At 37.4% G+C, this 144179-nt stretch overlaps 4 protein-coding genes and 1 long non-coding RNA gene across 7 annotated transcripts in view; 2 read left to right on the forward strand and 3 right to left on the reverse strand.

Annotated features, from left to right (window-relative positions):
* Positions 1-18555: 18555 nt before the first annotated feature.
* LOC579636 (uncharacterized protein YMR196W) lies at positions 18556-65123 on the reverse strand. The gene is made up of 15 exons (XM_779741.5): positions 64888-65123; positions 55574-55734; positions 53509-53691; positions 52851-53093; positions 51706-51855; positions 49406-49608; positions 48650-48877; positions 46848-46964; positions 44535-44686; positions 41211-41331; positions 40591-40750; positions 39426-39628; positions 30442-30715; positions 29284-29560; positions 18556-21788 (listed from the first exon to the last, which is right to left on the reverse strand). The coding sequence occupies exons 1-15, from the start codon at positions 65016-65018 to the stop codon at positions 21728-21730; spliced, it is 2664 nt and encodes an 887-aa protein (XP_784834.3). The 5' UTR covers positions 65019-65123; the 3' UTR covers positions 18556-21727.
* A 2354-nt stretch (positions 65124-67477) lies between these two features.
* Positions 67478-82831, reverse strand: LOC105444154 (intraflagellar transport protein 22 homolog). Its single transcript, XM_011678013.2, has 6 exons — positions 82699-82831; positions 79993-80075; positions 77536-77625; positions 76630-76728; positions 74716-74816; positions 67478-71467 (listed from the first exon to the last, which is right to left on the reverse strand). The coding sequence occupies exons 1-6, from the start codon at positions 82732-82734 to the stop codon at positions 71319-71321; spliced, it is 558 nt and encodes a 185-aa protein (XP_011676315.1). The 5' UTR covers positions 82735-82831; the 3' UTR covers positions 67478-71318.
* An 8751-nt stretch (positions 82832-91582) lies between these two features.
* On the forward strand, positions 91583-129561 carry LOC585777 (72 kDa type IV collagenase). 2 transcript variants are annotated; one of them, XM_785589.5, is made up of 8 exons: positions 91583-92276; positions 108543-108814; positions 124010-124293; positions 125512-125670; positions 126483-126631; positions 127261-127408; positions 128060-128335; positions 129027-129561. In XM_785589.5, the coding sequence occupies exons 1-8, from the start codon at positions 92106-92108 to the stop codon at positions 129134-129136; spliced, it is 1569 nt and encodes a 522-aa protein (XP_790682.2). In that variant the 5' UTR covers positions 91583-92105; the 3' UTR covers positions 129137-129561. The 2 variants fall into 2 exon arrangements, with proteins under 2 accessions (XP_790682.2, XP_030848182.1); XM_030992322.1 differs by lacking the exon at positions 91583-92276 and adding an exon at positions 106861-106947.
* A 7711-nt stretch (positions 129562-137272) lies between these two features.
* LOC585757 (vacuole membrane protein 1) overlaps positions 137273-144179 on the reverse strand; it is a 21701-nt gene continuing 14794 nt past the window's right edge. Inside the window, exon 13 of the mRNA XM_030992323.1 lies at positions 137273-138975. Coding sequence (XP_030848183.1) covers positions 138841-138975 — 135 coding nt within the window. The 3' untranslated portion in view covers positions 137273-138840. The remainder of the gene's footprint in view (positions 138976-144179) is intronic.
* On the forward strand, positions 139760-143573 carry LOC115926847. 2 transcript variants are annotated; one of them, XR_004065304.1, is made up of 4 exons: positions 139760-139999; positions 141487-141799; positions 142774-142877; positions 143085-143573. It is a non-coding gene; the product is annotated as an uncharacterized LOC115926847 (long non-coding RNA). The 2 variants fall into 2 exon arrangements; XR_004065303.1 differs by lacking the exon at positions 139760-139999 and having other exon boundaries at positions 141263-141799.

Here is a 144179-nt window from a genome sequence, read left to right on the forward strand (position 1 = left end):
GTCACAGCGTATAAAAAGTCACAGTTCGTAGGGAAAAAAAACTTGTCGACCGACAATATACATCTCACCGACTTCAAACTTCTGCATTGATATAGTACACGAGGATCGAGCATGAATACCGACACAGCTGACCCGACATAGCAACATATTTACCCGTGTCTTTCTTGACGACTCCACCCAACAACCCCCTTTTCTCTTTTACTCCCACTCCTCCTCTCTCAGGCTCTTACCTCTCCTCTCTCTCCTCTCTCTCACCCCCGTTTCTTTTGTTTCCCTTTTACTCTTTTTTTTCTTTCTTTTATTTCTTTTCCTTTCTTTCCTCTCCTCCCTCTTTTTCTTTTTTTTTCTTTCTTTCTCCTCTTTTCTTTCCTTTCTTTTCCTTTCTTTTCTTTCTTTTCTTTTCCTTTCTTTCTTTTCTTTTCCTTTTCTTTACTTTCCCTTTCCCTCTCTTTTTCCCCTCCCCCTTTTCTCTTTTTTCCCGACGGCAGCGCAATTTTACCGACAATATCCTGACAGGTGGGGGGGGGGGGTGTCGCACCCCCACCCCCCCCCCCCCCCCTTTGGCGACGCCCCTGGATGTTGCCACCACTAACGGTACTTTGTCAATACCTGCAGTGTGACAAGATATTGTAGAATACACAAACGCGTAAACCCTAGATCGTGTAGTCAATAGTATCAAGCGTTCTTTCACGAAGAAGGTTAGAGCCTACTCGTAAAATCAATTTTAAAAAAACGAGCCACTCACGTTGAACACCCAGATTATACATTAAATCAAAGCTAATAAGATTCCGTATAACCCGAATAATTATCTTGATTATATCAAAATGCAGGATGTGAACTTTGATTGATAAAAAGTTATTTAATGTCATGTTTCTATCGTGTGATTTAAATGCACTTGTTCACTTTTTTTCCTCTATTTTCTATTGTTTGCACTTTAGGCTAGTTTATGATAATTCGGCACAGAAGATGGCAACAGTTATCCGGGTTCTCTGATTGGTTGTTTGAAGCTCAGAGCACTTGATTACAGGGGCGGATCCAGCCAGCGACAAGAGGGGGGGGGGGGCAAAATCTTGAGGAAAAAGTCAGCACCGACTCCGCCGGTCGGTGAATAAGCGGGGGGGGGGGGGGGGGGGGGGTAAGAGCACATATTTTTTGTCCAGTTTTTTATGAAAAATTTTGGTGATGGAGAGGAGAACCAAATTTTTTTTGCAGGGGTGAAAATATAGTTGTTTTTTTTTTTTTGGTCAGGGGGTCCGCTTTTTTATATTTTTTTTCAAGGTTAAATTTACGTTATTATCCTATTTTTTTAAACCGTTTTTGGGAGCTAGGGGGGCGGAGAAATCGCTACGTGGATCCGCGCCTGCTTGATTATGTGTTGGTTCTGTAGATCGACGCTCTGCTCCTCAAAAGAGAAGAAAGCGTTAACATTCCCCTGAAATTTTACGGGCGCGCGGAAAAGTCAAAGTGAGCTTGTACTGTCCCTTACGAATCCTATGTAAATATGTAGAGTCCTATTTGAAAGAACAGATCATTGTCGTCGGAGAACACTAGATGAATAAAAATTGTTAAATAAAAAGAAAGAAAACAATTAGCTCAAAGGGATTAAAAAATAAAAATCCTACCTTTAAACTTGTGATATACAAGCGCTACACAATAGTTATGATAAATTTTTCAGACGCTACCCCTTTAATATTGATTTTCAATAATAAAACACAAAGCAAACAAACTCGGGGGGAGAGGGCAAAGTGTTGATAGTGAAAACCCAGACATCTCTCTTTTTACACTAAAAAGTGAAAAAAACAAATTGATCATGAAAAATAAAAATTCATGATGATTTCATCAATTATCTTTATCATTCATTGTCATTAAGTTGTTGGCGTCACCTGTGCCTGAGAGGTGAAAAGCGAAATGAATCATGGTAACCCTCGGGTCTCTCCTCCCTGTATAACTGATTGGGGGTGTGCAGGTGGACCACTACACTGGGGTTTCCCCTACTCTCATACGAATAGTGCAGCGGGTTCTTAACTTGCAAAGGTGGTGACTCTCCTCTACACGGGGCCTCCATTTAATGAACTTTCGAAAGTTAATCATAAATATTGTGTAGATAATTATGCACTTGTATATCACAAGTTTAAAGGTATGATTTTTATCCCTTTGAGCTAATCGTTTTCTTTCTTTAATTTTTTCTAACGCAAAGGTGGCGACTCTTCTGTACACGGGGCCTCCATTTAACGTCCTATCCGAGGGACGGAGTGTTTCCACTTAATATAGTCTGCGTCTATGAAACAAGGAGAGAGGCACGTTAACACACAACGCAGGCTTCAATCATTCGCCTGGGTTGGATTCGAACCCGAGACCTTTGATTCGACAGGCAGACGTTTTAGCGACTGAGCCAACTCGCCTCCTCTTTAGAAAACAGAAGGATTGCTCTCTTCGTCTCTCTGTACAGTCATTCATTTACCACACGTGTAATTTAACATAGTGGTTTTCAAAATTGCTTGTCTTATTGATTAGCAACTATTTTAACACCGGTGTGATTAATGTTGCACTGGAAGCAGTTAAATAATCTTGAAACCTATCAAATCATAAATACCGTGTGGCACACGGAGATTAATGCATTTAATATCAATCTTTTTATTAAACTGAGGGCAAGATGAACAATAAGAGGTGATAATATATGCTTTTCATCCTTTGATGAATTAAGGTGGCACAGTATTGTTAAAATAATTTTGTTTTAGTAGTTGCGGGCAGACCTTCATCTGATCTAGACTGCAAACGTATTTGAATATTCTACAAATGTTGCATTCAATTATACCACTAAGAACAAAATTAAATTACTCTTTGAAAAATTCAAGATTCAGGTCTTTAATGTCTCCTGCTAAAAGAGCATTAAAACACAATTTTTATAAAAATCCATGTCTCTTTGATGTAGGTGCACTTTTGACAGGAATATATCATCATTAAAACAAATCGGTATGTTTCCTGGCAGGTTCGAAGCAATAAGGTACATCAACATTCGTTTGGACAACGAACAGAAAAAGATGAAACACGCTATCACCACGTGCATATCCACAGTAATCCCAATTTGGCTGTATATTTGCCTTTCATACATCCATGTTTGCACTGTATGGTATCCGCGCTTGCATAAAGAAACTTTTTACACGTAAGCCAATGGGGATCTCAGCAAAATTCATTCATGCGGCCCGTTACCTGGGTCAACGGGCATCTTTAAAAAAAAAACTATTGACCGTTAGGCGGGCTTGCGGGCATCTTTAAAAAAAAAACTATTGACAGGTTAGCGGCCGTGGCTAAAATCCTGACTCCAATTTCGACCAATCAGATGATTAGATTTATTCAACATACTAAAGAGAGGTATATCTATAATATTCTTTATTTTCTTTATATTTCTTATTCGTTAGCCAATAGAATACCAATATAATTGTTTTGTTACAAACAAACCTAATATTTAGATTCTGTAATGGAAATTTAGATGTTGTAACTGCATTGCATTGCCCGTTTTTATGTTAAAATATCTTATAATTTGTTATATACCTCACTTAAGAAATCCAGCCATCTGATTGGTCGAAATTGCATTCATAAACTTTAACTATTTCTGTAAAATTCCCAGTAACCATGGTTAAAACAGTTCTAAAATCCCAGTAACCATGGTTACCGGGAAAATAGTTCAGTCTCCATGGTTACCCCATAGGTTTACATGTTAAAAAATGGTTTGAGCGATCGAGGATACCGTACGTGTGCGAAGAATTGGTCGGTATTTTCATACAAGACAAGACAATTCCAAACAAGACAAAAATGGCTAAAGAAACTGTCCCAAGATTTCAACTTATCAAATGCAAGACTCGCTGACAGCAAGAACAACAAAAAAAGGTACGTGAAATTATCCATAAACATGTTCGTTTAGTTGCTGAAAATGGAGTACCAGCAAAGACGGAGACGAAAATAGATCTAGTTGTCAGGGTGTCTGATCGCGCACCCGAAGTTGTGTGCTATATTCTTCCCATAGAGATTACACGCAATGCAGTCTCTATGCAGTCTACGTGCATTGCGCGACCATGCAAAAAAAGTCAAGTTTTTTTTTCTTCAATTCGAGATTCAAACCTTTATCTGTTGTGATCCTGAAGGTGATACTCAATAAGTGAGGTGTCATATGAAAGCACAGGTTCTTTTCTCTATTCCCCACAGGGCCGGCCCACCCCCAAAATTGTAAAAATATCTTGCTTAGACTAGAATCTAGATCTAGTCTACTCTCAAAGATACACTCGTAAAAAACAACCGTGCAGATAAACTAAAGAAAGGCCAAGGTGGTGTCATTAGTTGACTCTTTTGTTTTCGGCATATAAAAGTATTAATGACTGCTTTAATATTCGAGAAATAGTTGTTTTTATACGCTCTCGGGAAGGTTACAATTGGGCTATTGCCCTCGGCACGCCTCGGGTAATAACACAATTCTAACCTTCCCTTGAGCGTATAAAAACAACTATTTCTCTCAAAGCAGTCATTAATACTATATTATCAAACAATCGAGTAACACATACCAAATAGGTTTATAGCCGTTTGGTCTACAACTTGTTCGTCTACTATCCAATTGCTCTATTCTCATATGGTCTACACTCATCCAGTCTACTACCCAATTGCTCTATTCTCATATGGTCTACACTCATCCAGTCTACTACCCAATTGCTCTATTCTCATATGGTCTACACTCATCCAGTCTACTACCCAATTGCTCTATTCTCATATGGTCTACACTCATCCAGTCTACTATCCAATTGCTCTATTCTCATATGGTCTACACTCATCCAGTCTACTATCCAATTGCTATGTTCTCATATGGTCTACACTCATCCAGTCTACTACCCAATTGCTCTATTCTCATATGGTCTACACTCATCCAGTCTAATACCCAATTGCTCTATTCTCATATGGTCTACATTCATCCAGTCTACTATCCAATTGCTCTATTCTCATATGGTCTACACTCATCCAGTCTACTACCCAATTGCTCTATTCTCATATGGTCTACACTCATCCAGTCTACTATCCAATTGCTCTATTCTCATATGGTCTACACTCATCCAGTCTACTATCCAATTGCTCTATTCTCATATGGTCTACACTCATCCAGTCTACTACCCAATTGCTCTATTCTCATATGGTCTACACTCATCCAGTCTACTATCCAATTGCTCTATTCTCATATGGTCTACACTCATCCAGACTACTACCCAATTGCTCTATTCTCATATGGTCTACACTCATCCAGTCTACTATCCAATTGCTCTATTCTCATATGGTCTACACTCATTCAGTCTACTATCCACATGATCCAATAATCATTTCGTCTACTTATCATTAGGTCTAATCTCCGATATGTCTACTACCCATTTGGTCTATCTCTAATTTGGTCTAATTGCCAGTAGGTCTAATTCTCTGATTCCGTACTTGTTTGATTCTCACTTGTTAAATGCCCATTTCGTGATCCATAATGTAGAATCATTCTAATGATAATTATTATTTATGATTAAATGATTATTAGACCATATGGATACACCTGTTACAATTGCCCGATTAATGCTATACTATGCTATGCATACTCTTAATCAATCAGTTTGTCTAATGTAGGCGCCTGAGCTCTGTGTGTTTCATAAATGTAGGATCTGGCCATAATTGGCAACTGTCGTGACCATGTTTAAATGTTATTCTTAAACTGTGTATTGTTTTCTTAGTGGACTAAAAGAAAGAAATGTCTTGACTAATAAGAAATGTTAAATCTAATGGAAGGTTTCTAGAAACAAACAAGTTGGGAGGCCACCGAATTATTATCGTCATCACTAGACAATTTATGTCTGACAAATTAGCAACTAGTTAGAAATTGTTTTGTATTCGTCTATAGTGTTTTACTTATTATGTGTCTTTCTGAAAAATAATAATAATAACCACACAAACACGAAAGCCATATTCGATCTTTGATCTTTCCAACCGCAATTCTTATCTACCAATTTGTACTTTTACTTACTTTTGACACTGAACACGTACAGCCTGGTTAAATATCACCGGTATTCACAAACTGAGTAGAAATATGCAGTAGTGGTTCTAGAAGTGGCGGTGGGGTTTATCCCCCACCGCCCCTTCTAATTTTATCAAGCCCCTCCCCCCCCCCTATGTTTCTTGAACATAAAAAATTAAGTATAGTACATTTAGAAATTGAATGGAAGAACCCCAACCCCTAGAAAATGCCCCAAAGTCCTCTTCCTCGACAATCTTCTAGATCCATCCGCACATGATAAGTACCCACCCACATGCAAACCCTCCTCTTTGCCCCATTGACAAAACCCTCAAAAAGAGTTCTGGATGGATATGTTTACTTCATTTTTCTGTCACACATGCATCGTCGACGATAAAGGATTACAATCAATGAGGTACTCCGGCACTTTCTAATGATTACAAGGCTGCATGTCTGTCTTCCAAAATTCAGCCGAACGTGAAGAGATCAATATCAAGACTTCAAAACAAAAAGACGGATGGGAGGCCTGACCTTGGCTTTCAGGATATTAAAATATGGCAAAAGGATGAGGAGAAACACGGATTGTTTACATTCATCGTCTTTCGTAATACTGGGGAGATTTCTTGTCGTGATAAAGGGGGGTACTCGGGAGCTTCTTAAGATGACATCTTTGATCTTGGAGAAGGGGCGATGGAAGAAGCTGAAATCTCGCTTCATCACACTCTGTATATATGGAGGAAATAAAGCTGTTGTCATGGCGATGACATGACGGCAAGAATAACGGTATTAGACAGGGCTCCTACATCATTTTGATTACCCAAAGATTAGAAGAATATAGATATGTGTACAAAGTTTCAGGCCTGCTTTATACCATATCAAGTATTTTTTTTAAACTTTAAACTTTAGATTTTTACCAGGTAATCATAAAGAAACCATTGTCATCCATAATGCTACCCAACAGTATTGGTTTTCAGACTCGTATTATAAAGTCTGAATTGAAATACATGTATATTCAAAACTGAGATGTTGAAAGCTGCGATATAGGGAAACAAATTACTGATTACTGATTCAAATTGAGGTGATTTATCTCTCACTGTCTATGTCTCTACCCCCTCTCCCCTTTCTCTCTCTCTCTCTCTCTCTCTCTCTCTCTCCTCACTCTCTTCTCTCTTACCCCCCCCCCCCCCACTCTCTCTACCTCATACAAAAGTATTTTGAACTGGTACTGCGACCAATTTTTTTTGTATCCACATACTAGGAAACGATCAACAGCGGAAGCGGATGGAGGGGGGAAATTCTTCTGATTTCCCGAACGTACTTTTTGACATGAAGAGAGGAAATTGAATCTCTTTCGACGTTTCATGCTACATGAATTCGGGAAACAGATTATTTTATTTATTTATAAATTCATATACGAGTGGATGTAATCGTTTTCTTTGTCACGATTTACTGTCGAGACCATGAATTAATTCATGAAAATTATTCATATCAAATTTCAAGAGGGAAGCAGAGGTACGAAAATCAGAGAGTAAAGAAAAAATTACGACTTCTCAATAACACAAATCAAATCAAATACATGTATGTAAACCTTAGTTGGCGGATAACTAAGACGTCACCCACAATGTACTGTCAGCTAAGAAAACTATAGGCTGTATCAGGCGCGTACACAGGGGGGGTTAACCCCCCCCCCCCTTTGGTAATTTTCTGTGCGAAAAACCCCCTATAACCCCCCTTAACCCCCCCCCCCCAAGGGACAAAATGTCAAATGTTCAAATTTCAAGACCAAAAAAAGAGAAAAAAGTGTCCTCTTACCCCCCCCCCCCTTTCGACCTCCAAACATAATGTTTACGTCATATATTATTATTCATGATTTATAAGAGATCATAGAGCATCTTGTTCTTCAGACATCTCAGTCCCTCTCAGCCCCCTCTGACAATCTTTACTCCGTTTAATGTTTGCGTGTTACTCTTCTGAGCCCTTGGTCATATACCGACTATTTGGAAAACCTACTAGGCATTGTGTAATATCTATGGATATCTATTATAAAGTCCTATTAGAAGTACATGTATAAACAACTGAGATCTGGAAAGCGACTGATATAGATATCTATGGGTGGCAAGCTTTTCAGTCGACAAGAAAAAACAATATGTTTAAAAAGCATGCTTTAATTTAATAAACAGGTCGATTGAGCATGCCGTGAAAAAAAGTGAAATTTCCTGTCCTCTTTTATAAAGTGAAATTCATTATGTTTTGCAATTTAATTCGTACATGCGTGAGATATTCAACGTGGCAGCATGCTTCGAGAAAAAATAACTTTTCGTCTGAATTGTAACAACACATTTCTAGACCACTTACAAGGTCAGAAGGTAAGGAGGTTATACGTTGCAATTTAGCAGTCAGTAAAAATAACCATTAGAGATCTATTCGAGAAGAAGGTATAAAGAACTTTTGTTTAATGTGTAGCATCTTATTTCATCGTATCAATTTAACCAGATCCGTATATCATATTAAAGTTTAAGGCAAATATGATTCGGGCCAACACGTTTCTGATGTTGCTGGTAGCGACATGCTCAATCTTGAGCGATCATTAATATGTCAATCAAAAATGAAGAAGTTATACCCTCTCCCTTTCACTTTCTTTTTATGCGTTTTGTCTTGTTTTAGTTTTGTTGTTTTGCTGTTATTTTTGTTGTTGTATTTTCTCCTGCGTGGCTGTTTCATCAATGTCTACACAGGATTAAGGTTATGGTTGATTTTGTTTTAAGGAGAGGGTTCGTTGATTTTAAAAACTACCTTTGTTGTCATTATTGCAAAGGTGAAACTTAGATTGGACAAGTTTATCAAAATGCAATGCTTGGAAACATTCGAAGTACAGATTATTATCAATTACTTAACGATTAAATACAGCACTGGTACTGCACCTGAAGAGCGCTCCGAACGCTGCTGAGATGTGTGACGTCACATGTTGAACGTGATTTACACAAGTAAACGATGTCTCATGACATCTCACACAATTTCAGTGCCTTTTTTGTCATCTTCTCTTAATTTATTTCTCTTACTTCACTACCGTCAGGCTAAATGTTTAATTTATATTGCCTCACTCTAACCCCGCGCATTGTATTATTTTGATGAAAAATGCAGCGATTCAAAATTAAGAATCCGCTGCTTGTAAACAAAATAAGACGCCATTTTATCTAAAGCTGCATACACCGCGGTATGTTCGTCGTTTCAAGAGGGAACGAATGCCGTCCATGCTATCATTCCGTGGGTTTTTCAATTTGAAAGTGTGGTTTATTTGATTGTTCTCATTAACCCCTACCCTGTGTATTTACAACAACAAAAAATAGTTATCATAATCGGTTTCATATCCCTTTTTGAATGGTGTAAAATGCCACCACATTTACATACACTAAACTCATTATAATTTGAGAAATAATAGCATTGCAATCAGTGGCGCACGCAGGATTTGTTCAAGGGGGGGGGGGGGGTTAAAATTGGATGGCATCATGTGACCCCGCGGGGTTACGAAGCAACCGAACTGGAGAGGGTGTAGGAGGGGGATATTCCACCAAACGTCGTGAATTTAAAAGACCTTGCGTTTTCCTGCATTCCAGGTTTAACTTTTTTTTTTATCTCCACATTTTACAATAAACAGAGAAAGACGTATGAAATGGAAATCATATAAAGCAAGATACAATGATTCTCAATTCACATGTCAGATAAAGTGTGAGGAACCTATTTAAAAGCGGTGCTTGTAGATTATAGGTTCCTGATAAAATAGACATTGTAGATCATAGGCATGGGAAGCTTCTTCTTAAGGGGGGCACCAACAAAAAGGTGCACTTTCTGGAAAAAGGGGGCACCTACAAAGAAAAACCTCGAAGCAAAATTATACAATGTATAGATATTGGTAGGACATAATACCCCTACATTAGGATTAGATTATCAGGGATGATTTCATCGTTTGCTTTTCTCTTTACAAATGCACAGTGGGCCAGGGAGGAACCAAAGTGTGCCAAAACTAATTTCTGGGGATTTATTTTCTATAAATCCATAGGAAATGTTTAGATGTCCAGGGATTTTCGCTTAAATGGTATTACCAACATTTTCTCTGATATCTAAGCTTTAAGTTGATACCAGATTTGGCTGACCGATTGTGCCCGTTATTATGTTAGAGCCGTTTTTCTTGCAACATTGCCCCGAAAAATGTGTTTATTTTGGTCCGCGGTGTCAGAACAAGTGTCACGCGCCCCCAAGCGCCGTGATTTATGACCGCGAATCCTTCATGATTCAGCCGCGGACTAAAAACAAACAAATTTTTCGGGACAACGTGGCACGGGGAATCGGCTCTAACATGACAACGGGCAAGATCGGGCAGCCAAATTTGGTATCAACTTAAAGCTTAGACATCAGACAAAATGGTGTTATTAAAATATAAGCGGAACTCTGCGGAACTCTGCGGAACTCTGCGGAACTCTGCGGAAATCTAAACGTTTCCTCTGGATTTATAAAAAACATGGATAATTAGTCCATTTTCATTGAATTAACCTTTAATATATCATGAAGATTGTGTTTCTATACATGTTAACCAATTCATGCAACGAAATTAACTATCAGGAACATGTGAGAGCAATTTCATATCAATAACTTAAGAACTTCATGTTAAATTGAAAGATTTATAAAATAAGTCACTTTTGCACTAAAACTGTGAATATGTAGGATTTTGCTGTTTGAAGGAGTAAATTTATACCCTAGTTGTGCTTACCGGAATTAAATATTTCACTGAGGTATTCCTCAATGTATTACAGTTCAACTGGTCAAGAAGAGAATTGAAGAAAAGTAAATCACCAAAAATGAGTTTTGGCGCATTTTGGTTCCTCCCTGGCCCACTGTGCGTTGCCATGGTTACGCGGACGAGCGTTGAATCGGCTGTGCGCAAACGTAAACAGTACAAATGTGTACCGATTATGCCTAACAATAATCGATGGACGTGGGGAAGAAAAGCGCCTGCACATGCAGTGTTGCAAAGTCTGGCAAAACAAAATACCATACATGGCAAGCTTAGGTTTGGGCGGACATTTTGAGATTAACATCACAGCGGGAATCGGCCGGAATCTTAATAAACATGCTACTTTTATAAAAAATTGCAATTTTTTCCTTTTTTGTGTGAAATTTAATGCTCATTTTTCCCAAAATGAAGCTTCCATTTGGTCATTGTATTTTCTAATTGGGTTACCAATAGGCAAGAAGTGCACGCAGTATCAAGTTGATTGCTTTTCCCTTCATAAATTCTCAACACCTATTGTAAAGTTGCCTCTTTTATAATTTTTGGAGCAACATATAGATTTTCCCATGTTCGCAAGGGTATATGACACTTTTAAAACTCGCTAAATATTAAAATATGGGTGGAAAAATATTCTTTAGAATGTTTTCTTCCCCAAGCGAATGAAAAAAATATAAAAATTCACATTCGCCAATTTTGAATTTTGGCCCACTGTGCAATGGTCCAAGATACTGCTTAAGCATCATACTTGCAGTCAGTGGCGAAAATTGCCGGGGGTCAGAACAAAATCCTTATCACCACCAAGTAGCATAATGCAGGGGCGGCGGAGCGTCTTCCCAAGTAGGGAGGGGGCACCAACAAAAAGGGCACTTTCTGAAAGAAAGGGGCACCTACATGTACAAGGGAAACTTCAAAAAACCTACAACATTTTTGGACATTGGTATATTATACCTCTGCATCGTCATGATTGTGATTACACTACAACTTAGTTCCACGGATGATATCAATATTTGTTTCTATCTGTACGTGGTACAAGAGACTGTTTAATTGAACAACATACTTTGCAGTGAGGTGTGATGGTCCGAATATTAATTTTCGAGCGAGCGAAGTGAGCGAGCAAATTTTTTAAAGATTTGTGAGGTCCGCGTGCAAAAAATACATATTATAAAGAAGACCAAAACAAACCCTGATGAGTATAAAGCAAAATCTAATGAAGAAAAACTGAAAAGTTCTTTTATAAGTAACATAATTACAGCATCTATAAATGCGAGCGAGCGCATCGGGCGAGCTCTAGGGAAAATCAAAGAAGAGGGGCTCTAAATCGCCTTGAATTAGAGGTGCATGTTATGGAGAAAAGAAAAGTAGGCAATTATCAAAAGGGGAAAAGGGACAGTTATTAGAAAAGAAAAGGTGCTCGTGTCAAAGTAAAATGGGCAATTATCAGAGCTTTTAGAGGTGAAAATGGCAATTCTTGCACCTGAAAAGGGACACTCAACAGAAATGAAAAGAGGCACTTGTGAGAATGGAAATAAGGAATTTGGTGGAGGAGAAGGGCACCTATCAGACTTTGATAGGGGCATTTATTAGATGTCAAAAGGGACATTGTGAAAAGGGGGAGGGGCTCATATAAAAAGGAAAAGGGGCACTTATCCGAAGGAAATATGGTACTTATTAGCAATGAAAAGGGGCACGTGTCAAAATAAAAGGGGTACGTATAAGAGGTGAAAAATGGCATTAAAGAGAAAGTGAAGGGGGTTCTTATTAAGAAGGGAAAAGTACACCTTTTAAAAATGGAAAGGGGCACGAGTCAAAGTAAAAAAAGGGCAAAAATATCAGAGGTGAGAAGGGGAATTTCTCGCACCTGAATGGGACAGTTATTAGAAAAGAAAAGGGGCCCTTGTCCTATGTAAAAAAAAAGGGGCTTTGGGGGGCTTTTTGTGGGTGGCACAGTGCCAACCCCTCCCCCTCCTTCCAACGAGAGTGCCGCCTCTGGCTTAATGGGCAAAAATGAGAGAAAAAACCCGGGAAATTATGTCATTTCAGCAACATTTGTAAATCACTGGTATCGAATTAGAAATAAACCACGTTTGAATTTTATTTGGGGGTCAACTGCCCGCCACTGGTTCCTACGCCAGTGTTGTAGGTGAAAACTGTGAGGCAGTACAGAAAGTCGTAATTTAGAGGGGAAATTTAAAACACAATGGAATGAGGAAATTTATATACAAATACATTAGCACCAATACCTAGAGTCACCTTGTTAAAATGTGTATTTGTCACCGGGCAAATTAGTTAGCAAGGCACCGTTGAACAAAACATCAAAAGTGTATGGATATAGTAATTCATTATTCGAGAATATAATGCATAAGATTACTTGGAGAAGACACAAAGATAACTGTTACACGGTTTCCCAAATATGAAATAATAATTTCAAAAGTTCAGCAGGAATTCCGGAAACTTCTTTCTCTCTCTCTCTCTCTCTCTCTCTCTCTCTCTCTCTCTTATTTTGATCCTCTCATTTTCCTCCACACTTCTTTTTTTTTTTCTTTTTTTTTGTGGGTGGGGGGGGGGGGGGGAGGGACAGAAACAGGGACTTTTAGATTTGCACGTCGACAGCTTTGACTGCAACGTGTGACGTAATTTTAAGGCACTGCGCATGCGTCACGTCGTCTCAGTCGGCGATCGAGAATGCGTCAACCTTGATTTTCCTAAATCTAGTACGGTACTGCGGTACTAGTATATGCGGCGTGCGCATAAAATATACAGTTCCTCAGGTAGACAAAGGAACATCCTTTCCCTGCTATTATGTAAAAATGTGTAAAACAGATGTCACATGCATATTCACCTGTTCTACACATTTTTACATAATAGCAGTGAAGGGATGTTCTACCACAGCAATTGTTGAGGGTAGAATGAGGAATTGTATATTTTGTCCTCTTTCTTTGTCCGTCATGTTCATAGTGTTACTTCCTGCATGCATGTATATCGTCGAGTGCAATCTAAGAGATTTCTAATTGTAGTCAACATGGGCAGTTGAGTACGTTGACACGCATGATCAGTCGGCGTTCGTCGTGTTCTCGTCCACTCAATCTAAAAGTCCCTATTGACGCGGTGTTTACCACCCCCCCCCCCCCCCCACCTGCGCACGCGCATGATAGCAATTATGTTCATTCTTTATGGGATGTCGTCTGCTTGGGCAGGATTGGTTCATAATGTGACGTCATTAAAACATCGTTATTTTTCTGGCGAATCTCCCGTATACGATAATATCGCAGATGAATGTTTTATTTGTATTTTTACAAATTAGCCAATATGTAGTTGACCTAAAACTCGTACGATGGCCATCTTTTAGCTTACCAGTTTCTAGTGATACGTAATAACGTGGTGCATTTTTTTTTTCTTTGAACGAGCACCTCAGGGATAGGTTTAGGTATAGCAATGGGTCCAGAATTGAAGTTTGGAATTCGTAAAGTATTAAATACTGATGAGGAGCAATTTTCGCAGGAGCATATGGCGTACAAGCGATATATAGATGCAATCAGAATATTACGAACAATTTCATTGGGCCAAGATTATCATTCTACATCGATCTTCCTCATCTCCTGTTCGTACAATAAAACAAATAAACAAACAATTCATCGATCAATCAATCAACAAACAAAATGTGTATAATGTATGACGATGTATTACAATACAATAACAAAAAGTTGAGTATTTACACGAGGAGAAAACATATACATAACTCATACTCATTTCCGTTTAATGTTACCTTATCCTTTATTGTCTGATATATATTTCATGAAATAAATCCTCCTTGCACCACTTTGGTAGCAGGATCATAATACATTTATAATAATATTAAAGGTATCTAAATCAAGTTAAAAAAAACGCAACCTTTTTGTTCACCAAATTAAATTGTTTTGTAACAAATACATACACGACAGACATAAACTACTGTCTATTCTAGATCCGCGTACATTGGTTTTAGGAGAACAGTGTTCACCCAGTACATACACCATTTTCAATTAAAACAATCAATACAATAAAATAAAAAATTAAACATTATAACACATTACATTCTTTACATCATCTTGGTTTCTTCTTCTTTCTCTATTTCAGCTATTCAAACACGGAGATATAGCGCAGAACTCAAATTTTCTGGAATTTATGGAACATACAATTCATACATGCCATCAAAATAATTAATTCCCAAATAGTCTTTCCTAAAAATGATCTTGTCTTCCCTCCAAAGCTTGCAAACACATCCTTAAAAATGTGATTCTAACCCGCCCCCCCCCCCAAAAAAAAACAAACAAACAAACAAACAAGACCACAAATAGAATACAGAATGGTAATAAACATAAATGCGTAAAGTTGTTTGTACAACCTTTGTAGAATATTGCATAGAACGTTTCCTACTCGGCTACACCAATAAGAAATTTGACAGCGGGCACGGAAGAATTATCATATTTGCATCCAACATTTCTTTTTTTCTAGCGCATTATAACAAAAATAATCAACAACACATACTGCAAATTGGATTGACGTTATCATTTCCGTTCTTATATCGATTGATTATTAAACCTTAAAGTATATTTAGAACGTGAAATGAAGCTTAATTATATAAGTTAAGGCGTATTATTAGACATGAGTTTACATAGAAAATGCCACGGTCATGTGAAGCGCTTAATCTACAAGTCCAGTAACCTAGATAGAGAGATCGATAGCCTGTGTACGTACGTACGTAGGGTCGCAATTTATGACATTTCGTTTGCCAGCCTTAACCTTCACAGTGATTCAATTACATTGCTGGCATTTCGTGTGTAAAAATTGTAAGACACTGATTGTGGTTGACATGACACATCTCCCTCTTCAGTGGTGTAGATATTTGGGTGAGCACTTGCCCCCCCCCCCCTCCTCCCTCAAAAAAAGGGAGGGGGATGATAAAAACGGGAAAGAAAGGAATAATGAGAGAAAGAGAGAGCAAATAGGTGGGGGGGGGGGGGTGAACGTAGATTTCTTTCCGCAAATGCAAGGGAATTAACCATGTAAACAGAATAACTCTGAAGTGTAAACAATCTGTGTTTTTTTCTATCCAAGTCATTAAACAGACCCCCCCCCCCCGCACCAATACAGCTCTGTCCGTTTTACAGGCCAAAAAAATGAAAAGGTTACTTTCCAACGGCACTTGAAAGACAATACTAACTCAGAACTTTCCTGCCAAGGAAAGGGCTTGAAAATGGCCTTTAGTGGGAATAATAAAGACAATTATAGTTCAATCGACACAGAAAATCAGACTATTACTTGTAGACCCTTTTACCGAATGGTCGTACGTTCTGTGCTGCACAAAGATTAATTCAGTTTACTTTTGGCCATTACAAAGAAGTGGGTTATTGATGTAGACAAACATACATGAAGTGAGCTGTAGCTCATTTCATGTATGTTATTACCAAAGAAAAAAAGATGTCAGTCAGTCAGTCACTGAATAGCGTTCGACAGTGAAGTTTAGATGGTAAACGGGTTTCCTTGAATAATACTAGGACACTACTAATGTGCAACTTCCACAGATACATATTAATAATTTCTGCAAAGTTCTACAGAATTTGATGTTGGCTGCAAAAGGGACATAGTATCTTTAGAAGAAAGGAAAAAAAAAATGTGCCTTCAACTGCCAAAGGCACAGTTTTTTTTAAATTAATTTTATTACGTTTATCGAAAAATGAAGCCTACACTGTGCTCGGTTAGTAGGCAAAAAGAATTTGGTGACTATTCATGTGTCCCACTTTGGTGTGGCACTTTTAAATTTTTATATGGCCTCATATATGGCCTCAAATTTTAATTGATATTTTTCCTTTCTAACGATTGTACCCCACTTTACGATTTAACACACAATAACACATATAAAATGATCGCCTAAAATTCATGCACTTTGATGCAAATTGTTGATAATATTCTACACGCACGGTTGGTTGAATTCATTTAATCTCCAAATCTTCACTTTTCTAATACTTGTATAAGAATTGTATTTTTGATAACAATCAGTCTTGCAAAAACATTGGTACACTGTTAGTATATAAATGGGGCTTTGAAAAGCTACAAAAGGCAATTATTTCTTTAAATAAATTATTTTTCTCCCCCAAACTTTCAAATTCTAGAAAAAAAAAGGCAACCAATATTTTATCTTTGTCTTTGAATGAATAATCCTTAAGCTGGCGTGATTATATCTAGTGGAGCATGGGCATAAAGAGGATTACATTTTTGATTGTTCGGCTGATAAAAGAAAATAAAAGAAATTCTGAAACTTTGATCAGCATTGTAAATCCTATTTAACCCTTCCTGTACTGGGCTATTTTGAGCACCTCGTGACTGGGGGGGGGGGGGGGGGGGGGGGCTGGGAGGCCCCCCCCCCTATGATCTCGGCCGTCGAAAGTTTGATGAATGCGAAAATTTGCATGTTTGTAGATATTTACGTAACGAACAAGATGGTATAATTCGTTTTTTCCTAATATGCAAATTTTTGTCGTTATAGCCTAATTAATTATGCAAAATGCTCATTTTATGCATTTTACAGAAAACTCTTCATATTTGTCTGTAGACTTGTGAAGAATGTTGAAAATGTATTGAATAAATGTTTCCTTCATCTCAAATTCATGAGGTTACATTATTTTTATGATATTTGAAAATGCATAGGTTAATTTGCATAAATTATTAATACGCATTCATGAATATCAAATCTAGAAAATATACAGGGAACTAGAATCATTACAAAAATTGTCAGACTCCACTTTTTGAATGTTAATTGAAACCTATTATTTATATGAAACTTCTTTTCTTACACAAAAAAAGTTATTTTGATGTAATTAATAATGATAATTTATGCAAATTTAATACGATTTTCAAATTTTCTTTTCTTTTGTATTTTATTGTTTTTTATTTCATATTATATCTATTGTTTTATTTCTTATGTATTTTTTTTGTTCTGGAATACATCAAGTTACTTTGAGAAACATATAAAAGCAATTAGATATCAATTCATAGTATTCACATTTCTGCTTGTACATGAATATATGCAATTATAGCATATTTTTGATGACATGCGCATACTAATTGTTATGTAACACCTTACAGGTATATCCGATTTCAACGAAAATGGTATCAAAATGTGCGTAAGACTTAAGGGAAAAAAGTCATGAAACGACAATTCAAAATTCCAAGCGGTTGCGGCGCGAAAATGTCGAGGGGGGCCTCCCAGGCCTCCCCCCCCCCCAGTACAGTAAGGGTTAAGTCAAAAGAAATAAAGGGGGGTCACTTTGAGCCCTAGCTGAAGGCTTACAAAAGCAAACGTAGCCTCCTTGTTACTGTACTTCAAGACAAAATATGTCATTTTTTTCTTCCTTTCCTTCTCTGACTTCTCTTCTTATGGGACACAAAGTGAACCACCTATACCATTACATCTTTTTGTTAGTTAGTCTTTAAGTTGCTCATCACATCTTGAAATCGATCAATGTCACCATCTGAAATGTAACTAACTATGAAAACATATTATACAAATCAGTATAAAAACTGGTGGTACTACAGTATAAGGAAAGATTTGGAATTGATGGCTCTTAAAGGGATCAAATTCAGAGACAGAAGGGCTTTAACTCACCCACTGTAATACACAGTCAGTGCCATTCTAGCTGGGAACACACAAACTTATTCATTGAAAGATGGGATTAATATGTAATAAATAGACACAGGGAAACTTGAATTTAATATTTTTTCATTCTTCATGTTCTAACCTTTTAAGTATATTGACAGATAACATTAGGAAAAAAGAAATATTGTAATTATAGAGAGAACATACTAATCCATAGGATTTCTAACTATCAATGTGATTTAATCTCAAGCTGGTTCTCATGACCAGAGCACGGTATGTCCAGCTCCTACAATAGTATACAAATATTGACTGCTTTGAGGGGCACGATTAAAACTATAGCCCAAGTTAATCTCAACACTGTACTGTGCCACGAGATGAAGTTGAGACGCGTAGTATAATCTATAGCTTTTATACTCTATTAGTTTATTACCTCTATAGTTTTAACCATGACCTAACAAATTCAGCAGTCAATATTTGTTTTATATACCGCATGCAACTCGTGGATTCTCAAAACGGGACATTCTAACAAAATATCCTGTTCAGAATGTATTTGTAAATGTGGCAAAATTTACCAATCTAAAAGAAATGTGTGTATCCTATCCACTGCGTGCATCGATTGTTAATTTCATGAGCATCTATCACTTCCTTGCATTGTGTGTGCAAGTAGAGCCGAGCCTGGTCAATATTTTGTATTCATAAAATAGCTCTAGTATTTTAAGCATTGTGATTGGTCAAAACGCGTCACATAATAAGCAACTTTTTTGTGCAGTCTGAACGAAGTGCGAAAAAAGCGCAGCGAAAAGTATCAGCGTACGTACGCGTAGAGCAAGTAGCAAGGCCTTATCTTTTCAGTTTCTAGAACCAAATATATCTAAGTCTAACTCTCGTAGACTCTAACCTTAGATCTAGACTTTTGTTTGTTTTGATTTTCATGTGTCGCTATCTTATTAACAAAATAACGCACACTAGACCCTGTTGTGCATAATGTAAATGCAGTGCACGCTCGGTATCTTCAGATGGTGTGCACTAGTGAACTCACCGCAAGCGGCTCGTGCACAGAAGAGTTCAAGCCAGTTGGAATAATAGAAAAATGATAATGCACATTTCATAAACCAATATCACCACATAATGTAACTGTGTAATCGGTTATCAAAAAACTTTCATAAAACCAAATTCACAAACAATTATTACAATGGCTCTGGTATGGCTCTACCCAGTCTACCCATTACAGTAAACTGTACATAATTCTATTGTTAGTTGTCACAACACATGTGTAAATAAAAAAACATTACAAACCTTCAGAAAAATTGCTTGAATATGCTGCCAATAGTTTGCACACAAAAATTATAATGTACACTATAGTTTACCAACCTAATGCTTTGTAAATGAGTGTTATAAATATATGGTTTCATTACATATCTGTATATTGTTAAATGAACTCAATGGCTCAGAAATAAAATTGTAAGAGTTTTTCCTGACATTGCAACAATTTATCAAGACAGAAACAGAAAATTCTTTACAAGATAAAGAAAAGTTAAATTAAAAAAAGTAGAGCCTGTATGGTATAAACATAGCCTTTAATTAATACATTTCAAATCAGGTCTGCTTGACGCCGTCAAGTGAAATACAAATATCAACTTCGGTCAATTCCATAAGTGTGGCTAATCATTCGTTATTGAAGAAGAAAAAAAATTGCATCAAAACTATATCTACCTGTTTCTTTTTAATGCTGAAAAAAATATTGCTGAACAAAGTGCTTGAATTATAGACACTCATACAACTAAAAAAAATGCATAACAAAAGTAGAAAACTATTGACTATTTCTCAATGTTGTAGTAATAATATATAATATGACATTACCACCCTGTTCATATTGTTTCCATAAATAAATAGATGGAATTGAGAGCACACTAACAGTTGGAAAAACCCATCTACATAAGGTCAAGGTTCAAAGGAATTATTAGCCAAAACATATTCTGATGAACATTTGAGCGAGCACATAGAGCACATACAGCACATCACATAAGAGACTTTTCCAACCCTGTAAAATATATATATTCCAGTTCTCTCTATAGTGATAATACTAGAACATTCTAGCATAAAAATGTATGATAAAGTAGAACTATATCAACTTTAAATCTCTATAAATCTAGCACTCGATCATGCTAGTGTGAAATCAAGAAGTGTTACCGTATATATATATATATCAATGGATAGAATTATAATATTATCACAATTAAATTTAACACAAACAAAAGTCAGAATACATATATATAATCATGTTATAAATCAACTTTAAAAAAAATGCATAGTTGACTAATTATTTCAAAATTGAAAAATGCAGGGCACCCGCCATCTTCAGCCAGAGCTTGAATGTGATGACACCCTCAAAGAAGCAACCGATTTAGGCGACCAAACTACAATATATATATATATATATAACAGCCACATGATAAAGGAATTTTTTTTTTTAAAGGCATAACATGAAATGCATTTAGTTTGAATATTATGTAAATGAATGTCTTTTGTGAAAACTTGTTATTTATGTTCTTGTTTATGTATGTGCACGTGCAAGTTCATGTGTTAGTGCTTACGTGTGCCTGAATATATGTAAATGTCAAAGTTTTGTGAAATGTAGAATTGGAGCGCTTATTAAATTATAACTAGTATGCTGCTGATAAGCTACACATATGAAGAAATACATGATTTAGAATCTACAAAACTAAATAAGCTTATCTACCTCTTTCTATAAAAATATATGATTTTCTTAAGTAAATTATTCATACCCTTACTAAATATTGTAAGTTTTGTAACGTGAAAAGTTAATTTTTTCCGGATCTAACTTTCTTGAGAATGTGACATATTAAAGCTTACATCTAAATGTATTCAACCAAAGCCCTAATTCAACCAGTCCACCTTTTATTCTTGAGTTACAAAAAAATTATTTAAAAAATTAAATTTTTACAATGGGTATGAATAATTGAGTTGTTAACTGCATGGTTCATGTATACATGTATGTTATGTGTGCCAAAAAATTAATTGTGGCATTCCACTATTTGTCCCACTAGTTGACCATACTACTACAAAGAGTTCAAATGTACTAGCTATATATAACGCAATTATTATTATGCCAGTTTAGTTCAAAAACAAAGAAAACATTGTTTTTGCAGCATTGATAAAGGCATAAAGGCATACAGTAAATATGTTTACCTATGGAAGTAAGACTTGTATAGAAAGGTATAATGGGGGTTCGTATATCCAATCAAGAAGGTGGCCATCTTTACTACGCCTTCTTGACTTTCTCAAGGCACGATGCTACTACAGCTGTCCAGCCGGTTTGATGGCTGTAAAGAGAATGCACAGAATATGTAAAGATGAATATTATGATCACTGAAAGAAATAATCACACAGAAATAGCAGCGGTATAAGAAATAATAATAGACATGATAGAAGTGGTATTTTATTAGTAATGGTGGTTATAATGGTGATAGTAGTGTAACGATCCGCTTCGCGGTCGTGACGTCACAAAGAGGCCTAACTTAAATGAGTCACCAACGCACAATGTCGTACATAACTAATTCGCATACGAGCGCTTGACATTTGGATCCATTATTAAGATGATTTAAGATGTTAAAACTGTAATTGTTTATCAATATATCACATGAATTTGGATGGAAAGTTGTTTAGGCAATGTAACTTGTTAATATTTACTGCAACTGATATGTCATTCAGAGTGTTGTATTTAATTAATGGTAAAATAAGAGATTTACTTAGATATTTTGCTCTGAACTAGCACAGTCTTCATGTTAAGTCCATTTTCGCTGCGCGTGTGCTTTCCAAGATCGCTTAGCGTATCGATTTCCCCCACGTCCGCATTATGCCTTTATAACCCGTAACATTTCTAGAACGCGAGGACTTGGAATTGGGCACTCGTCGGAACCACACATAAGCTCTCTCTCCCTCCCTGGAAATCCTCCCATAGCCACTTAAGGAACTACACGTTATTTACAACTGGAATATGAAGGTACAGAACGAAGTCGACGCTGGAATTAAGATGGACCAATATTAAGATGCTGGAATTAACATACCACTATTAAGATGATGGAATTAAGATGCTGGAATTAATGAACCACTATTATTAAGATGCAGGAATATCCTAAGTCCACCTCTCCCCATATGATGCTATGGAATTAAACTAAGACGGAAAACTTCCAAGTCCCATAAATTCCAATGAATCATTGCCCTTCACTTTATTACATGTATTCGAATATAAGAACGACAATCGTATAAATTCATTAAATATAACTATGAGCACAAGGTATTTGTGACAGTGGTGATATGAGATGTAAATATTTGAAGTACATGCATTAATAAAAGTTGACCATTTTCTTTTGTCTTGAAACTGAAATTATGAGTCTATAAACACTTTGTCTTTCTTCGTAACTGGTACTCCGTCATAGTCGTTTATTTCGACAAAACGAACGTAAATAAGTATTGTAGCTTCCCCCGTCTTTTCTTCAAATAAAAGATAAGATCTAATTACTTTACTCGCTCGGACATTATAAATAAGATGTCGGCTGACGAATATCCCGACAGATATAAAGAATCAGATTCCCCAGCTGGGAATGAGAATAATCCCGACGTAGAGGTCGAGGTTGAAGACGGAGGCGGGGGCGGCCGCCACAAATTTGGTGTCAGAAGTGGGATTATTAATATGGCGGAGGTACCAGAGTCTAAGAAAGAAATAGATGAGCTAAGTTGCTCCTCAGATGAAATAATGTCTAGTACAAAAAGTTCAAAGAAAAAGAAGAGTAGGACAGAGAAATTACAAAGTCGGATATTAAGTCAACTATTAAAGTTAATGGGGCAAATGATGAAGTTGAATTCAACTTCAAACCAAATAGACGACCAGAAGGAATGGAAGTCCAAAATGGAGACGAGGAAGGCATATCTCATGTCGATAAATCAAAGACGAGGAAACTTAAGGAAGAAACTAACCAGATGGAAACACAAAAGAAGAATGATGATATTCGCTTTGCCAAAGAAGATAGAATTCAGGAAACTACTCATCGACCACTGATCATGCCGGACCAGTATGATGAAAGTACCGACTGGAAAGACTACGCCTCGCACTTTGAATCTTGTTGCGAAATCAACAACTTGAAAGATGAGGAATCTGCAAAGTATCTAGCTGCTAGCTTGAGAGGTCAAGCTCTGAGATTACTAGAAGAACAAAGAGGCACCAAGTGGAACTTTGAAGAAATAAAGAGTAAACTGTCATTTAGGTTCTCTTCTGCCAAACAGGCAGAAAGCTATCTGTTGGAACTGAGGAATCGTAAGCGACGACAAAGAGAATTACTCCAGGAACTAGGACGTCATATTAGGGAACTAACTGATAAGGCATATCCAAACTTTGAAAGTCAAGGGGTCGATAGACTAGCTAGGATTCATTTTACTGATGCTATTCGTAGTAGTGAGATTCGTATGGGAATATTTCATGCTAAGGCAACAAGCTTAGATGAGGTAATTCAAGCAGCAATAACCACTGAGACATTTCTAAAGACGGAACCTGAGAGAAATGGATGGAAGGTTAAGCCTACTTACAATAGAGGAATCGGTTCTGAAGTGGATCTAGAGAAGATGATCAAAGATGAAGTCAACAAAGTCCTATGCCAAGCTATGGAAAGTCAACCTAACAAAGGAAAGATGTCAGGGATATGTGAAGAAACCAGGAACTAATCAAAGGCCAAGCCAAACAGCGCAAGGAAGATTTGATGTGAAAACCCAAACATGTTTCTATTGTGAAAAACCTGGCCATTTTGCAAGGGAATGCCGTGAGAAACAAATGGATCGAAGAGGAAGAAACTATCCAAGTGGTGAATCTAACTGGTCAAGACAAAGATATCAGTGTCAGTCAAACGACAAGTGGTCGCCCAAAAGGGTCGTGGCGCGGCCAATCGTCCAAAATTAATTGAGACCCAACCTAGCAAAACAAAGACAAGTTTCATACCCAGTATAAATCAAAATGTTGATGGTCTTTATGTTCCAGTGCATATTCAGGACAAGGAATACAAATTTCTAGTTGATACTGGTGCTTCAGATTCTTACATTTCTAGACGATCATATGAACAATTAGATGAAAAAGATAGACCCCCTCTGCAACATCGTAGCATAAGTGCACAATTAGCAGATGGTTCACCATTAGCCATTTATGGAGCAATAACTCATGAGATGAAGATAGGACTAAATAAAGGAGTAATTACAGTGTTGGTAGCAGATGTGAGTAGTGATGGAATCCTCGGTTTGGACAATCTGACAAGAATGGGGCTAGCATTGATCTGACTAATTTTCAACTCACCACAAAATGGGGCAAAGTAGAGTGCAAGAATGAAAGTGGAGAAAGACTATCCTGCCGCATAACTGCATCAGAAACTACTACAATCCCCGCAGGACATGAAGCTGTAATACTTGGATCAATGAAGGAAGGAGATCGAATAAATGTTCAACAACAATTAGTGAAGAAAGGACTCATTACAGCTAGAACTCTAATCAAGACAGGTGAGGAGTTATTGCCTGTTACGGTATTCAACCCATCTACTTCCAACAAAGTAATAAAGAAGAACACACCAATCGCTATGATGACCGTAATAGATACAAGTGAAGTACAGGAAGTCCCTAAGTACACCACTGTTGGTGATGGAAAAGTTCCGGAACATTTGAGGGATTTGCTAAAGAGAAGTACAGAAGGAATACCAGATCAGTATCACCAAGATGTTGGAAAGTTATTGACTGAATTTCAGGATGTATTCTCAAGAGGAGGTGATGATATTGGAAGGACCAATTTGGTACAACATAATATAAATACTGGAACTCAGCAACCAATTAGACAACGACAACGCAAGCACCCTTTTGGGCAGAGAGAGACGAAATCAAGGAGCAAGTGGAAGGGCTACTACAGAAAGGTCTTATTGAACCAACTGATAGTCCATGGGCTTCAAACATTGTACTCGTAAAGAAAAAGGATGGAACTCAGAGATTTTGCGTGGATTATCGGCAACTGAATGCTGCCACGATCAAGGACGCCTACCCCCTACCTCGTATAGATGAAACATTGGATGCTTTGTCAGGAGCGCAGTGGTTTTCAACCCTGGACTTGGCAAGTGGATACTGGCAAGTAGGCTTAAGCAAAGATGCTAAGGAAAAATCAGCTTTCGTAGCTGATGGTGGACTCTACTCATGGAACGTGATGCCTTTTGGACTTTGTAACGCCCCAGCCACTTTTGAGAGATTAATGGATAAAGTACTAACCGGATTGCATTGGGAGGCATTACTTGTCTACTTAGATGATTTGATTATCTTTGGTATTCTATTGACTACGACAAGCCAACTTGAAGTTAAAACCAAAGAAATGCTTTCTGTTCAGGAAGAAAGTGTCCTATCTCGGACATGAAGTATCAAGCAAGGGAGTCTCAACACAGCCAGAGAAGGTTGAGTCTGTAAAAACATGGCCGACGCCGAAGAATGTGACGGAAGTTAGAAGTTTTCTTGGTCTTGCATCCTACTACAGACGTTTTGTTCAAGGTTTTGCTAGTATAGCCAAACCTCTTCATCAACTCACGGAAAAGTGCCGTGCCGGACAGTTCGAATGGAGCTCTGTCTGTCAGGATGCGTTTGAAGAGTTGAAAAGAAGATTGATTACTGCACCTATTCTGGGATACCCGAATACGGAAGGTGCATTCATTCTTGACACAGACGCCAGTAAGGATGGAATTGGAGGAGTGTTGTCACAAGTACAAGATGGAAAGGAAAGAGTAATTGTTTACGGAAGTAAAATGCTAAGTAAGGCTTGAAGCATTTCAGACAATATCTCTACGGTCGACATGTAACGGTGAGAACAGATCACGGAGCTTTAAGGTGGCTAACAAATTTCAAAAACCCTGAAGGACAGCTGGCAAGATGGCTTGAGGTCATCGCAGCTTATGATATAGAGATCATTCACAGGGCTGGTAGAAGTCATGGAAATGCAGATGCATTGTCGAGAAGACCTTGTGGCCAGTGTGGAAGAGGAATGGAGTGCGAGTTCAAGGTCAAGGGGGAAGAAACAGTCAAAGCCCGTGTAATAATGATGACAATTGAGAAGAGACTGTCTGAGATGAGGAAAGATCAACTAGACAACCCAAATATAAAGCCTGTGCTAGAGGCTATGGAAAGGAAGACCAGACCACCAAAGGAAGAAGTTTCCGCCATGTCTAAGAAAGTTAAAGTCTTGTTAGAGCATTGGGAACAACTTGAAATCAGAGATGGAATACTCTGCCGTAGATGGGAATCAATAGATGGCAAAGAAGTGAAGTGGCGACTAGTATTACCTGGAAGGAAAATGAATGAAGTATTGAAAGAACTTCATGGTAGCGCTTTAGCTGGTCATTTGGGAGCAACCAAGACACTGAAGAGTGGTCAGATGAGATACAACTGGGTCGGAATGAAGGCAGATGTGAGGTCTTTCTTCCGTAAATGTGAATCTTGTGCTCGACGGAAGTCAGCTGGTAAGAAGAGACGAGCACCTCTACAGCAGAGAAAAAGTGGAAGTCCGATGGAACAGATCGCTCTGGATATTCTAGGACCTTTGCCAGAGACGAATGACGGAAACAAGTACATAATGGAAGTAGCCGATTACTACACAAAGTTCGTAGAAGCTTATCCCATACCTAATGAGAAAGCAAGTACTGTGGCACCCAAACTAGTTAAAGAGTTTATGTGTAGATATGGGGTTCCAACTGAGATTCACACAGACCAAGGAAGGAACTTTGAGTCACAGTTGTTCAAAGAAGTTTGCCAGATCTTGGGAATAAAGAAGACAAGAACGACGGCATATAACCCTAAATCAGACGGAATGATTGAACGCTTCAACAGAACATTGCTCGATATGCTTGTCACGCTAATAGAGCCTGGAAAGAATCAGCGAGATTGGGACAAGTATGTACATATACATGTAGCTACAACGGCATACAGAAGTTCAGTTCATGAGACAATAGGAGAAATGCCAAACATGATGATGTTCAAAAGAGAACTGAAAATGCTTTCAGATCAGTACGTGATCCAACCAAATATGGAAGTTGGAACACACTACGTCGAGGAACTACGAGACAGGATGGATAAAGTCTATACAAGGATTACTGAGCACAGTCAGAAGAATCTCCGAAGACAGAAGAGAAACTACGACAAGAAGATTGCGGGAAGTATTTACGAAGAAGGAAATTTTGTTTGGTTACGAAATAATCAGAGACACAAAGGCATCAGTCCCAAACTAAGTTACAGATGGAATGGCCCATTCAAGATTAAGACGAAGTTGTCTGATGTGATATACAGAATCAAAAAGAGTCCTGGAACCAAGGTGAAGGTTGTACACTTTGACCGTTTGAAGCCATGTGAAGGAGACGAGCCTAAGGAATGGAAGACAGCTCATACTAGACGGAAAGATGATGTAAATGATGCCAGAGAGATGGAGTCCAACTCTGAAGAGGTTGATCATGATTCAACGCAAGACGTGACTGTAAATAGAAGACAAGAAGATACTCGACGCTATCCACTGAGGAATAGAAGACCCGCACATTTCTTTTATTAGAAATGGTTTTGTGGAAATAAACTTTAGAATAGACATATTTTGTTATACTTTGGATCTGTTTCCTTCTCCTCTTTCCTTCTCTATAACTTTCTTTCTCACTTCTTTCTTTCTTCTATTCATCTCTTTTTTTTCATCTATATCTCTATTTCTTTCTTATACAGATTCCATTGCTTATATTGTATATACATGTACATTATTGACATTGTAACTGGTACTCCGTCATAGTCGTATATTTCGACGAAACGAACGTAAATAAGTATTGTAGCTTCCCCCGTCTTTTCTTCAAATAAAAGATAAGATCTAATTACTTTACTCGCTCGGACATTATAAATAAGATGTCGGCTGACGAATATCCTGACAGATATAAAGAATCAGTTTCCCCAGCTGGGAATGAGAATAATCCGGACGTAGAGGTCGAGGTTGAAGACGGAGGCGGGGACGGCCACCACAGTAGCAATAGTGGTGGTGGAGGTAATACAGCAGTGACAGTACAATAGATATTTTTCAAAACGATACTTATTTCTCATCACTCTCAGTCTCATCATCACCAAATAAAAACTATTAATAATGCTAGCTTTAACCTACAAACTTCATTAGAATTAGAATTATTCCAGGTGTTTGTAAATAGTTCTTTCTTCCTATAAAACTGAAAGGCAATTGTGCATCATTTCATTTTAAAAGTCATATAGTATCTTACTGAAATTTAAACGATGAGCAGAATAATTAAAGGTAATACAAAGTTTTGGTATGGGGTCATGAATTTGGTTCAGATAAACATATTGGAAGCATAAGCGATTTTACAATATTTCAATGATCGTTGTCGCGGTTAAAATCGAGTCTTAAGTGATAAAATTGTAGCTAATAATCTTTTTATGTTGTATAGCGCCCTTTCTAGACTGATGTTACTTTAGCTCTAAAACAATGTTTCTTGACTACATTCGACTGATGCGCTATTCTCGTTTGGAAATTATATATCAACTCTGCATATTCTGAGATTTTCAGGGTCGCAGCTACTATGGAATGGCCTTAGGCGCTATTTAAAATATTTGAAATTTACCGGGAACACCGGTAAATTTTTGATTATTCAATTTCTCGAAAGCAGAAGTGTTTAAGGGGCTAGTTTTCTAGTACTTTTCTAGTACCATCCATTTTTCAAAATTTCCCAAAACTTTGCATTACCTTTAAGATATTTCAAGCCGGATCAATCTGAGCCCTACCTTGCACCAACACCACATCCCGTATCGCCATGGAAATACTCATAGAACAGAACCAGATCCTTCCAGTTCGGATCATCCTTATAGAGATCGCTACTCCCATGGCACGGCCTCTTCCCACTCTCATCCGGTAAGAAAAGGTTGACAATGCGCGATGATATCTCCTTAGCAACATCCTTGAGACGCATCATGTTTCCTGATCCTGTGGGACACTCCACCTTGAAGGTCTCTCCGTAGAAGAAGTCATAGCGCTCCAAGGATTCAATGATCAGGTAGTTCACTGAGAACATTAAGTGACAGATATGGAAACATGATTGATTCATCAACCATATCAGTTTTATCAAAGATTTCAATGATTTTAATATACAGACAGATGATTGTAATTGTCAAAATGCCTCCCAGTAGATGTCATAGCATTTCAGGGCCTTAGTAATTTGTTGATTTACAAGAAGCAAAACAGTCAAGAAAGATTTTTCAATCAGCCAAACAATGTTTACAATAATTTGATATGATTGTAACAAGAAATGAATCTGATTTGAATAGGGTAATGAAGCCTCTCTGTAGGAAAGGCCATTGAGTTCCAAGGCCTCAATCATTAGGTAATGATTTTACTAAGAATAACATGAAGAGAGATTTCTTTGAAATCATTGATATTCCTCTACAATGAAAAGATCATTAAAATAAAGAAATGATTACAATTATATACCTCACTTAAGAAATCCAGCCATCTGATTGGTCGAAATTACATTCATAAACTTTAACTATTTCTGTAAAATTCCCAGTAACCATGGTTAAAACAGTTCTAAAATCCCAGTAACCATGGTTACTGGGAAAATAGTTCAGTCTCCATGGTTACCCCATAGGTTTACATGTTAAAAAATGGTTTGAGCGATCGAGGATACCGTACATGTGCGAAGAATTGGTCGGTATTTTCATACAAGACAAGACAATTCCAAACAAGACAAAAATGGCTAAAGAAACTGTCCCAAGATTTCAACTTATCAAATGCAAGACTCGCTGACAGCAAGAACAACAAAAAGGGTACGTGAAATTATCCATAAACATGTTTATGATTCAAAGCAACCAAAAATAATCTATATAACCAACTATCACTTTGAGAAGGTAAAACAAAAACTTTTCCAGAATATATGATATCATTACCACAAAGCCAGATGGGTCCCCTCCAGTTGCTATTCCCACCAAATAGATAAGTATTAGACTCTCCTGGAACATAGTCTACTCGATACTCTTCCCCTTCAACATGGAACTGGAATGGTTGACTAGCATGGATCTTGGACAATGATCGGATCCCATATGGTGATAGGAACTCCTCCTCATCCAGCATGTATTTGAGTACTTTCTTCAGGTTCTTGCGTGAGGGGATGCCTAGGAGGTGACGCCCCTTGCCAGTGTCTTCCCGCGTCATGTAGGCAAGCTTCACAAATACAGAGTTAGAGAGAGAAAGAAAGATGGAAATATGTTTAATAACAATCTGTATTTAACAATCAATTCATGGAAAGTTCCACAGATAATACGAGATATGAATTTGTCACTGAAGATGAATGAGGTGGTCTGGAGGTTTTTATAAGAATCTTATAGGAGAGATGAAGAGGGAGAGAGAGAGAGAGAGAGAGAGAGAGAGAGAGATGGCAGTAGATAGATAAAGAGAAGGAGAGAGGGAGATGGGGTATAGTCATGTAAAAAATACATGAGCTGGACAGAAGGATAAAAAAGGAATCAGAATGCATGCACTTAGAAGGAGAGAGGATAGTAAAGAAACATACATGTAGTAGGGTGAAATAAGAATACAAAGGGAAGAGCTGGAGAAAATCAAGGAACATCCAAAGACGTAAAAGAGGCATAACGAGAGCCAAAATATGGAAAGGGAAAGGGTGAGAAAGTACAAAAAGAGAGAGGCAGAGACAGAGAGAGACAGAGCAAGAGAAGAAGAGGGAGGCAGAGCAAGAGAAGAAGAGGGAGGCAGAGACAGAGAGAGACAGAGCAAGAGAAGAAGAGGGAGGCAGAGCAAGTGAGGGAGAGGGAGGCAGAGAGATGGAAAGGGTGAAAGGATAGACAGAGAGTAAGAGATACAGAGACAGAGCAAGAGAAGGAGAGGGGAAGAGAAACAGAGCAAGAGAGAAGAGAAAGAGAGAGAGAGAGATGCAATGGAGAACGATGCATTCAATATTTCCAGCAAAAATAAAATTAAAAGAATATTTACTATACAGTGCGTCCCAGTAAAAACGTAACCGAGAATTATCAACGTTATATTACAATTATAATTAACAAATGACACATATTTGTAAAGCTTCCTTGTAGACCCTCCTCTTTTGATGCAACTCATATGATGCATATTTCACGCATGAGGGATTAAAAGCAATTTGAAGAGAGGAAACCAAAAGGTCATTAGGCGGACGGTATCTGAATTTCAAAAAGAAAATCACATATCTAGAAAGTTCATTTTCTGCCTTTTCATACATGTATGACACCTCAATAAGGAAAAATGAGCCAGGAATAACAAATTTCTGTTTGTTTAAAGTAATGCCTGCATTTCCATAATTTGATTAAACAAATTTGTTTTCACTGGCTGCCTGCTGTAACAACAAACAGAGTTGATAAAAGACTTGACTCTGTTTCCTTGACGATCAGTCATGCACAAGAAAGACAAAAGAAAAAAGACATAGGGTGGTATTCTCTTAAGTTAAGCCGGGACTAAGTCCAGACTAAACAAGAATTTTAGTTCGCACTTCTATGGAATGCTAGGTTTCATCTTCCTCCTTCAATATTCATGACAAAGATAATCTACCAAGGACTTTGTTGAAATTTAGTGTATACTCATATTATCTTTTTCTTCCTATTTCAGTGCAAAATTAATTTTTTGGACACTTTTCATTAAAGGATTAAAATAATCTGTTCAGGGTAAATTAGTTCACAACAGGCACTCCATAAAAGTGTGAACTAACTAAGCACGCGCTAACTTAGTACGTGCTACCGGAATACCACCCATTATGACCTTGAAAATGTTGCTGTCACGTCTTATGACAATGACCTATGACTGTGCCAAAATTGAAAGAAATGGACAGTGCTTGAGTTATCTTGTACACAACAAAGTGCGGAGAAAGAAATAAAAATAAAGAACAAGAAATTTAATTCGTCATTGAAACAAATTAGGTGGTCTGTTATTTAATATGAATAACTGGTTGACTACGGTAAAAAACTGTATAAACATCTTTGAAGGAGAGTAGAATCATATAAATATATAAAGGATGAATTGATGTTGCAGTATACATTATCAATCATGATATTGGTGATAGGGATGATGACGATTGTAATTTAAGTATCCTGTTCATGTGATGTAGTCAACTTACAGACTATAATGTATATTCAGTTAGAGGGTAAACTCATGCCTTTTATTATATACCCTCCTCACATGTTAAAGGGATAGTTGAGTTCTTGTTTCAGACCGCAAATGCCTTCAAAGTGCATGGTTATTGCTCTAATTCTTATTTATGACATATCTAGTGCCCTTTTAGGACCTAAAATTGCTATGAAGGCAATGTTAGACCCCAAAATGTGTGAAATTTAGTCAATACGATCGTACCGATTCAGCTCTACTTTCCCAAAAATATGGTGAGCGTTAATTAATTAATCAATTAATAATAATACATGGGCTGGCTAGTTGTGCGTATCATAAACACGAAAAAGCCAACATCGGCTGGAATAAAACGTATGAGGCGCTACTTCGTTTTTTCAACGGCTGGTTCAAATTATCTAATATTTGTGGTGTTACACAAATATTAGAAATGGTTATATTTATGGATATTTCAGCCGTCTCTGAACCGATTTTGATCAAACAGAGGTGACTTTGTCATTTAAATTGTATGTTCTTTTAAATTTGACACTCAGTTTTTCATTATCTTACCAAACAAATAGTTTGTGTAGCCTCCTCTGCAACAGAACTCAACTATCCCTTTAAAGATACTATGTCCCTTTTGCAGCCAACCTCAAATTCTGTAGAACTTTGCAGGAATTATGACTATGTCATGTATGTCCCATCTGTGAAATTTAAACGTTAGCAGTGCCCTAATATGCAAATTATGCAAGGAAACCCGTTTACTTGCTAGACTTCACTGTCAGACACTATTGTCAGTATTGAGTGACTAACTGGCTTTTTCTTCTTCTTTGGTAATAACATACATAAAATGAGCTGTAAAGGATTTGTCTACGTCAAAAACCCACTTCTTTTAATGGCCAAAATTAAACTGATTGAATCTTCGCGCAGCATAAAACGTTCGGCCATGCGGTACAATGGTCTGAAAATCAAGACTATTACTTATTGGCCCTAAGTCGATTTGACAACTAATAGTCGTTATTTTCCCACTTAAAGACAAGTTCTAAATTAGTATTATCTTTCAAATGCTATTGGAATTCAACCTTTTCTCTTTTTTTTTGGCCTGCAAAAGGGACATAGTACCTTTAAACACTAATGCAAGTCATGCAAATTCATGATGTGAACAAAATTCACCTTCCATAGGCATAACACGCAAATAAAGAAAATTCTGACATGTCGCCTTAAATTTGACGTCATCAAAATGAAAAATGAGGTTACTTAATTGTCTTAGCTACAACATATCAAAATTTGGAAGAAAATTGATCAATAATGACAGATACAATCAACTTTCCATAAATATGTGGACGTCATAATATGCAAATTCCCATTTTGAGTTTCAAGGCTATTATGATGATGTTATGATATACGTAATTATATCTCTGACTCAAACTCTATCCAAATATGGAAAAAATGGGGGGTCTATGAGCATCCTAAAGAGCTATAATGGATTTGTTATAGGAATGTTTTTGCCCATAATATGATATGTATTAGAAGAGCTCGCGCGGACGCTCATTGGGTTATTAATGGTCATAAAGATATAAACATGCTATCAATTTGTTTGGAAAAATTGGAGAATATCACAACAACAAAAAAAAGGCGATTCTATGTTGTGTACGACCATGACGAACCAATCGCGCGCAAGTTTTTTTAGCAATGCTCAAAATGGCCTGAAACGTACGCAAAATGAATTTGAGATGATTTGGAGCATTTCAAAATTTTTGCGTTTTGATCATGATAAATATGAATGGGACATGACTTTCTGTTATGAAGATATGATCATGAGTTGATTTTCAGAGAATATCACTAAATGGCGCCTGAAACTGTTAATTTTCACGTCTCATGAAAATGACCTACATGTATGACTGTGCCAAAATTGAAAGAAATACACTCCCAGATAACTGTTAAATGTCTTTTTGAGTAGAATATTTAACCCACGCATTAGTATTCATGCATGGAACCCATGTCTGACTTTCGTTTCGAGTGCACCCTATATGCAGGATTTTATCATTTATTCTTCATACACTTTAATAATAATAATAATAATATTCCGCTTTTATATCGTGCCCAATACATCAATACAATGATGTGCCTAAGCGCTATAAAGACATATTATTATACCCGGTCATCGGATTCAGGCTTACCCACACACAATGTGTGCACATTTTCCACTCCCTGGGGAGGATTCCAGCCAGTCGCCATTTAATAATTGCACACTTGCTCATCCAACCACATGACCTTTCGCATCCTACCGGGTACCCATTTAACACCTGGGTGGAGAGTAGCAAGTGCAGGTAAAGGATATTAGTGCCATGTCGGGATTCGAACCCTCGACCTTCGCATCTCCAGTCAAGCATTTTAGGCCCAATTTATTTATTTATTTCTAATATTTTGACAGGGTAGCCCATTCACCAACAAGTAGTGGTCTTCCATGGGGCCCTGAATGAACATATTTACATCGTTTATAACATTTATACAGAACAGTTACAAAAATAATACTCGTTTGCAAAATAAATATAATCATTAACCTAATAAACAGTAATGTCAATAGGAAAATATTAATTAAGTCGCAATTATGTGAATAAGTCATGTAAATATTACAGAACATGCACGTAGTGTATGTACGGCTGAGCCATTCACAAATTACAACTTTGTTTAAACAATCTCTTAAATGAATTGACAGAGGAAGCCGTTCTCAATGAATTATCTAGCTTATTCCATTCAAATATGGAAGAAACAATTGGGCTACACTTATAACAATCAGTGTGAAATCTAGGCACACGTAAACATCCACTGTCTATTTGCCTTGTATGATGCTCATGTACATCATTAGGATTGATTAAGCCTACCTGAAGGTAAGAAGGTGCTAAGTTATGAACGCATTTATATATCATCATAACGCGACTTTACTCAAACCGCTTGTCTAGTGTCATCCATTTAAGACTTGTGAACAAATCAGCCGACGGTGTGTCATATGTCTTGTTCAATATTATTCTTGCGGCCCTCTTTTGAATTTTTTGCAGCTTAGTTGTATGAGAATGAAATCGGTTCGACCATACAACAGAGCAGTAATCTAATCGTGGCAACACTAGACTGTTATAAAGTAACTTTAAGGATTTTTGAGGCAAAAAACTTTTTGCTCTCTTTATCATGCTAATGTTTTTCTGGGTAAGTTTACTTACGTTTTCGATTTGTTTAGACCATTTCAATTCTTCATCTATCAAAAGTCCTAAGCATTTGGTGAATTGAACTCTTTTGATCAAATTGCCGTTTAATGAAATGGTAAAGATTCAATTTTCTTGAGATTAGCAGGAGAGCCTATTAACATGACACAAGTTTTTTCAGTGTTAAGAACAAGACGATTTTCCTTAATCCATGCCATGACTCTGTTTAACGCAACAGTTAATTTTTCTTCCACAACAGTTGCATCATTTGCACTGACGGTAAGTGTCGTATCGTCAGCATACATATCTATGATACCTTCAGGAGTACATTCAGGTAGACTATTAACATATATTGAAAATAAAAGGGGACCAAGAATTGAACCTTGTGGCACACCTAATTTGATGGTTGATGGATGCGACTTGGCTCCTTTGAATTGGGTCACTTGTTGTCGATCCCCTAAATATGATTTGAACCAATAAATAGTCCTATTACTACAACCTATACAAGCTAGTTTATGTAGAAGTAGCTCATGGTCAACAGTATCAAAAGCCTTACGAAGATCTATGAAGGCAACTCCAGAAATTTTTTTGTTATCAATATTCAACGACCATTGATTTACAAGTTTTGCAAGGGCAGTAGCTGTTGAATGTTTAGGTCTAAATCCAGACTGATTAGGGTGTAATAATTGATTCACGTCCAAGAATTCACTGAGTTGTTGGTGGACGGCCCTTTCTATAATTTTACTCACGATATTTAATATTGAAATGGGGCGGTAATTATTCAAAGAAGAAATATCTCCAGATTTGAATATTGGTACTACCCGAGCCTTTTTCCATTCACGTGGAACAACTCCTGTAGACAGGGATTTGTTAATGATATCACAAAGAGACTCTGCGATAACATTCTTCGTCATCTTTAAAAGTTTACAGCTGATGTGATCTTCACCAGTTGCTTTATCTATACTCAGATTATCAATCTGTTTCAATACAAAATCCTCAGTAATCAAATTCAAATTAAATTGCGAATGAGTTGGACCAATATTATTGTCCTCGTCTACTCTCAGTTGAGACTTATTCCTTCGCAGGTCCTTTGTAATCTTAGTAGCATTAGAAATGAAAAAGTCATTAAAAGCTTCAGCAATATTTGCATTGTCTGACACATTAGCACCATCAACATTTATGCTATTGGGAGATATAGGTAATGACTTACATGTAGGCACCAGGTTTCTCAAACATCTCCACATTTGCTTACTATTATTATGATTTTGCGAGATCTGGTCTGCATTATATTCTCTTTTTCTTTTCCTCATGAGATGAATAACTGTATTCTTTAGATATTTGTAGGTGTCCCAAAGATCATCACTTTTGTTAGCTTTAGCAGCTTTGAGAACTTTATCACGTTCCGTCATAAGCTTAACAATCTCATCAGATATCCATGGACATGCCTTTTTTCTTATCCGCTTTTTACATACTGGTATGTGCTTGTTGATTATATTATTGAATAGAGTCAACCACATATCCCACGCAACATCAACATTATCTATATCTTTTATGACCTGCCAAGGAGTACTTCTCAATTCATTGTAAAATTTCTCCTCGTCAAGATTTTTAAACGAGCGAAATTCTGCGTATTCAGATTTGTTATGGATCTTTGCACTAAAATCGCGAACCGTATACACCAAATAATGATCACTTATGCTAGTTTCAAATATTCCCCATTCATTGTAAAGTTCCTTGTCTGATACAAATATCAAATCAATTAAAGTAGAAGAGGTATTTGTAACTCTTGTGGCAGTATCAATTAGCTGACTTAGCCCGTACATATTTGTATAAAACATTAACTTTTCAGCATTCAGATCAAGTTGGTGTGGCATACAATCACAATTGAAATCACCTAAAATAATACAGCTCATATCTTCCGAGAGAGCAGAGTCCAAATTTTCGTCTAATTCTTCAAAGAAATCAAATTCTATTTTCAAGTTATATAAATGATATGTGTATTTGTATAAAAGACTTAAAACTATTATTTTACGCAGATGACAGCGTACTTCTGTATTCAAATCCTGATCCTAAATATATTGAGGAAAAAGTCAGGGAACAGCTGTCTATGTGTGTCGATTGGATGACTGATAATAAGCTTTCTTTACACTTGGGGAAAAACAGAAAGCATTTTGTTTTGTTCTAAAAGTAGTTCTAAAAAGTCATTTGAATTCAAAAAGACACTCAATAATCAAGTAATCAAGAGAAAAGATTCTGTGAAGTATTTAAGCATTGATTTGGCTAGTGCAATTTCATTTTCATCTTTAGTAGAATCAGAGATAAAAAATCAAATTTTCGTCTGAAAGTTTTGTACAGATATCAAAGTTGTATGGATTTAAAAGCAAGACGTACACTCTGTTTTGCTCTTATTCAATGTTTATTTAACTATGCTAACCCTGCATGGTATAGTAACATAAACAAGTCAGATCAAAAGAAGTTGAAGATTATACTCATGTTGGCTACAGCGAACTTTCTAAAGCTGGTTTTCTTGAAGTCAACCAAAGATCAAAACAACTTGTATTGCATCACGTGCATAAAATATATCATACTAGGTCGAATCATTATATTTGATCCAACTTTGATCTTGTTACTGACGTACATAATTATAATACAAGAAACGGCCGATTCAACTTTAAATTGCCAGAAAGAGTAGGTAGTATTGGAAATTCGTTTTATTACAATGCCATAAAACATTGGAATTCCCTTCCCAATGGTGTAAAGGAAATAGAAAACTATGCTCATTTTAAGAGGAAATTAAAGGAATACCTAATGCTTGACAGTCAGAGAAGAGAAGTGAATGACATATTATATGATTGAAATTTGTATTCTTCTGCCGGTTCATACTTTTTCATTTTGTATATACTTATGTTTTCGTACATCATAGAATTTCTACAAATTCATCATTATTTTCCTCTTCTTCCTCCTCCTCATTTTCTTCTTCTCCTTCTTCCTTTCCTTCTTGTACTTATTATCATTTCTATCATTAGTTTAATGTTGTTATTATTATTATTATCTTTAATAAGTAATTCTTTTATTTTTCTTATCTGTCTGTAAATATTACTATTTTAACTTGTTAATTTTATACATGTCTATAGGGGACCCCACTGGAAATAAGCTCTCGAGCTTTCGTGGGTTATCCTGTTCAAGCTGACTTATTTTTCATCTGTTATTATTGTATATTGTTGTATGTTGAAAGCTTGTCGAATAAAAATCAATTAATCGATCAAAACCCCTTAAGCCACTCGACCAGGACACTCCTTTAACCGTTTACTCATAGAATGCCAGGTAAAGTTTTTTAAGGTTGATTTGATACATTAGTACCTTCACAAAAATCAGTTTTTCAGGCGAATGAGTTAATGCCTTTCTGGCTCTAAGCAAAAAAAAGGACTTCTGATAAATTAGGATCAATTAGAAACATAGTATTAGGCTAGGCCCTATACAAATGTGACTATTATTATGAACAAGATGATTCTAAATGACTCTTAATGAACATGGTAGGCCGGGGGTTTTTCTGTAAAGGTGGTTGCTATAAAAGCAGGTTTCACTTTACTTACATGGGATGAGAGATCAGGTCTGTGCTTCATGAACCAGTCCAATCTCTTCTTGAAACCAGGTAGTTTTTCAATCACTTCCTCATCTAATGTCAGCGAGGCGTAGAGTGGAATCAGGCCTACCATGGAGCGGATCCTTAGAGGAACAGTACAGGTTGGTGTCTTCAATACATCATAGTAGAATCCATCCTTTTCATCCCATAGACCTTTAAAGACAAAGAATGAAATAAATTTCACTTTAAACTTTTTTGGGGTATCCTTGTAGGAATTTATTCCTTGAGCACCTAAGGCCAGCTGGGCTAAAGCCAGGGTAGTATTAGTACTTTGTAGACACCTTGAGCATCCCCTCGGATGGTACTGCGCGTAACGTAAAGCTATTGTTATTAATAATATTAGTTTACTTTTAGCATAAGAACTGATGTACATTCAATATAAACTAGCAAATAATTATATAATATTGACTGGCCTTGAGGGGTATATCAGAAATATTGACCAAGCTCAGATCATATTGCCCCGAGTCGAAAGACGAGGGCAATATGGTCTTAGCGCGGTCAATATTTCTGATATCCCCCGAAAGTAAAGCCAGTCAATATTTTTATTGTTATCCAAATCAGACATCTAGAGCAAATACAGACATCCACCATGACAATCTCAAGAACTGAACAAACTTTGTCAAACCAACACTGTGCATCCAGTGCTTGACAAAATTTTCGATACACTGCAAACAGTGTGTATTTGGTGTGATTATTACGTCACAATAGAGTGCGCGCAAAGTGCGCAGGTTCTCGTACGCATAATATTAATAGATGCGCAATGAAAATGCGAGACCGTGGAAAATACCAAGGTATATTTTCACTCGTCTCTACACGCAAAGTCAATACGCGCAGGGAGACCAAGGAAAATACAAAGAATATACCCCTCCGTTCCCACTGCTAGTGAAAACTAGGGCAATACGGTTTTGTAAATGACCAGCTCAGATGTCTGATACGGGTAATAATACCCAATTCTGATTTCTAAAAAACGACTACTGTAGTGTGTTTTTCTCCCAAGCTGGACATGTTTCCTTTAGAAAAACAGAGAAGCAAGTACATGTTTTTGGTCAAACCATGATGATTTCAGATAATTACATCCCATTGTTAAAGAGAGAAGGTGGAATCTCATCTCTTACCTCCACCTCCTGACATGGCATTCATAGCATCAATGATTCCTACAAAGTGTTCAAAGAACTTGCTAGCCATGTCTTCATATGTTGGGTCAGTTCTGGCTAGTTCTAAGGCAATGTCCAGCATGACAACACAGAAGAAAGCCATCCATGCTGTACCATCGGCCTGTATAGGAATAGAATCGACATGATTTCCATATTGTCAGAAAACCTTAGATAACCACAAAACAATTTGATTGCTACTGATAATTTTTTAAGATTTGTATACAATTTACATTTTACGATCTCTCTCCTTCATCTCTTTTAGCACAATTCTCCAATGCTTTCTACTTTCTGCGTCTCATTCCTTGGTGTTTATTATAGTTTACTGGTTCTGAATAAACAACTCAGCCATAAAAAGGAACAGTTATATTGAGAGCATAATCACAAGTAAAATGATACATTTTCACTTCTTTAGTTTAAATCCTAAACCTAGTACATAAAATACCTTTTCATACTTAGCAAATCAAATACATAATAGAATTGGAACATTTGAGACTGCAAGTACATAAAACTAAAAGAATAAGATAATGGAGAGAAAATTAGGACTTGTTAACACTTGTTACTGTTACTATTCTAGGACTGACCTGTTCCAAATGACCTCCTGTTGGTAGAGGTCGTGACCTGTCAAAGACTCCAATGTTATCAAGACCTAGGAAACCTCCAGAGAATATATTCTTACCATCAGGATCCTTACGATTCACCCACCTAGGAGTGAAAAATATTTATCATTAAATCTACCAAATAAACCAGTTATTAATTTTGTGCATTGTTCTTAAAGAACAATTTGCACTTGAATGCAGGCGTGGATCCAGGATTTCTCAGGGGGCCCAAATTTGAAATCAATTTTTTAATTTAGTGTGCTGAAATGTAAAAATCGTGCCGGCCAATATTTCGCTCAGTGGGGGGGGGGGGGGGGGGGGGGGGGGGGGAGTGGGGTGGGAAGAAAAACAAATTTGATCCGCCACTGCTTGAATGACCTGAAAGCAACAATTAACAAGTCCAAGATGAAGCACACTTTAGCTTATCCACAGAAAAGGACATATTTATATTTGATTAAGTATTTGATATTCTTCCCAATTTTGATGATGAAGAGGATAAAAACAACTGCACAGTTAATTTGTGCAGATGATTTGAAGAAACTGCAATAATAACTTGAATGAAATATCTAAATTCTAAAATTTGGTTGAACCATAACAGCCAGTGTATTGAGGTCTAGGTTTCATACCAAGGAGATTCACTCATGTCTCCATTAATACAAATGTGAACTGTACAGCTTCTTTTGTCTTTCAGCAAATATACAAGTACCGTACAGCCATGTAATGAATGTACAGTGAATCAACCCATTGCTTACAGTTTGACCAAACACCTGACTACCCACCGATATGGTTTGATTTCATGAAAGGCAAACAGACCCCTGTTGTCGTGAAAGACATGGCATGTGTATGCATATTTATTAACATACGTTGTTCCAGGAAGCAAGACGCAGCTTGTCGTGCATATTCATGAGCCCTGCGCTGTCTTGTGTAAGAATCAAATGCTCTATATTTTCTGAATTCCATCTGAAATAGTCATGCTGATCACTCTCTAGCTCCAAGTACCAGAGGCTTATTTCTTTGTGAGCACTTTGGTTTGTATTTGAATAAGTATGTTATGCAATTAGCAAGAGCGAGCAAGGCAGGGAAGAATGGCTATGCTAATGAGCACAGGCGGAGCATTCCATGATTGGCAAGTTTCCGTCTTCGTAGCCAGGGAAAGTGGGAAGCAGTATCAGCTCTGCCCCCAATTCTGACCTGGAATGGACAGCAACTCGGGTGGAAGACGTGACTGTAATCAAGGTGTACAAGCCACCCCGCCAGGCTACTAGAAGACTCCATCCCATCCTTTGATCAACCCTGCATGTATGCTGGAGATTTCAACTGCCAGAGCACAGCATGGGGTTACCGCACGACTACTCCAGATGGTTCTGGTGTTCACCTTCTATATGACTCGAAGGAGCCCGACAGCTTTTACTCTGGCCAAAGGAACACAACTTTCAACCCTGATCTGGCCTTTGTGAATCTGAATGGATCATCCAACACCGTTCAGTTTTGGACCCTTTCCACAAGTCACAGCACAGAGCATCACTGATCACCCCAGATAACCCTGTGGAATCAATCTTTTCCAGACCTGTGAAGAGGTGGAACTTCAGAAAGGCAAAGTGGAATCAATTCAGGGAACGGGTTGAAACTAGGATGGACACCCTACCTCTTCCTGCTCCCAGGAATTTGGACAGAGCCTACTCAGCCTTTTGCAAACATCTCATTGACTTGGCCAAACGTGCTGTTCCCCGTGGATACCGTCAATGCTACATCCCTACTTGGGATGAAGAGTGTGATAAATGTTAAGATGCATTTATACATACCGTCAGTGATAAAGAGAGTGCCTCCTTGGCCACAGAGCTAACAAACTGTCTAGATAAGACGCGGAGGGAACGTTGGGAATAGACAGTCCAAGGTATCGACTTCACCCATTCTAGCAGGATAGCTTGGATGACCCTTAACCGTCTCACTTTCCACAGCTCCCATCCGAAGCACTGCCCTGTCACAGCAAACTCCATCGCCCAGCAGCTGCTTGCCAATGGCAACTTCAAGAATGCAGTCAAAGGCCATGCCCGTATTGTCAAACAGGAAATTTCAAGACTCTGGGATGCTCCAGGCATAGATGGTTTCCTCTCCAAACCCTTCACATCTGCTGAGCTCACATTGGGTGTCTCCTAACTGAAATGTGGGAAAGCTCAGGGCCCAGACAACATCCCCCCAGAATTTCTAAAGCGCCGCGGTCCCAAGAATCTGGACTGGCTACAGGAATTTTACTCGGCCTGCCTCACTGGGCTGAATTTATCCCGAAGATCTGGAGGAAATGTTGCCTTTTCAAACCCAACAAACATACAGATAATCCTAAAAGCTACAGGCCAATTTCACTCCTGTTCAAGCTTCTCGAAAGGCTTCTTTTGGCCCGATTCAACCCAGTGGTTGATCCCCAACTTCTGGATGAGCATGCCAGTTTCCGTCATGGTCGGTGTAATGTCCATTAGATTGTCAAGCTGACTAATGATATAGAAGAGAGCTTTGAAATAGGCAACAAGGCACGTGCTGTTCTAGTGGACCTCACTGCGGCTTATGACACAGTGTGGCATCATTGGCTTGATACTAAAGCTTCTTTGTACCATCCTTGACCTTCACCCAAGATCTAGGTCGCCAACGCCTTCAATCGCGTCGACCTTTCTCCCAACATGCAGCCACCCTCAGCAGATCAGACTTCAGCCTAATCCAAGAATGGGAAAAGAGCTTGGAAGGGACCGTTCGCCCACGGCAGTTCACTGTTCCCCCTGGCATCAAAGCTCTGGCTGGCTCTGAGCTACCTCGGAAGGAATTGGGTAACACTCAATAGACTGCGAACTGGGGTAGGAAGATTCAACGCTTATTTGTACCATTGGGGACTTTGGCAATCACCAGCATGCATCTGTGGTGCAGATGAGCAGACAGCAAACCATGTCATTTGCAACTGCCTTATTCCCAAACCTCCTGACGGGATGACTGAACTGTCAAGCCCAAATGATGCACAAGTCAATTTGCTTACCCAGCTTCAAGAAATAACTTGATATATGATACTACTACCTCATACGAAAGAAGAAGAAGATCATTTGTGTGACTACTATACCGCAATAATGATCTACAAAGGTGAAATTGTATGTTAAAAAAGTGCATTGCCATTTTTGTCTCCTAGCCCAAGAAAAAATCTAAGGCTCTGTATCTGAGTGAAAAATGCCCAGCCCGAGATATCTCCGGAACCGTAAACAACGAGTTAAATATTGTTTAAATGTAGTGCATTGCATAATTTTCAATCCGAACTCATTTATTTCCACACACCATGTAAAGTTGATGAGGAGTTTCTGGAAACACCTAGCTAGGAAGAGTCTATCCCTCTGACCTCTGACCCCCGTCATCTTGAAGACCCTGAAAACTGCCCAAGCATGCACCGGTGGGTTTACATCACTAAACTGGAATTCATATGCTGGTATCTGGACAACAATCAACAAAATTAAAAAGAGACAATTTTGAAATTCATCTCAATCATAAGAAGAATACTATGATAAAGTTTATACATTTTTAAAGACAGCATTGATAAATAATAATTACTGCCATGAAAAGGTTATTAAATGAGCTGCTACATCAGCATCAAATACATCCTCTATTAATTCATTTTCAGTCCTGTACACAATCAGAGTATGCAAGAGAAACAACAAAAGCTAAAGTTCTTTTCTGACCTAATAGACCTACTAGACCCCTCTCAAAGAGAATATTTAGTATGCATTAACTAAAACGTTGTGTACTAGTTACATTAGGAATGTCGAGGTCGGGTGGTTTAAGGCGCTTGTCTGGAGATTTGAAGGTTAAGGGTTTGAATCCTGACATGGCACTAATATCCTTTGGCAAGGTATTCTACATTTTTATTTACCTGCACTTGCTTCTCTCCACCCAGGTGTTAAATGCAAAAGTTCATGTGGTTGGATGAGCAAGTGTGCACTTATAAAATGGCGACTGGCTGGAATGCTTCCCAGGGAGTGGAAAATGTGCATGCATTGTGTGCAGGTAAGTCTGAATCCGATGACCGGGGTAATAATATATCTGTAAAGCGCTAAGGCAACATCATTATATCGATGCTATTGGGCACTATATAAAAGCGGAACATTATTATTATTATCAAGCAAAGTTTCAGCCATTAATAACTTCTTCATCTATCTGGACAATCGTACATTCTTCTTTCTATAGTTTGTGTGCTCATTAGATTGAACTCTTAATCCCATGTCTATCTTTTCTAATGAACCTAGACATACAATCACTTTAACAAAAAGAACCTATTCTCAAGCTCAATGTTCAAAAGAGCTATCAAACAAGACAAATGCAACGATAGCAAAAAGCTTATAATCAAATGTCACTATAATCTTGACCTACTAGCCCAAGAAATGTAATTGGATAATCTTCAGGTAGAAATACTGTCACCATGTTTGAAGCTCATACCTCAAGAAGCTCTTGACATATTGTGACAAGGATAACACCTCTAATTTCAAATATTGATCTCTATGACCTTTAACCTTTGTTTACTTACCCTAAATTCTAATTAGGTCATCTTCCTAATACAAACTTTCACTTTGTTCAGAGCTCATACCTCCATTTGTTCATGAAGATATTGCAATATCAAAGCTAATGCTTGTAATTTCAGCCACTGACATCTATGACCTTTAATCCTTTAACTCCAAAATCTAATCAGATGGTCTTCCTACGATGGTCAACAAGGCTAATAGTTGAAATTTCATTAGTTGACCTCTGTGACCTTTACCCTTCGACCTAATACCTCCAAAATCTAATCGGATTGTCATCCTATGGTGATACATACTATCATGAAGTTTGCAGTTCATATCTCAAGTGGTTCTAGAGATATCGCGAGAATGAGAATGAGAAAGAGGGACAGACAATCTGAAAACATAATGCCTCCGGCACCACCTTCGTTGGGCGGAAGCATAAAAATAATATTTTGAATATTTCAAACTCTTTGATGATTGTTGAATCAACAAACATTCCATTGTATCTAAATATTGTAATTTCAGATTCACCTATATCTACTTAATCAAAAATAGCAACGCGTCGTTGCTACATACGCACAGCATCACTACAGATGCGCAGTTTTGAAGCAACAATATTTGGTAATTGCCATTTGGTGATGGTGGTTATTTTACCTGACTGCTAAGAAAGCATAAATGCTTGAAGTAAGTAACCAGACGGCCGACGGCTTTAGGTCATCTCCGAGGGACCTGGTAATGAGGATTAATGCCTTATCAAAGAGCACTAGCACATCGACTTGGTTTCACACGCGGGTCACCGGATTACGAGACCACTGCTCTACCGACTAAGCTATCGCACATTATTCAAGGAACAGGTTAGTTTAAAATCCGTCTAGCCAGTTGCAGACCACCTTATGTGTGTCTGCATCAGAAATAGATTTAATTTTTAAACATCTGTCACATCTGGCAACTGAAAAAGAGTGTGACACTGACCTGTTTCTTCTTTTTTGTTTTTCTTTTTTTTTGGCAAGTCATCGCCCTCCGCCTGCCAGATTTTAGAGAATTTGGGTTTTTTAGGCGGTTTGGGTTTTTTCACAATGTAAATTATTATATCTCTTACCTGACCATTTGGAGCCATATACCATTCTCTGAGGAAGAGCAGAAGTTGTTCCTTGGCAAAGAATGGATCTATCTTGGCAAACGGGATCATGTGAAATGCAAGGTCCCATGATGCATACTGGAAGAAAAAAAACATTTTGATTTTAATCATGCTTTTCATTGTCATTATTCTCATCATTATGATTTGTACCTATGACCGTGAGTTGCATACCTATTCTATGGAACAAACATTGATGTGCTACATTATACTACCAAAAAAAGGATTAATATTGTTATGATATTGTAGGGTGGCCTATACGGCTAAGGTATGGCGAAGGCACAGCGGGTCTCTAACTTGCAGAGCATAACAAACTCACACATCTGCACTCCATGCTTGCATGTGGGGAACTGCTTGGGAATTGCATGCTTTGCAACCCGAGGGTTTATTTACATATATCTACATGGATTTGCATGTACATTGTATAACAACAGTAACTAATACATATGCAAATATCAGAGCTGGTAAATAAAGGAGGTATGGGAATATTTATGCGTATCAATGAGCTGCTATGAATATTCAATAAAGCTTAACCAATCATACTGTAAAGAACGATAAACCAAAGAATGAACATAAAAGGATAAACGTGAAAGGAGTAATAAAAGAGACTAAAGTTGGGGAGAGTGAACATAGCACGAGAGCATGTAGAGGGAATGGTGACGGTGATTGAATATGATGGAATGAGCAACATAGAGTTTGATAATAGAAGAATGCACATAGACATATGGCAAGATAGGATGCTTTCATACATATTCTACAGTACAATGTCCCGTTCAAAATATAGCTCTACAATATCATGAGAGTGAACACAATGGTACATATGACAGTACTTCATTATAATCTTCAAATGAGTACATACCACCTATAATTGTGCAAATTACAAGTATAATCTCTAGTTCTTATATTTATAACCATTCAGGGTGCTACAAAAATGTTTGTTTCCGCTTGCTCAAATTGATTGCTGTCCATAACCAAGCATAATATTCACTTGCCTGATCTTTATAATGAGGAGTTTTCTCTTCCTATAACCAACCAGATTTCTGAATTGAGTGTTGAAAATAAAAGGTAATTTTGTTCTTGATATACATGTTGAGAAGGTTTGCATGTAAGAATGTGCAATTAAATTTGCAATTTATCTCTATAAAAGTAATGCCATTTGAAGCTCATATTTGAATTTAGTATAGCGCCATGGAACCCGCAGCAAACAGAACAAAATATATTTTGATGATTGGTATACAAATAATACACAGCAGTGAGGGCATTAGTAAGAATTACCCACACAAGGTACCTTTGGAAAAGTCTAACACGCCCGAGGCGATAGCCGAGGGCGTGTTAGACTTTTTCAAAGGTACCGAGTGTGGGTAATTTTATAATGCCTGAACAAAATGATGTGTATTATTTGTTTTATAAAATTATGACTTGGATCCTTGTATTTGATCAATCACCCTCATATCAAACTCAAATGCTTGAATTCACAAAGGAGGTTTAAATCTAAACCCGATTGTTTAAATCCTCATTTACATAACCCATGGTTTAAAATAAGCGTAAATTGAGGCGTAACTTGCCTTGCGCCCGTCTAATATTGGACCTCTGACTCTTGTGTCGCACTTTTGATAGCAACAACAAGCTAGATGTGTTAATGACCGGTCATTACCCAAATTACGTGTTAGGCAAAATAAATGCCTGGTCACGTGTACGCTTTCAACCAATCATTTGATTAGGATTTACGTCATCTTTTTATAATACTCTTTAAAGCGTGCTCTTACCCAGGGATATTCCCACTTGTCTGGCATGGAGATGATATCTCTGTTGAATAGATGTTTCCATTCCACATTTCTACCGCTCTTTCTACTCTCCGGTGGGTTAGGTGTGGCTTTGTCTCCTCCTAACCAGCTCTCTACGATGTAATGATAGAACTGCTTGCTCCATAGCAGACCTCCATAACACTGACGGGCCATGCTACGCTCTTCTGGATTGCAGTTGGCTGGAATGACCTAGGATGAAGGTAAAATTGATGGTATTAAAACTAAAATGAAACTAATTCCAGTTGCCACCATTATAAAGCTATTACAGAGTATTTGCTTGGCAGTAGGAATTCAACAGTGAAGAAACTGCCATGAATAAGGAGCAGAATAGATAATCATGATGAGGAAAGAGTACAAAAGCACTATACAGAGTAAACTGATATGAAAGATCACACATGTAGTAGGATTTTTAGTTTCTGGAAGGCATGTCCCATCAGCAGGCTGATGTATTACCACTACAATGTGCAGAAGGTATCATTTTAAACTATGGTATGCAATATTGAGAAATTGCAAATTTAATGCACATATTGAAAAGCGCTATACAAACAAAAGTCTGATTATCCATACTTGTCATTCCAATGCCTTTCAATTTTTAATGGCCTTGTCAATTCTGTAGAAAGAAGGGGGTATTAACACTGAGAGATAGAGAGGGAATAGACAATTCCTGACAAGCTAAAAACCAAGAAGCCATAGCGTACAATAAAAATCATTTCCTACCTGATTATAAAACTGATCAGTCTCTTTGATTCTGGCCTCAAACACAGCATCAAAGGCCTCCTCTCCAAAGTATGTCCCAGGATCCTCACTCTCTGCAAAGAACCTGCTCCGTACAACAGCTTTCTCTCCTGCAGGTACCTCTAGTACATAGTGAGGGGCACACTTGGTTCCACGACAACGCACATCTACTGCTTCTTTTACACCTACAGATTTGAGATTTAGTCAATGGTATGAATTGGATGTTTTCTGTTTAGGGTTCCAACACCCTTATACTTCATTAAAACTACCAAACTGATGTCAAAGCAACTACCGGTAATTCTTTTATTGTTAATATTAATCATTTGGTCTTAATTATCCAAGGTAGCCACATCGGTATTAAAGAGATTGGGTATCTCTGTCTCAGATTCTAAACAAAATCCTGGATTTAGCTCATTCTGCAATCGTAATTATAAACCGTTAGGTCAGTCAGGAATCCCATGACTTTTACAAGCTGATCGTCTGTCTAATTATCAAGATATTTATGATTGGAATTCAAAATTTTAAACAACTTTTTCCCCAACGTTTTTTTTGTTTAAACACTGGTCTATTGGGGAAAATGAGTACCGGTATGGTAAAACCGGTCATTCAAAGATTTTTACTTTTTTGAGGCACTTCATGATAATTTGAAGCACAATTTTTTTTAGGGCTTCAATATCCGCCATATCACAGACAATGATAATATGTAGGGTCATGAATCTCATATTTGTCAAACTGGAAACATTGTTAAACAATGCCTTTAAAGCCTCTCTAAAGTGTTGGGAACCCCCAAATTTGATGGCAAAATTTGAATTCTTTTGAATAATGAAGTGGAAGAGGGCAACATTTAACACTAACTTCTGCAAGGATTTTCAAAATAATTGTGTTTGAAGAAAAATATTGATGAAAGAGTACACAATTTGGGTTTTCTGTTGTATGCAGAATACTCAATTTTTCATTTCTTTCATTAAATGGATAGTTGAGTTCTGTTTTCAGACCGCAAATGCCTTCAAAGTGCATGGTTATTGCTCTTGGTCTTATTCTTATCTATGACATTTCTAGTGCCCTTTTAGAACCTAAAATTGCTATGAAGGTAATTTTAGACCCCAAAATGTGTAAAAATTTAGCCAATACGATCATACCAATTCAGCTCCACTTTTAAAAAAACATGGTGACCGTTAATTAATTATTTAATTAAAAATAACAATATATGGGCCGGCTGGCTGTGCGTAACATAACCAACACAAAAATGCCAACAAAAAAGCCAACATTTGGCATTGGCAGAAATACGACGTATAAGGCGCTATTTCGTTTTATCAACGTTTTTGTCAAATGATCTAATATTTGTGGTGGTACACAAGTATTAGAAATCATTATATTTATGGATATTTCAGCCATCCCTGAACCCATTTTGATCAAACAAAGATTGATTTTGTCATTTAAATTGTATGTTCTTTCAAATTTAACACTCATTTTTTCATTATCTCACACAAACTCTGCAACAGAACTCAACTATCCCTTTAACAATATTTGTTTTAAAACCCTTGTGAGGTTTAAATGACACTATCTTTCACATCATTATAACTTTGTAGTTAAATTTTGAGATTTGGGGGAAAATTTTGGGCTCCCAACACTTTAGTGGATCTTTAATACTGCTTTCCCTGTGTGCCCCGCCACTATTACTACCCCAGGACTACCAGGTACCGGGCAAATGTTCAAAGTACCAGATAGCTGGTAATATAGCTGGCAATTTCTAACTCATGGAATTAAAATAAACAGCTTATAAATAAATAAACGAAAGAATGAATAAATAAACGAAAGAATGAATAAATAAACGAAAGAATGAATAAACAAACAAAACATCATGATGACACCCCCCCCCCCCCCCTCCACTTCTTCTAGTCTCAAGCATCTTCTTCATTTAGACACACTTTACTGATTTCTTCGTTAAGGCCGGCTCACATTGTGGCGACAAACGACGGAATCGCAACAAAAAATGTTGCCGACGGATGCGACTGATGATTTTGGCCGTCTGCGGTCGCTAGCGGATTCGTCAGAGACAATTGAAGGCAACACACGATGATTGGTGGGAAATTCAATATTGCAATTCGCAGCTTAACGTACATGTAGCTTGCGTTGCCCTTCTCTTCGTCATAGTGTGAGCCGGCCTTTACAAAATCTTTTTATTAAAACAAATTTTAAAAATAAGTACAAAAAATTAACATATAAAGTACATGTAGTACTTTGAACATGATAAACTCTTAATATTTCTAGGACTATCTTACCATCTATAACGTATGCATTGAAGCCATCTTTGGCAAAGGTTGTGTAATGTTCTACATCGTAGAGTTTCTTCATGTTGGTCTCGTTTTCTGTGAAGAGTATCTCTGGCTTCTCTCCATCTGGTCCCACATCATACACGAATACAAACTTGCCTAGATATTAAACCAAAAAAAATGAACCGACGGTGACCAGAGAGGAAAATTTGATGAGCAAATATATGAAGACAAAAAAGGGCGGATTCTGCACTACCCATATGTACCATTTGAGAAACATCTATTTAGCTGCAGATTAAATACAGACTGTCATGCAAACAATTCTTGCTATCGCCACTATGGTATTCGGCCGTAGAGGGCAGCACTGGCCATGGGTATATGTGTCGAAGGTATGTAATACTTATGTAAAAATATATAACCTTGTATTTGATATTTGAACGCAAAAATAAAATCAATCAAACAAAACAAACAAATGCTGAACAAAGGAAATTTACTATGGATGATGAAAATGATGATAATCAGTCAAATTCAGGGTCTCCCTAGATTTTAAAGGGATCCGGTAACTTTGTCTTAGATCCTTTTTAAAAAATCCTTGATTTAGGCTCATGCTGCAATGATAATTACATGTATTTACTTTTAGGTCAGTCAGGAACCCCATGACCTTTACAAGCTGATCGCCTGTCTGATCATCAAGATATTTATGATTGAAAATCAAAATCAAATTTTGTGTTTGCCAAACGGTTTTCATAACTGTAGTCTATTGGGGAAAACGGGTATGGTAAAAACTGGTCACTCAAAGGTTTTTACTTTTTGAGGCACTTCTTGATCATTTTGAAGCGCCATTTTTTTTAGAGCTGCAATTTAACACCATATCACAGAAACTGATAACACGTAGGGCCGTGCATCTCAGATTTAACATTGTTAAACGATCCCTTTTATGGAAGATATAATGGATTAGAGTCTTGAGAAACACTTTTTGTCAACCACTTTTGTTCAAGCAAGTTCATCATTCAGACATTCAGTGGTAACATACCCAATGTTTCCTGTTAACACTCTGTCTTGTCATTCTTCATGCAAACTTTATATCTCTGCATACCTAACCCCAAAACAATTCCTCCGGCACAATTTAGTCCAGCCATTCATGGGTTAATTACCTAGTGTTTCGTGTGAGCACAACGTCTTGCCGTTCTTCATTAGCGTCATTTTAGGTTTCATGGTACAGCCCTCGTGTGAACAGCCCCATATCCATGTATTACGATACCACAGTGTGGGTAGCACATGGATGGTCGCAGTCTCAGGACCACGGTTGTATACCGTGATACGACTCAGCATGTCGTTTGGTGTGTTCTTCGCATACTCGGCAACTACGTCCCAGTACTTACTCTCGTTGAATACACCTGGATAAAACAATGATACATTATTTTACTTAGGATTGCACAATCATAAAGGTTATTTCCAGTTCCTATATATAGACAAAATATATATAAGTACAAAATAAAAATGTAATCATACAGTGCATGTACATGTATCTGATATAAAATGACTTACCAGTAGCCATAATCCCCATGTATCATGAAACAATGTAAATATGAACATATTGTAAAATAATATGCTATTTCCCTTTTAATATCTATATTTATGATGAAGATGAATAACAGATATATGACAAGGGTCTGCATCACTTTTAGGAAAAATTATCCCAAAATTCAATGGTACAGAATACAGAACGTCAAAAATCGGTGTCACACGAAAGCCGACATACTTACAGATGTTTCTAAAATTGAAACCTTAAGTCTAGTACGTCCTACTCACCTGTATCTTCTAGTTCATACTCTGGATCCTGGACACTTCTTTTCTTGGCCTCTCCTGCAAGATCAGCATATGGGTATTCCCCCTGAGGGTACTTATAGAGCGCCTTCATGTAGCTATGGGTGGGAGAAGAGTCAAGATAGTAGTAACACTCCTTGCAGTCTTCACCATGGTTACCTTCAGGACCTAGAGGGAGAAGGGTTGCAAGACAAAATGATAAAGGTTATGATGGGAGAGGGTACGAGACAGAGTACATGTACATGTAGGAGATGGGGGGAGGCAGGAGGGTGTAGATATTGGAGTGTGGCATTGGGGTGTAGGATGGCTGGGAGGAAGTACATGTACATACAAGGAGATGGGGGGAGGCAGGAGGGTGTAGATATTGGAGTGTGGCATTGGGGTGTAGGATGGGTGGGAGGAAGTACATCTACATGTAGGAGATGGGGAGAGGCAGGAGGGTGTAGATATTGGAGTGTGGCATTGGGGTGTAGGATGGGTGGGAGGAGGTACATCTACATGTAGGAGATGGGGAGAGGCAGGAGGGTGTAGATATTGGAGTGTGGCATTGGGGTGTAGGATGGGTGGGAGGAGGTACATCTACATGTAGGAGATGGGGAGAGGCAGGAGGGTGTAGATATTGGAGTGTGGCATTGGGGTGTAGGATGGGTGGGAGGAGGTACATCTACATGTAGGAGATGGGGAGAGGCAGGAGGGTGTAGATATTGGAGTGTGGCATTGGGGTGTAGGATGGGTGGGAGGAAGTACATGTACATACAAGGAGATGGGGAGAGGCAGGAGGGTGTAGATATTAGAGTGTGGCATTGGGGTGTAGGATGGGTGGGAGGAAGTACATGTACATACAAGGAGATGGGGAGAGGCAGGAGGGTGTAGATATTAGAGTGTGGCATTGGGGTGTAGGATGGGTGGGAGGAAGTACATGTACATACAAGGAGATGGGAGAGGCAAGAGGGTGTAGATATTGGAGTGTGGCATTGGGGTGTAGGATGGGTGGGAGGAAGTACATGTACATACAAGGAGATGGGGAGAGGCAAGAGGGTGTAGATATTGGGCATATGTTATGAAGGGCAAGGATATTGGATGTGGTGTGAGAAGGTCAGAAATAGGAGTGTGTCAGGAGAGAGTTTGGTATTGGTACGTACATTCACATGTAGCAGGAGGGAAAAGGACAATTTGGTTTGGTGGGAGGATATTGGGGTGTGGTGTGAAGGGGGATGATGTTGGGGTGTGGTGTGAAGGGAGATGATGTTGGGGTGTGGTGTGAAGGGGGATGATATAGGGTGAGATGGGGGTGGTAGGATATTGAGGTGTGGCAGAAAACAGTGTCGTATTGGGGGTATGGCATGTAGGATATAACATGTGGAGGGATGGCGTAGGATGTTAGAAGTAACAGGAGGGAGGGAACATATTAGGTTGCAGCAGGAAGGAGAATAACATTTGATTTTGATGTGGAGGGAGGGAGGGGTTAGAAAATTGGGTATGATGGGAGGGAGGATATTGGGACATTGTGAGAGGGAGAATAACATTGGGTGTAGTGGGAGGGGTATGGAGTTAGGGGTAATGGGAGGGGTATGGAGATAGAAATAAACAGGAGGGGTATGGAGACAGGGGTAACAGGAGGGGTATTGAGATAGGGGTGTATCAGGATGCAGGACAGTAAATGGTAAAGTCTACAAGTTCAAGTACAATGAATGAAGTGATTCATTACATACCATGTAACTAATGTCTGACCTCTTTTGATTGTAATGAAATATCAAGTAATTCATTTCATCTTGTAAGTCAAAGAACCTCTGTTGACATCTGATATGTGACATTATATCAGATACATCAATAATAAAGCACCTTCATAACTAACAATCAACAAGTTTCTTCATGTACATGTACATACAGTTATTTGGAGCACCAAATAGAAAGGGGGCCATAGTGGCCTATCATTAAATACCATCATAACTTTAATAGACGGTAGAGTTCTTCTTTCAAGATAATATCTTTACTATTCAGAGCAAAGCGAAGCCTACCACTCTCTAAAAGTGATGCCAACATGACTCACCTGTGAGACCATAGAGTCTTTCTTTCAAGATGGGATCTTTACCATTCCAGAGAGACAGAGCAAAACAAAGCCTACATTCTCTGTCTGTAATACCAAGCAATCCATCTTCGCCCCATCTGTAGGCACGGGATCGGGCATGGTCGTGAGGAAAATATTCCCAGCTGGACAGAATGGATATAAGATTAGAAGAAATATATTTAACCAAATAATAATGAGTAATGATACAATGTGATTATTTATGAAGCACAACTAGTATAAAATACACTCAACTGCACTTACGAAGCATCGTGTTATTACCGCTGCTTTAGCTAGTCAAGGTGCGCAAGCATTCAAAGGTTTTTTCCAAATGACATTAGTGCTGTGATGATAGGATTACAATCATGTACACTGTACCGTATGATCCAAAGTCTGCTGGTTATTTTTTACAATATCACCAAACCACTACTTTACATTTGAGGAAATAAAATCAGATATAATATTGCATGGTTTAAGTAGTGCCTATAGATTGTTATCTGCTGAGAAACCTCAAATACAATTTAATTATTTTTTGCTTCTGTAAAGGTACATGTACATATAGGTAGTGGAACAGTCCTCTTTCCTTTGCTCTCTAAACTTACACTACAAGAACTGCACAGAAATCAACCAATGACATATCCTAGATTAGATTTCTTATGACAATTATTAAACCTGCTGAGGATGATTTGGTTTTGATATATAACACATAGATTTCCCATAAACTCCAACCCAAGTATACTCGTTTCTCAACAGGATAACATTTTTTTACTAAAATAAAAGTTAACAAAGTTTTCAGAGTTAACACCCCCCCCCCCCCCCATTACATAGAATGAGCCAATACATGAACTCACAACCGTTGGTTTTAAAGTAATGATTCATGAACTGTATGTACACTATAGATAAGGAGACTAGATATGTAGTGATGTCGTGGTCGAGTGAATACGTCGCCGAACTGTCAATCACAGGGTCCTCTGTTCGAGTCCCGCCGTGGCACTAATGTCCTTTGGCGAGACATTGATCTACATTTGCCACACTCAACCCAGGTGATGTAAATGGGTACCTGGCAGGAATTATTTCCTTGAAATGCTGGAACGCTGTAAAAACGGCAGCTAGGCTAAAGTCGGGGTAAAAATAAATGCGCATCGGAATAGAATTATCTAGATAGACGGCGCGATAGGAATGCCTATTATTAGTATTATTATATTGATGCTCAGCTACATGTAAGTTCTTGATTAAATTGGATTTGATTGGATAGCATAGCATTTCATTAGAAATACTACATTTTGGACAACTATTGTTTGCTATATGCTAGAACTCAATCCAACCTTTGTAATAAGTTCAATTGTATGAAAGCTGAAAAACAAGATAAACAGAACAATGAAAGTTTGAAACAAATTGGACCCATAATAAGAAAGTTAAAAATGTTCAAATTTGAGTTCACTCTAATAAGTCTATGCGAATCTCATATTGGCAGTTTGCGATGTTGTATACATTTTCTGTGTTACAAATGACTCCACATAAAGTCTGTACTGGCTCTAACAGCCATGAAGCAAATACCCCGGTAAGCGATATTCTATTCAAAAGTTCTATGAAGTCGATGGACCAGACAATAGTCACAACTAAAAATTGTATTGTAAGTACACTTCAAGGCCATGTACACAGGGCAGTTCGTATGATGATACAAATTTGTACAGCTCTTCCTGTTCATATCCACCTTCCTGATTATTCACATGGTTGGTGTATTATTATGTCCTTCCATTTAAGAAAAATAGCTCAAACTGGTTTGGCAGGGCTTTAGTATGGCTGACTACTGTTTTATGCGTCACACCTTTGAGTATGATGCTGCGTATTGCTGCTATCAATACCCAGCCGCGTGTCTAGCAATACCCGGCAAATTTGAAGGTAGCAGTCACACTATTGCATATCTATCTTGTAGGTAGCTTGTATGCCGCTCATACAAAGACTGCCTACGGTTGCCTATGGTTGCATATGACCACGCTATAGCTTAATGTTGCTCATAGCGGTGGGATTCAATTTGCTCGTAGCCACGTTGCGCATATAGCTTGTTTCTTTGACTGCTGTGTGACAGCTGTGTGACGAGTCTAGTTCTACAAGTAAAATAAATGGTGGTGGGCATTCGGTACTACTAGGCAACTAATCGCAGTGAACGCAAGCTAAAGCGAGCGGCAACCAGCGACTGCAAGCTAAAACGAATGGCTTACAACCTAGAGTCACAGCGTTGCAAGCGGCAATCGCAACGGTTCTTGCTGCTGCGAATGGTGTGCGCGCAACAGGGCAACAATATGGGCAATCACGCGAACAACAACAAACTTTAGTGAGGTAAATCGTGTAGGAAACGCAGGCAGCAACACGCCCTCCAAAAAAGGAGGTGCCGATATGATTGCGTATACCTGCGCTAAGCCACTTGCTGTTTCTCACATTCACTGGTTGCCACTCCTATTCCCCCGTAGACGATTTGACCTTGCGTTTGCTTGCGATAGTTTAGACAAGTTTGAAACTAGCGAGCGACCAACGCAGGCCTACATCTATGCGCTAGTCTGCATATTGAGTACGTAGTGAGCATGTTTCATTGCGCTTTATTGGGTATGACTGCCTATGTCTGCATTTGGGCAATACTCAATGGTGTGACTGAGGCATAAGAAAAGTAGATTGTGTAGAACTAGAAGCACATTGTGGAAAGAGAAAGCAAACTGTAGATATGTCCATCTAAAAAAAAATCATGGTAATTAATGTGTCTATCGAAATTCCCACCCACCTCCATTTCTGTTTCTTTCTTATCCTTCAAAATTGAGTTCTAAGGGCTTCATTCAAGTAGTATGTGATAAAATATCTTTTCATAATGAACTTAACAGTCAACAACAACTTCAGGCAAAATTGTTACTTAAATCATGTATTCAGATAAAAAAATATCTATTGGAATTAGGGGTTTCCCCCAATCCACCCCTCCCCCCCCCCCACTTCTTTTCTGCATCATTGTGAGTCTAAAAATGCAGTAGAATTATCAGTCATCACACAGACTGGTCCCTCTGTTAATAAAGTTTGAGAGTCCACAAAAGAATTCACTTGGGGAGAGAGAAAAATTGGTTATTTTACTTCCTTGTTTGTAAAAGAATGATTTCCTTTCTTTTTCTTTTTCTGTATCGTAACTTCCTCTTTTAAACACATCCTGATAAGTTTCGGTATGCATGTTTTGGTGAAATGGTGCAATTAGCTGGTAGCCTATACATGGTTGAAATAGACTCTCCATGAATCAAGACAATTTATTAAAAAAATGATCATTATTTGTGTCTTCATGGGTTTTTTTAATTCAAATTGGGATTTTTTTTTAAATTTTTAATCAATGATATACAAATAAACTATTCTTATATTTGAGATTGGCTATCCTGTATTAACTGTAAAGTTATGTACATGTACATATATCATTGAAGGGCAGAAGATAGCAACTTTGATTTTAAGGAATTAACATGCTGTTCAAAATTGAAATCTGATAATAAAAATAATAAAAACAAAAACAATCTTATTTGTAGTCTATATACGTGGAGTGCTTAATACAGCTACAATGCTTCTAAGCACTGTAACAGGTACTTCCCAGGTCATTGGATTCAGGGTTGCCTGTACACAAGGTATGCACTTTCTCTACTCCCTGGGGAGCATTCCAGGCAGCCGTCATTTTACGCTCAAACTGCTAAGCTATAGCAAACTGCACCCATATGACATAAGTTTATTTTGAGATAATCAAATTGGTTATAATTTATAGCCTATAGTGGTGGGTGTGGTGTGATCTTGATGGCCCAATGCACTTAATATTGCAAATTTGCATAATGAACGATATTTAAGAATAAGCTATTTTGTTTGAAAACATCCCCAAAACAAAACTATACCAAATGGACTTCCAAATTTTAAAAATATTGAAAAAAAGATGAAGTTCTATTAGTAATTAAAGTTATATAAAACGGTATTATTTATTAAAATTGTTTTCTTTTTTTATATTGCATGTCATGATCAAGCAAGAGGGATATTTGGGGAATTATAAAGTAGTGGAAGAAATATACATAATCATCTGAATGAAATCTGATAAAAGATGGAAAAGTTGTGCATTTTTAAAGTTTTAATCACTATAGTTTTAGGCTCTTCAAAGTGGCTGACTCAAGGATGTCTCTGTGATGTAGTGGTGGACAACTTTCCCATTTGTACCAAAAAACAAAATGACTAAAATTCTAAAAGTTATGAGAGCAGGGGCAGGAAGACTATTTCTTATTGCATATGAAAACGATTGCAAAAAAATCAGATTCTTGAAAGGACTCACCACGGTTCACAGGAGAATGAGGTTATATGAGGTTCAACTTCATACCAACTATTACTTTGTGATCAATTTAGGTGACACAGAAGCCCTCAAAATTCTTGGGACTAGAGATGTCACGTGTCATTTTATATGGTTGTGATTCGTGAACACTTATACAAAAACGACAAAAAGTCACAGTGGGCTTTGAATGTGTTTGCATTACTGATGGTCCTAGGTTTAAGCTATGACCAGAATATGCCAGTTTCTTAATGTATTCACAGACCTTTAAATCGCATTACGTAATCAGAGTGTTGGACAAACAAAGAACTTGCGGAGCATAGCAGCCTACACTGTGTGTGCATACAATACATGTGTTCGCTATATTTGAGGTGTACTCTGCTATTGTACCCTGTGATTGTAGCCTATTGTTTGCTTTCACTATTTTGAGAGAGAGAGAAGAAAAGGAGGCAGTTTCAACTTTCAAACTTGAATAATAAATATCTTTGAGATGTGATTTTTTTCTTCATACATTTGATCTTTAAAATCGCTGAGTTTTAGGGAAGAATAATGGGTAAGCATTGCTGTTTAACGGAACGTGCAATAGCGATTCACATCTTGCAGCCAAACCTATTCGGCCAAGTCTGCGGCACAGGCAGCACTGATACCCTCTCAAAAAAGAAGAAAAACAGAGGTCTATGATACATGCGACATTGGCTTAAAAGCCAGTGACGAAACAGAAGGTGAAGAACCAAAATATCAGTTTGCTGATATCCGTAATTTCCATTCAATTTTGCATTTAGCCTACCTTAAAGATACTGTAGAACTTTGCAGGAATTATAAATATGTTATGTATGTCCTATCTGTGAAATTTAATCGTTAGCAGTGTCCTAATATGCAAGGAAACCCGTTTACTTGCTAGACTTCACTGTCAGACACTATTGAGTGACTGACTGGCTTTTTTCATCTTTGGTAATAACATAAATAAAATGAGCTGTAAAGGGTACATGAGCATTTGTCTACATCAAAAACCCACTTCTTGTGATGGCCATAATTAAACTGATTGAATCTTTGCGCAGCATAAAACGTACGACCATTCGGTACAATGGTCTGAAAAATCAGACTATTACTTATTGGCTCTATAGCTCCTAAGTAAATTTGACAACTTATAGTCGTTATTTTCTCACTTAAAGACTTAAAGACATTTTCAAGCTATCCTTAAAACGGCACACATTCTTCCTTTACTGAAGAAACCCAATCTTGATTCTGAATAATTACCGTCCAGTTTCTAATCTCCCGTTTTTGTTTAAAATACTTGAGAGGGTGGTGTTCTCTAGATTAAATGATTATTGTCTCGATAATGACCTCCTTGATCCATTTCAATCTGCATAACGTCCCCACCACAGTGTAAAAACCCTCCTTGTTAATGTATCCAACTTTATACTCCAGGAGATGGATGGCGGAAAAGTAACTGCTATGGTACTCCTTGATTTGTCTTCCGCCTTTGACACTGTTAACCACACTGTACTGGTGAATACCCTCATGTCACTCGGTATTAAAGGTCAAGCCCTGGAATGGTTTAAATCATACCTGTCATGCCATTCTCAAGCTGTCTTGATAAACGGCTGCCTTTCAGATTTTGTACCACTTACATGCGGAGTTCCGCAAGGCTCTGTGGGCGGGCCCACGCTGTTTTCATTATATTTAACGGGTTTGAAGAATATTTTTCATCACCATTCTCTCTCTTATCATGTTTATGCTGATGATATTCAAATATATACTTCTTTCAAACCCAATCAGAGCAATGCAGCCAGCGCTATCCATAACATTGAGACTTGTGTACAAGATGTTCATAATTGGTTAAACTCACATTCACTTAAATTAAATCTCGCCAAATGCGAATTTATAATGTATGGTTCCAAGACTCAGTTAGAGAAGATTTCCATCACTTCAATTACTCTTGCTGGACATGAAATTACCCTAGATCTAATATATGTCGCAACCTTGGTGTGTTTCTTGACTCAAACATGACAATGTCTACACAAATTCAATATGTCTCAAAATCAGTACGTTATCAGTTACGCAATTTGGGTTTTATTCGTAAATGTCTTAACCGTAGTGCCACTGAGAAAATAACTCATGCTTTAATTTCTTCTCGCTTGGATTTTGGTAATGGCCTTTTGTTTAGTTCGCCTCACAACCTACTCACAAAATTACAAAGATTACAGAATGCAGCTGCTCGTGTCGTCACCCTGTCCGCCAACAAGTACAGTCACATCACACCAGTCCTCAAATCACTCCATTGGTTGCCCGTAGAAAAACGTGTTATTTTCAAGATTATTTTGCTATTATTTCACTGTATACATGGCTCTGCTCCGCAGTATAACATCGGCTTGATTAAGCATTACTTTCCTTCTAGACAGCTACGTTCTCAAAACTCTAGCTTACTTGTTACTCCTAGGGTTAAAACAAAGTGGGGGGAGCGAACCTTCGCTCATGCTGGGCCTTCATTATGGAATACTCTCCCTCAATGGATTAAGAATAGCAGTTCTGCTGAAGTGTTAAACAAGGGAAACGCTCTCGGCGGTCTCGCCTGCATAATGCAATTCAATATGATAAACCAGAACTTCAATGACGTAGCGCTTTTGAACTTTTGAACTGGTCAACAACAACAAATTTGATGCCCTGGAGGGACATAATTTCATTTCATTTGCATAAAGTACCATAAATAATCAATGGAGCAAAATCTCAAAATTTTGTGTAGAAGTTTAGTGTTCCAAATTTAGCTCTACCAGATAAGGCAAACCAAATCAAAATCGGTCAAGAAATGAGGGAGAAGAAGCAATTTTTGTTATTTTTGGAATAAATTTGCATAAATTACCATAATTAATTAATGGAGAACAATCAGAATCAAAATCGGTTGAAAAATAACGAAGAAGAAGCATTTTAAAAATCTTGATGTTGATGCCACAACAAAGTCTAAGTCTGTTGACCTGAAATGACCTTTGACCTTGACTTTGTGATCTGAAATTCTACTCACATGATTGGGGATACTTGGTTACTCTATAGTCAAAGTTTCATTGACTAAGAACCTATACTTTAAAAATTCAAAAACTTAACCTTAGGTTAAGTTTTTCATGTTGACGCCGCCGCTGTCACCGGAAAAGCGGCGCCTACATGTGTGTCTCGCTTTTTGCTACGCAGGCGAGACAAAAACAATCTTAAGAAATATCTGTTTAATTTAGCTTATAATTGATTACCATAACCTTTCATGTCTGTACCTTTCCTATCGCACTTTGTATAAATGTATCATGTATGTATTTCATCTCTTGCACAAGCTGCGCCTTGAGCATTTGACTGCCAAGTGGATTTGGCGCCTTATAAATCATATGTATTATCATTATTATTATTATTAAGCCCCCCCCCCCCCTTTTTTTAGGGAAGTTCTAAATTAGTATTGTCTTTCAAATGCCATTGGAATTTAACCTTTTCATTTTTTTGGCCTGCAAAAGGGACATAGTACCTTTAATATAGGTATGTTTTGGAGTGTTTAATGTGTTTAGTTTTTAATATGTAATTGAATAAATTTTGTATTTTTGTAATCCTTTACTATGTTTCCTATGTATGCGCCTTGAGCATCGCTAGAGATGAATATGTTGCGCTTTATAAATATTTTTATTATTATTATTTAGATCTAGCAATTTTCATAATTTGATGACGAGCGCACAAATCGTTACGCCCGGGTATTGTTGATGTTTGATATTATCGGCGTTTCATTCTTTTTTAGAATATTTACGCCTTTCACTTTTTAAAAAAAAATTTATTGTTTTTACTATTTGTAAATTTGTACTTTTCTCTTTTTTTTTGATAATATAATCTCAGATCTACTGGTCCATGAAAACACCTCACGCAATTGGCACCTTCCTGCCAGACCCGTGCGGTACATTGCGCAATCTTCTCGGCCATCATTGGCCTAGGCAACTCTGGTGCCTCACTACTTTTAAGGATGCTGAAAAATTGTAACAAATAGAGGGCTTCACTGAAATATCATGATTTTGGTATCGGACCAAACAGAAAATTGCAAGCTTTCTCCTTGCACCAATATCCTATGAGTCAATGGCAGCCAGCGATAGCCAATAAGAAGGGCCCTTGTAGGTGCCAATTTAAGAAAATGAAGCTGCAATTCGACGAGATCGGATGAACGTCAGCGAATTGCAGCCTCATTTTCCTTAATTGGCATCTAAAAGGGCCCTTCTTATTGGCTATTGCTGACTACCCTATAAGATAATGTTTTACATTTACATTATTCTTGTTTAAATCAGTAGAGTCTAGATCTAGATCTAGACCCTAAGTTGAAAAAAAGTTGTATTTTAATGCAATTTAGGTGTCATCAATTGTCATTAAGTACTGATTTTTAGTGAAATCAGTTGAGTTTCGTACAGTAGTGTTTGAAATGTTGAGAATCAATAGCACAGCTTTTAATACACATGCAGCCAGGATAGTAATGCATCATCATTATTTTTTATGATTTTTATGATTTTTATCATTTTACATGTAACAGTTGAAAAAAATTGTATTTTAATGCAATTTTTAGGTGTCATCAATTGTCACTAAAGTACTGATTTTTAGTGAAATCAGTTGAGTTTCGTACAGTAGTGTTTGAAATGTTGAGAATCAATAGCACAGCTTTTAATACACAGCCAGGATAGTAATGCATCATCATTATTTTTTATGATTTTTATGATTTTTATCATTTTACTTGCACCATAAACATGTATATATTTCGGCACAAATTTACACAAGCCGTTCACCGTCGGCAAAAGATCACCCTTGTCTAGATGCTGAACAGGCTTTGACAAGTAGTAGAATAGAAGTAGAATAGAAGTAGAATGCAGCTAGACCCTAACTTACTTAGATCTATGTATGTGTGGTTCCACTGGAATTGAAAATGTCTTTCTTGTAATTAGGAGTGACTGTTAGGTCTTTGCCGTATACTCACCACGATCCGTCAGTAGAATAGTCCTCGCGGACAGTTCCCCACTGACGTTCTGATAGATAGGGGCCCCATCTTTTCCAATTACCATCCTTTACTCTCTCCTCTGCTTCGTTAAGACGAAGGTGTTCTGACATCTTGCTCCAACACACTGCACTGGAGCTTGTGATGTGATTCTTGGTATACGTATCATCAAGGTACTAGGCTAGCTAGCTAGCTAGCTTTAATCACGTATATGACGTCACGAACGTCATCGCATTTACTGGACCGCGCCCGCGCCACGCCTACTCTATATGGAGGGGTGCTATAGTGCAAGTTTAAATGTAATCATGCTAGGAGATATATGGAGTTAATTTGTACATTTTGAAGGCTTAAAAGAGGGGGTGCTAGCTAGGCTGGATGGAGGGGTACTAGAGGCGGGGTACTAGAGGCTGGATATAGTATTCTAGGGGGGGGGGGCTTGGTGAGAAAAAAAGGGGGGAAAGGGGAAAAGGGGGAAAAGGGGGAAAGAAGAAGGAAAAAAAAGGGAAAGAAGAAGGGGAAAAAAAAAGCAATTTTTGGAAAATCCTGAAGCCGCCACTGGGTCGCCCCCCCCCCCCCCTGGCAAAAAGCTAGATCCGCCCCTGCTACTATAGGACTAGCTAGGAAATAGATGGCAAAATTCATGTACATTTCTAAGGTTCAAAGGATGGGGTGCTAGGCTGGATGTAGTTAGAGGAGCTGATCGTTTGATTATCTTCGACCGATTTCTTTTTTGTCAATTCTGTTAATTTGACATATTATCAATATAATCATGTATATCATTAATTCTATAAATTCATATTATGAAGTCATTCACGGTTCCATATAATCTTTTGGTTATATAGACTTGTGCAATGCTGGAGCGAGAACACTGACTGAATTCAAGAAAATGAAACATATTACGAAATTGATCAGTATTATATATAACAGTGCGTCCCGGAAAAAAATTGAAACCAAGAATTATCGATGTTTTATCATAACTTTATCACAATTATAAGTAATAAATGACACATATTTGTAAAGCTTAGATCCTCCTCTTTCATTTGATGCAAGTCATATGATGCAAATTTCACGCATGAGTGATTTAAAACAATTTGAAGAGAGGGTACCAAAAAGTTATTTGGCAGGCGGTATCTGAATTTCAAAAAGAAAATCACTTTTCTAGAAAATTCATTTCCTGCCCGTTCATATGACAATCAATAAGGAAAAATGAGCAAGGAATGACACACTTCTGTTTTTTTAAAGTAATGCTTGCATTTCCATAATTTTATTAAACAAATTCGTTTACACTGGCTGCCTGCCGTAGCAACAAACAGAGTTAAAAAAGACTTAACTCCGTTTTGTTGATGACCATGCATCAAGTCTTTCGTCTTTTTTGTGCCAGGCTATTGCATTCCCCAATCAAATATGATTTGTAATATGACTTAATGCAACTTTGATATTTGTTAAACTTTGATTGTTTCTTTTTATGTATGTATTTATCATTGTTTTGAGTTTAAATCTTTTTTTGTATTACTGAATCAGTTGTTATTGTTGTGGGTTTTTTGTCATAACATAATAATTCGTAATAATTACTTTTACAGGGGGCCCACACACTTTACATGCAAGCTCTGCTTGTTAGTCGGCCCTCCTTCCCTTTCAATTTCATGTTTTTGTTAATGTATCGTATTGTGCAAATTGATCTATGTATATCAGATGTACAGTACCATCATTGTAAATATGAAAAACTGAAAGAGGAAAAAATGAATTGAATTGAAATGAATTGAACTGAATTGAATTTAAAATCTCTAGGTAACTGTCTGAAAGTGACAGAGTGGTCTTGAAGAGGGGTAGATGGATATCAACGGGTTAATTGCCGTCTCATATTAATTTTAGAGGGGGGGGGGGAGCTCGGATCACGAGGAGTATTTTCCTCGTTGTGTAAATCCCCTCCTATAGGAAATTTGATTATCTAAACACGCAAGGGGGACTTGCACCACAAAAAGTATAAAGACAGTTTTATAGTGTTTTTCTTATAATTGGCTTGAATAAATAAAGCAATTATATCATTTTTTTTAATGTATTGAAAGTAGTATTTCGTATTTAATCACCGTTAAAAGTGGCTAAAAAGAATCTTTATAGTATTCATTCATTCAGCCTAATCAATGCTTGACTAAATAAATGTGAATTATAATTTGTTCTATTCAGTAGGCCTACTAGATTAATTGGCTTGACTAAATAAAGTAATAATACATTAAACACACGCTTTGGTGGATACAATTTTGGAAGGTAGGAATTTTTTTTCAGAGTAAAAAGTGTCGATGATCAGATTCCAAGTATAAAGTTTTCTGTAAAGAATCGATTCCGAAGTTCGGAAATAATTTTTGATGGCTGATGTGATCGTTGCTAAACGTAGATTATAAAATCCTATCTAAGATACTTTCTAAGACAATACAAGAAGTTTTACCTGAAATTTTGGTTTTGATCAGTTGGGATATGTTAAGGATAGGAACATTGGAGAAGCAATACAAATAATAGATGACATGATCTTTCATACTTCTTTTTACAGAGAACACGCTTTTTTGATAGCCATTGATTTTGAAAAAGCATTTGATTCTGTTTCACATTTATTTTTATATAGGGTATTAACTTATATACTAATGCAGAAAGTTGTGTTATAAATGGATACACATCAACAGGTTATATTAAGGTTGAAAGAGGAGTGAGGCAGGGAGATCCCCTCTCTCAATATTTGTTTGTTTTGTGTATTGAAATTTTAGCTCATTATGTTAAGAAATAATCATTAGATAAAAGGAATCAGTTTTGGAAATACAGTAATAAAGCAAGTTCTGTACGCAGACGATATAACACTTTTCATTAAAGATTTGAAATCTATTTTTGACTGTTTTTATAAAATATCAGGATAAAGGTTAACAGAGACAAGACATTTATTTTACCCTTAGGTTCACAATTATCCACTCATACGTTTCTGTTTGGGAAGTGAGCCAACATTGTTGAAATATTAGGAATATGTTTTTTAATACACAAAGATATCAAAGAAAAAATGAATTACAAAGAAATATTGAGCACAAAAACAAAAAAACATTTTTATGTGGTGGAAGCAGCATCAGGGCTTAAATTAATCCAAGGCCATCAAGGCCATGGCCGTGGATGCCCCTTTGAGTGGCCTCAATGCCCCTCTCATTGGCCTTGGAGATTTGTTGTGCCCTTTCCAATTCTTCCTATTTGTGCTGTAATTATAGGAATGTGCCCTACAGAAAAGTGGCCTTGCCCTAAAAATATTGAAATTGAAGGCCTGCAGCGTGATTTAACATTAATGGGGAAAGTTCAATTAATGAAAGTATGTGGCTATTCCAAATTGATATATTTATCATCATTGATGCCAGTTCCAGAATGGGTATATATATATATTGAAGAAATATGTTTTTATTTTTTGGTGTAGAAGCAAAGGCAAAATTAAAAAGAGCATCATTCTAGACTATCCGCAGGGTGGCCAAAAAAATTGAATTTCTGACTGCTAAAATTCATGTTTGATTGTTATCCATAAACAGAGAACAATGTGGATAAAAAGGCTCGTTACAGGAAAACAATGTATCAAATGGAAAAATTATTTTTAATTTTTGATGAGACTGATGGGACGAAATCTATATTTTATTGTAATTACTGGGATGATACTGTTTGTGAAAACGTGCTACCGTGTACAAATTAAACATTATCTCAAATAAATAAATGAATGAAATAGCAAATCAATCAATCAATCATTCAATCAATCAATCAATCAGTCTATCAATCAACCATCCATTAATAGAATAAAGTAACCTTTATGAATATTAATATGCAGAAAAGATCATTGTTTATTCTATCTATACACACTCAAAGAACAAACTAGATGGATCTTCAACTGCGCGCAGCCGAAAGGGATGTCTCCGCCAAAGTGATTTACGGTAACAAACCAAAGCAGAAGCAATTTTTAAAATTCATGTTTGATTGTAATCCATTAACAGGTTCTCAGAATATCGTGACTACCAACTATTTTTCATATACATGTATAACCCTTTCATCTTTGATTTCATGACAGTAAAATCTAATCAGTTCAAGTTTGGTGGTAATCCATCAATTGGTTCTTGAGATAACGTATCACAAGCTATTTTTACATACATAATGAGCCCTGTGACCTTTGACCTCATGACCTCCAAATGTAAACAGTTTATTGGCTCTGCAAAATACATATATGACCCAAGTTTGGGGGGAATCCATCGATCAGTTCTTGAGATAATGCGATCATGAAAACAAGACATACGGACGTACAGACCGACAACCCGAAAAAACATAATGCCACCAGCTTTTTTGTAGGGGAGGCATAAAAAATGCATTATTTACAGAAGTAATTCATGTACATGTACATTCTCTAATTATATACATCATGTGAACACAGTATTGTCTATTCCCTACATGAAACAGAGTCTTTTTATATATATATATATATATATATATATATCATCTATTAAAAGAGACCGAGTAGGGTCATCTACATTAAAAGATAAATGTTATGCCCTTCTGATACTCTGAAGATAATGTCATCTATTTAGAGCAAGAAGGGCATTATATTATAGATATATTGACTGCTATTAGAGGCATAGCTATTTCTATAGGCTCTTGGGATCCTGCTATGACCCGAAGTCCGAGGAGCCATAGCAGGATGTAACTTCCCCGAGAGTCAGTACAGAAACAGCTCTGCCTCGAATATTAAAGGTAATACAAAGTTTTGGTATGGGGGTAATGAATTTGGTTCAAATGAACATATTGGAAGCATATGCGATTTTACAATAATCAATAATTGTTGTCACAGTTAAAATCGAGTCTAAAGTGATGAAATTGTAAATAATAAACTCTTAATGTTGTATAGCTCCTTCTCAAGACTGATCTTACTTTAGCTTTAAAACAATGTTTCTTTACTACAATCAAGCGATTTGCTATCCCATTTGGAAATTATATCAGAACTGCATATTCTGAGATTTTCATGGTCGCAGCTACCATGGAATGGCCTTAGGCGCTATTTACAATATATGAAATTTACCTGGAGCACCAGTAAATTTTTGATCATTCAATTTCTCGAAAGCAGAAGTGTTTAGGGGCTAAATTTTCTAGTGCTTATAATACACCCACAGGGGCACCCAAATATATCAACATTTTAAAGAATCACTATATATCCAATTTTCAAAATTTCCCAAAACTTTGAATTACCTTTAAAGTAGTCCATATATCTTTTATATACCAAATTCACAAAAAAATATCCAAAGAATTCTTGCCTTATCCTTTTCTTGAGTAAAGATTGGTTAAAACATCACATAAAATCTGAGACACTGTCTGTTAATCTTAGTTTAAAAGTTGCCTGAATATTACGATCATTCGGGAATCGCACACACTTTATGATATCCGCGCTCGCACGTTGCACAAAGAAACTTTTTACACGTAAACCAATGAGGATCTCAGCAAAATTTAACCATGCGGCCCGTTACCAAGGCAACAGTCATCTTTCTCATGAACTATTGACCATTATCCAGACAACGGTCAATCTTTGCAGGCGTGGCCAGAATCACTACCCCTAATTTCGACCAAACATATGACTAGATTTATTCAACATACTAAAGATAGGTATATAACATGATGTAATACAGAGTTAAAACCCTACTGGCTCTCAACAGATGATATTCTTCTATGCAGTGAAATTTAAATTTTGTTTCAAAGCATATCAGAATAATGGAGAAAAATGTAAAAAGTTGTTATTTTATCATGTGTAGTGCCCCCCCCCCCCCCCACCAAAAAAAAAGCGCTAACAATTATAAAAGTTAGAATCCAGGATTATAAACTGTAACTTACTGTCATGTCTGACTTTCATAAGGATAGGCAGTACTCTAAAAAATATTAAACACTCTTACTTGGGCTGTTCAGGAATCCAGAAAATGACAAATCATTATCATTAACAAAATGATAACAAATTGACTCACTAATACCAGGGTCTGGAGACTAAAGCTCAGCAGTTGATTGTACAATCACTTAATCAATTGTATGATCGATACATGTATCTCTTGCTATTGATTGCACAGCATGATCACATACAAGATAGCAAGACGTCAATCAATAGCTAACTTCTCTTTGTGTTACAGGTCCAGAACTCAACTTTCTCTTTCAGCCTTCTTGCTATCTTGTAATTGATTGCACAGCATGATCAATTACAAGATAGCAAGCCGTCAATCAACCCCTAACTTCTCTTTGTGTTATGGGTCCAGAACTCAACTTTCTCTTTCAGCTCTGCTGATGGCTAAGCAAATGATATGATAGTGATAGGTACTCTATAATCTATACTCTAGCTCAAGGTGATTATCTTTTTTGTAATATTTATATGAAGAACATTTTCACTGAATGATGCTGAGTTCCTCCTGGTCTTGCCTCTTGCTGATTGCACCAAGAACCTTACTTAGAAACAAGTTGAAGTCTGCCCTCACTTGGTCTGATTCCTCTTCCAGATTTGTCTGCACATGATTGACCCTTGTCATCTGCGATGCTGAAGGAAAGACAAAATTGATATATTTCAAATACGATAATAAAACTTGGTTAATATGTAAAAATCCAAATAATAAGAATTAGTAGAAGGTATTGCCATGAACTGGTTGGAATGTTTTCAATAAGGTTGAGAAGATGATCACCCTTATTGTATTTAACACTTCCTCTAACTCAACAAATAAATAATGAACTTGACACCAGACCTATTCATATGGGCATCTGACATATACCCTGCTAGAAAGCACTATCGGGTAAGGCTTTAGGGCACTATAAAAACAAAAGTGTAGCGCAGCTTTTTTTAATGAGGGTGCCACAAGAGAAATTTAGTTATATCAACAATTTCAGTTTGGAATAACATAAATTTTGAGAAAACAGAATTTTAGTAACCACTATATGTATTTCAATGAGGAGATAGCATTTTGAAAATGAAAATTGTGTCTTTCTTCCTCAAGCACTTCGCTTGTTCATAACATTTAATTCAGGCAGCTAATGCCTGAATAACTTTATATTTGAAGGTACCCAAATATTCCATTATTCAACATTGAGGTGCCAAAATATTGTTGTATTCGTGCTGCATTTCAGCTGCCCGAATACATCTTACATTTTTCATATCAAAATTACAATACCACCCTCGTTCCTTTTACTCCCTCGCAAAATTTAGAAACCTGATACTAGTAAGTATGGGTAGCGAGATGCACAAACATCCTTGTATTCGTGAATCAAGGTGATTGGATATATGAATTTTGTATTCATATATTTGGCAGCAAGTTGCCCGCATACACAATTTATATCTTACATGTATCTAGTGCGTTTTTTTTTTCAGCAGATGTTTCTACATTTATTGATAAATCAAATATAAAACATTCAAATAACAATAATAGTATACAATATAATCGATTTAAATAAAGAGTGACAACTTAATACACACAAATAAAAATGCATAATTGAAAGCTATGGGGGTAAGTAAAAATAATCAAGATAAATGCAGAGGCCAACTATCATAAGCAAAGATGCTTGAGTCGATAGCAGCCGGGAAGGGGGGGGGGGGTACATGGTGCTGTTATAGGAGTATGTAGGTGAATAGAGAGTCACGTATAAAGATTTTGGTCAGAAAGTATCTGAATAAAAAGTGGAAAGAAATTAAAGAAAGAAAAAAAACTAGATGGAATTTTGACTGCGCGCAGTCGAAAATGATGCCTCCGCCATAGAGCAATTTAAACAAGTTTGGAGTTTAAATCTCCAGTGGTTCTTGAGATATCATGATAACAATCTCAATGTATGGAATTTCATAAGATGACCTCTGTGACCCTTGACCTTTGACCTACGTGCTCCAAAATCTAATCAGATTGTCTTCCTATGGTGATACACACTATCATTAAGTTTGAAGTTTAAATCTCCAGTGGTTCTTGAGATATTATGATATGGTGATACATACTATCATTAAGTTTGAAGTGAAAATTCTCCAGTGGTTCTTGAGATATCGCGATAACGATCTCAATGTATGGAATTTCATAAGTTGACCTCTGTGACCCTTGACGTTTGACCTACGTGCTCCAAAATCTAATCAGATTGTCTTCCTATGATGATACACACTATCATTAAGTTTGAAGTTTAAATCTCCAGTGGTTCTAGAGATATTATGATAACAATCTCAATGTATGGAATTTCATAAGTTGACCTCTGTGACCCTTGACCTTTGACCTACGTGCTCCAAAATCTAATCAGATCGTCTTCCTATGGTGATACATACTATCCTTAAGTTTGAAGTTTTTACATCTCCAGTGGTTCTTGAGATATCATGATAACAATCTCAATGTATGGAATTTCATAAGTTGACCTCTATGACCCTTGACCTTTGACCTACGTGCTCCAAAATGTAATCAGATTGTTTTCCTATAGTGATACACACTATCACTAAGTTTGAAGTTTAAATCTCCAGTGGTTCTTGAGATATCATGATAACAATCTCAATGTATGGAATTTCATAAGTTGACCTCTGTGACCCTTGACCTTTGACCTACGTGCTCCAAAATCTAATCAGATTGTCTTCCTATGGTGATACACACTATCATTAAGTTTGAAGTTTAAATCTCCAGTGGTTCTTGAGATATTATGATAACAATCTCAATGTATGGAATTTCATAAGTTGACCTCTATGACCCTTGACCTTTGACCTACGTGCTCCAAAATCTAATCAGATCGTCTTCCTATGGTGATACATACTATCCTTAAGTTTGAAGTTTTTACATCTCCAGTGGTTCTTGAGATATCATGATAACAATCTCAATGTATGGAATTTCATAAGTTGACCTCTATGACCCTTGACCTTTGACCTACGTGCTCCAAAATGTAATCAGATTGTTTTCCTATAGTGATACACACTATCACTAAGTTTGAAGTTTAAATCTCCAGTGGTTCTTGAGATATCATGATAACAATCTCAATGTATGGAATTTCATAAGTTGACCTCTGTGACCCTTGACCTTTGACATACGTGCTCCAAAATCTAATCAGATCGTCTTCCTATGGTGATACATACTATCCTTAAGTTTGAAGTTTAAATCTCAAATGGTTCTTGAGATATCGCGCTAACAAACTCAATACAAGGAATTTCATAAGTTGACCTCTGTGACCTGTGACCTTTGACCTACGTACTCCAAAATCTAATCAGATCGTCTTCCTATGGTGATAAATACTATTCCTGAGTCTTAAGTTTAAATCTTAAATGGTTCTTGAGATATTGTGATAACGGTCAAACGGGACGGACGTACGGACGTACGGACGGACAACCCGAAAACATGATGCCTCCGGCACCACCTTCGGTGGCGGAGGCATAAAAATGTTTACATTTCTACCTTGTGAAATATTTCCTCTTTTCTGCTTGCTCCCAGAATTTAAAAACAAATGTGCCCACATACATCCAACAAGAAAGTGGGACAATGGTGAGTTGTATATGGGAATACGATCACCTCATCACAATTGTGAGAAGAAGACTGTTGCAGTAGTTTGGGCATGTAAGAAGACTTAAGAATAGCTTGGCAAACATCATCTTGCAAGGAGGAACTAATAGGAGAAGGAAGAGGGCGGACCAACTAAGACATGGACTGATAACATCAAGCAGGGAACCAGAGAGTCATTTAGAGTAGTTTTAACCAGCTGAAGACAGAAACAATGTCTCAAGGTCCATTTCATTGTCACCCTAATGGCCTCCAAGCTATGGGACATATATATCAACATGCAATGACTTACGTATTTGTACCCTAACAGCTTGTGATGTATTTGGCCTATGATGTCCAAAGATGATGCATTGTGAATCTTTCAATCCTTGTTGAGTTATGAAATGGTTGTACCTTGAAGTAAAATAAGGTTAAAAACAAACTTGATTTAGAATAGAAATTTACGTGTAATTACCTGAAAGACATACCAGTATAGGATTCCATTTTGAATTTGGATCAATAAAAAAATAGTAATCCAGAGTCTAAAGCCTGGCTCACACTACACAATCTGACTACAATCCAATTTTTGAAGAATTTGTAATAGCATTTATATGAACATATACACATGTAAAATCTTGCTGCTTATAAGTATCAGCTTGAATGGTGATGTAGATATACAGTAGGCTTGTGGTTGCACCATGTGAAAGAGGGGGAGGATTGGGGAGACCTGATTGGAGAGACTCCTGAGGAGGGATAGTCAACCTGTTTGAAACGTCAAGCAACTCCTATTGCCCATCCTCTCCAACCGGCGCTATAGTTCTCCTGAGAACTATAAGTTAAGAGAGACTAAGAAACACTCGAGAAAGAAAGATTACTGCGAGTTCTTTCCAGGTCTCCCCAATTCTCCCTCCTCTCTCACATGGTGCAACCGCAAACCTACAGTACATGTAAAATCTTAATGTCCAAGGATCTGAATAGCGGTATATGAGTAATAAAATCTAAATTTCAAGGGATTTCATGCTCCTTGGAGAGGGAAAAGCTAAGTCTGCTCAGAATCAGACTAGTAGTGTGATTGTCTACAATGTGAAGCTGATTCCGCTTTTATTCTGACTAGAAGAGTTAAATGCACTAAAATTCTGTTTCTTCATACTCTTGTTACTATTTAGGACCTAAATCGGGAAGATAGTGGTTATTTAGATTTCCATTTAAATGCACTAAAATTCTGTTTCTTCATACTCTTGTCACTATTTAGGACCTAAATCGGGAAGATAGTGGTTATTTAGATTTCCATATCTAATATAACTGCCCTATCTATGAAAATCGGATTGCAGGAAAATCATGTAATGTGCGCTGGTCTTAAGAATGCAGTTTGTTAAGGTTTTTTTTTACAGAATCACAAGAAAGACATCATGCTTATTTTGTGCAAAAGGAAATAAAGCATATTCAAAATGCCCCATCCATTGAATCATTCAAAAACCCTTCTTAAAACCAACCTTTTTAATCAGTTATAGTATACTGGAGGTGCACGTGAGTAGTTTATTTCATTCAACTGAATTGTATTGTATTAGCTATATTTTATTTTATTTTGTTGCTTTTAAGCTATTGAACATGTTGAATAATTATACTGAATTAGACAGTACCACCTGTGCGCTTTTAATAGAAACACCCGTATTAAGTGCCCTATAAATGTAATTATTATCATTAATTATTATTAATATCATCATATCATGCTATCTCACAAACCAAATCTTTCTGTCAGAATCATAAACTTTAAAGTAAAAAATATTAGTACACACTGCCTGCTCATATCTATATGTAAAGAAAATTTGACTTAGAGTCTGTTTCAAATTCAAGTATTTTATCTGACAGTTGAATTACATGGGCCATGGAATACGGTATACATGTAAACATAACTTTGTAGATAAAAGTTGATTTTGCAGAATTTTACTAGATCAAGACCCACTCAATATAAATTAAATTATATATGTACATCATGCTCACTGAAGTACAGTTTATTATATTTGCATTTACATGTATACACATCACCGTGTAATGAACAATCTCCTGGTATACAAAAACAATCCACTCCATGAAAGTGGTGTCATCACAGCTAATGTCATGACATGGGACCTTTTGCATAAAGAGTCGCATTTAAATGCATGAAAAACCCACTTCTATGAGCCTAATTGTTATGCAGGAGGCCCATGTGCTATGTCCAAATACTCACCATGTATCTAGTTCCCTCTCATGACTTGCTTGGTCTGGATTGTAAACTATGATGACCCCCGACACATCTTTCATGAAAGCAGGCCAACATTCATCAAACCTAAAAAAAAAGGAACAATTCATTCATATCTTGTTCTAGTGGATATCTCACTACTTTCAATGTTCAAGTCCTGCCACTGTACTAATTTTCTTTTGGTAAGATATCAATTTTCATTTGCCACACTCGAACCAGGTGAGGTCAATTGGTACCTGGCAGAAATGACTGCCTTGAAATGCTAGATCGTCGTAATGGTAGCCATGTTGATCCCCAAATGCTTCTCTTTCCCTCTCTCTCTCTCTAATACCCCTTTTTAACTGTCCTGATTTTAATCGGATGCACCCGGACGCATCCGATGAAACGGCCAGTATGAATGCTACATACACTGTAGGAGAAAAAGGCGATTAAATAGTCGATGAAAAGAAGAGAAATAGGCGATTAAATTCGCCTGCTCAAGAGCAGGAAAAATTCTCATTCTATCGGTGTAAACACCGATGAAACAGCCACTGTGAAAGCGTTCGGAAGAAATCAGCGATTAAAATGGTTAAAGGTCACAGTGTATGCGCGCTTTGTCGTAACCAGCTGTGTTTGTTGTCTTATGGTTCAACATGCTGCATTCAAGCTAGATGGAGCGCGGGCTTAACAATTACGCAATAATTCTTCACTTTAGGCAAGGGCTCGCCACAGCGAGTGAATTTCACCGGCAGTATAAAAGTGACAGGGGGAAAACGGCGGTTTCACCTTTGTTTACATAAGGAAAATTCAATCAGTATTTTCATCGGTGTGACTACGATAGAAGCCAGTTTGAAAGCAGTATAAGATAAGTGTAATTTGACCTATATTTTTGAGATATAATTTACATTCACTTACTTTTGATCTCCACTGCAATCCCACAGCTCTACTTCAGCTATCATTGATCGATTCGCCAGGTTCAGTGATCCACTTTCAAACTCAAGAATTCTGACATTTAAAAAAAAAGAAAAGACAAATGTGACTACATCTTCTAGATGCCCCCACACCTAAATTCAGTATAGAAAATGGATGGAATTATTTGTGCCCTATCAGTGAAAACAAAAAGCCTGCGAAATTATGTAATATTGTTATTCAAATATCAATTTTTTCTTGTTTCAGATGAATGATGTCATTACAATTAACAATAGCAATTGTTAAATACACTCTGTACTATATTTTTTAGACAAATAACTTTCTTATTCTCATGCATATTAATAGATATTTGGTTTTAAACAAACCAGTATAATAACACGTTTGCAATATACACTTTTATCCAATTTACTCTCAGACTGCTTTAAACTGTAAACATATTTTAATCCGTTGTTTCATTAGGTCATTAGTGTTCCCTTCTTTTATATATTCTTTTTAATACAAATTCATGCCCTTGCCAATTATTTGACTTGGGTCTTTTTCTCCAAAGTAATGTGCAATATCTAATTCGAAATTACACTATATTGTTATGTAAATACTCATTTTTATTTTATTTGAACAACTTTCTCGATCTAGATGAATGCTGTCATTACATTTATATTAAAGGGGAAAACGGAATAGAGACTGTCATTTTGACTTTTACGGTTTAATTTCATCCCATCCAATAGGTTTTTTTTTTAATGCTTAATTTCATTTTTTGTAATAGAAATGTTTGTTTAGCAATTGTTAAATACTTTCTCAACTCTTTCGGTCAAACAACTTCCGTTTTTCTTCTCCATTCTCTCCTTCCCACCGTCTTGGTTCTTCAACATGAAAGTATATTATTACATTACTGTATAACTTTGTTTTGCGATTTCAATTTCATCTTACAATGACTTACAATATGTATTTTAGTTTTGTATATGTTTATATCTCTCTATATTTTTAACTTGTTTGTAAATTGAACATTTTCAGCCTGCGAGCTGCTTGTTTGATGTGATTTCTCAATAAACCAAAAAACCAAAACCAAACCAATAATCAAATGTCAACTGACGACTACATGTATGATCTTGACCTACTAACCCCGCTTACAGTTTAAGTACTTACACATGTAACATCTATACATAAATCCTTGGATCGGCTGCCTAGCAGAGCTGGGGTAATAGTTGGAGCGCCTTGAGCACCATGCATATAAATATCCAATATTATTACTTGGAAATCTCCAATATTATTACTTATATTATATTGACTGGGCTTGAGGGGTATATCAGATATATTGACCAAGCTAAGATCATATTGCCCCGAGTCGAAGACGAGGGCAATATGGTCTTAGCGCGGTCAATATTTCTGATGTACCCCGAAAGAAGCCCTGTCAATATAATTATTATTACCTTAACAAGGCATTTTTAAGTAAATTATTGATAGAGGCCTATACAACTTTGGTATCAATCTTGATTTTTACTCCTGTCTGTTTGCCGGTCCATCTGATTTCAGGTTATTCAGGCAGGTATGTAATTGCGACGTAACAATGATTGTTACTGTGTGTAATTGTGACGTAACAATGATTGTAACCGCGCGTACACTTTAAGGCCTACACAATACTGCGCGTAAAGCGCACTGACAAGACAGTGGAATATGGCTCAATATTGCCCTCTAATTTAGTACAGTGGTCTACGGGGCAAACCCGGAAGAGGGCAATATGGCAAATATTCACCGCTCCGGTTGCATTTTCGGAGCAGCGTGCAAAATAAGACTTTTTATTTAGCAGCTAAAATGCCTTGTATAGGTAATAATTGGAGATATTGCCTGCTTTTTCATTAAAACAGTGGGATAGTCTCAGCTAAGTAAATGAATCACAAATGACCGCATTTGACCAATCATTTGACTTGGATCTTGGAGTGAATGGTATGAAATATACTTCTCTTTAGAAATACGGTAGCCATCTGATTGGTCGAATTTGGAGTCGTGATTTTAGCCATTCCCGTTAAGAAACGAACAATGCCAGTAACGGTCAATAGTTCATAAGTGAGATTCCCTAAAGATTCCGGGTACCGGGAAAAGAGTAAAATTTTGATGAGATTCCCATTGGTTTACGACTTTACGTGTTCAAATTTTCTTTGTGCGAGCATGGACACCATAAAGTGCTTTATGTCTGCGATTCCTAAATGATTGTAACATTCAGTCATCTGTCCAGCCAAGATTTTCTGTGATGTTTTAACCAATCTTTACTCAAGAAAAGGATAAGGTAAGAATTCTTGTTGATTTTTGTTTCAAATCTGTATATAAAACATATATCGACTGCTTTAATATTTGAGGCCTGGCTGTTGGCTCTCGGGGACGTGCACATCCCCTTGAGCCTAGAAAAAGCTAGGTCGCTCAAAGCAGTTGATAATATTGATATCTCACCTAACTCCTTGTGTAGGGTGATATTCACCACCAGAAACATCAGTTGCATCAGCCAGAAAGTTGGAGATCACAGTTTTCCCAGACTAGGCAAGAAAATAAAGCAAAAAGACATGCCTCCGTCTTAATTCAGTTAAGATCATGGCTGGAATTATTCTTGAAAAATGAAATAAAAAAAGCCTATAATTACATGTCAAATGTTTTATACGATCTTTGACCTTTAACCTGACAATCTCAAAAATCTGATCATGCACTTGTCTCCCTAGAGATGGTGATGCATACTAGTTAAAAGTTTCAGGTTCACACATAAAAAAAGCTTAAAATAGCAGTTGATGTGTTGTTAACAAGGTTTAACAAGGGAAACACTCTTGGCGGTCTTGCCTGCATTATGCAGTTCGATATGATGACAAATTGAGGGTGGCAAATTATTTATAGGCAGGGTGGCCCATTAGCAGGCCCCCCAAAATGAAATCCTTTGAATGTTATCAGCAGTTTGAAGAGAATGTTGACTAAGAATCATCAGAAGAATTATTTACTATTTTGTACCAAGATTGGTAGTTTTCATGAAATACAAACAAATAGCAAAAAATGATTGATAAATTATCACAATAAGTTGTGAAAACATAATCCAAGTCTCCAGCAAAGCATAGTAATGCTAATGTGTATTGACCTCTAGCGTTATACATGTATGTGTGAATCAAACAATCCATTTAAAAAACTTGTATACCAGTAAAATACCCGTAAAATATATCAATATAGATCTAGATCTAGATCTATGTCTGGAATCCCTTGCCCCCTTTGGCTTTGGCGATAAATTTTCTAGTTGAAGTTGAGCTGATCTGAGTCTGTACTAGGTTAGACAGAAATAACTGTCTGATTTGGTCATTTCTTTTATAAAACTGACATTTGTTGACATTCCCAAATACAGACGTCAACCCAGGGATCTCGTATTTTCTGATTTCTAAATCAGATGTAAATTAGGTCGGTATATATATACCTCCTAATTACAATTTTCAAAATTTGCTAACCTATTATAGAATGTGAAATTTACGGACTTACTTATTATGAGTTATCCAATTTTATCTCAGAACCGCGAAGCAGTGCGTTCATGCATTCAAACTATTACCCGGCACCCGATATATTTCCGGTTCAACCTACCAAAACATAGCCAATGGCCAATCAGAGCACTCGTTTCGTGGGAGTTCGTTGGTCAAGCCGGGCTGACTCGTACGTAGCTACGGTAGCTATTGGACGTTCGAAAAGAAAAAATGAATATTCAACAACTAAAACCAAGACGGATAATGTTGACGACGAGACTTTCTGGGATTAATCATTAATTTAGGATCTAAATGAGCAAGCTATCGTAAGTCAAATAAGCTATATATATATATGTTATTTTTAATTTTTATTATAATTGCAGCAGTTATGAGGATGTAAAGAGTGAAAATCTCGTTGCATATCTCATTCATCTCGGTCCGGTCGAACCGAACCATTTGTTCCGTACAGTCCCGTACAGTCCCGATAGGCCATACTTCAGTCTCTCTAATCGGAGGTCTAGTATAGTCTCAGTGGAACAACCGACGATTAGAGAGACTGAAGTTTTCGGTCTAGTACTAGGTTAGACCGAAAGCTTCAGTCCCTATATCGTCGGTTGTTCCACTGAGACTACGTCTGGCTCCACTAGACCTCCGGATATAGAGACTGAACGATCGCCTTCCGAAAGATACTCTTCCTTCCAACCTCCACTTTCTCGCCTTTCTATTTCACCTCTATTTTCTATCCACTTTCCTTAGTCCTTCTAGGACTTTACACATGGTGTACCGTAAACCTCTACCGCGATTAACTAATATAGATCTAGAATAGGCCCCTAGGGTCTAAATAGATTTGTGTAGAATATGAGACATCATTGATTGAATATCACATTTTATAAAAAATTAAAATCTCTGCGAACTCACACACATGTATGGTGGTGTGACCAAATTTCGCGCGTGACCTAAGTTCGCTATCTCAAAAAATCAGTAAGATTACGAAAATCTGATATCCCCAGTGGAAAGAGGAACATAAAATTACCCAGACATGAAATTTTCTTTGGAGTTGGGTACGAAATTGTGAAAATATCGACAAAAGTTCGGCAAATTTTGCAATATTTTGCGTCCGTTCCGAAAAATGATCAACTTACCGATAAGGATCTGAAAATCTTCAATTTGAGAACAGATTTCCTCAAAATTGTAAGTAGACTAGGCCTAGATCTAAACAGTGTTTTATAACTGATTGTATGATATCTTGCCTTGCAAATTATGATATTACCTCATTTTTGATGGATCGTTGTTTTTATGACTTTTTTAGATGCAGCGCGCAAGAACGATCGGACATCGAATTTTTAATTTTAGATCGCGATATCTCCGAAATCCTTCGACGTTAAAATTTTCTAGTTGAACTAATCTGTAGTTAAAAACTTCGTTATAATTGAAATCAATAAATTTGTGTAGTATATGGGAAATCGTAGTTCGAATATCACATTTTGTAATATGTTCTAAAATGTCCGCGAACTTTGGTCACCCCTTCATACACATATTAGCCTAATACACAAATCACAATGCACAAAAATATTAATATGGGACTGAGCTGAGAGTGAGACCCGAGTCTAACTAAGTTAAACTCGTTCTCATCATGATATGCCTGGCCTGTTCAATATACATGCATTCATACCTCTGTTGGCCCAATCATCACTATTTTAGCCTTCATTTTGACATCAGGTGCTTGAATTTAAAATCTACTCCGGCAGCCCGGCTCCAACTTCCAAATTAATCCTCCTCTGTAGATCTAGTCTAGACCCTATTTATAATTTAGCTAACTAGCGATCATATCCTCGGAATGTGTGAGGTCAAAGGTCGTAACATAGGACGCGTACGTGCTATTTTGATGTGAAATGTTGTGTTGTGTGTTGTGTTTTGAGTTATTGGCGATTAGTCAGTGATTTGACTATTGTCGCCAAAATACTTTACGGCACGTGTTATATCTCTCAATTTTGGATTTAAAAAAAAATATATTTATTTCGTTTTATATTTATCTATCTTTTAAGATAGTATCGTAAAATAATATCGTAAGCAAAACATTCATGGGCTTTGTTAGTGTTTCTTAACAGTACGTGCAGATTATTTGTTATATCACATACACACCATACATAAATATGTATATAAGATAGCACCTACACAAGCTATATTCAGTAATCTTATCATACCTTTTATCATTGTTGTTACTTTTTCTTATTTTATTTTCTTAATACATTATGTTATTATATTTTTAATGTACTGAGTGTAATTTAACATATTTATAATATTGTATTATGTTTTACTGTTCTTATTTTCTTTTCTTATTACATTATGTTATTATATTTTTAATGTACTGAGTGTAATTTAGCATATTATAATATTGTATAATGTTTTACTATTCTTATTTTATTTTCTTATTACATTATGTTATTATATTTTTAATGTACTGAGTGTAATGGCGGTGATGATGGTAGTGGTGATGATAAAGATGGTGATGGTGGTGACAGGTGATGGTGGTGGTGCATGGTGGTAGTGGTGATGGCGATTGTGATGGTGGTAATGGTTTGTAGGAGGGGGGGGGGGGCGTAACATTTACAGTAACATTATTGGCCATTCAAATATTACTATCACTGTGATCTTATTGGTAGCATAGACATTGATATAGTTACGGCCGGTAAACCAACCCGATATCAAAATCATAGTAAAATGTTTCTCTTCGATGCAGAGCAGCTTTGCCTTTACTAGAAAAATAAAGATACCATTTGAAGCTCTACGAAAACTATACACACTAACCAGGGCCCGGGGAACGACGGGGCTCAGGCCGGGGTAATTGCGGGGGTAATTGAGCCCTCCACTTTTTTGAAAATAGAAATAGAAAGAATGAAACAAAGTCCGGCTTTTAACACACACAAAATCGGTCCGTATTGACTTTACACCCCGCCCCCCCCCCCCCACTCGATCAATGTTATTTTGAAAGCACCCCCTATCTGAGGACTGCCAACATTTCCGAACCCCCCCCCCCTTTCGCGGGCTTTTCGCAGGCTTTTCCTGCCTTGGAGACCCCCCTAAAAAAAACAAAAAAATGCTCAATGTACCCCCTAAATCCATAATAATTTCTAAGGAGTCCAAAGAGATTAGAGAAAAAAGAAAAAACACCCCTTTTTAAAGAAATCTCCTGGTGAAAACTCAAATACACCCCCTTTTTTTTTACAATTCTCGGGCCGGACTTTGTCGCACGAAAAGTACCCCTTTACCGGACATTTTGGTAACACGCATGCGGTCCCTCCGTTCTCGGAGTGGGGGGGGGGGGGGCGGGCTTTACACACCGGACTTAAGGGGGGGGGGGTTTCAAAAGGGGAAACATGCATACGCGTAGCCTAAATAACACTGAGTGGGGGGGGGGGGGCGGGGCGATTCGTTTAGTAGTGTCACAGAATGATGTGTCGTTACTGTTACATGATAATCCATTTTTATATAACGCATAACGCATTCCTTTGCGCGTATAGAAAGAAAACCAAAGAGAAAAATAGGGTACTGAGTTCCTTTTACTTGTTTACAACAATTGAAATAAATATTTTTTCAGGTAATATCTATAGTGTCAATATTTTTAAGTGAGGCTTGGAGGTCGTTCCATAAAATTGGGGCAGCATGGGCAAATGAACGTTCACCATAATGTGTTTATCAAAATAGGAGAAAAATAGATTCTTTTTATATGAATGGAAGATTTCTTAGTGGTTTACATACAGTGAGTAATTCATTTAAATAAGAGGGTGCTGATTCATGAAAACATTCATAACAATAACAATATTTTAAATTGGATGCAAGAATTGACTGGTGACCAATGTAAATTTCGTAAGACAGATGTACAGATTATGCTGCATTATTGTAGAGCGCTTAGAGACTTCTGACAAAGTAAGTGTTAGGCGCTATATAAGCACTGTAATTATTATTGGATAGATGTGTAAATCATTGAAATAATAATCAGTATACGATGAGAAAATGATTCTTCTCCAGCTTCCAGAAACCAACCTATTCGAATTTATTGCGTCCTGCGGGATGCAATTACTCACTGCTTTTGCAAGATTTGTATGTGAGATTTGGTTTTTGGTGAGTCCGGGACGCAAAAACGCAACTTAGCACGGCCCTTGCCAAAATAATTATATTGCTCTACAAAACAAATCTAAACTAGAGGACAAAAGCACTGGATCTGCTTTCTATATTCCAGAATTGGGCATAACAAAGTGTTACAGGTTATCATCAATAAACATAATGAGGGCAGAATATTAGCAGCTAAAGTGATGGCTTTGGGGTGGCTAGAAGATTGTAGAGGAATGTTAGTTGTTTTCTTAACACATTCATTGTCAGCAATTCAGACTCAAGAAAACAGCAACAATTTCAAAATAATTGTTGCTGATATTTTGTACAAAATGTAATAACAAAATAATGTCAGATATACATATAGATAAACTTTGAATGAATATCTTTCCATTGCAGTGTTCGACGTAAAGAAATTGCAGACAATCTCCTGTAGGCAGGAATAAACGGCCCAGATAGCCAGCTTGGCCCAGATGGCCTGATCGGCATGATCAGTTTGATTGGAAGCCTGTATACGAAAGCCGGCTCTAAATCGATTGACTCCTGTAAAGTGGAGCGATTGAAATGCTTGAATATCATCTTGTACTAAAATCATAGAGATGACATCCCGAATCCGAATGCACTACTAATGGTGAGGGGGGAATTAAATATACTAAATCTTGCACAGTAGCACTTCGCTGAGACAAGTAAGCCAACTCTGAACTCGAAAACAGGAGTCTGGAAAGACAGAGCCCCAAAACATGAGTAAAAGATCACAGATTAACAAGATTGAAGAGCGCCATCTAAACACAAACAACAACAACAACAATCTGCCATGCACAAACTTTTGAAACATGTGAGAGGGAGGGAAATATGATTCGGTACTCCCTTAATTATATTTTAACAGAAATTTATTTTTCCATCTATGAAAAAAATCATTGTACTAATAAAAATAAAGGGTCGATGTTAACTTTTCTAATCTTTAGCAAGTGTCTCATTTGAATTGAATAATTATTCAGACCATGATTTACATCATTAAATATAGTGACCTGCCAGTGTCACAAATAAGGTATAAAAATATGCTCATCTGACCGTAATTAAATGCCTAAAACCCCTGAGCTTCTGGGGGCTCCGCACCCTGGACCCCACGCCAATTTACGCTCCGCTAGCTTGGTTCGCTACGTTCTACCTGATCGTAACCCCCCCCCCCCCCCCCACTTTGCAATACACCCGTACGTTCCGCGGGGCCTGTTTACGTCATGTCAAGCTTTACCATCAAGTTGAGACGCAATATGGCTCATCGTCGAATTATATGAACATGATAAGGAGACATTTGTTTAAAGTGTACGTCTCTGGGTAATACAGCCTAATAGCAGGTTTAATTTTTTTTTTTTTTTTTTTTTTTTTTAGTTCAAATTCAATTTTATTTATTTACTATTTTAAGATAAAAGTGCACAACATAAAGAACATAACATAACAAAAATACATTTCGGGTTATGTTTTGTGCAGATCTCATTAAAGAATAATTTACATGTGATGACTTTAATATTTTTTCTTCTTCTTAATTTGGAAAATAGTATGGCATTTTAAAAAGCTATGCTTTTATATTACTTGCCCCAAAAATGAGTTTAACTGGTAGTCAATGATTGGTCAAAAGATCAAAATCAAAATCAAAGATCAAAAGAACAAACTAGCTGTTGACACGAAGAAAAAAAAGTGGGATTGGTTGATGGACAGTTAAAGTAAATAAAGAGAAAAGTAAAATCAACAAAATGAACACACAATTGGGTTTACAGGAAAAATCCAATTATTTTCGCACAAGTTCCGTGTACCCTATAGTCACCATGCTCTAGTTTGTACATAACAAACCGTAGGGTAGTATTCTGAAAATCCCTCTTAGTTTCCGTCTCAGTGAACCCCTCCATTTCTACAGCTTTAAAAAAAATATACAGCTAATATATATTCGCTTATTCTTTCGCTTATGTAATACAATTGATTATTTATAAAACTCAATATATTTTAATTGATTTCTGTGATCGATTTCTTGTCAAAATTGTTCATAATGAGTATTGTTCTGTTGAAAATGAAGATAAAACTGAAACCGGAACGTACTGTGGAGTCTGGTGCTGGGGTACACTTTTTCTCAAGCAAAATGTCAAGAGGACACTTTTTTTTTTTTTTTTTTTTGGTCTCGAAATTTGGAAATTTGACATTTTGCTCAGTTGGGGGGGGGGGGGGTAAGGTCACCTTTTTTAGGTCGGCCGTGGGCATAATTTTTTTTTTTTTAATACCAAAAAAAAAAAATCAAAAGGGGGGGGGGGGGTTAGGTTTTTTTTTTAGGGGGGTTTACATACATACAATTACCAAAGGGGGGGGGGGTAACCCCCCCCCCCCCCCCCCCCCCCTGCGCGTACGCGCCTGCGATCAAATAGCTCAACTACAATACATTGGTCTGTATTTAACTGGAAGCTCCATCCTGCTTGCCGCCCACTATCGAGCGTAAGGTGCGCTATGATAAATCTATTGTTTCTGGGGAGTTGAGGGGTGATAACAACATCTTGTCATACGACATAATGGTTATCATGTCTCAGTCTTATTGCATTTTGCTTGCTTGCTAGATGCCTTGTCTGTTCCAGAAATTGGCGATCAAGCTTTCCATCTACTTTTATCTCTGGTTCTTAATGTGATGTTGATTATGTTGCCAGTCAGCCCAATGAACTTGTCCATGTATTAATAATTGTATTTGATGCGCTGTCTTCCTTTGCTTCTCTTTCCCTCAAATTTTCCAAGAAAGAGAGAGAGAGAGAGAGAGAGAGGGGGGGGGGGTTGAAGTTGAAGTCTGGGACAAAGTGACGGAAGTCTTGGACGGACTTGTGGTCCCAATTCGGAAAGTATGGGACCGTCTCCATTAATTTTGTTTTTACACGGGCCTATACTTCCTCTCAAGCATACTGTATGTCGTATAACTGCACACATATAGCTTTCGGTCCCGTAACCTAATATTTGGTATATAAATTATTTAGAACAAGAAATAGATCACGTTGTTCGCTTTCAATATTGGTTTTATGCATTTCACTTCCTAAATGATACAAGTGTTGTCTGCTAGAATGTGTCTGTTGTATTGGTAGAGAATTATTCAGCATACAATTCAACTATAATTGCTGAAAGTCGAGCCACCCGCAGTGCAAACTCTTTACTTCTGGAAAACACACACAGGGAAACCAAACGCATTAAAGAGCTTTTCAGGTGAAAGGTCTTTCACTGAAACCGTGCAGACATGCGAATAGCGGTGTTCACATTCTTACGAGATTCGTGAACTTATTATAAAATTATAAATGGTCATGAATGTTTTATGTCAAGAATAAAAAATGAAGATTATTAAGACTACACAGGAATGGTTGAGAAGCACACAAAGAAAGAACTACACTGTACTTCTGCTTCGTCTAAAAATATTAACTTCAAAATTATCTAAAGAATAATCTTACATTGTGCAAATATCACATATTAATAGAATAATGCAGTGATATAACTGCGTAGCAATAATATTGTAGTATACAGTGAGCTCATTTATCATGACTTTATGTCCAAAATGTTGACATGTCATATTTTAATTTATTTTGTTTGTTTGAATAATGATTGAGTATTTTGTTGTAATTTATTGTCAGAGATTGTCAAAATGATTACAAAATGGTTAAAATTAAGTAAAATAGTCTTATTATTTATGTGTGTGATCCCTGTCGTTGTTTTACTATCCACGAATTCGTCCAGGAACTGATGTTATTTCACCGATGGCTGAACTTGGAGTCGGAAAAATCAGTGGGTGTTCCATAAATTAACCTTACGAACTTCACATACAAGGAGGATACTAGCCACTGAGTTCATGTCAACTCTTATTTTCCTTATCTCATCGACAATTTCGTAATTTGTCACGCTGAAGTTTCTTTCTCTTGATTTACTCGAAATCGCCACAAAATCAAAAGAACGACTCGCAGGAACGATTTATGAATAAGATTATTGAAGAAAAAAAAATTGAAGGAAAATAGAAAAGATCCTTTTTACAGTATGACTAACGATATTTGTTTAAGAGACAAAATATCATTTTGTTTAGTAATCAATCATGAAGAGAGAGAGAGAGAGAGAGAGAGAGAGAGAGAGAGAGAGAGAGAGTGAGGGGGAGGGAGACAGTGAGAGAAAAATGGCAAAGACAATAATGTAGATTATGATAAAATTGTAGTCTTAAAGAGATGTTAGACAAGAAAACGGCAAAAGCTGCTTATAAATTGTCTAATAATTATTGTTTAGACATAACAATAACTTGAAGGCTTGTTAATTAAAAACAATAACATGCAGCTCATCAGGAACAACAGCAGGAGTTGATGATCGCCCCCCCCCCATGACAAATCGACGAACATTTGCCATATATTTTCCATTTATAAAAAGTAATCATACATTACCGTTTTTATCATGATTCCCCTCCCCCCCCCCCCCCCACACTCAGTGTTATTTAGGGTACGCGTATGCTCGTTCCCTCTTTTTGAAAGCACCCCCTATCTGAGGATGCTAAATTTTCCGAACCCTCCTTTCGCGGGCTTTTCGCGGGCTTTTCCTGCCTTGGAGACCCCCCTAAATACGGAAAAATGCTCAATGTACCCCCTAAATTCTGAATAATTTCTCAGGAGGCCATGAGAGAAAAATAGAAAAACACCCCCTTTTTAAAGAAATCTCCGGGTGAAAAGTCAAATACACCCGTTTTTTACAATTCTCGGGCCGGACTTTGTCGCACGAAAGTACCCCTTTACCGGGCATTTTGGTAACACGCATGCGGTCATTCCGACCCCGGAGTGGGGGGGGGGGGGGCATAATTCGTGAATACTTCTGTAAAAATGTATCTTGTCTTTGGATGAAACTCCTGCTGTGCTATTTACACCAATAAACATCTCAACATTATACTCTATTCGGTTCAGAATCCAGAAGCAGGTGATATAGTATGATTATAATGTATAGAGCTAAAGAAAACGAACAGGTCATTTCTGCCAAAAACTTTGAAATCTATATTAGGCGAAGTCTATCCCTCAACTCATTGATACGTCTGATATTTTAATGATAATGCTCGATATAAATGTCTGACTGTTTAAAAATAAAGATTTCTGGTCGTGCGATTGCAATATGAAAGAAACTATGTGGATTGGAAAGGTTGAAAAATAATGTAGCACAGAAGTATTGTGAAAACTGTGAGGTTTTGGAAATTGGAAGCGCCACATACACTGAACATAGAATTGTGTATGGGCCTACACAAACATGTGGCATGAAAGATGTGGACCACAACTTTTAGCTGTTATAGATGTAATATTTCGAATATGAGGGCAATGGAAGAGCAATCGTTTATAGTGGATTTTTTTTTCTTCTATGATGCTCTTATACACACTCACACAAAAATAAAGAAAAAGCTTACAAATATTTGTTCACCTCTCTCAGAGTCGTAGAACTCAACCTTCTTATTTAGTACATAATATACGAAAATCAATGACTATACCTTTAAAGTTGCCCTGCGCGCGGAAGATTTATTTTCTTGTGTATGATCGGGGTCAAAATGTTGACATTTCGGATGAAAACGACTTGTCTGAATCTAAACACACTGATGAAAGTACTAACTAGTATGCCGAATGCCGAAGGTTTTCAATTCGTGCTAAAAGCGGAGTAAGGACGTGTGTTTCGTTGTCATGCACAGAATAGATCAGAGTAGCTCCCTTTGTATGACTTTGTAAAATAATGCAGTATATCGTTCAAATAATACGGGAAATATAACACGCAACTGCAACTCCATTCATAATTGTATTGAAATATTAAACTATTTTCAGTTTATCCATTTTTGGACAACAATCACACATTTTCACTTCATTTTTATGATTTATGCACACTAATGTAACGAACTTCATACTATGAACTCCCGTGAACTAGTCGATGAAAGCGCCATCTTCTTATTTCGTTATTTGCTTGTTCAAAACATTAATGTCATACTGATTAGAATTACATTGTGAGTAAAAAAAAAAATACTAGAGAGAGAGAGAGAGAAAGAGAGAGAGAGAGAGAGAGAGAGAGAGAGAGGGGGGGGGGGGAGGGAGACCATTTCGGTGTAATTGAAAACATCGAAGATTTTTGTTTTGTTACAAGGAATACGTAACGTCCGGGAACAATAATACACGAGATATGGGAAATGGAATGATCGATCGGTTGGTTAATGAAATGATGTTCACATAATCACATTCAAATCACATTCAAAGAAGTTCTCACAAGATATCATTAGACAGATCGTTCTCGATTCTATCTATATTATTAGACTTTACTCGAGCTATTGTTTTAAGAACTTATTAATAGCATGTTGAACTGCATAATTAGCTATTACTATAGATTGTTCATTGAGCCGTCGAAAATAGGGACTTTTAGATTTGCGTGGACTGCTACGTGTGACGCCCACGTTGTCGCGGTGCAAATCTAAAAGTACCTATAATTAATCATACCGTGCATTACCTGTGGCAAGAGCACCACTGGCACTAAATACTACCGTGCGGAAGAGAAACTTTCATCGAATACGAGAGCTCAAACTCAACAGGCGCACGAGAATGGCAGTGCCAATCAGCATTCTTTTACGGAGGCTAAACGATGACACATCTACACTCGATTTCACGAGACTCCAGGATTTATAAATACATGTACAAAAAACTTGCAAGCCTTCCTTATAGTAAGTTACTAGAGGCGGACGTCGTTCCCCTAGCTCCAAATCTCTGAGAACGTTTTGGGTGTGATGTTAACAAAATCCGGCGGGAAAGCGGTGGCCGTATCTTGTCGTCTGCGGCGTTGACTTATCGGTTCTGATATTTCAAACGAAAACTCCTCTTCCACAAATCAGCGAATATTACCCTCGCTTGCGGAATACCGTCCTGTACTTCATTAGGCTTTGTCGAGTGTGTGTGTGTATTGAGGAGAGTAGTCATGGCTTGTGGACTGGATCAAAGTTGGGGAGTTATGAGCTGTTTTGGGTCACTGCTCACCGTGATTTTGTTGGAGGTTTCATTGTTTACCACAGGGGTTACTTCTGTTTCCATGTTCCCCATAGATCCCTCCATCTCAGAGAGCCCTCGAGCAGCGTTCATAGAAACGATGGTAAGATTGTTATTACCTGCTTAAAACCTCCATCCTTCTAAAAGGATTTTATTTGTGATAACTATATTCATCAGATGAGAAGATGACTTTCACTTGGTAGTAATCTAGGACTTCATCTGTATATTACATGTATGTTTTATTTTCCACTGTCATGCAGTTTTCTTACGTAGACTTTACATCATGAACAGTGTTCGGCATGCATGTCCCTGCTCGGTATATATGTATTGGATATGCATCAATTCAGAAAATACGACCAATTTTTTTAGGATGTATAATCGGATATTGAAATTGAGTCGATTCGAGTTGATTTTTCGAAATTAATTGCGACCGTGTTAGAATTCTATTGTGATCATATTGATAATTACGATATTGCTTTTTATTTTCGTGTATACTTTCTCTTTACAGCGTGTATGTGTATATGCTCCTTATCATGTTTATCAATATCAGTGGCAGAAAAGAGTAGGACATGTTTATACAAAACGTGAAATAGATCTCTCTTGCCGAAGTTTGTTCTGATATGTTTTGTCACAGTGACAGTTATCTCAGATTTGATTCATTTTTGGAAAGGGAAATATTGACATATATGGATGCGATCAGGACTAATGTGAAGATATACATTACGAGTGATGATATTTTAGTATTAACTTTTTCATTGTTATTATCCACTGAGGGTTGAGTGTGCCTGTGCAGTCTTTCTGGGTGTTTCTGAAAATGTATGAACATATATAATTTGCGCAAACGGAAGTTTACGATTCGACGAAGTGGTGAAATGTGATTATTTGAATGTCCTATTTTGTCAGTTGGTAAATTGCTCTGACCTAGATATTTATCTAAACATTGCTGAAGAAGGTGATTATGAACTAACTCAGGACCCTTTACTGTATAAACTCCAGAAACTAAAAAAAATCAATAATGACAATGCTTGTTCTCGAGTTGTCCGAAATCACAGGCTGAATCCTGTCAAATTCACTTTCAAGCAAAGTTCCGCTTTTGTCATATTCAATAGAAAAACCACAAGATGAGCAAGAAGATAAGATGCAGTGAATGAGTGTGTATCGGACCATGCATCAGCAACCATGCATGCACAGATCAGAGAAGATCCTCTCAGTCTCACGCTGAGGGTCAATACTAATGGCTTGTTTTGACTGTTAAAACGAAATTTCATTACAATTAAAACTGTTTCATTAACCTCCATCGGCCTTATCTGATAGCTATGAGAAATGGAAGCTAAGACGAATTTATTTTCAATCTTGAATACCATGAACACATAGGGAGAGGCTAATCGAGCGCTAATGCGGAGGAGCCGGGTAGAGATAATGCAAAAAAGAAATTAACATAGGTTTACACACTGACATCAGCAATTATTCAAAAATGGAAGAGACCCCAATGTGGCCTAATTATACTTTCCTGGAGCCTTTCTAGTATTTATACCAGACCTATACATGTATAATATGTACAGAGGCGGCGCTCCCGGGAGGGGCAGGGGGCAATAAGTGTCCATATTCCTTTCTAATAATTGCCTTTTTTAGGAACGAGAAGTGCCCCTTTTCACTTTTGTTATGTTCTCCCTTCACTTCTGATAATTGCCCTATTCAAATCTGAGAGGTGACCCTTTTACTTCGTTAGAAGTGACCCTTTCCCTTTTAATAACTACCCATGCTTAACTCAGATAAGCGCACCTATTATTTTCATAATGTGCCCCTTTTCCTTTCTAATAAGTGCCCCTTTTCCTTATGATAAGTGCCCCCATTAAAAAAAAGCTTCTTCCACTTCTCATAGAGGCCCCTTTTCACCTAAGTGTCCCTTTCCATTCTCATAAGTGCCCCTTTTCATATCTGGTAAATGACACTTTTCAGGTACGAGAAGTTACTCCTTTTCACTTCAGATAAGTGCCCCAACATTTTGATGGGTGCCCTTTTTCCGTCGACAAATGGCCATTTCCTATTCTCATTTTAAGTGCCTTTTTTCATCCCTGCTGAGTGCCTCATTTTTGGTGTAAGAACTAAGAAGTGTCCCATTTTCACCTCTGATCAATACCCTTTGTACTTTGACATGTGATCCTTTTCTTTTCTAATAAGTGTACTATCTTTTTCGATTTGTGATAGTAATTGCCTATGCCCTCACGTTGACCATATGGTAGAAATACTCCTCAGGGAGTGGAGATGATGCACATTGTGAGTGAATGAATCCGATGACCAGGGTAATAATATTTGTAAGGCGCTTAGAGGCGATATATCGTGGTAAGCGCTATATAAATCCAAATTATTATTATTACAATTTAATTACATTTTAGGTGAATGTTAATGGTCACAAAGTAATGTAACTATACCGTATACCATTTCAGAGACATTTAAGTGTTGAAAGATTTTGTTTAAAATCTGTCTTATGTGTTATTTTCATGGAAAAACGGTTGGGAAAGTTCAAAAATGGTTGGGAGAATTTACTGTTAGACCATGTTTACCGAGTCACTTTAAAGCGACTAAGAGCAATTTCCCCTTTATAGATTATTATGTAACTTATCATAGGTCTTTTCAGTCTTCCGTTATGAGAATGTGTTTATAACCCCATCAGGATTGGGTTTTTTCCTCATTATAAGATGAAATTTTTGGCACACCGACCTCACAAATCTTACAATTTTTCATCGCTCGCTCGCCAATGAATATTTAAGCAATATCTTGTATGATGTATGAAAGGAAACAAATATTGAAATCATTCCTGATAATGTAATTACAATGAAGGGGTATATTATACCAATATCTTAAAAATTGTATATTTTAGCTTTCCGATTTTCCTTTTTAGGTGCCTTTTTTCCCTCCAGAAAGTGCCCTTTTTTGTTGGTGCCCCCCCCCCCACCCTTGGAAGTCACTCCGTCGCCCCTGAATATATATATACATTTATCAGTGATGAAATTCATTTTAAAGCGGAATGAGGAAAGTGGCACTTTAGAAACAGTTGGTTGATCAAAATGGAGACAGGTGCGATTATATAGGCCTGTTAAATATTAGACAGGCTTGATTGCTGAAGTGAAACGCGTACTAGTAGTGTTTGTACACTGATTGTTTAATTAAGCAGGTTATTCCTATGGTAGATGTGAACTAAAATGACATATCTCCATTTAAAAGGGCTGAGGAGAGACCTTCTATTTCCTCAAAATTGTACATCAACACTTTGAACATGTTATGTCCATCACTATAAAGGTGGAATCTAGCGTGTTAAAAGCGTTGGTCTGATAATCATGAATAGTGGTCAAACCTCGGCCCTTTTAATTTCACTTTTGTTTAGCTACGCCACTTAGATGTGCTAAATCGGCTATTCATTATTATTACATTACTGCTTCAAGTTTAGTTCCTGGATTAAATTAATTAATGCCGCCTACAAAAACTGTCAAACTGTTAACCTATTCAAAACTAGTCTTAAGACACATTGCCTACGCTGATTAATTAACTCTGTTCACTTTGATGTACATGTATTGTAATTTGTAGGTTTATTTGCACTTTTTTGTTTTGTTTAATGTGTAATTGTTTATCAGTCTATTTTTGTTTGTTATAGCGCTTAGAGACTTCGGTGGTAAGCGCTTTATAAGTAACGTTTTTATTAATATTGTTATTATTACAGACACGAGAAAAAATTTAATCAAATTTTCATTAATATCTCTGTAAAACGCCCCCCCCCCCCACCCACCGAATGACAGCAAATGACCTGCAAATGTGCAAAATTAATAACTGTATTGCACTGATCAGATCGGTCTCCATGTAAACGTGGATGCGTTGAATGGCAATATACAACTGTTAGTGTTAGCTGCTATGAAAAACAATTATGTTAAACGCAATGCAACATCGTTCTGAAGCCGGAATTCTACTTACCTTCTTAGATACTCGTATGCTTTCTTCCTTGTATGCATTATTATTTTTTTTGTTGGTAGTATTCTTTATTGTATTCATTCAATACATGTATCATACGACTTATTTCAAATAACGATAAAATAATTGAGTTGTGTATATTGTGTACTCTATATGCTATGTATCGTTATTTGAAATAAGTCTTATGGTATTGAATGAATACAATAAAGAATACTACAAAACAAAAACAAAATAATGCGTACAAGGAACATAGCATATAGAGTACACAATATACACAACTCAATTATTTTGAATGAATAAATCTTATCGTAATAATCCCCCTCCCAAAGTTAAAACAAAATGATGATTAATGATGATAATGGTTTCGATTGATCGTAAAATCAGGATCATTCGGCTGGAAATTACTAATGATTATTTACTATTATGCTAAGACAGAAATGCCAATATCAAAGAAGAAATAATTGTGAAAATACTGAACGAGGGATTGGGGGGGGGGGGGCGGCTACTGTGTGATGTATTAAAGTACATTGCATGTTAATGCATGTGTAAAATATACAGTACTTATTTAACCTATGTACATGGAGATGATCACATCTTGCCTTTGAAACTAATGTTACTACACTTGTGTTCATACACGCCGTGGTAGAAAGTGTCAGTAACAGCATCAGTATAATAATACAAATAATATGTCTAATTACCCAGGGTAGCCTCATCAGTATTTATACTGTTCTCCTATTAACCGTGGTTGAAATATAGAAATAGTTTGGATGTGGGAGACTGCGAGTTCATAATTATGGTAGATACCTGATTTACTACTTGGAAATATCAGTTATATAGGAGCCCTTGGTAGAAGTAAATATTTGGTTTACTACTTGGAAAATACCGGGAAAATAGGTATAATAATTATAGTTATATAGGAGCCACTTGGTACAAGTACATTTGGCATCAGACCACGCGAACAAGAGAGAGAGAGAGAGAGAGAGAGAGAGAGAGAGAGAGAGAGAGAAGGGAGAGAAGGGAGGGGTATACGATAGCAATTACGCCTTGTATTTCTCTAGGATATGGTATACTGTCACAGTATACTTTCGTAATACATGTAATTGATCCCCAAACAGGCGTTGTCAACACATTCACCTGGAGTGAAATTCCGCTTCAAAATTCAGCAAATTAGATCATGTGAGTCTTGTCCAAGAATAAAAGTGTAAATGAAAATGCCGAGGACTTTGGTTGAAAACAGGTGTATGACAAGCGACAGTTGCAACTAATGAAATAATCCATGTTGAGTGATCCCGGACTGGCACACTGCAACGCGGAATTTTATAACACAAAATAAAACGTGACGAAATACGTTTGACAGCACATGTAATTGATTTACACGTGTTGGAGCGATGGCTTCAATTTACATTTTTAAAAGTCTCGTTCAATACTAGGAAAATAATGAAATGAGAAGGAATTCTTTAACAAAAACAGATCAATATAAACAGAAATTATATGCGAAATATGGCAAAAACAAAATGGAAAAAGAGAAAGAAATAAAAGAGATTGCAAAATAATGGAAAAAGAGAAAGAAATAAAAGAGATTGCAAAATAATGGAAAATGAAAAGAAAATAAATTATACAACCCCTCCCTCACCTTCTCCTGACTCAGTCGCCTTGCTCCCTCACATGTTATCCACAATGCTCGACTAGTGCCCCCTTCCGCTTGAAACCAAAGCACCCTATATACAAATAGGTTCATGAAACTTATCAGTACATCTTCATAGGAAAATGTATATTCTAAGCCTACACTATTCTTAATGTTTATTTTATTGTAGGAGACCTATACATCAAACTTCATACGATGTTACACAGTCCTGGGCGTGATACAATGATATATTTCACGCCATGTTTATCTTGATTATAAGACGATGGAACAGCTTATCTTGACATTAATGCACCCCTCAATCGAAGACACAAAAAACAATGGAATATAGAAAGAAGCGTGAAAAGGAGCGCGAAAAGATGACAATACAAATTCTTCTGACTCGGTCACCTTCATTGTTCCCTTGTATGTTATCCACAGTGTTAAACTAGTGCCTGCTTCCCCATGACACCAGAGCACCCTATTAGCAGTACTGGTACTCTTTCATTAGAGGCCTACACTATCCAGGAGGCGTGACACCATGATACACGTCACGTTATGTTTATCTTGATCATAAGACGATGAGATATCTTACCTTGACATCACCAACCGCTGACTCTAGGGGGTCGACCACATCGACATACATCATCAATACTAACCATGGAATCTGGAGCACTAGTGGATTAGGGGGGGGGGGCATAGCCATCCCCTTTATGCTTGTCAAAATATTTTAGAATCCCCCCTCCCATTTTATAAGGTTATTAATCCGCCTCTGATCTAGGGGGTAGACCACATATACATCTTCATCTAGTCAGTAGTTAACCACTTTTCATTTGTTATTATATGCCTCCCATTCACAGCGGCAAGCCCAAACACAAAATATTCAATGGAAAAATAAAAGATTTCATACATGTTTTCCTCCAAGTCACAATTTGGCGTATTTAGAGGGGCAATGACGCAATTATACTACTCGCCCAAAATCATCAAAAGTAAATAAATACGAGTATCTTGATATCTCTCATTATTTTGTTAAACCGTGTAGAAAACACCGTAACTTTTCATTTCCCATTTACACCTTCTCAAACGATATTCGGTTTGCTTGAAACTATATCTGCTCTATCTTTCCTTAAATCTTTTCAGACATATTCATTAATTTCTACTTTTACTAAGTGCAGTACTTTAAAATGGTCGAACTCTCTCAAAAATGTTAAACACAATTATTGTCTATCGCCCCTGCACCATGACTTATTTGGAGAATGATGAGAGGGAAATGACAGGAAAATCGATCAGTCATTATACTCCTAAGTAGGCTTCTTATTGAATCTATCTAATTGCTAGCTGTTTGTGATAAAAACATGCAGTAGTTATATTTTCTTTGAATAAGAATAATAAAGGCTTTCATTTATAATTTATACTATCCGTACCAGTATATACCATATCCGACTTTCGAGCAATACGCGCTGTGATTTGAAAGGATGGGTAACGTTAATGTAGATTGGTAGTCATGTGTAGCTAGTATTGGTATGACCATGGTGTGACATAATATATGGGGCACTTGTGGCTGTATTGTCTTCTGCCTCACAGTCCTCGTATGTTTTAATAGATGAATTTTTAGAGATATTACCCGTTGTCTATTTTTATCGCTTTTTGTTTTACATCTTTAAAATGCATTTGCCTGATAATTTAACCTTCAATTAAGAGCAGAAATTTGTGTTACTGTAATAACGTTTACTTAGCATTGACGCTTTCTTCTGCTTTTCTCCATCACTTCTATTCGTTTCCAACCTCCCCCTTTATGACCATGATTTCAAGATCAAAACGAAGAGCTCTTTATTATGTATTAACAGTATTAAACAGCAGTAATAGTATTAGTAGACCAGATTCTGGTCGCTTTTAATATTTTACTTTTGAGAACGCGCGCACACTCACCCCACCCCACTGTTCCCCGCGAATAGACTTTTTTTTCGTAATGTAATCAAATTTCATGCATAAATCTTACAAATCATTGCATTCACCTGTTATGAATAATAATATTAGTGTATTTCAATAGTCAGAATGTGAATTGCATACATTAATTGTTGCTAGGTAGGACAAACATTATGGCTTGTCCTACCTAACAACACGTAATGTATGCAATTCGTATTCTGACTATTGAAATACAATAAATCGTAATTGATGAATGAAATAATCGGTAACATGGCACTTAACAAAGATTCGTTAGTTAATTTTGACTACATTACGAAAATAGCCTATTTACCTTATACCCAACTTTGTATTCGTGCGTAATTCTGCTGTAGATATAGTTTAGCTATAGCTAATTGTGTGAGCGGGCGCGCTAATATACGTACGAATAGAGAGCAGTCCAGGCAGTGGACTAGAATAATAGGAGCTATAAGAAAACTGTCAATAACTTAGAAAATCAGGAGAAATGTCATCATCAAAGCATTGCTCGCTCTTTGTAAAACGTCTTATGTTACAGTTCGAAGGAATAATTATTATAATTCCAAACATTTTGAGATTATGTTAGATTTCCAAGCAATGCATTTGGATTAACCCTTATAGAATTTAAATATTTGCTTCCAACCCCGCAAAATAGATTCGAAATCTTACACGCTATTAATTTTTGCCATAGTAATGTGAACACTCTTGGGCTTCTTCGTACCATTTTTACTTTCCCCGTTCCGTCATTCCAACGCCTGTGCTTATACCCTTAAGTATGTGATTTGTGCAAATGCGCTGAAGAAATAGAAAGCCTTCCTGTCCTTTGAGGGAAGCCACAAACAACAATTGAAATTACGACTCGGTCCACCACAATAAGTCGGCTTCTAGACTCCTAATTGACGAGTATGGTGGCATGGAACCCCCCTGGCAAGGTAATACAAAATGAAGGAAAAAAAACAAATATGTTGTGATTTCATGCAGTTTAGGAAGAGGTTTGTCAGTAAATGGCCTCCTTGTCTATCTTTATCGCAAGAAGGTGCAAAATAGGGCTATTTAACGGGCCAGGCGGGGCGTGAATTCGGACGAAATGAACCCACAATAGATCTGAATTCGTAGATTTTGAGTTGCTGAAGGTGTAAATGGAGACACAAGAGGCCAAAAGTCAGAAGGGACATTGCAGGTATCCTGTGAAACGCATGGAACTTGTTCCGATGGTTTCAACGTCATATTACAACTCCACAAAACATGACAGAATATATCAACAGTGAAATAACATGAAATGTATAACAATCCATGCTTGAAAAATATGTGTGTGGATCATATTATTTGACTGAAGAAAGTATACACAAGCTAATTGTATCACGGGCGTCGCTCGACGGGGCAATTCGGTCTGACCCCCTCCCCCCCCCCCCTCTCTCTCTCTCTCCCTTCGCAGTATTGTGAACCCCCTAATATTGTGCTAGACGATAACGTGGGTCGAGATTTGGGTATTATTAATTTCTTGGCCATTTTGATGACACGGACTTTCCATTCAAAACATAGCCGTTAAGATAAAGGGAAATGCCTTTCTCCACTACTCCAGTGCTTTTCTGGTTATAATTATATAGGTTGAAGAAAATGAAGATTACACTACTTTTAATTCACCATTTTCATAGGCACATGGGGGATACTTCCACCGGCTTAACGTTTTGATAATAAAAATGATAGTGGGTTCCAAAAGAGATTGACCAACTATTCCATTTTCTTTCAAAGATTAGATTTATACCCATGCACTCACGAAGACGTGAATTCCCAAAGGTTACATTCAAAGCAAAATAAACGATACATTCCATTGCAAGGGCAACCTCGATTTGTTTTCTATATCTGGGCTTTATCCGTCTCCGTCGAAGCCAATCATCGACACATTTAGCGGAGTACATATTCTGACATAAGTTACGTTCACACACGGCCGGAACTCTTTGCGAAATATCGAAGTTTTAAACGAAGATTCAAACAGGACCGAAACAACGAGGGTCAACATTTTAAACTACATGTGCATGTCGGGGAAACAATCGTGGTATATCTTCGAGAAAAGTTTCCTAACCACGAATGCGTCCACACGGTCCCTAGATAACCTCAAAGTTTATAGCCAGTCGTGCGATTCGAACTTTAATCATTCAAAACACTCTTATAATTATGTCACGTTTATCGTCAACCTGGTACATATTGTTAACCACCTAACAGCTGATGTTCAAGACCAGTTTTTTTTTCTAGGAATAGTGTGTGCCATGTACTTTACATCTCACCTGTCAACTGTTCCAGCATTGAGCCAAGGTTTACATTTACTCTTGTTTCCTTGATTCACGCCTCCGTAGAGTCAGGTGTGGATTGTGCAGGATGTGATCTTGGTGTTTGGGGTTTTTTTGTTTTGTTTTGTTACGTACTCTTTTTTGGTTCACAGTGAAAATTTTAAATTCATTGAAAACGTACTCATACTAGTCATTAATGCACGAAAAAGGCGAAATCATAATGTGATATTATGGTTTTGACTTAGAGCGTATAGTAGTAGGTCCATGCTTAGAGTATACGAAACTGAGATGTGACGTGTAAATTTGAATAACATGAAACAGGCGAAATATGTTATGATATAATAATTATAAAACAGATATGATGTGATGTAAGATAGTAGGGTATAAGAGGCGGGTTCGTTTCATCACGGAGCTGTGACACCTGGCTGATTTCATCATCGATCATGTCCCAAGCACATAAATTGCGATTTATGTTTATTTTTCATTAGATTGATCACGGATAACACAACATTACAACTAACTTTCAAAGAAAATGGGGAACAAAACATTCGTATGTTTGTAACCTTTTAACAACTTGCATTCTTTCCCTTTGTTAGCTCTCTCGCTCTCTCTCTCTCTCTCACACACACACACACACACACACACACACACACACACGCCCCCCTCTCTCTCAATGTAATGTTCTTCATTGAATTTTAATCAAGCATATTCTGCCCTTCTTACCAATTCTCTTCTGGCGAGGTTAAATCGCTTACGTGACCATTCGAAAATTCCTTAAAATGTACCAAACTTAACCTCGCATATAATGAGATCGATGAAAAGACTTCTGCCACCTTAATGATCTATCCACGCTTTTTGTGAGTGGTGATAATAACTGATTGGAGCCTTCGCGTTAATCGCAAACCACAAGAAGGTTAGTTTGTTTCGTAACTTTAGGTCAGAAAATACTGACCTTGTTTGAAAATTCACGTTTTAATTGATTGAATGTGGCCTCCAAAACTCGATCTTATATTACGTCTGTCTAATTTGTTGAGCAATCAATTATATTATCATGGAGTTCTTCCTGATTATATATTTCATTTGTTATCAAATGCCATTATCGAAGTCCATCTTTATTTTGTTTTGATATCAATAATGAGATGAAGAAGAGAGAGACAGAGAGAGAGAGAGAGAGAAAGAGAAGGAAAAAAGGGGTTGAATGTCAAGTGTTGACGGTTTCAACATTTCTCAACACCGTGACAAGTCAATGCATTTATAAAAACAGGAGACACTCGTTTTTCCGAAGGTTCATAATTCCGGAAGTGAAATATGATTCACTATTTTGAAGATTCATTACTTCGAAAACTGATGCAGGGCTGTATATTATTTTTTCCTTCTAATTATGAACCTTCAGAATTACGAGCCCTTTTAAATTTTCATCTTCGGAAATTCGAATCTTCGGAATAGTGAACCTTCGGAAAAATGAGTAACCGTAAAACATGCATTCTATGACTGCTTTAAAAAAACCTTGTGGAACAACGATATTACTCTTCGTTCCTGGGTTGCATTCTTGTGTTTTTCTTTGTTTTGTTCACTGCAAGAGCATCATTTGAGAAGAAGTTTTGCAGAAATAATAGTAGAATTCGACTGTTTTGAAACAGATCAAACATAATTACATCTTACTTTCAATCTAATCGACACTCTTCTGTTTGTTTTTATTAAATCGATAACACTAGTCATTGATTTGGTTTTATTTCTGAAAGACAAATATTAGTGTGCTATTTGCAGAAAACGTTATTAGAGCTAGAATTTTTCGATAGCAATCATGAAAATAATATACTTTCGTGGGTGGAACATAATTATGTACTGTCAAAAAGCTAGCATAACACCTTGCTGACATTGTAAATCGGTGACCTTTACACCAACTTTGCCACTTTCCTCTAAATAATCTTGCCCCCTAATAATTGGTTAGTTTTAGAAGAAGCAGAACAACGAGAGAAATGTAACGGTGACAGTTTGATCAAAATCCGATAAAGAATAAGAAATTGATTTGTATACAGTAGGCTTGCGGGTGCACCGTGTGAGAGAGAGAGGGTTGAGGAGTCCTGAAAAGGACTCTGACTCGGTAATCTTTCTTGAGGGGGGGGGGGTGTAGTCCTGAGAAGGACTGTTTGTTATCTTTCTTAGCTTGTTCTAAGGAGAACTATAGCGCTTGGAGAAAGATGAGTGGCTCGACGTTTGGAACATGTTGACTATCCGTCGTCAGGAGTGGAGAATAGCTGGCGTGCGTGAGCTTAAGTCAACGGGGTGCGGACGTCGGGGGAAAAAAAAGAAGATTTTTGTTGTTGTTGTTGTTGTAATTTTATTCTATCATCCACAAATTGACAACGCTGTGACGTATCTTGCGAGGTCCATTCCAAATTGCTCTGTACAGAAAATTCATAAACTTTCATTTTCTTAGTTATTGATGACGGAAAAGATTTATTTATATTCAAACATATTGCAATAATTATATGTAGGGCCGATGCGTGACCGAACAGTTTCTGTCGGAAAATTAGAAATTTCTGATTTTGTTTTTAAATGTTTTTTTTTTAGTACAGACGAAATGGCAGGGACCCTCGCAAGGTACGTCATAGAGTTTCCCAATTTGTGTTTGATTGATCGCAACTTCAAAATTTTGCTCAAACCGTCACTGACCTATTCCTCGAATGTTCAGCTTCGATTGAAACAAACGTAATATCAGGGTGGACTTCCCCTTTAAAGATACTATGTCCCTTATGCAACCAACATCAAATTCTGTAGAATTTTGCAGGAATTATGAATGTCATGTAGGCCCTATGTCCTTTCTGTGAAATTTAAACGTTAGCAATGTCCTAGTATTCAAATGATCCCTATTAGACACTATTGAGTGCCTGACTGACATTTTCTTTTTCCTTTGGTAATAACATAGACCTACATAAACTGAGCTGTAACAGGTACACAATCATTTGTCAACATCAATAACCCACTACTTGTAATGGCCAAAATTAAACTTATTGAATTGTTGTGCAGCACAAAAATGACGACCATTCGGTACAAGGGTCAGAAAATCAGACAATTACTTAGGTGATAGCAATCACTTATGTCGATTCGACAACTAATGGTCGTTATTTTCCCATAAAAAGCCATTTTCAAACCCTTTTGTTTTTAGGGAAGTTCTAAATAAGTATTGTCTTTCAAATGCCATTGGAATTTAACCTTTTCATTTTTGTTGACCTGCAAATGGGACATAGTACCTTTAAAGCCACAGGGAAATATACTTTTTCCCCTTCATTTTATAAGTTGAGAAACATGTTAACTTAACCAGATGAATTTCTCTACCACAAAGAAATTGCTGAATTTGTAAAACGTAATTGGGATGATTGCCTGTGAATTTGTGTAACATGTGGAGCATAGTAACCGCTGAAACCGCCATGTTGGCAAGCCCCCTTCACGTGTGAATCGTGCGTGCCTCTTAAACTGTACGTTTTAAGTAGACTCTCAAACAAGTAAGACCCAATCAAATTGATCCATTTGGTCAATTTTAACACAATTTTTGTTCAATCAATCTCATGTGTACATGCACTACAGACCATCTAAACAAAGTGAAATGGCTAACTTAATAATTTGTGTTAACCTAATTGTGTAGAAGTCCCTAGATTCGTATTTATTTCATTTCAAAACAAAAATATCAACAACCAAAACAAAAAATGACACAGGTCTTAGAAAGGAAAGAGGAGAAGGGAACGAGTAATGAATTAATTTTATTTCACTTAAGACACACTAGCTCGTACCCTTATAGACTTAATGTGTGGTCTAAGTCAGCTTTGACTGAACTCACTTTAGTTTAGGTTAACCTGACTTCATAATACGAGTCAGTGACTATGGATATGCAGATGAGGGAGAGAGAGAGAGAGAAGTAGGTTTGTTCATACTGTTTTTGTATCCATGATTTAGTATAATTTGTAAACGTCTTGCGGAACGACTGGGGGAAATATAAACAAATTATATACTCAAACTCTCATGAAGTATCCTTTACAAACCTCTTACTGTATTGATCTTAGGATGATAGTGTGTGGTCGTAGATATCTCGAATTTATACAGCATAATAAAACTTAGTAATAATTTGTGTTTCATTGATGGGGTTTTTATATGTTGCGTCATGTTTTCTATCTCATTTTCTTCTTCAAACGTGGATGACGCAGTTGGAAGATGATGGAAAGTCCCTGAATAGGCCAGCCAAAATAATGCACCAGCTCATCGGAAAAGATGGATCTTTCACTATTTTGGATGACTCTATACCGGAATCCCAAATAATCAATGACGAAAACTTGTTGAATGGTAGTATAGTAGGCCTATTCCGGCGCTTATCATCGTAATAGCATTACAATAGATAGATATCTACAACCTAATTGGCTTACTATTTATCTCATGCCATCCTTTCACAATATGATCGGGCTCTTACTCATCAGACTGTTAATTGTTACCGAGGTCGGTTGTACTCCCACAGCCAACCCACTGATTGACAGTGCGCTGGTGAATATGAAGGTCGCTGTACTTTTTCTCCCGCTCGTTATGGATAATGTTATTGTTTATATACCGGTATATCTTAGGACGCCCACATATTTCGACAATGGTGTTGACTTTCACAGCTCACTCTTCTGGAAACTCATATTTCAAATACAGAATCTCTGAGGCTTTACTGCAGAGATTTTCATCGTATTAGTTCGTTCGTGAACAATTAAATGAGAAGTTTAAAGGATTTCATGGTGATCATGGAGATTTAATGATGATGTAAATATATTACACCACTTCTATATTTTCTACCATGTATGGACAACCCTTCCTCATTCTTTTTTTCCTGCGCAGTGGGGTGTCCCGCTATAAGGAGGGCCTAATGGTGTAATGGACTGGGGTGGGGGCATCGAAATTATGGATGAAAGACGGGAAATCAAGATCATCGGGTGAGGGGTTAGAACTAGAGATCTTCTTTTCACGTTGCCTTTCATTACTTATCCCTTTGTTTATACATCTTTCTTTCCCTTTTTATTTTCATTCGATTGGATGGGCCCCAAATATCAACAAATTATTTCAATCTGGACAGCAGAAATCCAGATTTACACCGAAATTGTTTGGTTTTCAGGTTCTGGATTTCTCTTTTACTTTTCTTCAAGGCTATGTGAAAGAAACCAGTAGCTAGAATTAATTACAAATTTATCATTACCCTTTAAGTGAGGGTTCTGCCTAATATTAAAATATTTCATGAATTGCAAAATTATCAAATTCATAAATTACACATGAATTGTTAATGTGTTACAATAAAACAGGCCTTCAATCATTTTGTTTTGGTAATTTTATTTTTATTTGTAAAGCAAGACATTCAGTATTGAAAAATAAGCATAGTAAAGCAAAGGGCATAATAATTTCAGAAATCCAAACAAAAAAAGATAATTACAAGACTTACGACTCTTATTACTATAGCAACATTAATTGGTTGAGATAAATGTTACATCTATCAACTAAGCACTAAATGGTATAAGTGTTATACCAAACAACAGGGCACTAAATGGTATAAGCGTTATACCAACCTACAGGGCACTAAATGGTATAAGCGTTATACCAATCTAAAGGGCACTAAATGGTATAAGCGTTATACCAAACAACAGGGCACTAAATGGTATAAGCGTTATACCAACCTACAGGGCACTAAATGGTATAAGCGTTATACCAATCTAAAGGGCACTAAATGGTATAAGCGTTATACCAAACAACAGGGCACTAAATGGTATAAGCGTTATACCAACCTACAGGGCACTAAATGGTATAAGCGTTATACCAATCTAAAGGGCACTAAATGGTATAAGTGTTATACCAAACAACAGGGCACTAAATGGTATAAGCGTTATACCAATCTAAAGGGCACTAAATGGTATAAGCGTTATACCAATCTACACTAAATGGTATAAGCGTTATACCAATCTACAGGGCACTAAATGGTATAAGCGTTATACCAATCTAGAGAGCACTAAATGGTATAAGCGTTATACCAATCTACAGAGCGCTAAATGGTATAAGCGTCATATGATGCTTACGTTGCTGCCTTAACGATGATAACATATATACGCTGCATTTTACTCTTTATTATTAATGTTACGACGCAGACAATTTTGGTTAATTTAATGAAGCTTTCTTTTTTCTGATTCTTCATCAAGTGCGTTTCCAGTGGAAGGAACGTCTTGCAGGCTTGAGCCACAACGACAAGATGATAAAGTGCCCAGCCCCCCCTCCACCACCACAAAAATTTTCCAATCGTTGTAATTGTAATCATTCATGCTTTAGTATTGTGCTTATAGCAACGGCCGTAGCTCCAAGTAGCCCCAGCACTCTGATAATTAGTTATGGTGTTATTAGTTTCGTTTGTTTGTCTGTTTGTTATTAGAATAGCGACTTTACACTATTTTGGGTTGCTGCGTGTTATGGAGGGTGACAAGTCCATCTTGAAAGTAAGCTTATATTTGTTTAAGTGTTTCAATATTCAATTGTCTTGAATCCCATACAGAATTACCTGTTCGAGTTCGGCTACCTCACCGTTCCCCTGGGGAAGTCGCCGGGTCCTACTGCCATCTCGAATGCGGTGTCTGACCTACAGTCTTTCATGGACATCACACCGTCAGGTACCATGGGTCAGGTGGACAAGAAGACTTTAGACACTGTCAGGACTCCAAGGTGTGGTCTCAAGGATCCTATCAAACAAATGTCTGGAGGAGACCCTGATGCTGTTCTGCATACGCGGTTTGGACCAAAGTGGAACAAGACTGAGTTAGTTTATAAGTAAGTACAAGTAAAGGTGGCCAACGAAAATGAGAGGAAAAAACGGGCTTCTTTTCCTATGTAATCTCATACAAAGTCATGATACATGTCATGATCGATGCACATTATAATTTGGTGACATTTACTCATGTGACGATTGGCTTGCTCCTGGCTCTATTTCGCCAAAAATATGTTATGTGGTATAGGTTAGGTTAAGAGTTAGGATGAGGGTTATTTGTGGTGTTTGGTCCAGGATGGAAGTTAGGAATTCGGTTAGTTAAGGAAATGACCGCGAAGCAACTGTCGCAGGAGCATGTGTCATACACCATACACATGTCATGTAAAACCGATTATTTATTTGCATCAGCGACTGGTGCGGTCTTTTGCGCACCATGTGAGGGTGACGGTTCTAGGACACCTGCCCCTGGATAACCACCCTCTAGGACATCTACCCCCTAGGACAACTAACCCTCGGACAATTCCTCCCAGACAACTACCCCCTTGACAACTACCCCAAACAACTACCCCGGACAACTACCCCCAGACAACTACCCCCTATGACAACCATCCTCCAAGACAACCGTCGACCCCGGACAACTATCCTAGGGGGTAGTTGTCTGGGGATAGTTGACCTAGGGGTAGTTGTCTGGGGGTAGTTGTCCGAGGGTAGTTGTCTGAAGGTAGTTGTCCGAGGGTAGTTGTCCTAGGGGGTAGTCGTCCTAGAAGTTGGTTGCCCTAGGGGGTATAGTCGTCCTAGAGGGCAGTTATCTCCGCTTTAGCGTTGCGGGTGGGTTTTTTCCTCAGCTGATTGGGAGCGCGACACGAAAACACCTGCTGGTACATGCAACGGAGATATACACTGACCATATTACAGTTTTTTGTCTCTCTAAATAACCTCAAAGAGACGCCTGGGAAAGGTGTGGCCATTGAAAGTCGGCCCCAGACAGACAACTTCGCCATATAGACAATTAATTCACCTGTCCAATCACAGAGGAACGTCATTGACCGATTAGACATTAAAGATATAGACCGGTAGTGGTAACAATTGCGGTTAAAGGGTTTTGGGTGCAAAATATCGATTCAATATTGTTTTAATATTGCCTTCAGAGGTTTAGATGGCAATACTTTAACCTAAATTCGCAAAACAGCAGAAATATATGCCCAAATGTTCAATGTTGAAGTGCATTCTCAATATCTATCCAGGCCGGATCGATATGATAATTGACAAAATATATCAATTAGTATGCGGTTCCCCGGCAAAATTTGTATCATCACGTATAAGTCAACATATTCTGTCACATTATTGGTAATAAGAGCTTCCTTTTTCATTTTTGAGAGGGGGACAGGGGGCGTTTCCAAAACTGGTCTTTACCTTTAAAGTTGGTCTCTCCAACACCCTTGCTGGAGATGTGTAGAAGAATCGGGTTATTCAAAAAGTCGGGACGTGTAAGTCTAAAAAAAAAATGTTTAAAAAATAGGCAAACCAGAAAGGTGTGTGGTTAGAATCATGAATATATTACCGGTCTGGGCCGCCCAGAAGATGGTCTACAATAGCAGCTACTGCTCTTTGAAGAATCCCGGACAAACCTTGATAAAACTAGTTTGCAATAATTTTGGCTTATTGTGTACACTGTATAATCATATAAATAATTCCTTTACAATTGAGACAATTTTCGTTTATTAAATATGTAATAACTAATTTAACTATGTTGAATAAGTATAAAGTAAATAGATAACTATTTCTATCGACCCTTTATAACATCGAAGTTTTGTCAAATAATCATCAGTGGCCTCTATGCTCACTTGGTTTTGAAGTTGCGCTTTAAAGAGTTTGGCGAGTTGACAAACCGAATTCATTAATTTCATGTAAGTTTGACGAAACAGTCAAGTGGTTGGTGCCACTATAATCACACTCCGTACTCACACTATTTTTTTGTCTGCAAAATTACCCCGAGTTGCATTGATATTAGCAAACGATTAAAGCTGTCGAGAGAAAGTGCACAAGTTGAAGTAGGATATAAGGTCTAATTGTGAGAACGGGTTAACGATTAATAAAAAAAAAAACGAAAAACGTTGGTCTTGTCAAAGGAATGGGCAGAATTTGAAATAATACTTTTTTAGAACTTCCCTCAAAACGGAAGGGCTTGAAAATGTCTTTAAGTGGGAAAATAACGACCATTAGTAAGTTGTCGAATCGACTTTAGTAATTGCATGGGCCATTTTGGTTGCATGAATTTGTAATATAATATGTATCAGCATACATTTAAATAGGCCTAGATATAAACTTACGGAATGCATAGCTAAAGCTCTGTAATCTTGGTCAAAAATCAAATTTGCCTGCGAGAAAGTCATTCGTATATGGCCCCGGGATGGCCTCTACAGCAAATTTGGCAATACGTCGTCGCGTTTTTGGGGTGACAGTAAATCACCCCGAAAACCGTCGTAGATTCTAGACCGACGAACCTCTAGTTACGAGCATGCGCAACGGGACCTATAGCTTTACCGTCGCAGGCTCCGTCGTCGCCCAAAACGAAAGTACACTATACTGCCCTTTCGGCTTCAAATTTGTTCAGATATGACATGCAGGCGCGGATCCAGGGGGGGCCGAGCGGGCCTTGGCCCCCCCCCCCCCGCAAAAAAAAAAAAAGAGAGAGAAGAAAGGAAAAGAAGGGAAGAGAAAGAGGAGAGAAAGGGAAAGAAAGAAGAAGAAGAAGAAGAATAAAAGAAAAGGGGGAAGAAGGAGATCGGGGGGACCGAAAGGGCCTTTCCTCCCAGGCTGTTGACCCCCCCCCCCCTTCCAATCAAAAAAATAAGAGAGAAGGAAGGAAAGGGAAAGAAAAAAGGAAAAGAGGAGATACTGGCGTACTAATGGGGGGGGGGGGGCTTTGGGGAAATCAAATTCAAACGTGGTTTATTTATAATTCCACAACGGTGGATTACAAATTTCCGAGATTTGTCCTCACTTTTTAGTAAATTATACGTTTGTATATGTGTTTGTTGGAAAATGACAAATTCCTAAATTTACAGCCAGGCACGAAATATGATTCTTGAGATTCCTACATGTCAGGGCCCTAGGTACGGCAGGGATCGGGAGCCTCGAGCTCCCTCCCCCCCCCCCACTTTATTTGAAAAAGTATATTAAAGAGAAAAAAATAGAATGAGCGCAAGAAAGAACGAATAGTTAACTGCCAGTGTTAAAAAATGAGTCATCAAAATATGCTCATCTGACCGTGATTAAATGCCTAAAACCCTTAAGCTTCCGGGGCTCTGCCCCCTGGATTCCACCTAGGGCGCTACGGCAGGCCCTTAGATGCTCATCTGACGGTAATTTAATGCCTGAAACCCCGCTTTTGGGGGATCCGCCCCCTGGACCCCACGCCAAATAGTGACCTGCCAGTGTCGCAAAATAATAGGTATTAAAAACAAGGGAAACGCTCTCGGCGGTCTCGCCTGCATAATGCAATTCAATATGATAAACCAGAACGTCAATGACGTAGCGCTCATCCGCATCTCACAACAACAAATATCGTAAATTTTATGTGGTACACTTTTGAACTGGTCAAAAAATAGAAATTTGATGCCCTGGAAGGTACATAATTTCATTTCATTTGCATAAAGTACCATAAATAATCAATGGAGCAAAATCTCACAATTCTGTGTAGAAGTTTATTGTTCCAAATTTAGCTCTACCAGATAAGGCAAAATCGGTCAAGAAATGAGGAAAAAAAAAAGCAATTTTTGTTATTTTTGGAATAAATTTGCATAAATTACCATAATTAATTAATGGAGAACAAAATTCTGTGTAGAAGTTTAGTGTACCAAAGTTAGCTCTACGATATAAAGCAAACCAAATCAAAATCGGTCGAGAAATGAAGGAGAAGAAGCCTTTTTTGTGATTTCGAATAAATTTGCATAAATTAGCATAGATAATGAATTTCACGATTCTGTGTAGAAATTTTAAATCCCCTCCTAGCCCTATCATATGAAACAATCAGAATCAAAATCGGTTGAAAAATAACGAAGAAGAAGATTTTGAAAATCTTAATGTTGATGCCACAAAAAAGTCTAAGTTTGTTGACCTTAAATGGCCTTTGACCTTAACTTAGTGACCTGAAATTCTACTCACATAATTGGGGAGACTTGATAACCCTATAGTCTAAGTTTCATTGACTAAGAACTTATACTTTCAAAATTATATCAAAAATTAAAAAACTTAACCTTAGGTTAAGTTTTCGATGATGATGCTACAACATAGTCCAAGTCTGTTGACCTGAAATGACCTTTGACCTTGACTTTGTGATCTGAAATTCTACTCACATGATTGGGGATACTTGATAACCCTATAGTCTAAGAGGCTGTTCACACCGGCAGAGATAGCGCGGTCTAGCGCGCGCTATCTCTGCGGTGTGGAAGGTACAACGTCGTTTCGGTCCGCCCAACAGCGAGCCACGGCGAGCCAAAACGGCGTGCCAGTACTGGAGCACCTCTTGGGGGTGGTCCACGAGAGATAGCGCGGCCTAGCGCGCGATAGAGCGCGCGATAGAGCGCGCGCTAGACCGCGCTATCTCTGCCGGTGTGAACAGCCTCTAAGTTTCATTGACTAAGAACTTATACTTTCAAAATTATATCAAAAATTAAAAAACTTAACCTTAGGTTAAGTTTTCGATGATGATGCTACAACATAGTCCAAGTCTGTTGACCTGAAATGACCTTTGACCTTGACTTTGTGATCTGAAATTCTACTCACATGATTGGGGATACTTGATTACCCTATAGTCAAAGTTTCATTGACTAAGAACTTATACTTTAAAAATTATACCAAAAATTCAAAAACTTAACCTTAGGTTAAGTTTTTGATGTTGACGCCGTCGCCGTCGCCGTCGCCGTCACCGGAAAAGCGGCGCCTATGTCTCGCTTTTTGCTACGCAGGCGAGACAAAAAATGATCATCTGACCTTAATTAAACGCCTAAAACCCCTGAGCTTCCGGAGCCGGACAAGTTATCAAAATGTGTTTATCTGACCGCAGGCGCGTAGCCAGCCAGGGGGGGGGGGGGGGGGGGGGGGGGTCCCCCCAAATCGGAAGAGGACGTAGAAAGTAAAAGGAGCAGACAAAGAAAATCTTTGAAATTCAGACAAGGATTAAGAGTATAGAGAACGGTACAACGTATCGTCTTCTTTCTCTAATAATTTAATGAAACGTCAAAGCTTCGCGCAGGAGGGGAGGGGGGGGGGGGGACTGAATTCAGACAAGGATTAAGAATCGAGAACGGTACAGTGAATCGTCTTCTTTCTCTTATAATCTTATGAAACGTCAAAGCTTTTGCGCGGGAGGGGGGAACCTGAATTCAGACGAGGATTCAGAGGCGAGAACGGTAATAATAATCTTTAATGAAACGTAAAAGCTTCCGCGTTTTGCGCGAGGTTGGAGGGGGAACTAAATTCCGACGAGGATTATTTTTGAGAACGGTACAACGAATCTTCTTTTTTCTCTATTGATTTAATGAAAATTAAAAGCTTCCGCGCGGGGGGGGGGGGGGAACCTGAATTCAGACGAGGATTAAGATTCGAGAACTGTACAGCCAATCGTCTTCTTTCTCTCATAATCTTATAAAACTTAAAAGCTTGGGGGGGGGGGGACCTGAATTCAGATGAGGATTAAGAGTCGAGAACTCTACAACGAATCGTATTATTTCTTTAATAGTTTTAATGAAACTTCAAAGCTTCCGCGCCTCGCGCAGGAGGGGAAGGGGGGGGGGACTGAATTTAGACGAGGATTAAGAGTCGAGAACGGTACAACGAGTCGTCTTCTTTCTCTAATGATTTAATGAAACGTAAAAGCTTCCGCGCTTCGCTCGTGAAGGGGAACCTGAATTCAGACGAGGATTAAGAGTCGAGAACTCTACAACGAATCGTCTTCTTTCTCTAATAATTTAATAAAACGTAAAATTTTCCGCGCTTTGCGCGGGATGGGGAAAAACTAAATTCAGATGAAGATTTTGAGTCGAGAACGGTACAACGAATCGTCTTCTTTCTCTCATAATCTTATGAAACTTAAAAGCTTCCGCGCTTCGCGCGGGAGGAGGGGGGGGGAACCTGAATTCAGACGAGGATTAAGAGTCGAGAACGGTACAACGAATCGTCTTCTTTCTCTAATGATTTAATGAAACGTAAAAGCTTCCGCGCTTCGCGCGGGAGGGGGGGGGGGGGGACCTGAATTCAGACGAGGATTAAGAGTCGAGAACTCTACAACGAATCCTCTTCTTTCTCTCATAATCTTATAAAACTTAAAAGCTTGGGGGGGGGGGGACCTGAATTCAGATGAGGATTAAGAGTCGAGAACTCTACAACGAATCGTATTATTTCTTTAATAGTTTTAATGAAACTTCAAAGCTTCCGCGCCTCGCGCAGGAGGGGGAGGGGGGGGGGAACCTGAATTTAGACGAGGATTAAGAGTCGAGAACGGTACAACGAGTCGTCTTCTTTCTCTAATGATTTAATGAAACGTAAAAGCTTCCGCGCTTCGCTCGTGAGGGGGAACCTGAATTCAGACGAGGATTAAGAGTCGAGAACTCTACAACGAATCGTCTTCTTTCTCTAATAATTTAATAAAACGTAAAATTTTCCGCGCTTTGCGCGGGATGGGGAAAAACTAAATTCAGACGCGGATTAAGAGTCGAGAACGGTACAACGAATCGTCTTCTTTCTTTAATAGTTTAATGAAGCGTCAAAGCTTCCGCGCTTCGCGCAGGAGGGGGAGGGGGGCTGAATTTAGACAAGGATTAAGAGTCGAGAACTCTACAATGAATCGTCTTCTTTCGCTAATAATTTAATAAAACGTAAAAGCTTCCGCGCTTCGCGCAGGACGGGGGGGGGCTGAATTACGACAAGGATTAAGAGTCGAGAACTCTACAACGAATCGTCTTCTTTCTCTAATAATTTAATAAATCGTAAAATTTTTCGCGCTTCGCGCGGGAGCGGAAAAACTAAATTCAGACGAAGATTTTGAGTCGAGACCGGTACAACGAATCGTCTTCTTTCTCTAATAATTTAATGAAACGTCAAAGCTTCCGCGTTTCGTGGAGGAGGGTGGGGGAAAACTCGCCCCTCTCTGCACCGACCCCCCCCCCTCCGCATTACGTCACTGTTGGTCATCGTTACGTACCAATATTTGGCTCGCATAATTTCAAATTTGGGCCCCCCCCCCCTAAGAAATCCTGGATCCGCGCCTGATGACATGGGTCATCGCACAGAGGTAACAAGTTTGACATGAAGTCTTTGGATATAGGCACGCGGCTTTAATACCTAAACGTTATTATGTTCAATCGTTTACATCTGTGATCAATAATCAGTGGTGTTTTGTGAACATGAGTTTTTATTTTGGCGATAAATGATTAATACAGCACCTCATGAACAATTTGGTAACATGGATGTGTCAGCTGCTGTACAATAAAAGCTAGTAGAGTTTTACGTGATAGGCTGGTAGGTCAAAGGAAGACTAAATATAGTACGCTGACAGTAGTTTGTTTAAAGGGCAACCAAACCTTGCCATGATTTCATACGTCTATCGTTCTCCTATTAGGCCTACATCAGATGTACAGGGCGATCGGATTTCACCACGGATAACAGGAATGTGTAGAAAACATCGACTTAGGCCACATTTCTTTCAAGGAATATCACAAAATGCATATCCCTGCTCATATATTGATATTGATATTATATTGATTATGATAATGATTATTCTGTCAAATACTGGACTCTTGAAAATATGGTCAGAGATAATAAGGAGATAATTCGACATCGTGGCCCATTCCCAATGTTAGATCCCTTCACCCAAAGATCTATTTTCGGAAACTCGTCAATAACGAAGAAATATGAATTCTAGCTAAACTTTGAGAAGTTTTACTCATCATCTAAACGCGTTCATTGCCCAAGGTAAATTAGTAACATGGGTACATAATGTCATGGTATTGTTTGAAAATGCAAAGTAGAAAGTATATTTGAATTACAGAGACACAAGACACTGAAATAGGGGCGTCAGTATAATAGGAGATATTACCCCCCCCCCCCCCCCCCCCGCGAGCGACGCTCCTAATCTGAAGGAACAAAGAAGGGGTAGATATATTTATTAAGACAAACCTCGGCTTGGACTTAATAACTTCACATTTACAAGTCATTGACACATATTAACATAATATATGCCTTATTTTAACTTATCTGAAATCAACTGTATTGAAATTTTCGATTACTTCATTGATTTTTTGTAATCATTCCTCATTCATCTATTTTCCTGACACTATTTCCATGTATTATGTAGCTCAACACGACGCTCTGTAGCTTGGTCCGTATTTCACTAAAATTGGAACTCGACAAAATCATTTTTTTAAAGAAATAAAATTAGTCTGAGGTCTAATTTTTCATTTGTTGAACGAAATTTTAGACCCAGGATCGAGTTGAACTGAACTAGTAGAATACGGACATGTGTTTACTTCTAACTTTTCTTGTATGACATACCTGGTATACATACGTGTAGTTCAGTGACATACAGGTCGAATGGACTACGCATGTACTGTTTCCTATATAGGCCCTTCGTCATAGGCATTTCATTATTCTGCTATAAACCCCTAACGTGTATACAATTTTAGGAAAGGTGTTCAGACTACAGTTAATTTATTTGGAAGTGCAAAAGGAAATGTGTTTTGAGTACAGTTGCTTTATTTGGAAGTGCATTCACAGGAAATGTGTTTCGAATACAGTCATTTTACATGTATTTGTAAGCATTATATCCAGGAGAGTACCAGTGGCATATCAAGTTACGAAAAAATTGTTGTACCCTGTTCCTGCCTGTATAGCTACCCCCTAAATATATACACTGTTGGTCATGATGGTGGAATAATTATTTTTACCCCAATTTATTGAATGATTTTGACAATAATAATAATAATCTTTTAAAGTCCACTCCAAATTTTATTGAGTTAAAAAAAAAAAGGGGGGGGTGGGGCTTTCCTAAAAAGCATACACATAACAAAGTTAAAGGGGCGGGTTAACCCCCCCCCCCCCCCCCCCCCCGTGCGTACGCGCCTGTGTATACAATATAAAACGAAAGAAAATAGCAGTCACCCACAGTAGGCTATACCTCAGTTTATATTTCAAAACTCAGGTTTTGCTTATGTGTGTTATTGTTATTCATGTTATTATTATTAGTGACAATATCATTATAATTATTTCATTATATATTTTTTTCATTGCTTTTGTTGTTGTCTTGATGATTATTATTATTATCATTAGTATTATATTTCATTACTTATCGTTCCATATTGATATGGAAAAGTTAACCTTTAAAACAAGGTCTATACTTTGTTACATTTTTGGGATTCAGTATCAATTATATATATATATATATATATATATATATATATATATATATATATATATATATATATATATACTATGTAATTGTAAGTTCTACATCGATGATTGAACAAACATCCACATTCACAATGGAGGGGCCATGCACGGCAGAACGTTAACATTCTTATGTAGGAATGTTTCACTCCCGATGACGATTATAGATTTGAGCTTTGCATTATTCCCCGATCGGAAATAGGAACGAAAGACACTACACATCCTTGTCTAAACGACGATGTTAACGAGTTCGACGCGACAGTTCATGTAAATGGATGATATCATTTGGATATTTTATTTGGAAGTATGATATAATTTGGGGAAATATCAGCGAGCTTGTGTTATGTAAAAACGTGATCCCCTATCAAAACATAATAATTGTAGCCTATCGCGGGAAATGTAACTTATCTAGGGAATGACACGAATAGAAACTGAAAGAGATCTATTTTTCTTATTGACGTGGATAATGTTATTAAATCCATATCACAATGTATTTTGATGCACGTTGACCCCACATGACTGTGTCCAACCTCTAAAAGCTCATATTGTTATAACTATTTATGACATTCGCATATAATGTTTTTTTTATTTCAAGATATATTATGATACTGCTACATTTTAGTGGCGTAGCCAGATAAAAATAAAAGTCGGATGAACTCCTAGGTCTACAGATATGAAAGGGGGACAGTCTCGCTTGCCATAGAACTACGAACTGCACTGGTACTAACATTTTCAGAAAATAGCTCAATCGCTAATCCAATATTTAAAGAAGAAAAAAAAGGAACTAATTTGTAAGAAAGTGTTGTTTTTTTTTTGGGGGGGGGGGGGGGGGGGCTTAGAGAAAATTCGCGAGCGGTTGAACAACCGCTTCACCCGCTACTCTCTATCAATTAATGTTAATTAAATTATATAATTTAACAAGCCAGTGGATTTCGACAAGATAGTTGTTGACCTATTTATTTCAATTATGTCTTGAAGGAAATTATTGTAAAAGTTAAAGCATTCACCTCATGTTGGCTGTGTGCCGATCTTTGAAATAGATCGGCATCAGTCACCGCTATAGTTTAGGCTGTGTACTAAGGTAAAAAAAAAGGGGGGGGGATGAAATAGTGCTCCTGTTTCAAGGTTTATCTTTCAGGAGAATTATTCGATATTTTTCTCCTAAAATTCCGCAATCCTCAGCAAAGACCATGCTTTGGAATTTGTGTTTGTAGCTTCTAAAAATCAGGTGACACATACCAGTGTCACGTGACAACAGGAAAGCCATGCGGAAGCCAAGTAATTATCTTTTCTTTGTACTCCGTTCTATGTACAGCCTTTCTCCGTATGAATCATGATACGATGTACTTTTTTATTAGTAAAATACAAATGAAATAAAGGAAGAGTCAAAGAATGTCTGAGAACTTGATGAAAGATGATGAAGGATTATTCAAGACAGATGTCTGCCAATACCTAGCTGGTCAAGATAAGTTCAGATCTACGCATTAATTAATTATTTTCCATCCCATAGTTCTAGGTTTCTCTCAAATGTTCATTTCCACGTTATACGCATATTGAGGTTACACCACGATCGCGACCATTTTCGAAAAATCAACTCGATCAGGTGTTCGGATTACGTAATATGTCATTAACCCCAGCTTCCCCGCAGTGCATGGCGGAACGGTGCAGGCCGTGGCACTACCTTTTTAGAAGAGAGAGCGCCAGAAGAAAAAGGAAAAAAAGAAAGAGGAAAGAAGAAAGAGGGAGAGTTGAAAAGGAGAGAGAGAGAGAGAGAGAGAGAGAGGAATGAAAAAAGAAGAACATAAAACCAGGGTATGTGAGTTAAAACACCTCCCTGATAAAACTTAAATGTACACATACAGATTATATTGCTGATGAGTTAGCTTGACATGTGCCTACGAAGACTTCGGACAAAAGTATAACAGTACGAAAAATCTATAAAATTGTCTATAAGAGAGAAAAGGATATTTTTTTCTAAAATAAAACGATAGAATCCATATGTACTTCAAAGAGAAAATTACAATTATCTTCTTGATAGTTCTAAATTGTTAAAAACTTAAGAACTTCCATGGGCATGGCCCTTTGGACCCCAGCAAAGGCTCTGCCCTTGCATCCCAAAGGGGCCCTACGGCGGGCCCCTGGACCCCATCCGTAAAAATAAAAGTTGTTCATTTGGAGATAGTTTGGAGGGAGTTTGTGTGTGCATGTGTTTGTGTGAGATATGTGTGTATATATAAATAGATAGATAGAGAGAATTGATTTTGCACTAAAATAGGGTGACAGATTAAAGTTTCTATCACTCAAGACGGCTGCCTTGAAATTGAAAAGACGGCCCCTAGCCTTGATCCTAACCGTAAAGATAGAAGTGGTTCCCAAGACAACCCTTTGTTTTGTAAATGTCCTTAGGAGAGAGTTTATATCTTGAAGGATGTGAACTGCTTAAACTCGAGAGGGTTGGTCCCTATGCTATGCCCTGGACCCCACCCAGAAGGGCTAGTGCTTTCGTGCTCGCAGTGCGCTTTGTGTTGGCTTCGTCCTTCCCCCTTTGAAAAATCCTTCACCCCCTCTGTCCTTGAGTAAGTCATTTCATTTGCAATTCTCATCTCCACTTAGGTATTGAGAGGGTACCCGCTAAGATGTGAACGTCATTTGATTAGCATGTCTGCGCCCGTATAAAGCCGGCTAGCTGGAATGCTCCATAGGGAGTGGTAAATGTGCACTATGATGTAAGAGAGCAATACAGTGACCAAGCTTAGGTAAAGCCCAGTATATAAGATACTAGAAACCAATAAAGGGAGTAAAATATAGTAGTAGTAGTAGTAGTAGTAGTAGTAGTAGTAGTAGCAGCAGCAGCAGCAGCAGCAGTAGTAGTAGTAGTAGTAGTAGTAGTAGTAGTAGTAGTAGTAGTAGTAGTAGCAGTAGTAGTAGTAGTAGCAGTAGTAGTAGTAGTAGCAGTAGTAGTAGTAGTAGTAGTAGTAGCAGTAGTAGTAGTAGCAGTAGTAGTAGTAGTAGCAGCAGCAGCAGCAGTAGTAGTAGTAGTAGTAGTAGTAGTAGTAGTAGTAGTAGTAGTAGCAGTAGTAGTAGTAGTAGCAGTAGTAGTAGTAGTAGTAGTAGTAGCAGTAGTAGTAGTAGCAGTAGTAGTAGTAGTAGTAGTAGTAGTAGTAGTAGTAGCAGCAGTAGTAGTAGTAGTAGTAGTAGTAGTAGTAGTAGTAGTAGTAGCAGTAGTAGTAGTAGTAGTAGTAGTAGTAGTAGTAGTAGTAGTAGCAGCAGTAGTAGTAGTAGTAGTAGTAGTAGTAGTAGTAGTAGTAGTAGTAGTAGTAGTAGTAGCAGCAGCATAACATGTAGTAAGATAGTTTACTGGAAAGTTGACGACATAGACGAGTTCATTATTTCAAAAATGCTATGTAACAGACGCATTTTAAGAAGTAGTTTGTGAAAGCATTGACCGATTGTATTGAACAAGATGAATTTCCGCACCATGTTCATGGGACATGGCTATTTCCAAGACATAAGGAGTTCGAATGTGGTTAAACGAAAACTCCCAAGATACGTTATCTCTACCTTATTTGACCAAGTTAGTCAATCATAGTTGAATGGTTCTGTTATTGTATCGTAAAAAGGATGAATACAAGTCTCAAACTGGTTCAAAATAATGCAATTCATTCTTAATCAGATCACTGTGCAATATCAATTTTTACCATATAACATGTGAAAGACATTTTTATTAATTTTGCTTGTTTTTAATAGCTTTTTCTTATCTTGTATAAATGTATAGATGTAAGCATGATTGATCGAGCTGCGGCTGCTTTTCATGTATAATGATTTGTACAAACTTGTTTTGATTGCATTAATAAACCATTATTGAATTAAATTAAATTTGATTGAATCGCTCAAACTACATTTACATAATGATGAAACTATGAACACAGAACATGGAGGTATTCAATCCGAACATAAAGCCCCCCCCCCCAACAAAAATCTCGCAATACATAATGAATGGTTTTTTTTCTTGTACAAGATGAATGTATATACACGACAAACAAACAGCAACGTTCTTCTCCTCTCCCTCTCCTCAACAGTTTAGCCTACTTATATAAAAGAGTCATAGAAATATCAGAAATCTTACTGAATACATTTTACAGTACGAGGAGAGATGAAGATAAAGATGGAGAAAAAAAAGAAAGAACGCACGATCATGGATGAGAAAATGATTCAGATTCCAAAGATCAGAAGATCAAGATGGAAACATTTTTGACGAAATAGTTGCCATGTAACCTACAACAATTTTGGGGTCATTCATCTCAATCCGTACAGTGCTTTTGACCCCAAATATGGTCGTCTGGAACGTAGTGGAAATGTATGTCGTCACGTTTATCACAATCTTCATGGTTTAAATTATTTCTGTTATGTCATTTCTACCGTATCAGAGGACATCAAGTAGATTTAAAAAACGTACATTAACTAAATAAATCATCTCAGTTCTTTGGTGACGTCATTAGAAATAATATAAACGAGTCGTTCATTTCCCCCTCTTGTATAACGGAAGTGTAAAATCTTTAAAAAGAAACCCCGTGAATAACCCCGTGAATATGTGAAAATATCAGTGTTGTATTGGTAATGTCTCTTTTTCTTAGTAAGATTAGATTTCGATTTTTGCATTCGCTATGATAATCAAGTTTTTCCTCTAAGCATAGCTTATTATTTTTCTTTTCTATCATCATTCGGTCATTGCAGGGATGCTGACTCTACAAGATTCCCATACAAGAACTTAATTTTTAGATTCTCTATGAGTCCTTTTTGTTGTTGCTGTATATTATTACTGTAGTAATAATCATTATTAGTGTTATTAGTATTGTATTAATTGTTATTATTATTATCGTTATTTTTGTGGTTGCTGATGTTGTTATTATCATTTTAGTTATTACCATTAGTGATATTATTAACATTACTGTTAATATTATTATCATTATACACTGGAGGACTTGGGAAGGGGTAGCGGGAGGGGTTGGCAGTATCGAGAGGGTGGCGGGGTGGTGAGGTTAGGGGGATCGATAACGGGGGGGGGGGGGTGGGGGTAGTGTATTGGTAAATTACTATGGTTTTTATAAAAAATGATATTGTATGTAAATTTATATGATTTTTGCTTTTGGACCCCATGAAAGAACAGGACCATTTTGAAAATGGTTCTGAAATGGGCTATTCAACCGTTTGTCTATACTTTACACATTTTACTTACTTTATTATCGTTTGAAATGTGTTTTATATGTATGTTTTTTAAACTTATATGTATATATGGATTTCGGAAATAAAAACAAACAAACAAACAAACAATTATTATTGTTGAGAAATGTTGTTTCCCTGCCGTCAAATGGCAGAGCGTTTCGTACACATTAACAGTTTTGTGTTATTAATTGGGAGGGTCGATTAACCTGTGAAAATGGTGATTTCTCTAACCACCGTACCGGCGTACTCTTTATTATTCTCTTCAATCATTTGTGTTTCTTTTTAATCATAATTGTAAAGAGGCATCGTGGGCTAGCGGATAATTATGTCACCGGACTGTGAACCACATGGTTCGCAGTTCGAGTCCCGTCGCGCTAAAGTACCTTGGCAAGACAATAATCTACATTTGCCACACTCCACCCCGGTGAGATAAATGGATGCCTGGTAGGATTGCATCCCTTGAAATGCATCAAAATGGCAGTCATGCTGAAGCCGGGCTAATAATATTATTGTGGAGCGCCAGGAGTGTCAAGTCTGACAGACATGAACGCTATTATTATTAATATTACTATTGTTATTTCATCGTGCAGGATTTTCAAGTTTCCACAGAACGTCAAGAAGTCCCAGTACCGTAACGAAATAGCACGAGCCTTCCAGCTTTGGAGTAACGTCACACCGCTGACGTTTCGGGAAGTGAACCGGCGAGCTTCGGCAGACATCGATATTCGGTTTGTTTCGGGTTTTCATCAAGATGATTACCCGTTTTATGGAGCGATGGGCGTGGTGGGTCATCCCATGGTCGAGGAGATGTACGAACATGTCGTCAGGATCGACGTAGACGCAGATGAACAGTTTACATTTGACCGCGCAGACGGTAAGTAAAAGCGCGAAAAAAGAAGAGACGAGAGGGTGGAAGTCGATACGAAATATGACAACGGGCAGAATCACTTTGCAAACAACTGTGATATCTTCTTTGCCAGTTCATCGTATTAATTATCATTATTTACTTTCAATTGTCTCGTATCTATATGTATCATATATTTGGCCGACTAATTGTCATTCAATATACCAAGTAAGTGAAGAGCCAGTGAATTTTAACAATCCCTCGAAATTTGATTCAAGTTTCAGAATATGATAAAGGAAATACTATACCAGTACGTATTTGATAGACAGACACAAGTCGCATTAATATATTTATTTGATCACGGCAAAACTCACTAGTCTGAACGGCTGTCCATGCTGTGTCCGTGGAAAACATACTGTCAACAAAGTATTTACTAATAGTTTAATACCTCGATTTCATGTATGAAAGAAAGCTTTAATGAAATCATGATAAGAGTTGGAAAGGGAAATTATCACATCGATGATACAAAAAGTAATAAATCTGGTCGGGACAGGATTTATCACAATCAAATAACGTTATGCATTATCATAATTTCACGGCCATTCTGTAAGCGATGCGATACTACGGTATACGCTGATACAATGCCATAATGCTCAACCAATTATGATGGGAGCCATCTGGTATTAGGTGGAATCTAATCACGATTTAATTCACTCGAATGGTGACTCCTGGAGAGCTAATCAACTATCCAAGGGCAACAAGAAAAATCTACGTTGACGAGTTAAGTCGTGGTAATGATTGACGAAATGTGAAATAGATGTGATGACGGACAGAGCTTTAATGTACTTCTTTGACATCACTATCGAACGTCATCGAACTCACCTTGAAACTGATTATTGTACTGCGAAACTGTCTCCCCACTCTTCTGTCTCCCTTCTCCACCCCCTCTCCCCCTCTCTCTCTCTCTCTTTATCTATCTCTCTCTCTCTCCCTCTATTTATCGATCTATCTCTATATCTATGTCTTCATCTCTCCCTGCTCCCCCTCTGTCCCCCTCTCTTTCCCTACTCTCATATATTCTGTCCCCCTTCTACAAATTGCATTTCACCTTTTGTCCTCTTTCTGCCCTCCCTTCCTCTCTCTTATTGCTTTAACAAAATATTTCAGCTTTAAAAATATATTTTTAATGTCCTCATTATAATGATTCTTTTTAAACTCACTTTTTATGCCTCTTCCTTTGTCTTCCAGGTATCAATCTCCTCCAAGTGATGTTGCATCAGATTGGCCACGCCCTGGGGTTAGGGCACTCTTCCGATCATATCTCCATCATGTCTCCATGCGTCAAACCATATATTCCCAACTTTACGCTTACAGAGACAGATGTCACTGGTATTCAATCAATATACGGTAAATAACACAATGTGCAATACTTTACTAACTGGCAGATCCAGGGGATCGCACGGTGGGCACATCGGGGGTGGATCCAGGGCGGCAGGGGAGGGGGCCCAATTCATGAGAAAATATTTAGCGGCAAAATAGCCGGCCGATAATTCGCTTAGTGGGGGAGGGGGGAGCACTAATTTTTTGTTTGCCCTCGAAAATTTGTAAAATCGCACCCCCTCCCCCCTCCCCGGCCCCCCTGGATCCGCCAATGGGGCACATAGCCCATTTCAAAGCCCAATCTTGCATACCTTAATTCCCCACTGCACTACTTGTAGCTTGCTTCCTCTATATATAAAACAATGCCTAAGCGGTGCCCGTTGGTCCCCTATGATCCTCTCTTTCTTATGTTAATTGAGAGCTGACTTGATGAGATAACCACCTGTCAGTGACCACGATGGGTGGTCTAATTCCTCCTGGCTAAACTAGTGCAGACAGGCTTTAAAGTCCACAAAAAACAAAAAAATTATGCAATAAAGAAAATTGTTACATCTACAATAATATTATATTCTGGTAACATAATCATCCTTCAACCAAATACAATGATAATGGGTAAATAAAGAGTTGGAACAAATCATGAAATACGTTATACAGTATAGATATATCATGTCACATTATGACGGTAACATTTACCAATACATTTACCGACATGTGATAATATATATATATACATAAACTATATGATAATTCTAATGTCCTTAAACCCTTTCAACCTTTCCCTTGATGTCTGTGTCACTCTCTTCAAGTTTGTTATTAATATAATTTCTTTGATCTCTTAGGTTTACCGAATTCACCGACAGACCCTATTTCTCCAGCCGGTATGAGGCTACCTAGTCCGATCGTCCAGCATAGTGAACCCAGGTACCTCTGTGAGGAAAGACCTCTTGATGCAGTCGCTATTTTGGCAGGAGAAATCTATGCTTTCAAGGTTGGTCTACCCTTCCCAGTGATCAATGCCCCCCCCCCCCCCTCCAACCAATCTGGAAATGACTAAAATTAATAAGTTAAAGTGAAAGTAATGACAGTAAATATTACAAATTCAACTGTATGGATTATTTATTTAAAAAATAGTATTAGATTATGACTCACTCAACCCCAAAAAGTAGGCCTACTCATTTATTAATTACTGAAAATGTGCAATATCAAGAATTTCTTAATTGCTCACAGAGCTTGGCTAAAGCAGAGTGATAATAATATTCAATGTATGGTACCCTCTGTATTCAGCAATTATCTACATGTATATAATATCATTGCATTTATTATTATATAAGTATATCAAGTAGGCCTAAAGGATTATTTTGTTAGTATGGACTCTAAAGATGCTTAATTGTATTTTAGATATGTATCTAAAAATGGCTTTAAAATGGTGAAACATGCTATGAAAGATGTTAGCAAAGACAGTCTTAATGGAATGTCTGATTCAGCATTTCAAATTTGCTGAAATTGAAGGAACGATTGTTTGACATCTGTTATCTAATGAATCACTTATTTCACCTCAACTAAATATAAAATCTAACATTTTAGTACACAATTCCATATTTCTCACTCTCGATACAGGGTAATAGATACTGGCAGTTTTCATCTCCTAATGATCTGTTATCACCTATCAGTGGTAGCCTGATATCAGACCGATGGCCTGGTCTACCGGCTGGGATAGCTGCTGTATATCAGAGGAACACTGATAATAAAGCTGTCTTTATTAGAGGTACATAATCATATTTCAAATGGAATGTTTTTTTCTTTTTTTAATGTTCCATGATTGCAATTTTGTTTTAAACTGTGAGGCATACTTCATGTAAACTCTCCCTCTTTATTGTAGATGTGAGGTGAAAGAGTAATTTAAATTATGTTTCGACCAAGTGGCAATGTTATAATTTAGGCATACTTTCAAAATTAATTAAAGTCATTTAAAAAGTGCCCGCTGAAAGAGGCTCAAGGGTGTTTTTTGCTCACTCTACTCTTCAATGAGAACCCTTATTTTAATATTACAGTGCACCTCTTTGGGGAAACTGTGTTATTCATTTAGGTCGAGCAAGTCACATTGTGAGATAACGATTGGCACGACACTCGTCATTTCCTCTTTCTTTTCTTTCTCTATTTTCAATTCCTCTTTTGACCAGTTTATGGATCAAATAGATGTTTTTTTTTAATGGCGTATTTACAACACAATCTCTTTATCTTTATTTTGTTTGATAGACTTAGTCTTAGTCTTTGATAGACTTAGTACGTCTATCACTTTCTTTTGTTATTGGTCAGTCTGTTTATTTAGATGTCACTATTCAAATCTATTCATCTGACTTTGAAAATATACAAGCCTGCATGTCAATTTCTCCTGCTCAATTATGTTTCTTTCCAGCTGGTCGGATGTGGATCTATGACATCCACCCCAAAACAGTAAGTGATTCCACAGCACCCTACACCCAGGTCCATCTCCGAGAACTTGGTCTACCTAGGACCATAGACATGGCCCTGTCCTGTCCCTCCTGGCCCCAGTCTACATACTTCCTCAAGAAAGGCAAGGTATGGCACTACAGCGACCTCACCGGGTCTATCTTGGAAGGTCCACTGCAGATCCAGAACCTGTGGAATGGTCTACCGACAAGACGCATGGATGCCGCTTTCACTTACAATGGTGAGAAGCATATCTTAAAATCATATTTGAATATTCAGAAATATTTTTCAATATCATTTGAAATAGTATTTGCAATGATCTGTACTATCCTCATGATAGTATCAGTGAGTGACATTGTACCCAGTGTTTCAAATTTAAAGAAAGAAATAATGAAAATGTGGCTAAAGTTGACTGATAAATTATTATAGTTTTAGCTAAATAGGACTATGATGATATTTCATAAATGGTACTTAAGAAATACAAATATCAGTATGATTTGGCTTGACTCTTGGCTAGTATTATATGGGTTATTTCTTCATATTTGTTCATCTCTGTTCTTCTGAGTTTTCATCTAATGATAAAGTTGATAATTGTGATAAAATAATAAAAGATAACTTTGTTCAATATGACTCCCATTCCACAAGACCAAAGCTAAGGGTAATTAATTTTTTTTTTAAATCAAAGTTTTCTATTTCTAATACATACATAATGGGGCTGATGAGCCTTTGACGAGCAAAATGAAACATGCCTGTTCAGATATTCAAAGCACTAAATGAAACTGGTCTTAAACAGTGGGAGACAGTGTCCTTATTATCAGCTTCCAGTAGTTCATGGAATAGCTGACAGTTGTTTGAGGTATTGTCTTTTGGCCATCCTCTACGTAGAAACAACAGACTAATATTACTTGTTTTTAATATTTTGTTTTATACAGGTAATTCATATTTCATCCTGGACGATCAGTACTGGAAAGTGGATCACATGACTAACAGAGTGTCCCCTGGGTACCCCAAGAACTTTCATACAGACTTTCTGGGTTGCTGAATGGACCAATTATAAATATTCTTCCTATAAACATCAAACTTTCAACCAATCAGGGGTAACTTCAATACAGTTCAACAGCCAGCAACAGAACTACTTAGGCCAGTTTTTCAAGTTTAAATCTTACATCATTACACCATGACCTCACTGAGCAGAACTGTTATTAGTCACTGGCAACCTGAAGGGATGTCAGTCACTAGTGGAGGCGTATATAGACTAGCTTGAACTGAACTGACTATAATCACATATACATCACTAAAAGTATTCCTTGCATCAAAATTTACCGCTTATCACTGGCAACCTGAAAGAAGTTTAGCAGCCAAAAATAGAAAAGAATCTTTAAAGTAGACATGCACTGACCGATCATACATCCCTATTCATAGAGATAAGATCTGTCCACCAATCACACACTGGCAACCTGAATGAAGTTATAATATAGTATTAATGACTGCTTTGAGAGAAATAGTTGTTTTATTACGCTCAAGGGAAGGTTAGAATTGTGCTATTCCCCGAGGCTTGCCGAGGGGAATAGCCCAATTGTAACCTTCCCGAGAGCGTATGAAAACAACTATTTCTCGAATATTAAAGCAGTCATTAATACTTTTATATGCCGAAAAAAAATAGACTAAAAAATAAAAAATAAAAAATACTTTTTTTTTTGGTCGAAGATGAGATTCGAACTCTTGCGTATACAAAAGGTGATACTTCTAAAGTCAGCGCCTCAGACCTCTCGGCCATCGCGCGTTGTTAACATGTATGGCAGTTTTGTACAATATATACATTAAAATGGATTGAAACCGGCTTCGCGTGTGATGAATGCTTCGCAAAAGCTCCATATACGGACTCTTCTTTTACTTTTGCAATGCATATTGGCACGAACTTAGATCAAGATCTATCGGCAGATGTTGTTTTTTGTTTTTGGAAGTTTATTTTCGTCTTCATGTCAACAATGCAAGATAAAATTGTCGGTAAGATCGATCGAGATTCAATTGTATTGAAATTACCGACCATCCTTCGCACACATACGGCATCCTCCATCGCTCAAACCATTTTTTAACATGTAAACCTATGGGGTAACCATGGAGGCTGACCAACTTTTTTTAATAACCATGGTTATTAAAAATATTGAAATGTTTTATGCATGGTTACCGAGAATTTTACAGGAACAGTTGAAGTTTATGAATGCAATTCGACCAATCAGATGGCTGGATTTCTTAAGTGAGGTATATAAAGCCAATTTAGAACATCTTATTTAGACTATGAACTGACCAATAACACAACCCAATTCCTGGACATTGAAACTTTTCTCCAACTACTGGCAACCTGAGAGAATTTCTAACAGCCAATCATAAAGCAGGATATGTAACATGCACATGTACTTTAAGTAGCCTTGTTTATCTTTTATATTCACAATTACATTACACAATTTTGATTACCAATATGGTTATATGTCTTACATGTTTATGGGGCACAATAAGTGGATTCAAACTGTCAAAATTAAAATGTAATCATAAATCACAGCTGGGTCAATGGGGGTTTAAGGGATTCGGGGAAACCGGCAAGAAGTGGGCATTTAGAATACTTTGGATTATATAATGTGATTTAAAGTTGTATTAGGAGAACTCTCTGTAACGATGAGACAATATCATAATGTATATCTTATGTTGCTATCACTGTATTCAAATATATTGCCATTAAATGTGCTTTGTGGTCATAATCATGTATTCATTGATGGTATTCAACTATTTTCTTCTTCAAAAGCAAGAACAAGATATATTAAAGTATTGTTATAAACGTGGTAGACTTTCTAATGGATGATTGTGTATGAATTAATCTAGGAATTATATAGAAGGGTGCAAACTACTGGGTTATGTCAGTTTAAAAGGAATGTATAACTATTTATTGTTCACAATTTTAAAGTATATCCACTCTTTCCTTTGAACAACTATTTCCAAAATATAATATTGGGGATATCTTATGTACTATTACAGTTACTTTGGTGAATGGAAAGGGATAATGTATATATTAATGTCAACTTGGATTTAATATAACTGGTGGCACTCATTCCAACTGTATTCATAAATAATACGATTTGGCAGGTTTTTCTGTCCCGATTATAGAATTGAAAAGCAAGTATGGTGTTCCTGCTTTGCAAAAGTACTATGTGTAACGGGGTATGATTTGTAAAATAAATGCATTTTCTGTGTTTTCTATGTGTGCTTGTAAAAATGATAGTGTACTAGTTCTGTAAAATGTTTCCATTAATAACTTGTACATATTCATATAGATATCTATATCTGAAAATATATATGAATGTATTCAGCATTAAAAATGAGTATATTAAAAAACCTGAAATGAAGTACTTGTCTTGAAGTCTATTTCAAAAACAGGTGATGTCACCATCATTGTTGCTGTGTGTAATTTGCACAGAGGAAGATGAGATATAAATGTACTCTCATGTCACAGTTAAACATCATCACAAACTTTTGAAAAATCAACCTAGGTTATTTCAATAACGCTGTCCATTACCAGTTAAAATGTGCTCATACATGTTACAATGATGTATTGCATAATCTCATTAAAGACCATATCTGATGAAAATACAACTTTATATAAATAGAAAAATGAATCAACGAATAATACAAATATGAAGGAATAAAAGATATTTATTTTCCCTTTCAGTATTGTACAAAAGCAACTTTAAACCTTATTTTCTGCACCCCTCCAAATTACGGGTCAACACGGTCAAATTTGCTTCAGTCAAGGTGACGACATAATAGCCGAGGTGATGAGCCTGGCTTGTTTAATGCAGTCATTACGAATATGTGTACTCAAAATAAGATGATGTCATCAAGTCGATGGCTAGTTTTTTGGTCAACAACTTTCAATTTTTCAAAGCTTTAGATTTAGAACTTTCAGTGAGGCGTTACTCCTCTGACAGACACTAAAATAGCATATAGTTGATTTTATTGTAATCTATGGCTTATAAGCTTCCTGTTCATATATAATTCATCTATTTATTTTTTTCCTTCCGACGTGCTCTTTTATCCAAACACTATTCCTTTAGGATACACAGTATTGTATTGATATTACCCTTGAGCTCATTTCTTGAAGGTCTTTGCAATCATGTTAGTAATGGTCACTCTCTCCCTCTCTATACATTCCCCCCTTTTACTCTCCTCTCCAAGCAACAAAATTACTAGTCCATTTAAAACTTTCTCTCGGTTTCTTTAAAAAACAGCTTTGGAAACGCCCCCCTCTCAAAAAATTATATTTGGACCTGATAGATATAACGCACGTGGCGCAGTCCCATAAACATCTTTCTGTGTACAGTGCTTGTATCTTTACCAAGACTGGGCCAAATTTCTTATCATTTTGATGATTCCATAACCTTGCAGTACACACCAATATTTATATGCTAGATGATCAACCTTTTCGGATCGATTCCACAACGTTTCTTTCCATTAGCTAATAAAAATGTGTTTCAGAACTATTCCAAACAATATTGAAATGAGCATTGTTAATGTTAAACAATAACATTAATTCATCGACTTTGAAAGCTACATAGTGAATACCTCCTAAATAAAACCCAATAATGAAAGCACAACATCTGTTTTGATTACAATATAATCATTTTTTATTGAACAATTTTTTTTTTTTTGCCATTTTCATTAGAAGTCAATACCACATGTTCACATCAATGGAATTAGCTTTGTTTATCAATAATCACATTGAATGAATTATCAACAATTAGTTCTGCAGCTTGCCATCTGAACGTCTGAGAAAACACAATCAGTTTTGGCACCGACTGAATTGACAAAAGTAAGATCTTGCTCTATCAAGAGATTATTGCTTACTACATTTACAACAGGGCTACACTGACAAAACTGAAACAATTCTCTATTGTTTCATATATTTGCCACTCCAACAGAGGGAACAAAACATAATTTCATTATCATTGTTCTTACTTGGATGTATTTCTCAAAAATACACATGGATTTTTTCCAAAATATACATAAAACATACAAATAAATTTGGAAATGTACACTTTCTGTAAATTTTCTCACCCTAGAATTTGTGCATCAAAGTAAATATTCCTCATTTTTCACTTCTCATACTGTGTACATGTTTGGAAGATTCTGAATAACACACAGATATTGGTGAATTAATTGGCGTTCATATCTAATAACAACGTACGTAAAAAGAGGTCCAAAATAATGATGATACTTTGTTTAATCAGCAAATCAGATGTCCATTTTATTGAACGGGGGAAAAATGGAAATAGGGATAACAAACAAGGGAAATGCTCTCGGCGGTCTCGCCTGCATAACGCAATTCAATATGATAAACCAGAACGTCAATGACGTAGCGCTCATCCGCATCTCGCAACAACAAATATCGTAAATTTTATGTGGTACACTTTTGAACTGGTCAAAAAATAAAAATTTGATGCCCTGGAAGGGACATAATTTCATTTCATTTGCATAAAGTACCATAAATAATCAATGAACCAAAATCTCACAATTCTGTGTACAAGTTTAGTGTTCCAAATTTAGCTCTACCAGATAAGGCAAACCAAATCAAAATCGGTCAAGAAATGAGGGAAAAGAAGCAATTTTTGTTATTTTTGGAATAAATTTGCATAAATTACCATAATTAATTAATGGAGAACAATTTCAAAATTCTGTGTAGAATTTTAGTGTACCAAAGTTAGCTCTACGATATAAAGCAAACCAAATCAAAATCGGTCGAGAAATGAAGAAGAAGCCTTTTTGTGATTTCGAATAAATTTGCATAAATTAGCATAGATAATGAATTTCACGATTCTGTGTAGAAATTTTAAATCCCCCTCCTAGCCCTATCATATGAAACGATCAGAATCAAAATCAGTTGAAAAATAACGAAGAAGAAGCATTTTGAAAATCTTGATGTTGATGCCACAACAAAGTCTAAGTTTGTTGACCATAAATGACCTTTGACCTAAACTTAGTGACCTGAAATTCTACTCACATGATTGGGGAGACTTGATAACCCTATAGTCCAAGTTTCATTGACTAAGAACTTATACTTTAAAAATCATATCAAAAATTCAAAAACTTAACCTTAGGTTAAGTTTTTGATGTTGACGCAGTCGCCGCCGTCGCCGTCACCGGAAAAGCGGCGCCTATGTCTCGCTTTTTGCTACGCAGGCGAGACAAAAATTGACAATATTTGTCGAGCATCTTTTTGTGCATAACAATCAGGTACCCGGTATTAGATATTCTCATTCTTTACAAAAACACAATTACATTGCAGGGAGCTTTGTGCCCATTACATAATGGCAGCACACAAAAAGATCTGTTATTTAAGACAGGAAATATGAACATTCCTTACTGAATATATGCTATACGGAACTCAGGCATGTTACATATGGCAGAGCTGGACAGAACTTGACAGAAGAATCTTTGCTGTACCATCCATCAAGGACGCAGATCGGATCACCCCACCATCTAAGACTTTATCATGTTGTCTACACATTTCTCATTCACATAAATTATAATCTTTGAAGAGTTTTCTAGCAATCTTTCTCTTTATATTATCTCACATTCTTTTTTCTTTCCCTTCTTCTCTCTCCTTGCTCTTGCCTCTTTTTCTTTTTCCCCTTATTTTATCATTCGATTCCCCCCTCCCCCTCTCCCGTAGCTACGCCACTGATTGAATGCTAGTAACTGGGTAATTTAGTTCCTCTGAATGTGATTTGATTGCCTCCCCCCTCCCCCGTAGCTACGCCACTGATTGAATGCTTGTAACTGGGTAATTTAGTTCCTCTGAATGTGATTTGATTGCCTCCCCCCTCCCCCGTAGCTACGCCACTGATTGAATGCTAGTAACTGGGTAATTTAGTTCCTCTGGATGTGATTTGATTGCCTCCCCCCTCCCCCGTAGCTACGCCACTGATTGAATGCTAGTAACTGGGTAATTTAGTTCCTCTGGATGTGATTTGATTGCCTCCCCCCTCCCCCGTAGCTACGCCACTGATTGAATGCTTGTAACTGGGTAATTTAGTTCCTCTGAATGTGATTTGATTGCCTCCCCCCTCCCCCGTAGCTACGCCACTGATTGAATGCTTGTAACTGGGTAATTTAGTTCCTCTGAATGTGATTTGATTGCCTCCCCCCTCCCCCGTAGCTACGCCACTGATTGAATGCTAGTAACTGGGTAATTTAGTTCCTCTGGATGTGATTTGATTGCCTCCCCCCTCCCCCGTAGCTACGCCACTGATTGAATGCTTGTAACGGGGTAATTTAGTTCCTCTGAATGTGATTTGATTGCCGCCCCCCCCCCCCTCCCCCTCTCCCGTAGCTATGCCACTGAATGAATGCTTGTAACTGGGGAATTTAGTTCCTCTGGATGTGATTTGATTGCTCCCCCCCCCCCCCCCCCCCTTCTCCTGTAGCTACGCCACTGAATGAATGCTTGTAACTGGGTAATTTAGTTCCTCTGGATGTGATTTGATTGCTCCCCCCCCCTCCCCTTCTCCCGTAGCTACGCCACTGAATGAATGCTTGTAACTGGGTAATTTAGTTCCTCTGGATGTGATTTGATTGCTCCCCCCCCCCCTCCCCCTCTCCCATAGCTACGCCACTGAATGAATGCTTGTAACTGGGTAATTTAGTTCCTCTGGATGTGATTTGATTGCCCCCCCCCCTCCCCTTCTCCCGTAGCTACGCCACTGAATGAATGCTTGTAATTGGGTAATTTAGTTCCTCTGGATGTGATTTGATTGCCCCCCCCCCCCTCCCCCTCTCCCGTAGCTATGCCACTGAATGAATGCTTGTAACTGGGTAATTTAGTTCCTCTGGATGTGATTTGATTGCCCCCCCCCCCTCCCCTTCTCCCGTAGCTACGCCACTGAATGAATGCTTGTAACTGGGTAATTTAGTTCCTCTGGATGTGATTTGATTGCCCCCCCCCTCCCCCTCTCCCGTAGCTATGCCACTGAATGAATGCTTGTAACTGGGTAATTTAGTTCCTCTGGATGTGATTTGATTGCCCCCCCCCCTCCCCCTCTCCCGTAGCTATGCCACTGAATGAATGCTTGTAACTGGGTAATTTAGTTCCTCTGGATGTGATTTGATTGCCCCCCCCCCCCTCCCCCTCTCCCGTAGCTATGCCACTGAATGAATGCTTGTAACTGGGTAATTTAGTTCCTCTGGATGTGATTTGATTGCCCCCCCCCCCCTCCCCCTCTCCCGTAGCTATGCCACTGAATGAATGCTTGTAACTGGGTAATTTAGTTCCTCTGGATGTGATTTGATTAATAATAATAATAGCTAGTTCTTATATAGCGCTTTTCAGGACCGGAGGCCCTCTCAAAGCGCTTTACAGATGTATATATTATTACCCCGGTCATAGGATTCAGGCTTACCCGCACACAATGTATGCACATTCTCCACTCCCTGGGGAGCATTCCAGCCAGGCGTCTTTTTACAAGCGCACACTTGCTAATCTAACCACATTAGCTTTCGCATCCTACCGGGTACCCATTTAACACCTGGGTGGAGAGTGGCAAATGTAGATCAATGTCTTGCCAAAGGACATTAGTGCCGCGGTGGGACTTGAACCGCGAACCTTGTGATCCACAGTCCGGTGACATATCCACTCATCCCCCCCCCCCTCCCCTTCTCCCGTAGCTACGCCACTGAATGAATGCTTGTAACTGGGTAATTTAGTTCCTCTGGATGTGATTTGATTGCCCCCCCCCCTCCCCTTCTCCCGTAGCTATGCCACTGAATGAATGCTTGTAACTGGGTAATTTAGTTCCTCTGGATGTGATTTGATTATAGCTCACATTTACCTGTCAACTTGTCTACTGATATGCAGACTCTTTCATGCTATCTTCTTACCAAATTGTTTATGATAGAAATAGATCATTATCAAAATGTATACAAATGTATGCATGTATACCTAGTGACCAGCTATTACATTATATATCAATAATCAATAATGCAAATTGCATACATTAGTTGTTTCTAGATTGGACAAACATCATGACCTGCCATATATAACAACACATATAATTAATGTATGAAATCAGCATTCTGGCAATTGAAATACAATTGTTTGTAACAGATGAATTAAATAATTTGTAACCAGGCATTCAACAAAGATATACGCATTGAACTTTATTACATTACAAAAATGGCCTTTTCCCATATACTACAGTCTTACGACTGAAAACAAATTGTCAACTGCAATATGCAACATTGTAATTCAACTCCCATTCAAGGTTTCATAATTTGACAAATGTACTTCTGACTGTGAAGTGATCAAGTACATGTATTATTAAATGAGATAAAATCACATCATTCTGAATTTGAGAATGATGACTTGAAAGCGCTAGAGGGATACTCGGTGGGAAGTTGTTTACATATCTGGCTGATTACTTGCTAGACATACATACATGTACTTATATACAAAGGGGGCTTATGTACCACCTGTAGAATGATTTCCTATGTAACTCTCTTGTGTAGCATTTCAAATCCTTTACCTTTTTTTTGGCCCAACTCCATACATTGCAAGTTATTGAGTGTTGAGTAAATTTATTTTTAGTGCTCACTACCCTACCCCCCCCCCCCCACAATCTCCCTCAGAGTAGTTCCTAAAAGTTGACAGCCCTGTATCGATACATTTTTTTCATTTTTTTATCCTGTGCTGCATACATGTTCCATATCTAACATGTTTCTTTATAAATCATTAGTCTATTGCATTTCAAATTCGATGTTAAACATCTTTTTCTATTCCCCATACAATAGTCAAGTATAAAGACAATACTTTCTTCCAATGTTACTGTTCAATCACACCAAAAAAATCCCACCTCACTCTTATTATTGTTACTGTTTTAGCAGATAAAAATATTAGCAAAACCTAATTCTTTCAGATCCACTATAGGTGTTGTCAAATGGAATATCAGCCTGCCTTTATAATATCACACTAATGCCCTCATCTCATGTCCAGGTTATTAATAAAGAAGTGCCTCATCAAAAATCAAGCAAAAAAGAAAATCTGAAAAATCACAGTTGTTAGTACCTAGGAAATAGAATTAAGATCAAATTAATGAAAAAATGCATGAAGATATGCTCAAGTCCCAGCCTTATGAAGAGTTGCAATCAGTGATTAATTCAAATCTAATCAAGTTCAATCGATTGAAAATTTATGCACAATCCAATGGAACGAGGATATAGGATTCCTAACTCTGTATATAAATGTGCACAAGTGGAATGGAAAAATATAATATATTGTGAGTACCACCAAACTGTTGTGTGGCTGGCAGGACAGCATAAGCATGTTGCACCATGCTGCCAAATGAAGACACATTATTGCTTTCAGCAGAAGGTCATTAGCATTAAGATGCCTGTAACTTCACATATATGTGCATATTTGATACAAAACTACCCCAACTACGTAGTAACCATTCATTTTCACTCCTTTATTAGTCGATAAAGAGACATATCCCTGCCATTTTTAAAAATAAAACTGGTATAAAATGTATTGTGCAATCAAGACCTAAGAAGGGGGTTACAAGAAATGTGCTTTATAGCATGAATGTGTGCTATTGCCCTTCTGCCAGCCACTCAACAAAATTATAATAGAAAGAAATTAATATAATCTGTATAATAAGCAATGTTACCCAATAAATGTTGACTAGTCTAGAGATAAAGTAATCATCAATGACTCTTCTCTCGATTCTTTTCCTGGACTCGTTTCAAGTAGCGCTGGGCAAGGGAGTTCACGATGGAGATGACAAAGTATATCACCATGGCGATGATGAGCTTTTCAAACAGGAATCCAAGCAGATTGTTCTGTTGCAAGAGAACAATGTACAATATCAAATATATAAATGGCAGTCTTTAGTTACCTCAATACTATGTGCAGCAGTCTCATGTACACGTCTCATACTTGTAAACTGCCAATATGACTTCAATTTCAGAATCATCTTTTTATGAGACAAATCAAGTATACAATGTAGACTCAGCAACAAAATAAAGTGGACACTACATTGTTCTTTATTTTTGTATAAACCATGAATGAAATATATATCAAATTGAATGAATATTAATAATACAGATCAAGTTTTTAACTTTTAGGCTTGAATGGTGCTTTCATTTAACCGTTAAAAGGTCTGATAAAGAAATTTTCAGAATAGAACAAATAGCTGTTCGATTGTTAATGAACATGTGCATCTGTAAGATATAATTGAAAACAAAGAATGAGAAACAATGAGGATTGAGCTCTGGATGTCAACTATAGTCTAAGAACTGCATTGTTTTGACCAGCATGGTCATGATGCCTCACCTTTTGTGTTTCCCACAATTTGTTTTTCCATTCTATAAATTTGACTCTTTAAGATGGAAATGCTCATCATCATTTAAATGGCCAGATGCCCCATTTTTGCAATTTTCTTTAAGAGACTCATTTATTGGTAAATGGCTATGCTCACTCATTCATGTTTATACTGATATATGAAAGATAACTTTAAATTTAATATTTATTTGAAAATCTTAATTATAAGAAATGTTCACTTTTTTCTTTTCTTTTTTGCCGAGTGTATGTGCAATTCTTGATAATTACAGAGCACACATAAACACAAAGGGTGGTATTCTCGAAAGCGGCCTAAGTTAAATCAGTGGCCTAAACCTGGTTTAAACCATGGACTATCTTTTTTGCTATTCTCGAAGGTGGCCTAAAGATAAGCCAGGCTTAAATACGTCATAGTTCGGCCTAACTTTAGGCCGCTCAGAGGGCAGGTTTAAATACGTCATAGTTCGGCCTAACTTCGCGTGACGTCACGTTTTAGTGAAATCGAGTGTCCGCGGAGAGTGAACGGTAAGTTTTGCATTTGAATTTCTATATTTGATAACAATTTACACTCTTTTGTATGGATAAGCGCTCATGAAAGTTACACCAGCTAATAAAGTATTTGTGTTACTTTCATGTTGCTGTACTGGTGATAATCTAAAATGCTTTTAACTGAATACATTTTGGGGAAACTTGGTAAAGTTTCATGGTGTTCGCAGACCAGTCCCATACGTGCAAATAATTGTCGGTTAACATTTTCGTTTCCTGAGATTATGAGCAATTTCTTACCGGATAATTTTTTTCTTGGCACTATTGTACTTTCGTACGCATATACCACCTTAACACCACCTTAAAACTATCATTGCTAGACGTAGAAACTACTTTTATAGTGGATTTTTGAGACGCTGTTGCCTAAAAGTGGACTAGCATACAGTCTCTTTCGTTCGTTAGCCTCTGAATTTTGTGGGTTGGAAAGTAATAACTATTAAGCTAAATAAATGCAAGTATAGAGACAAACAAAATGGAGCCTTCAGAAACACGTGTGGTTGCTTTGGTAGTTTAATCCAGACTCAATATCCATGTGCTTTTACATGTATAATGTAGTGAACAGAGGACCTTGCATACATTCATTGTGTGTATGCATCTAATAATATGAATAACAATGAACTGTGCCTTAACAGCTGCAGTGCATTTCTAAGTGGCATGTTAATTTCAATTGCATGTTAGTTTCAATGAACCTGTTTTTAAACATAACATCGGCTCCTCTCTTTCAGGAGCCGACCCTACCCAAATCAGAGGCTAATGCTATGGTCACATAACCCAAAAGTAGCCTGCTCGGCGGCCGAGCGGCGAGTTTTTAACCAATTCTGCCCGGCGGCTGCCCGGCCACCGAGCGGCGGCCGCCCAGGCACCGCTCGTTTTTAGGGCATCGCTCGGTCGCCGCTGAAGTTTTAGCGCGGAGTTAAAATTTGGGCGGCGCCTGCTCACTTTTCAGTCGCCGCCCAAAATACGCTCGGTGCCTGGGCGGTCGCTGACCGGGCACCGACGTAATCGCTGGGCGATGCCTAATTCCAGCAGCGACCGAGCAGGCTACTGATCGGTCGGTCGCTGCTCTGATTTGTGACCATAGCTTAACGAACGAAGAGACAGAAATTTCGGTCTGGTATCACCTCTGCCTGAGCTGCAGTGCTAGTAGTTGTGGCTGTTGGTGCAATAATTTTCTACAGGACGATTATGATTTTCAGAACCACCCCCCCCCCCCCCCAAGTAAATCATTTTTTTAAAACAATATTACTAGACCTAGATCTAAATTTCATCAATAAGAGTCTAGTCTAGACAGGTCTAATAGAAATTGAAAGGAAATGGACAGAAGCTTCCTTTTTTTGACATACATTTGTTGATAATGTTACAGTAGTTTAGTCTAATAATACTATTAGTAAGCTACAGAGAAAGAGAAATTATAATATCTTATCAAATATCAACATATTTTTCATCTTGATTTTCTGCTATTTCAGGTTCTTTTCAATTGATGCATGGGGATGAAAAAAGAAGGCCTCTCCCAAGCTACGGTGTCCCGCCTTGTGAAGTCCATCTCAATAGCCATTGCCAGGAGATGGGAGCAATACTTCTCAATTCCTTCAACAAGAGAGGCAGTCCTGCAGAGTGCAGACCCAACATGAATTGTATAATTACTGCCATTTCCCTGGCGTTAATATGGTCGGTGCTATTGATTGCACCCACATAGGCGTCTCCAAGCCAGTTGGCCAAACACCAGTTATTTCCTGAACAGGAAAAAAAGATACTCCATTTTTCTTGGAAAGTCTGCTGGTGAGTAAAGCTGTAATTACGCCTAAATTTTGTAAACTAAATCATGTTTATACAATTTTTATTAAACAGATCTGCTGATTTTATGAATCTGCAGATGTGTCTACAGGTACATTATGAAGTGATTTAAAATTTTTTTGTCTGATGAATGTAGGTGCAATCTACACTCAAACTTTTATTCATTTGAAATCGACATGAGCTAATATTTTCAGCTCGATTGCCATGGCTACCAGTCACTCCTGACAGTGACAGCTTGGCCTAGACTTCTGGGCGGAACTATCTGAAAATAAGACACAAATAATCAACAGTTGATTAATTACTTTCAAATTTGGGTCAGAAGAAAATTCAAACCTACCACTAACAGTTATGGACCATATAAGACTTAGAGACCTACAAACTGCAGTACAGTATAGTGCAGTAAATTTTCATTTTACTTTTTCCCTTTCACGAAGCTCATTTTGGGAGATAACATAAACAAAGACAATCTTTGGTCTAATGCTAGATTGAACCAAATTGGAAAAGTTGGGCTCTAACGATTAGGGCCTTGTAAAATCTCCATTCCAGGCTGCGTTTACATCTAGGTTAGGCCAACTGTCGGCTGGTTATCTAAGTAAGATGTAGACCTCTAGACTTGATTTTAGGGAACGAACTAACTTGGCTATAGACTTTAACTACTTAGGGCTTTCTTCGGCCATGACATGGCAAGTACAACTTGGTGCAAGCATATTTATGAGATAGTACTGCAAGAATGTGTATGTTTGTTCTTGACTTTAAAAGAGAAACCGGTAGTCATTCTGTAAATCAATGATTACTAGTAACTGAGTGGGGAGGGGGTGCCTAGTCACTGCCTACATGAAAGGCGCCTTAAGTTTTTTTTTAAAGTTAGAATATGATTGACACTATAACTAAGACCAATTATCAATGGAGTAGATCTTTGATATTTTAATGAGGTATAAACCTTTTTATTTTTGTTTCAGGATGATGTTTTTCTTCAGTAAAATAAATGAATTCAAATTCCCTGATAACTGAGACAAATTCAGAGAGAGGAAGGAGAACTACTGAGCTGCTGAATATCTGACAGGTAGGCTGTACGAATAAGTTGTTGTTTGTATGCCCAGGTACTTCAAGGATGGCATTTGTTCATTCACATTTTTCCATCAATACTTTCATGTGATTGATTAATATGCACTCCACTTTTACCACAATGTACATGCAAGACCTTTTTAATGTTTAACAGAAATAGGTTTCAATGTGCTTCCTTTCATTCTTTTCTCTTTTCATTCAACAGACATACTTGCAAGGACTATGAAGTTCTACTTAGCCTCTTCAATGAACCAGACTCCATCTGCTGTAACTGTGACTGCATGGGGATCAAAACCTTTGTATTATAATCCTCATAACATGAAGCTATGGTAACAAACAAGCAACCATTGATAAAAAGCCTGATATGTCCTTGTTGTGTATGTGAACCACAAAGCAACCATCACTCATAAGGATGTTTTTATGTACATCAGATGTTCATTGTTTCACTGGAAAAATTGTGATTTAGAATCATTTAAGAAATCATGTTTCATGATGTGTTTTATAATATAGTGCAAGTCATGAAACATGGCTCAAAAGTAGACTATGCTTTGTTTTAAAAAAATGGGAAAAAGTAATGTAACAAATACATAACATTTAATTCTAATAGTTTCAAGTAGCAGATTATGAGGCTATTGGAGCTTAATATTTGACCTTCAATTTTATAATCGTATTCATTGTGAATTACAATCTTTTCTCTTTTAAAGACAAATAAATAAATTGAACATAATTGTTGATATGTTATATACAATATTCTTTTCATATCTTTTGATTTTAAAGCTAAACTTTAGTACTGGTAATGCGATTGCATTGTGAAAGAAAAGGTGTGAAAGGATCAGAAACAGTTGATCATGTAGCATGTAAGTATTGGTGTGCACTGCAAGGTTCTGGAGTCATCAAAATCATAATAAATTTGACCCGAGTCTTGGTAAAGTAACAAACACTCACATAGAAAGCTATATATGGGACAACACACATCGTGTCGGGGATGGTACTACCTTGGTTTCCTTGTCTTTCTATGCTCATTACTCAGCCAGTATACATTTTCTTCCAAAATTGTTTGGCACATGTCATTTATTTGTAATCTTGAACATTCAGTGTAAGTTTCGTTTGATTCTGTGAGAATTAATTTTTTTTTTTTTACCAGTACTGGAGTTTATCTTTAAGTGTGCATACTGTTGGGTTCATTGAATTATACATGGAAAAGTCTTGAAATAGAACAGTGAGAGAACAGAGAGGGAGATAGAGAGAGATAGAGTAAAAGAGAAAGGGAACCAAATGAGAAAGAACAATTTAATGGTGA

This window comes from Strongylocentrotus purpuratus, unplaced genomic scaffold, assembly GCF_000002235.5.
Source record: "Strongylocentrotus purpuratus isolate Spur 01 unplaced genomic scaffold, Spur_5.0 spur5_scaffold_2, whole genome shotgun sequence".
Taxonomy (NCBI): domain Eukaryota; kingdom Metazoa; phylum Echinodermata; class Echinoidea; order Camarodonta; family Strongylocentrotidae; genus Strongylocentrotus; species Strongylocentrotus purpuratus.

Excerpts from the sequence above, each read along its gene's own strand:
- LOC585777 (XM_785589.5), top strand. The coding sequence starts at position 92,106 with ATGGCTTGTGGACTGGATCAAAGTTGGGGAGTTATGAGCTGTTTTGGG. Across the intron at positions 126,632-127,260 it reads GAGAAATCTATGCTTTCAAG|GGTAATAGATACTGGCAGTT; the intron begins GTTGGTCTACCC and ends CTCTCGATACAG. Across the intron at positions 127,409-128,059 it reads TAAAGCTGTCTTTATTAGAG|CTGGTCGGATGTGGATCTAT; the intron begins GTACATAATCAT and ends GTTTCTTTCCAG.
- LOC105444154 (XM_011678013.2), bottom strand. The coding sequence starts at position 82,734 with ATGAAGGCTAAAATAGTGATGATTGGGCCAACAGAG. Across the intron at positions 77,626-79,992 it reads CACCCTACACAAGGAGTTAG|AATTCTTGAGTTTGAAAGTG; the intron begins GTGAGATATCAA and ends TTTAAATGTCAG. Across the intron at positions 71,468-74,715 it reads AGCTGTTAGGGTACAAATAC|CATCGCAGATGACAAGGGTC; the intron begins GTAAGTCATTGC and ends TCTTTCCTTCAG.
- LOC579636 (XM_779741.5), bottom strand. The coding sequence starts at position 65,018 with ATGTCAGAACACCTTCGTCTTAACGAAGCAGAGGAGAGAGTAAAGGAT. Across the intron at positions 39,629-40,590 it reads TGCCATGTCAGGAGGTGGAG|GTCTATGGGATGAAAAGGAT; the intron begins GTAAGAGATGAG and ends TTGTCTTTAAAG. Across the intron at positions 21,789-29,283 it reads GGATGTGGTGTTGGTGCAAG|CCATCAAACCGGCTGGACAG; the intron begins GTAGGGCTCAGA and ends TTCTCTTTACAG.